At 36.1% G+C, this 144179-nt stretch overlaps 1 protein-coding gene across 11 annotated transcripts; it reads left to right on the top strand.

The window, feature by feature from the left end:
- The first annotated feature begins 2294 nt into the window (after positions 1–2294).
- On the top strand, positions 2295–78681 carry PHF3 (PHD finger protein 3). 11 transcript variants are annotated; one of them, XM_019738630.2, is made up of 16 exons: positions 2295–2659; positions 13804–14072; positions 46941–47102; positions 51115–52906; positions 58547–58856; positions 61130–61316; positions 63717–63864; positions 63947–64103; positions 65054–65170; positions 66847–66978; positions 67551–67686; positions 70154–70349; positions 70877–71024; positions 73174–73263; positions 75407–75602; positions 75822–78681. In XM_019738630.2, exons 2-16 carry the CDS (start codon positions 13829–13831, stop codon positions 77939–77941), a joined length of 6135 nt encoding a protein of 2044 aa, XP_019594189.2. In that variant the 5' UTR covers positions 2295–2659; positions 13804–13828; the 3' UTR covers positions 77942–78681. The 11 variants fall into 11 exon arrangements, with proteins under 11 accessions (XP_019594189.2, XP_019594191.2, XP_019594192.2 ...); XM_019738631.2 differs by lacking the exon at positions 2295–2659 and adding an exon at positions 2769–2961; XM_019738635.2 differs by lacking the exon at positions 2295–2659 and adding an exon at positions 19059–19178 and having other exon boundaries at positions 13936–14072.
- Positions 78682–144179: the final 65498 nt, after the last annotated feature.

A 144179-nucleotide genomic window follows, 5' to 3' on the forward strand; every position in this document is an offset into this window, starting at 1 on the left:
TTGATTTTTCTGTTCACTTGAAATTAACGCTTTCATTTCCCCCCCATCTTTAGTGAACTGATACTGTAGGGACCAATATGTCAGTGATAGACACATTTTTTTTCATATCAAAATTAATTTTCTTACCTTCATTGTGAGCTTTCTTCCATGGCCTCACTCTCTTCCAGGCTCATTTATCCTTGGGAAAATTTGTGAGATCCAATTTTTGTCAGATTTCATTCTTTCATATTGTTTTAGTCAATTATAAATATATTGTCAGTGTTAGCATTGTCAGTTGTCTTGTTTTCTACCAAATTTAATTTTCCTGAGTTAATTTGGAGTTTTCAATGTTACCAATACAATCTGATTTTCCGATAGGTCTTTTAACTAAAACAGTATCCTGCATGTAGTTAGAGCCATTCCCAGTATTATTATGCTGGTTCTTTCTTTCAGTAACCTTTCTATGGATTCGGTAAAAGATAGTTTGTGTTTATATCTGGAAGCAAAAAATAAAGATCATTAATGGACACATGTGAATATGGGTGCTTGACTGGTTCAAAATAACAGAATCAAAACATGATTTGTAGTAAGCTTTTTGCCTGTTTTAGGATTAGAAATCTGTTTTGTAAATATGACAGGCTTATGGTTCCTACATTTTCTTTTCACCTATATTTTGTTTTTTCATAAATTTACTAAAATTTCTCTAACAAGATTTTCCCCCAGTTCGTTTAAGAGGGTTATCCATCTAATGATTTTCCATTAGAGCTCTACTATATTGAATTCCTTTAGGGTTGGATTTTGTTTATAACAATAATCTTATTCTTCCAGAATGCCATTTTCAAATTTCATATTGAGGTCCAGAAAAGTAAAGATAAAATTAGATTTCTTTTTTGCAATTCATCCTAGACATTCTAAATGAAAAACATTTTTTTGGTTACTCATTTCTATTTTCCTTTCTCAAAAAACATTTAAAAAAGAGATTGTAAAACAAAGTTTTCAGGGATTGATGAATGAAGGCAGGGGATGGAATTCTAGGAGTCCAGTAGAATTAGCCCATCTAAAACTCCTTTGTGGAAGAGCGCTGGGTTTGGGAGTGCTGGAAATACCAAAAGACTCAAGAGAGTACAGAAGAGATCTTCACCACATGCCTGTGAGCTATTATTCTACTCTGCACAAATCTTGAAATGTGGCCTGTGGTTGGCCTGTGGCTTAAATCAGCAAATAAAGGTTTTAGAAGAGCTCAGCAGGTGCTGGCTATCATGGTCCCTGAAAATAGCAGACACAATTCCTGTCCTTAAGGAGCTCCCTTTGGTCAGGATGATGACTAGCAACAATTACCTCACAGTGCTTATTCAGGGCCGAGATAGAGGTCAGTCCAAGCTGGTGTTGGAAGCACATAACCTAGACCAGTGGTTTTTCAACTTTTTGGTCTCAAGACCCTTATACTGAGGGACTTCCAAGAGCTTTGTTTATATGGGTTAGTTATATTTATTGATATTTACCCTCTTAGAAATTAAACCTAAGTATAACATAATTTAAAAATAACAAAATTCATTGTTATAATACATATTTGTTAAGAAAAATACCTTTATCCAATAAAATTTAATGAAGAATGGCATTGTTTTAAATTTTTGCAAATTTCTTCAATTTCTGGCTTAATAGAAGATGGCTGAATTCTCCAATCTTCTTCTGCATTTAATGGTTGCTACATATTGTTTTGGTTGAAGAAAATGAAGAAAATTTGGCCTTATACATTAGCAATCGCAAAAGAATTGAAGATCCTCTGAGAGGGCTTGGGGACCTCTCAGGGGATCCTCTGGCCACACTCTGAGAATTGGCTTAGATTAGGAATGTCTCTTGGAGGCTGCAATTTGAGTCCTGAAGTAGACCAGCTATTTAGGGGCAAGGTGAGGGTGGAGGTTGTTAATGATGGCAGTGTTGTGCAGAGCCAGCAGGGATTCTTGGGCAAAGGGTTTAACTACTCCACCCTCTACCATTCTTGAACTTACGCCCAATTGATAAAAATTACCTGGAAGAGCAGATGTGCCAATTAACATTACATTAACTATGAAGCCTTAGTGCTTATTACAACCGAGGAAAGGCAACCATCTATCTGCCTCTTCCCTTCGAGCTGCCCGGGAGGTGAAAGCTAGAAGCCCGCGAGCGGGGCCCCACTCCCGGTAGACTGGGAACAGCGCGGAAGAGCGAGGAGCGCTGCCGCCCTGGGCCCCGCGGAGGCGCGGCGCAGCACTGGGGTGTCGCAGCGCGCAGGCGCGGTGGCAGAGCAGGCCGCGGCCCCGGAACGGTAAACAGTGGGGTCACGTGACGCAGGCCTCGCTCCCTACCCCCGCGCGGCCGCGGCACGCCGATGGCTGTGGGGTCTCGCGCCGCTGCACGGTCCCCAGTAGGCGAGCGACCCTCGGGCCTTGGGCGACGGCGGCTGCAACGAGGACAAGGAGGGCGATGCAGAAGCCAGCATAGTGTAGTTACCAGCAGCCCCTCGGACCCCTGAGGAAAAAGAGGCTGTGGCAGCGACGCCGACGTCCTGCGCGTACCCCCTCTCCGCGGCACCCACCGGGCCCCCTCCTCCTCCTCCTCCTCCTCCTCCTCCTCTTCGGCGGCGGCAGCGGCCACCATCTTCCTCTTGCTGCCAGTGGTAGCGCTCGTCTGGCGGAGCTGGGTGAGTTGCGGCTCTGGCCGCGGCCAGGGAGACGGGCAATCCTCCCCTCCCCCATCCCCTTCCACACGCGCGGCTTCTCAGCGGGCCTCCCCGCCCCTCCCGCGGCGGACACTCCGCTCCTTTCTCCCGCGCGGCGGGGAAATCGCCTCTCCGGCCTTTTGCGCAACGTCCTCGGCCTGCCGGGGCCGCGCCTCCGCAGCCCGGGACCGTTTGGACTCAGGGCTGGGGAGGGAGCCGCAGCGGCGAGGTTGCCAGGCGAGGGTCGGGACCGCGGCCTCTCCCCGGCTCCTGGGCCCTCAGGGGTGAGTGTGCCCCATTGCCGCCGCGCGGGCTCGCAGGCCGGGAGTCACGGCGGCGCTGCCAGGAAGGCCCGGCCCTCAGGCCCCCGACCCGGCCCTTCGGGCCTCTTTCCTCCAAGGGCGCCCGGCATCGAGCGTTGGGCCCCGGGTCTGGGAAGCCGGGACTGGCCTTCGCTGCGAGGCTGAGTCCGGTTCCCGCTTTTGGAGAAGGGGGTTGGCGCTCTATCCATCCATCTCCTACCGCGCGCTTTTGTGCTCGGAATCCAAACTGTCGACGTCTTTTTGCTTAGTTTGAAAGGAGGCTAGAATCTGGCCTTCCGATTGATGATTATACGTGTAATTTACTGAACCACTTGTCGATACGTGCGTGTTAATGGTGCTAAATAACTGATCACCTGACACGGAGGGGGGCGGGTAGGAGGGAGAAAGGGAGAGAGTGTTGGTACCGCGCGCAGTCCAGTGTCCCTGCTTTCCCTCAGCAGTGCATTGCTGGGTCCGATGACCTTTGTCCATCTTCGGGTTTTTAAATGCCATTTCTCAGAGACTTATGATTCGAGGTAATTTAAGTGTGTGATTTTGGGTGCTATTCAGGAATCATTCGTAGAACACGATCATAGATGGTCACTAATGTAAGTGGCTGCAATGCTTTAATTATCTACCTAGTCCTAATCTTTATTACGTGTAGAGAGGCTTAATTTAAAATGAAACATAGATAATTGAGCTATGTCCAGAGAACTTTACCACCTTATTTTAAGCTAATATAAGAATAAATGATAAACTACTTAGGGAGTACTTTAAGTAGTACATTGTTCTATTTAGTTACTATTTTGGGGTCGAAATTGTCTTTCGTTTCCCAAAGTTGTTTGACATGTTCCAAAGCTACGCCTCAGTTATTCATTTACCATTTTTTTGATTCTTGAATGAAGTGTTTGGGATTGTCGAAATGTTTGTAGGTGTATTTGTGGTAGGAAAGAGAAGATGAGTCAAATAATCAGGAAATTTTTGCAGCATTCTTTTATTTTTGAATTTCTGTCTTCATTCCAGAACACGAAAGGTGTTATGTAAAGATAATTATTTAAAATAGTAATTTGTTATTTAAAGTAGTAATTCTTAATATTAACTACCACTGGACCTTTTCCTAATATATTATTTTTTCCCCAATTCTTCTGTTTACAGTAACATTTATGTTACAATAATGAATTTTCCCTCCACCACCACCACCATCATCATAATTATCACTATTACTGTTTTTAAATGCATACCACATTTCCCCATGATAGTAACAGAATTTAAAGGGGGGTTTTTAGGAGCTATTATCGCTCTGATTAAACCACACATAGTTCAGTAGATTCCTTAGCAGCAGAAAGACTTTTCCTCAACTGAAGTGGTCCACTTTCTAAGTATGCAGAATTACAGCCTTAGTGTTTAAGCTTTATTTGATAGCTGTCTGTACTGGTGATTTGTCAAAAGGATAACAAATGAACTGGTGATGGGAACATTTTCCCATTCCTTGCATGCTTTATAGGTCTATTTATTGAAGAGCATGAAAATATAATATGTTATGCTGCTTTTGCATCCTTTGGGAAGATAGTGAATTTCCTTATCTATCACATTGAATGAGTTATGCATTCCATGCTGTTGTGATAGACCAAAGATAACTTTATCTAGCTAATCCTGTGAAATACTCATCTGTTGCATATTCAGAGAAGTAAAATCTAAGAGATGTGGTCTTTGTAAATGTAGATGAAAAATAGCTTTGGTCAAATGCAAGTTTCAGGATAGAAAAATGGAAAGGAAATTGTCTTTATATTAATCATTTTATACCGTCTTATTAAAATTTACATTGTATTTAGTATTGGAATCAATTAGGAAAGATTGCTAATCTTTGTCTTATGTAATAGCTTATTGATAAAACTATTAATATCAGAAGGCTGCGAGTGACAATTTGGATTAATGCAAGATTATTTTAAGAGTTTAGATTTTTACACAGTATGGATTAGATTTGGAAAAACTGGAGAATGTAAATTATGCATAGTTCTGTTGGGGGGGGTGGGCTACTAAAATACAGATAATGGTTATCTTCCTTCACATGGTAATATGGCGTTTGCCTTTTTGGTACATTTTGCTTTCTTAAATGTGCATTGTTTTGTTTGTTTTTGCTTTAGAACGATTTCTCATGAAATTCTATTTACTTAATTTTCGTCTGAAGATTAGATCTTTTCTATTTTTAAAAAATGAGATGATGAGTTTTATTGATTGGCATCTCAGGTTTGTGGATTACCCATAACTACTTCACTGCACAGTGTCAGGGACAGCAGGGTTCTTGGAGTGCTGATTTCTAAATATTTTCATTCATCCACATTTCAAGAATTCTTTCTGACAAGTGGCTGTTGGATTTCTTTCTTTTCTTGAACTCTAATTCTCTCTTATTTCTTGGAGCACCCTCTGAGAATCCTGGAGTTTCTTTTCAAAAGCATAGACATCTTACTTTTCAACTACAAAAATGGCGACAAATTATTACACATTTTATATATTGTTGCATTTTTGAGAACAGTAAAAAATATTCGTCTTTAATTGTTGCCTTTTGATTACACCGGGAAAGATACTGAGAGTATTGATTTGATTCAAAATATTTGAGACCCAGGAACACAGTCTAGGTTGAGAAACAAGATTCAAAGACAGGAGATGTTAAGTCATTGTGTTAGAGTTAAAAGAGAAAGATATTTTAAGAGTCACAAAAGGCATTGTATGAGGAATTGCCAAATGTACAGACTGGGCAATTATTGCCATGCATTATGTATTTAATTTACATCATCTTTTAATGGTCAGGGGATTTACATTTTTACGATCATTTATACAGTGAAGAGGGGATGAAGAGAAAGTTAAGTAAAAACTTCAAAATATTGAAGTTTTAATCTCTTGGCATAGTCTAACTTTAATAGACAATTTTGAGTGGCATACCAGATTGTACAGAAAAGCTACACTTAATAGTTTTAATGCATTCATAATTTGTGTTCGCTGGCCATGTGAAAACAGTCTAAAATTGTAGACTGAAAATAAATTGCAAAGTTTGTAGTCAATAATTTCTAAAATGGTGTTTATACACACATTGAGGATAGCCATTTTATTTTTTATGTGTAGGGAGTAGCTAAGTGCATATTTCCTAATTTATTTGGGAGAAAGGGTACTTCACTTTGTTTCCAGTATTTTTTAAAGATTTAATTAATGGTATATTAAGAACATAAAAGTTAATATGTGTTATGCAAGTAGAGTGCATGAAGTGTAGTGGTTTAAAAATGCAGACTCAGGAATCATACTGCCTGTGTTCCAATTTGGGTATACTGGGTAGTATATTACCTAAGGCAAGTTATGTAATGTCTTGGGTCTCGGTTTGCTCATTGGTAAAATAGAAATAGTAATTGTACCTACCTCACAGGGTTGTTGTGAGGAACTAATGAGATAATCTATACAATACACTTAGCATAGGGCCTGGCACATACTATGTGCTAAGTACATGTTAGTTTGGACTGTTATTACCTAGTCCATCGTTTTAGTGACGAGCTACTTCCATGTTTCTGTGGTTACTCCAAACTGCTGATGCTTCCCATATGTCAATAGGATATAGTTGTAAACTTTGAAGTTAACTCTTAACTACTGTTGGCTAATGTAATTTTGCTTTGCCAGTTTCAACTTGAACTTGATAATTGTTTTTCTAGGTTCTTAGGTCTGCTTTGGTCTAGTAAGGTAGACACCATGGATTCTTATGTTCTTTTTACCTGATAAATTCGGGAAAGAAGTTATGATTCTTGCTTTTTCTTACAAAGTCTTGTCAATAGATTTTAACCAATGGAACTGGACCAGAATTTGAAATGAGTGTGTAGAGCAGGTGATTAGGTTGCGTTGCTTTGTAATCTTGTACTTTGTAGAATTGTGTCACACTCCATGGCTTAACCATTTAGTGATTTTCCTTGACTCTGTTCTGGAAGGATAACCTGTTATTCATTTTTAATGTCATATAATGGTGGTTAAGAATTGACATTTGTATCAGAGTGGATCTGAGCCCCAGCTCTGTCACTTATTTATTCTGTAATATTAGATATAACTTTGCTATGGTTTAGCCACTCTGTCATAAAGTAAGAATAATAGTGTGGTTGTGAGGATTAAATGACATTATGCATTTTAAGTTTAGTACAGTGCGTGGCACAGAATAAACATTCAATGAATTTAACTTTATAAAGAGAAAGGGTATGGTAAGTGCACTGACTCTTGAATGAACTTTTCTGGGTTCAAATTTCATCTCCACCACTTAATAATACTATATCAAATAATTTAATCTCTCTGATCCCAATTTCATTTTTTTCATATAATTGGGATTATAATACAGGATTGTTGTGAGGATTACATTAATACATGTAAAGCAGTTTCTTAATCTCAGAGCTATTTTTTTGGCTGGATAATTCTTTGTTGTGGGGCTTTCTTAGTGCATTGCAGTATATTTAATAGATGTCAGTAGCATGCCCTCCAGTTGTGATGAGCAAAAATGTCTCCATACATGGCCAGATGTCCTCTGGAGGGCTATAATCACCTCTGATTGAAAACCACTGATATCAAACTTATAGAAGAACAGTGCAAGGCATGAAGTTAGAGCATATTACGTTTGTTTTATCATTCGTAGTGGTGGTACTTTAATTTTTCTACTACTGCTACTACTGCAACAGGTTAGAAATTTATTCATTGCAAGCATGCCTGATGAATTAACGGCTTAATTTAAATTGTGATGTAGGAGCTGGGGGGCACCAAGCAGTTGTTCCATTCCCAGGACCTTTGCCTTTAGGTCGGTCTGAATTGCTATTCCCCATTTATGCATGGATCATTTCCTCATTTCAGGTTTTGGCTCACATGTTGCCCTGTTAGTAAGGCCTTCATTTACCATCATACACAGAATGCCCTCCTCATCCCCCCATCACTATTGACCCTGTTTAGTTTTTCGTCATAGATTTTATAATCTCTTAATGTATATTTGCCTCCCTGTGTGTGTGTGTGTGTTCGCACACACACACACACATGCACACACACAAAAGAATATAGACTGCATGAGACACCTTCATCATAAGACAACCTGTTAGAGCCTTTGATAGCTTTAGTGATTTATTTTTAGGCTTAAATGTACTGATTTTTTTTTTTTTTTTTAAAGAACATAATATAATAAAATAACAGTTTTACTTTGAAGATGTTTCTGAAAAGTTAAACTACTCAATTTAAATCTAGAAGAGTAATTTTTTGTTGGTGGTGCTTTTTCAAGCTTATCTTTTTGCTGAATTTGGCTGCAGTATAATTGTCTGAGAGTTCAGATGAAACAAGGATTTTAAAGTGAGAAATATGTTTGGACTCAGATTAAATTTTATTCAGAATGTTAGTACTAATGCTTACTTTTAATTGTATTCTGAGTGTTTCTAAATGGTCCATTAGGATCAAACTCGGCCATTTCATAATTAGCACATGCTGTTCCTTCTGGACTTCTAGGATCCAGCTCGCACACCAACTGCTTAGCCTTTCTTGGCCTCATATTTTTCACCTTTCTTTGTGATACTATCTGCAGCCCTTCAGTGTGACACTTTCATATTTTGTTGTGATTACTTGTTGTTGTATTTGTTTATATGTCTGTGTGCTGTTTTCAATTGTGAGTTCCTTCAGTTTGAGACGGGTTTGTTTCACTGGTCCCTATGATAATTTAAGTAGATGCTTAATAAATACATGAATAAATGGGTAATTTTGAATTAAGCAGATTATCCAATTTTCTGACTTAGCTGTATACATTTTATTGTCTGTAAACATGAGGTGTGACTTGTGTACACAGAAATAATTTCTGATATTAGCATGTATGTACTCCCAAATTATTAGTATTGATTTGATTAATTGGATATGTACATACGAGGTGTGATCAAACAATATGGTGAATGTTTAAATAAAAAAGACTTATAAAAGACACCTTGCCATTCAGCCACCTCAGAATACTCCCCCTTGCTTCGAACATACTTATCCCATTGTTCTTGCCACTTTATGAAGCAGTTCTGGAAGTCCTCTTTTGTGAATGTCTTTAGTTGAGCTGTTGTGGCTGCCTCAATGTCTTGAATCATTTTGACTTTGGGGAAGAGCCAGAAGTCACATGGTGCCAGATCCAGTGAATAGGGTAGATGAGGACACACTGTAATGTTCTTATTTGACAGAAGTTGCCCTACCAGAAGTGATGTGTGACATGGAGCATTATGATGGAGGATGATTTACAGCACACTTTAAAACACACCTTCTCTCAACGGTAGCTCACAGCTGACTGACTGCACTGAACAAGTTGTCACACACTGTTACTAAGTTATAACGCGCTGACTCCCGTATTGAAGATCCCTGCCTTTCCGTTCAGTGGAATCAGTAGCAGCATTCACTATTTTGTGATCACAACGGAAAAGTTCCATGTCACACACTGCTTCTGGTATGGCAATTTCTGCCAAATAAAAACATTACAGTGTGTCCTCATTCACCTTATTCACTGGATCTGGCACCATGCAACTTCTGGCTCTTCCCCCAAAGTCAAAATGACCATGAAAGGTAAACATTTTGAATTGATTCAGGACATCGAGGCAGCCACGACAGCGCAACTAAAGACGTGAAAGAGGACTTCCAGAACTGCTTCAGAAAGTGGCAAGAACGATGCGATAAGTGTGTTCGAAGCGAGGGGGAGTATCACGAGAGAGATTAATGGCAACATGTCTTTTACTGTAATAAATTTTTAAAAATTTAAACATTCACCATATTGTTTGATCACACCTCCTATCATTAGCCAGTAAAAATACACCGTAGAGAGGCTTGTTATATTTTAATTATTAAATTTATAATTCTAAATATAAGGAAGCATTTAAGTAAAATTTCAATGTAAGAAATAGGAATTTATTTAAACCAAACGGTCTTGTTTAATAAACAGATACTGAATCAACTCAGTTTTTCTCAATTAAATCTGATTATCTTTGTTTACATTGTTAGGAATCTTAGGTCTGTATTTTAGATTAGTGTTCACTTTTTAAAAGGACTTAATTTTTGAAATAAATTTAGATTTGTAGAAAAATTGCAAACATAGTATAAGATTCCTATTTACCATTTATGTAGTGTCCCTGATTGTTATATGTAATATAATGCTAGTGCCTTTATCAGAACTAGGGATTAACACTGGTACATTACTAATTTCCAGACTTTATTCTGATTTCACCAGTTTTCCAACTATTGTCCTTTTTCTGTTCCATGATCCAATCCATACCACATTGATTAGTGTGTTCATGTTAAGTGAGTTAATATTTCTACAATTGGCTAACATTTGTTTTCCAATTTAGTATGGAGAGTTTTTATTTTATTTTTCTTCCCCTTCTTCTGCCTCCCCCCACCCCACTTTGGTTCAAGCCACTGTTTCTCAGTCTAGTTGTGTAGGACACAGCTCCCTGGCCCATACTAGTACCCCCCCCCCCCACCCAAGGCAGTCGGTCACCGGTTGTCAGTCGGCTGGCTGCTCATGGCAAGGGTCTCATCGGCTGCCGGCCACTCATGCTGGCAGCACACAGCAGCCCACGGCAGCCCACTGCAGCTCGCGCTGACCTCCGGCTGCTTATAGCAACCGAGCTCCAGGGCGAGCCATTGTTCACAATCTTAGCTTTAGAAGGCGCAGCTTACTGACCCATGTGGGAATCGAACCGATGACATCGGTGGTAGGAGCTCGGGCTCCAACCACCTGAGCCACTGGGCCGTCTTCCTGTTTTATTTTTGATACTGAGCACTTGATATCAGAAACTGATTTTTTAAGATAAATTACTTTATACCTCCATTTAATATTACTTTTAGTATGGTCTTGTAGGATGGCTGTATACTATCATTTTTGGCATTGCCCCCACAGCCAGTTGGAACTGCTTATGAAAAACCGGTCTTTACTAATTTGCACCAATTTCACAGAAACTAGTCTTGCAATGTTTCCTGTAGAAATTGTCTTCTTTGGACCCATAGGTTTGAGTTTATTTATTTGGTCTTGGAAGAGTCTCAGTTTCATTGGCCTATTAAAGGTGTTTCACTCAATGGTAGCTGCTTACCATTTATTTGTTGAGTAAATTAAAAGTATTGTTAAAGAAATGTAACTTTCTTATATCAGTCTTTCTCTGACCATCAAAGACTTTTTTTCTGATAATGCTTATTTAAATCCAGGGAAACACACTTTATAAGTCATACTAGGTGTGGCAAAAAACAAACAGAAAAAACAGGGAAAAAAAGTACTGGAAAGTTTCATTCACCCATCTTATTTACAATATGCTTTACTATTTTTTTGATTGATCTTTAAAGACTAAATATTGTTACTGTTGAGATTTAAAAATATTCCATAGGCTCTGAAGGCACTTTCAGTACAGGAGTTTTGGGATTGTTCACTAATAACAGTATTACTGAAAAAAAAAATATTGCTCATTTATATCACTATTTGGAATGGGTTGGTCTGCCTTATAGCTTGGTGATTTTGAGTCGTGTGACCTTACTTAATTTCTGAATGTTCGGAATATCCCCACAACTTGAAGGCATACACAGACAGTAGTAGTCAGTACAACAGAGAGGCTAACCTCAGTTTTAAAAAGTTTGTAGAATTTACCAGACATGGGACCGAGTGCATTTTCAGTAGACTGAGCATACCATTTTTAGAAGGTAAGTTAGCCATTTGTTTCTAGAGCTGGAATTGTCTCCCCTCCTTCCCCCTTTTTGATTTATCTGAGGGAAAAAGATTGCTAATTGAATGCCACTCAGAAGAGGAGGTAGTTTTGACCTGTGGTAAACTTTGGATTCCAGCACATTCAGATAAACAAATTTGTTGGTAGTTCTTTCTACTTAATTTTGTAAACATTTATTAATAGTAAACTTTTTGTAAGTTATTTCTAATTACCAGAAATTTATTATACTAAAATTTCTTTGGAACATAAAAAAATTAGTGGGAGTGTTGGTGATGTATGGATATTAAGCGTTTCGTAGCTACTGAGATTAGATAGCTTTAGGGAATTAAAAATTTTGTGACTTTTCATTAACGTTGTGAGCTATAGTTTTTCTCTTAATGTTATAATTAGAAAATGCATGTAAAGTTACCAGCAAGTCAGTCAAATTTAGTTAACATTTTGTTATTTCAGTGCCTTATTATTTCAATATAATACATTGCAGAGTTTGAAAAGACATCCTTTATTTAGAAGAGGATTAACTTTAGTCAGAGTGAGGAAATTGTCTTTCCTTTTTAAAAAATTTAAAATGAAGTTACAATAAACTGCATCCATTTAAAATGAACAGATTGATTAATTTTGGTGGATATGATAACTCATGAAACTACTACCATAATGAAGATTTAGGACATTTTCATCATCCCCCGAAGTATCTTCTTGTTCCTTTGCAGTCTGTGCCTCTCTTATCCAAAGCCCTAGGTAACCACTAATTTTGTTGGAAAATTGTTTTTAAAGAAGAGCCTTTAATGAGTCAAATCTAGTCAACTTCTAGCTCCGTAGCTCAGTATGTAAGGGTAAGAGTTATAGCCATGCATGGACTGTGGACTCTTGAAACCTGTGTTTGAATCTTAGCTCTGTTTTGTGACATTGGGGAAGGCATTTAAATTATATAAATGCATTTTGTTTTTAAAACAAGGAAAATAATGGCGTCTATTTATTATTGGGAATAAATGAATCAAATGTAGGTAAAATGTTTAGCAGCATATGACATATGCCCATAAATTGTGGAGTATCTTTGAACTTCCTCTTCTCTTATTTTTATAGGGGAAGAATTCAAAGACAGAGGAAATTTTGGTAGATTTTGGGCTAATTTAATAAATTTTGGACTTTTGGTTAATTGGTGGAATTTTCTAGCTAACTGAATATTATTAGATATTTTTTGTTGACACCCTCTTCCCCCCAAAATACATTGCTTCAGTTTTCTCTGAAACCAATACTGAAAATAATTCAACTTTTTATAATTAAGACTCTTCTAAAGAACAAGATGACTTTTGGTGAGTGATACCCAGTTACAGTGTAGGTACAGTTCAAATAGACTAGCTTGATATCTGTATAGGCCCGACATAGCTTAATAAAATAAATGTATCTTTTACATTGTTTTCTTGTTTATCTCGTTTTATCTTAAAAGGGGTCCTTCCCAAAATGTGTGTGTGCACATCTGTGCCTCCTGTGTGTGTATGTGTATGTCTGTGCGTATGTAGTTTTTTCAGTTGATTTGTTGGGTTTACTTAAGTTTCTTTGCATTTTTCCCCTACCCCCCCACAAAAAACTTTGTCTCTATATTACTTTTCTTTAAATGCTTTGTAAATAAAACAAGGCTGTTTTACAGTTTTAATAAGTATGGTGCAATAAATGATTTGATTTTAGCTTTTTTATATGGATTTATTGTAAAACCAGTGTCGGATTCTTAATTTATGAAAAGATTATGGTTAAAAACATATCGTTTTTATGGTATAAGCCTTGTAATTCAAATGTGTCAAATTAATGGACTATATACATAGTTGTTTTTTCTTTTTTTTTTTTTTTTACTAAAAATAATGAATTGAGTAAGCATAGGATTTCTGGTAAAATGATATTCTACATGCATGATGAAGAAACAGTATTTAGTAAAGATTTGTTCTACATGTCCAAATGTATATTCGGAAACAGTGAGGATTTTTTTTTTTTAACAGTTCAAAAATACCTAAGTGTGTTTTTAGACTCAAAACTATTAAAATAATTTGGTTTTAGGTGATTATCAATTGGTAGCTTTATTTCTTATGGTATTTTTTTTGTCTTTCTATAGGGCTGAAAGACACACAGAAGTCTTCATGGATATAGTTGATACATTTAATCATTTAATTCCTACTGAACACTTAGATGATGCCCTATTTCTAGGATCCAACCTGGAGAATGAAGTCTGTGAGGATTTTAGTACAAGTCAAAATGTCTTAGAGGACTCGCTGAAGAACATGCTCAGCGATAAGGATCCTATGCTAGGATCTGCAAGTAACCAGTTCTGTTTGCCTGTTTTGGATAGCAATGACCCCAATTTCCAGATGCCTTGTTCAACAGGTAATTCTTACTTTTTTTTTTTTTTTTTTTTTAGTCTGCTATTTAACATAAAAAGAATTTTTAGCAGCATCTTTTTTTCTTTTTTTTTAAATGAGGGTAGTGAATTAGGGTTATTTCCTTTGAATTTATTCTAGGCATCAGAATTGGAATTTAAACTAAATTTTCTTCCAAGGAGTGTGGAATTGTCTTCAAGGGTATTATGGATATAGATAGGGCAACCATATAATTTATCATTTTAAGTGGAATGCTTTTTGAGAATTACAGGAGGTGCTGTTAATTACATCATGACAACAGGTATAAATTGGGACTCTCCATAGCAAATTGGGACATGATGTCACTCCAGGCCTCCTGGAGTCAAGGGGAATAGCTGAATTGATCTTTCTTGGTGCCACTTCCAGCCCTTCAAATTTAATACATGGTGTATTCCCATTTCAGATCTTTTGGTATTTTTACATGTATCTGAAAACCAGAGAAAGAACGCTAGACCTGTGCTGTCCAACTACTAGCCACATGTAACTCTTAATCACTTGACATGAGTCTGGTTCTAATTGAGTTGTGATGTAAAATGCACATTAGATTTTAAAGGCTCTATGAAAAAAATAATGTAAAATATTCCATCAGATTTTTTTAAAATGTTGATTACATGTTGAGATGATATTTTTGATTAAATAAAATATATTATTAAAATTAATTTCACCTCTAACTTTTTTAAAGGTAAAATTTAAAATGACATATGGCTTGTATTATATTTCTGTTGGGCAGCATTACTCTAGGATCTATAGTTGAAGTCAATGAAAGACTGAGGAAAGTAACTTTCTGTAGGGCTAAACTAATTCTTAGTAAATTATTTCAGAGATATATTAATATGTGGAAAATATGTAGATTTTCTTTTATAATGCAAAGAAAATGTTACAACAAATTTTGCGGCAATTGACCTATTCTGTAAGCTAACTAGATACAAGAAAATCAGCTGCACATGAAGTTAGGCTTTTCCTCACAGTTCCCTAGAGTAGTTCACAGGTTTAGGTGGTGATGGTCTGTTTTTCAGTGACTGTAGACTTTTTCTGCATTACAGTTTTTCAGTATGTTTTTAATTTTCTTGTAATTTTTTTACTTAATATTTTAATATTTAAAGTAAAGTTTGGATTAGGTGGCCTGCTATTCATCTCTAAATTTGTCAGTTTACTCTGCCTGAAGACCTCAACACTTTGGCTACTAGGAATCTTTTCATTTTAACAACGCCTTAATACTGAGTCTTTTGAATTGCTCGCTAATGGTGTATCTCTCAATTATATACATTGTGTTGTGTTATCGCATAGGTTTACATTGTTTTTGTTGTATTCTAAATGTTCTAAGTTTTTGAAAATTTTGTTTTATGTATGCATTGTTCAAATTTTTTACTTTGGTTCCTGTGTCAGTACAGTACAGTATATCTAATTATCTTTATTGTCAAGCACTTCTGACAATGTTTGGTTGTATATGCAAAATTTCAGTTTAGTCCAAATTCAGGAAAAACATTTACTGAATGCTTAAGTACTTGTTACTGGGAATATAGTTACCCTCAAAGATGTTTATACTGGGCCTGGAATTGGCAAATGTATCATCCTGTTGAGATGCCTTTACTTACAAAATTCCAGCCCTTAGGTAATACTGGTATTCCTATTTGCAGTCTTTTTTTTTAAATTGAGTTCCATTGATATGAAAAGTTTTATTGATGTGAAAAGTCTCTTTGGTTTTGGTGAACATTTCCTTTGCTAATAGAAGACTTTGAATATCTTTATTGAAGTACTTAAACTTTTTTTGAGGTATGGTTAATTAATACTTGTTTATAATTCTATTATTTTGTAAATTTTAACTTTAAGAATTTAAGTAGAATTTTCTAAATTTTTTTATTTTCAATTTATTTGCTACAATTATTTATCTTGCTTCTGAAGCAGAAGTGTTTGTATTAATATATAGGTAGTATATGTTTTAAAGATTTGTAAGGAAATATATGAGGGAAACTTAAAATAATAAAGCTCTTCTGTCTAGGATTGTTTAGATTTCATTGTGCCATCAGGCAGGGAATTTATCTTTGTTTCTTCAAAGTTTCTTTTGCCCTTTGGGATATTCGGCTTGTATGTTTTCTAATGATAGCAAAATGGGAAATATTAAAAATTTTTTCTTTTAAATTGTTTTGTTTTGAAATAATTTTAGATTTAAGAGAGTTGCAAAGAAGAAATTTTATTGTAAACGGAAAACCCTGTGTGGACAACTTTTATAACTTTCATATAGAAACTACTTCAGCTTTTTGCTATAAAATAAAAACGACATATTTCTTACTAAGATGTTTATACCTGGCTCTGTAGGTTTTTACTAATTGTCTTCAGTGAAGGTTAGCAGGGAAATACATGACCTTTACAATATTTCTCAGGCCAGTGAAGGTTACAGATTATGGTTATTTTGTAACATTAGTTTGACAGTGCTGAATTAGCTAGCAAAACTGCTAGGTATATCTTGTTCTCTGCTATGCTATACCAGGTTGGTTTGCTGTAGTTGTTAAAGACCAGTTTTTGTTGACATAGTTGAGTGGCTTGCATTATATTTCACCTGTCTCCAAAAATCATGGAAGTAGCCTTAAAATTTATAAAAATAGGGGGGAAAATGGAAGATTACTTTAAGTGCTCTGTCAAATGCACACAAGTTAGGATGCTGATTGTTTCATTTTGAGAGATAAACAGATCCTGATTCTCTTTTTGAATGCTTTTGACTCTAAAGTATTTTTTGTGTAACTGCAGTGTTTGCATATGGTTTTTAGATTTACCCAGTAATACATTTTTTTTAAAACTCCAATAAGCGAGGAAAATCATTGAGTATGGGGGAAACGTTTGATCTTGATGATGAAAACCAATTATTGATGTTCTAAAAAATTCTATTATCTTATCTTTAACCTAAAAATATTTCCCCAAATAATAGGTTCAAGATACCAAATATGTTGTTTATATGTACCACTTAAGGAGTGTATTCAAAATCATTGAAATGGTGTTTGAAAAACTGCTGTTATAGTGTCACGAAGAAATGTTTATCTCTCATTTTACAAACAGATATGTTCTTTATATAGACAGCTATGATTCATAAATGTGAAACATCTTGAATTTATGATTCATTTCTTTATATGGTGTATTGAAAAGAAATGTTCAGTGGCTGTAATGGGATTTATTTCCTTAAGACCGGGAAGACAGACACACTGTAGATACAAGGGTATTCAGAGCAGCAGTTCATTCAGAAACACATGTAGGTAGGTACTGCATCCTTCAGTGAAACCACGATGTCCTTTCTAGGCTACATCATGGCTTACAAAATCATCATTCACTAAATTAAAAAAGAAAAAAAAGCCCTCCTGTAGCATGGTTTTTGGAGATTTAAACACATCAAAAAAATCATTGAACTCTTACTGGTATCTTGCATATTTGCTAAATGTTGACTCGTTGTGTGTACTTAAGTATTTTTTCAACTGTAAAGGAAAGTTTCTGCTAGCATGCATCCGTGATACCCTGTTTCCCCGAAAATAAAACCTAGCCGGAAAATCAGCTCTAATGCGTCTTTTGGAGCAAAAATTAACATAAGACCCCGTCTTATTTTACTATAAGATCGGGTATAACATAATACGATATATAATATAATGTAATGTAATATAATATAATATAATACAATACAATATAATAGTGGGTCTTATATTAATTTTTGCTCCAAAAGACGCATTAGAGCTGATTGTCCAGCTAAGTCTTATTTTCGGGGAAACAGGGTAGTTGCTTTCTTGTCATTGATGATATATGACCTCAGTCAGTATTTAGCTTGTACCGCTTTCCTTCTGAGCAAAGTACTGTAATATATGTTACAAGCTTCTCAGCAGTAGTGTGATTTGGTCTCTTTATTAGCACACAAATTTTTAATTGTAGCTCTGCAGTGTGGGGCTTCATTATTAGAAGCAGATTTCATCTGTGTAATATTGGAAAAAATTATATTGTACTTGTTCTGGAAAAATGATTAGTGCCCTATTGAATCACTGAGATTTGTTTAAAAGGCATTTACAAGTTTTTATGGCTTTGTACTTCTCTTGGACAGCATTTCCAATCAGACAGTACATTGAACTAAGCACAGTGGACCACTGGTCCAATAAAATTCAGTTTTCAGGTATTAATTATTGTTCCCCTTATTTGTACTTTTTTTGTGGGGGTAGTGAACTCTGTGCAAATTAATTACACACGTGATTCCAACTGCATGTATAAATTCATTCCATACTTGCACTGGGATCTTCTTTCACTATTTTTGTTTATTATTCTAAGTGGAATATTTGTTGATTGTTTTTCTTCGTCTGTGCTTCAGTGAATCTCACCTCTTGTTACATCGTTGTTATTTTTGATAATTGCATTTGAACAAGAAAATACAAATTTAATACATGTAGTAATGCAAATGAGATGCAAATGTTGGTTAAGACAAAGTTTATACTCTTAATTGAACGTTAGAGAAGACTAACTTAGCTTTAAGAATGAAACTTCGTTTCTGTAAGACTGATGGTTAATATTAAATAGTCATTTTGAATTTTACTTAAAGGGATTTTAGTGAAAGCGAGAGTATGTTTAGAAGAGAGCAGACAGAAAAGAGAGGCAAACACCTTGTAGAATCAGAAATATTACTTAGTGGTGAAAAGAAACTGCTGGAAAGTGGAAAGAGTTGGACAAAATAGCAGCCATGATGCTTGAAAGTTTGTCACATTGGCGAGATTTGACTTTTTTATGGAAAACAGAAAAGAGCTAGGTTCAATATGTAGTAGTTAGAAGGAGGCAAAGTTTGATTGGCTAAAAAGGATTTGGGGTTCCCCCAAAATAGAATAGGTTCTCTGGGACTATGAGATTTACTCTTTTGCTGGATATGACCCCTTTGACTGGGATGTTTGTTGGGGATTTAGGTATCAGATACAGGCATACCTTGTTTTGCACTTCACAGGTGTTGCGTTTTTTACAAACTGAAGGCAAGACCCTCCACCAGCAAAAATATTATGACTCGCTTTATTGTGAGACTCGCTTTTTTACAGTGGTCTGGAACTGAACCCGCAATATTTCTGAGGTATGCCTGTAATTGTTTCTACCAACTGACCTTTTATGGTCTCTGCAATTATTTCTTATTTGTTACAAATTAGACTGTGTTTACTATAATCCTACATCCTATTTGCAAGCTTGATGAATTTCATTGCTTCTCTAAATTATTTGAAATATAACTTGAAAGCACAGTGATAACATTTATATAAGCAGCTTTTAGTGCTAATTTACTCTGCTTCTTTCCATCTTCCTTTTTATACTTTGTTATAGACTGTTCACTTTAGACGTTTTTAATTATGTCAGTTTTTTTCAAACAGGTATTTTTCATTAATTACTGCAGCAAGTCATTTTAATACCAAAATAGCAATTGAACTCAGAGATAAAACAAGTAAGCCCTTTAACACAAGCACTAAAATATCATTTTCTAAATTCAGAAAATCCAGAGGTGGGGGGGGGGGAGAGACAGAGAGACAGAGAGAGAGATTGATTGATTGATTTGTTTAAAGAAATTGATCTGTGTGATTTGGAGTCTTTTAAATCTAAAATCTGCAGGGTAGGTTGGTAGAATGGAGACCCAGGGAAGAAATAATATTGCAGCTTGAGTCTGAAGGCAGTCTGGAGACAGAATTCCCTTTTATTTGGGGGAACCACCATTTTTTTTTCTTAAGACCTTCAACTGATTTGATGAGGCCCACCCACGTTATGGAGGGTGATCTCTTTATTCAAAATCCACTGGTTTAAATGATAATCTCATCTAAACATAGTAACATTTAGACTGGAATTTCACCAAACATCTGGATACTGGAGCATAATCAAATTAACATAATATTAATCATCAGAGCAAGGTACCAAACTTTTAAAACATGATAAATTATTTGAACTGTTTTATTTATGTTATCATGAAACTAGTTTTAGTCTCAGGGTTTTTGAAGAAGTGGTTTCATGGGGAGATTTCAGGCAGAGGCAGCTTATGAAGCCCCCGAGCTTTTTTCTCTCACAAGGGATTATCTGTAAAGGAAGTTGATAAAACAGCTAATATGTGTGGGTGTTAATGTACCAAGTACTGTACAAAAGTACTTTGCCAGTATTATCTCATTAACTCTTCACAAAATCCTAAGAGCTGTAGATAACTATTCCATTTTATAGCTGTATAAAGTGATGTTTTGAGAGTGGTTAAGTAAATCCCAAGTTCACTAATAAGTTAAGTCATAGTACTTGGACTGGAATAGATTGTAAGTCTTTCTGCCCAAATTTTATTTGGCTTCATAGTCAGCAAAATTAGGATGAGGAATTTTCTTTTAATTGCTTTTTGTTTTTTTTCAAATTCTGTTTCCCTTTCAAAGAATGTGAGCATTTATAGGAAAGATTTATGAATGCCTGAAACGGCTCTTAGCTGTTAAAGATCAAGAGGTTTTAAGGAAGAGATAAGCATTGACCTAGTGATTTAGTTAATCACGAATGCTAAAAAGATGCTCTCAGGATGTACTTCTACTAAGTGCCAACAGGTACAAGTGTACTACAAGCTACTTAAAGCCTTCTTTATCAGTTAGAGTATTGATTCAGGATGGTATTTGATTAGGTATAAGGAAAAAATTTAACTTTTCTCATTTTACAGTTGAAGAAATTGAGACTTAAAAGTAAGCAACTTGAAGAAATTTTGTTAAAAATGAATTGTTTTTGGCTTTATTCACTTAATGAATATTTGTTTTATATCAGGTAGTGTGCTATACAGTAGATACACAATGTTGAGTAAAATAGAACTTGGTGACTAATGGAGCTTAAAGTTTAGTATAGAAATAATTTTCTTGTTTTTCTGAGGATGCTTAATAAGACTAGTTTGTTATTTAGCATACTTACGGGGAGAGGTAGTCTGCTGTGTCTTGTGTGTCCCTGGACTTTCCTGATGGTATGCCAAGAATGCAAGGTTCTGGCCACTCTTTAACTAGGCCATTATTTACGGCTGTGTTTGCAGCAAGCAACCTTGAAGAATGAGGTAACGTTTGCTCCTACACCTCTACCTTTTACCTCAGAGAAAGAGCAGACTTGCTTACTGCTCACTTATAAAAGCAGTAAATTCCCACTGTTCCCCTCCTGTATCTCAGCCCAGTGTGTGTATAGGTGTCTTTCTAGGCCCAGCTGCATTGTCCCTGTGGAACTTGGAGATGGGGAGGCAAAGGGAACTGACATAACATCATGGTTGTGCTGCTAGCTTTGCCATGATGACAGAATTCTTTGTCTCTGACCCAGTAGTCTCTCATGTCTTCTGTCAACACCAGGAATTGGTAACAGGCTAGTGTGTCAGTTTGCAAGTAGGTAAAATCTGAGACCCTTCACAGTTCTCAACATTACTGTGTCAAAGCTCAGAAATGATTCTTGGACACTTAAGCAAAGTACTTTAATTATTAAAGATTAAAAAAATAATTTAAATGGAATAATTTACTTTAGCGAAGGCAGGGATAGCTCTGTATATGTTGTTCATACAGTCACTAGAATAGTACCTAGCCTAGCACATACTAGATGCTCAGTAAATTTTAACTGGTGGAGGGGGAAGAACAACAAGGAAAGGAAAAAAGTAGGGCCAGGTAGTGGGACCAGAATTTAAGATAGTAAAATACTTGCAGGTGGGGCACAACTTTGGCTGTCAGATTTCTAGCAGTCCTTGTGGAGAGGAAAATGTTCTGCGGTGAAAAATTAGTCCTTGAAGTAACAACAAATGCGGTGCCCAAGAAAAGGAAAACTGTTTCTGACACAAAATAGGAAGAAATTTCATCCAGTTTCATCATGATACACAATATAATAAGAGAAAATCCTTAACAACATGCTTTCAATGAACCTAGGGGTTTTTCTTATCCCTCAGTATGTATCCCAGTATACACTGTAGTACAGGGACTAATAATGGTGTGGTCCAGTTGCAGGTTAGACTTTAGGTTATCTTTCAACAACTTACTTTGGATATCATTTCTCACACCAGATTTTTTTTTTCCTTACGCCAGATTTTTAAATGTATTGATGTGAAGGTGAGTTATATAATACTATAATACTGTCTAAGAACTGTTGGGAATGCAGTTACCTCCTGCCCCCCACCCCCATTTTTTTGGCCTGTTAAGTGCATAGAAATAAGCTTTATAAATAAACAGGGCAATGTATAGGATTATGTAAATTTAAAGGCTATGATGGGGCATTTGTTTGAATAGGAGGCAGGTGTTCTGCCCATCCTAGGCAGAGGAGGACAGAGCCAAGATCTCCCTCAAAAGATGGTTTTGGATCCTCTGTAATATATAAGTGGACAGGAGAAGCCTCATAATTGCAGACATAAATGAAGATCATTTTGGCATAGGTAGTTTTTGTTTTATTGACCATATTTAAAGTGGCAACTTGTTGCATAAAATTCGTATTCTATCCCCAATAGTTTCAATTGATTGTTCTTGCTGTTTTCTCCCAATCACGGCAGGATTGCAGAATCCCTTGTTTCCATTTTTACCATAATCACTGCCTGGATTCCACTGGAACTCTTTAGGCCTGGACTTTCTACTTCTACTTCTTGTACTTTTCTCCCTTCCATAATTATTTGTCTTAGTTGATGAATGTTTTGGAAAGATTTCTGCACTGGAGCTACTGGTGTTTAGTATTTGCAGTCTCTTCTCTAAGATACTGCTTTCCCTTCATTTTGATGATGTTATATCATAGACTTATTATTATGTCTCTAAGTGCATTTTGAATGATAAATTAGTTACCAAATGTATACTTACGTAATAAAAGAGGTAAATTGTCATGGGATGATTAACTAGAAGTTTATTAAAGTAGAGGAATATCCAAAATGATGACATTCTTATAAGCATAATTGATCTAATTCCTTCTTTTCTAGTAAAGCTACTTATTTGTAACCGAGTCTAAGATTAGGATGAGAGCATTTTACTAGTTGGGTTGCACAGTTCTAGTAGGTACCAATTAGAGAATACAGTGTGAATGATGTCCCCTTAAGTTGAGTGGACAGTGGCATGGGATAGTTTAAGAGCATGAACAATAATTTATATTTAGTTATTTTTGTTCAGAATTACATTTGATAATTATTTGATTACATTGTGGTTATTTTAATAGTTTTAAATTTTCTTAAGTAAGAGAAGAGGCACATCTGACAAATCTCATTGTAAGACTATGACTTTGAAGAACTAGTCTAAGGCAAGATTTCTATCTGTGGTTTCTGAACTACCACCACCTAGTGATGGTGTACTCTAATTACAAGAAAATTGAAAATTATCCTGTGTTTTGAGTCAGAAAGACAAGGTATTTTCTCTTCCCAGAATTAAGTATAATCTGATAATTTTGTAGCTGTTACCACAGTCAGGAAAAATTCTTTTTTGTTCTTTAAAAATGTAAACTTCATACAATATGGCTGGCACAGTATTTTGAAGAGAATACATGTCATATTAAAGGTATCTTAAATTATATTAAAGTATAGTTAAAAAGAACATTAACAGACCTGAGTTAGTTCTGAAGATGTACAAATTTGAATTTACTTTTCTGATTAAGAAGGTTAGGAATGGTAATATTTCCAAATTAGCTTTTACATGCTTTTTAAACCCGTAACTATTGATTTAGAATAATAATAGAATGAGCCTGACCTATGAGTGCTGTTTTGTGCAGAAGTATGGAAGAGAAGTAGTTTAAAAACCCTTATCCTGGAACATTTTGAAGTGTGTACTATGCTTGTTGTTGACCATCTCACATTTTCCGAATTCTCTCATCTTTCTACCTCTTCCATTCTTCCCAACTGAATTTCTTTCAGCTTTATTCTTTATCTGAAAACTAAGGTTTTTTTCTCTTCCAGAATTAACTGCTTACTCTATCTATAATCAAAATTTGTTTTTATACCTTATCTGTGATCTTAGCTCAGCATTTAAGCTAATATGCTTATCACATTGGTATATACCTAATTTAAAGGTGATTGATAGCTCTTTAACATTTCCAGAACTATTTGCATTATTGAAAGAGGATGTTTTCTAATACAGATGATTTTGCAATTGTTGGATGTTTGTACATTTTTAACCTACTGGAGTAAAAAAGTTTTATGGTGCTGTGTGTAGATAATGGTTAGAATTCTTTGGTCAGAAAGGGTAAGATTCTGGGGTTTTGCAGTTTGAAAAACTAGAGTTTTTAATTTGATAATTGTTTAACGTGATACCAACTTGATCAAGTTACTTATTTCTTATTTTCATGATCAGAATAGTATTACATACTATATGTGCAAAAGCTGATATTTAACTGTTAATCAGCATGAAGTGGTTTATGAATAGCTTTTTAACTTTAAAGTAGTAAATTACTCTAAAATTTAAAAATAATTTTGGTATAAAGAAAATCAAGGATTCTTGAACAGATACTTCCTTGACCTTGGTTTTGATCTTCTATTCCTTTGTCTCATTAGCCCCATGTCTTTTCTTACCATTTTTTTCCATCAGAAAGAAAAATGAATAATAAATTTCTAAGCCCTTTACATTGCAATCTCTTGAGGATGTTGATTAAAAGAGAGAGAGCTGTATCTGATTCTTATAGGATCTCTAAGATGAGACTATTTGACTGACAAGAGAGAGATTAGTTTGTTTTAGGGCCCTGCTCCTGTGCCTCCCACCGCCCTATACTGATGGGTGTACCTTCCAGCTAGAGTTGAATTTCATAATTCCTTGGTGGTGGCCGATGCCTGTTAGAGAATTAGGAAAGCTGGTTACCTGGATTTCCCCAAATCATAGACCTAGGATCCTCATCCTCCTGGCTGACCCCAGAAATGCTTTCCCTATTCCAGGTGCTCTGTTATTTTTCTAGTTTGTTGCTGTCTTGGTTTTCATGGGTTGTAACTTCCTAAGTCATCTTCAAAAATTTTTAGCATTTTAGCCTAAGATTAGGTTCAGCTAGGAGTGACAGAAAACTCCAAATAACAGTGATGTAAAGAAATTTATTTTGTCATGTATTAGCTCAGAAAAAAGTAACAGAGCTGGAGTTCCAGTGTTAAGGACCTCAGCTCCTCTACTTGCACTAGCATGTATGATCCCTGTTTCCAGATTCACCTCATAGTTTGAGGAGGCTCCTTCAGCTATTAAGGATTATAGTCAGTAAAAGAGAAAGGGGGAATGGGAAGATATGTCCCCTTCCTTTACGATCATATCCTCAAGGTTGCATGTATCATTTCCCCTTACATTCCATTGGCCCTAACTTGTGGCCACATCTAGCAGTAAGGTAGATTGAAAAGTATGGTCTTTATTTTGAGTGACCACATGCCAGATAAAAATCAGGAATTCTAGTGAGTGAGGAAGGATGGCTCAGTGGGTGTTGGGCAACAGCTAGTCATCTCAGGCACTCACTGCGTCTGTAGTTCACTGTGAGGAGGCTGAGATCAGGACCTTTTTACTTGGTAAGCAGATCCCAGTTCACAGATCTACTGCAAGGTTTGAATACTTAACTTGTTTTTAGAGCTGATCCTGCTTCACTTGTCAAAGACTTCTTCACTACATATCTATTTTTTACCCCTAACTAATGGAACTTGCTTGGGTCTCAATTCGTAATTCAGGTTTCTGTTCATAGATGATCATCATCTGCTCATAACAAAATTTTTGGAGGGAGATTGGATTCTTGTATTGTTACCCCTAAAGCGGGGGTAGTGTCAAAATTGCTTCTTGAGTATCTGAGTCTTCATTTCATGAATGTAACGGTATCCAAACTTTGACTACACTTGTTTATCAGTAAGACATTTTTGAGTGCTCATCAATACGTGTGTGTTTTTTTAAATACTTGTCCTATGTTTTTTAAATAATGTGCTAATACATTAATGTCCATAACACATACAATAGATATTTTTAAAAAGATGAGCTATAGCTAACATAAGTGATATTTACACTTCAAAACTTACTAAAATTATCAATTGTACAAGAAGGTTTTTGGACTGCAGTATGATTAAATATAGTTATTTTCGAAAATTTCATCTTGTCATTTTCATACAATCTTTTGTACATGTGGTTCTAAGTTGAGTTTATGTTGAGACTTGATTTTAATGGCTGGTAAGAATGAAAAGGAACTCAAGAAAGATACATCTATTCAAACAGAAGAAATTCACTGTAGGCTCCAATTTTTTTGTTCCTATCTATCAAGTATACAAAGGCTTTTATTTGCAGCTAAATTGGAACATTTCTGCCATCTTCAATATGTCTGCTCTTATAAGCCAATAGGAAGTTGTTACATTCTAAAATATTTACCTTTTGAGCTCAAAACTCACTGTGAACCTTTTTATTTGGAAAAATTTTAAAGTGTCCAGTAAGAATTTTTATACGTGCCACATTTCATTTTAGTCACAAATCACAGAATAATGGAAACATTTCTAAAAAGCAGTTTTCTTAGCCCATTTCTTTTAGAAAAGCAATTATTTTCTTACTCGTTACTAACATGTCGCTTTTATCTAGAAGGGACAGATTAAGGATCCTTATTTTTCAGTGTGACGTATTACAGCTGCTTGTAATAGAAAAGGCCAATGTCTCATTTGTAAAAAAACATTTGTCTCATTTTATTTGAAAATGTATAACTTCACCCTTAAGTATAACAATTCTTAAGGTCTATTCTGTGAATTAATGAAGAACCTCTATGTGGTATGAAGATTTTAATAGCCATTTCCCAGCTCATTAAAATTACTGTAAAGAGTCAGTCTGTCTACAAAGCTTTTTTCTTTTTTTTAAATATAAAAAGAACTATATGATGACATCCTATAACAGTGCAAATTGTTGAAGGCAAACATTCATTAAGGGTGTGGACTCCTCGGCTTCATGGAATTCTCAATCTTCTTTCAGGATCTCTCTCTTTAGATAAATTGTCAGTCACAATTTAATAAATTTAATAAATTGTGATTGACAGTTTATCTAAAGAGAGTATCCAACAAGTATACTAGTGTCAATCTGATTTAATATTGGTAAAGTTTAATTTCGTTTTTGTTTTTAGGTAATAGTTAATATACATAATAATTTCTTCCTTGGGACAGATTGATTATGTGTGTACTACTTCAGGTATATACACCTCTTTAGGAGACCACCTGCTTGGTGTATACTTAAAGTCTAATGAAAGTTGCTATAAGGGTATCTACTGAAATGTTAAAATATTTTATTTAGAGGCAGTATCTTTTTATTTATTTTAAATTAGTTTTGTCAGTCACAGTTGACATTCAGTATAATTTTATGTTAGTTTCAGGTGTACAGCATAGTGGTTAGACATTTATATAATTTATGCAATGATCCCCTGACTAGTCTACTATCCACCTGGCACTTAACATAGTTGTTGCAACCTTACTGACTATATTCTTTATGCTGTACTTTACATCCCCGTGACTATTTTGTAACTACCAATTTGTATTTCTTAATTCCTTCACCTTTTTCACCCAGCTCTCCAACTCCACTCCCTACTGGCAATGAACAATCGGTTTGTTCTCTGTATCTATGAGTCTGTTTCTGTTTTGTTTGTTGGCTTATTTTGTTCTTTAGATTATGTATATGAGTGAGATCATACAGTATTTGTTTTTGTCTGACTTATTTCACTTAGCATAATACCCTCGAGGTCCATCCATGTTGTTGCAAATGTTAAGATTTAGTTCTTTTTTCTGGCTGAGTAATATTCCTTTGTGTATATATACCACCCTTTTTTATCCAGTTGTCTATTGATGGCCACTTGGGTTGCTTCCGTGTCTTGGCTGTCATAAATAGTACTCTAATGAACATAGGGGTGCATATATCTTTTCTAATTAGTGTTTTGGATTTCTTTGGATAAATACTCAAAATTGGAATTATATAAGGTACTTATGGGTCATAAAGTTTTTTCTATTTCTAATTTTTTGAGGCACCTCCAAACCATTTTCCATAGTGAATGCACCAGTTTGCATGAGGGTTCCCTTTTCTCCACATCCTGGATAACACTTGTTTGTTGATTTATTGATGATAGCCATTCTGATAGGTGTGAGGTGATACTTCATTGTGGTTTTAATTTGCATGTCTCTGATGATTAGTGACATTGAACATCTTTTCATACATCTTTTGGCCATCTGTATGTCTTTGGAGAAATATCTGTTCAGGTTCTGTGTCCATTTTTTAATTGGATTGTGTTTTTTTTGTTTTGTTTGTTTGTTTTGGTGTTGAGTTATATGAATTTTTAAAAATAAATTTTGGATATTAACCCCTTATCAGATATATCACTGGCAAATATCTTCTCCCATTCAATAGGCTGTCTTTTCATTTTGTTGATTGTTTGCTTTGCTGTGCAGAAACATTTTAGTTTGAAGTAGTCCCATTTGTTTCTTTTTTCTTTTGTTTCCCTTGCCCGAGGATAAAGATCCGAAAAAAATATTACTAAGAGCAATATCAGAGACTTTACTGCCTATGTTTTCTTCTAGGAGTTTTATGGTTTTGGGTCTTACATTTAAGTCTTTCATCTATTTTGAGTTTATTCTTGTATGTGGTGTAAGAAGATGATCCAGTTTCAATTTTTTGCATGTATCTGTCTAGTTTTCCCCACTAAATAGATTGTCTTTACCACATTGTGTATTCTTGCCTCCTTTGTCATAGAGTAAATGACCATTTAGGTGTGGGTTTATCTGAGTCTCTATTCTGTTCTACTATCTGTGTGTCTGTTTTTATGCCAGTACCACGCCATTTTGATTACTATATCCTTGTAGTATAGTTTGCTATCAGATAGTGTGATACCTCCAATTTTGTTCTTCTTTCTCAAGATTGCTATGGCTATTCAGCGTCTTTTGTGGTTCCATATAAATTTTAAGATTGTTCTAGTTCTGTGAAAAATGCCATTGGTATTTTGATAAGAATTGCATTGAATCTATAGATTGCTTTACATCCCCATGACTTTGGGTAGTATGGACATTTTAACGATGTTAATTCTTCCTATGAGCATGGTATATGCTTCTATTTATTTGTATCTTAAGTTTCTTCAGTATCTTACAGCTTTCCGAGTACAGGTCTTTTACCTCTGGTTAAATTTATTACCATATATATATAAATATACACACATATATATGTTATTATTATTATTATTTAAGGTTTTATTGGGGAAAGGGGAACAGGACTTTATTGGGGAGCAGTGTGTACTTCCAGGCCTTTTTTCCAAGTCAAGTTGTTGTCCTTTCAATCTTAGTTGTGGAGGGTGCCATTCAGGTTCAAGTTGTTGTCCTTTCAGTCTTAGTTGTGGAGGGCGCAGCTCAGCTCCAGGTCCAGTTGCCGTTTTTTCTAGTTGCAGGGGGCACAGCCCACCATCCCTTGCGGGAGTCGAACCGGCAACCTTGTGGTTGAGAGCCCACTGGCCCATGTGGGAATCGAACCGGCAGCCTTTGGAGTTAGGAGCATGGAACTCTAACCGCCTGAGCCACCGGGCCGGCCCCTATATATATTTTTTGATGCAATTGTAAATAGGATTGTTTTCTTAATTTCTCTTTCTAACAGTTTATTATTAGTGTATACAAATGCATCTGATTTCTGAATATTCATTTTGTATCTTGCTACTTTACTGAATTCATTTATCAGTTCTAATAGGTTTTTTTTGGTGGAATCTTTAGGGTTCTCTATATATAGTATCATGTCATCTGCAAATACGACAGTTTTACTTCTTCCTGTTCAATTTGGGTGTCTTTTATTGCTTTTTCTTCTCTGATTGCTGTAGCTAGGACTTCCTAGAGGTAATATTAGGTTGGTGCAAAAGTAATTGTGGTTTAAAAGGTTAAAAATAATTGCAAAAATAGCAATTACTTTTGCACCAACCTAGTATCTTTTTAATGTATACTGACCATATTTTCATACTTTTTCCCTGAAGTTTTGCTAGATAACTGACAGACTTTGACTTTAAAGCTTCATAAAATTGACCGCCTGATAAAATGTAAGTATTTGTAATTCATTCTGGATACTAACATCATCCTTTATTTCATCTTGTTAGTTTCTTACCCATATTTTTCTTTTGCCTACTTTTTGTTCTTTTTTAAAAATACTACCTTATATTGTATATATTGTGTATCTTTTTAAAGATCGCTTTAAATCTGTTTTGGAACAAAGTAGACTAAATCACATATATGCTCTTTAGATACCTGATTAAGGAGATGTTTTATTTTGAGTGTTTCTTTTTTCCTAAAAGAATTTAATTTTGTATTTGAAAATTTAGAACATACTGAAACAAAAAAAACAATACAGTATATACACATTTACCCATTATCAAGATTCATCAATTAGCTTTGCTGTATGCTTCGTCAATATACCAGTTCATCCATCCAATCCTTCCATCTAATTAAACTTCATCATGCATCTCAAAAAATGGTTTTTATGTAAAATACCATTAACACCTAAAAAATAAACAATTTTATAAAATCTAATATCCTGTCCATATTCAAATTTGCCATTTGTCCCCAAAATATCATTTTCATTTGTTGGTTCGAGATGTAATCAAGAAACTAGTATTTAGTTTTATTTCTGAAGTCTCCTGCACCCTTTTGCAATAATATTTTTTGAAAAGATGAGAACAAATGTCTCTTAGGAATGTCCCAAGTTGTGGATTTTTTTTTTAAGATTTTATTGGGGAAGGGGAACAGGACTTTATTGGGGAACAGTGTGCACTTCCAGGACTTTTCTCCAAGTCAAGTTGTTGTCCTTTCAGTCTTAGTTGTGGAGGGCGCAGCTCAGCTCCAGGTCCAGTTGCTGTTGCTAGTGCAGGGGGCACAGCCCATCATCCCTTGCGGGAGTTGAACCGGCAACCTTGTGGTTGAGAGGACATGCTCCAACCAACTGAGCCATTCGGGAGCTCAGCGGCAGCTCAGCTCAAGATGCCATGTTCAATTTTAGTTGCAGGGGGCACTGCCCACCATCCCTTGCGGGACTCGAGGAATTGAACTGGCAACCTTGTGGTTGAGAGCCTGCGCTCCAACCAACAACTGAGCCATCCGGGAGGCGGCTCAGCTCAAGGTGCTGTGTTCAATCTTAGTTGCAGGGGGCAGAGCCCACCATCCCTTGCGGGACTCGAGGAATTGAACTGGCAACCTTGTGGTTGAGAGCCTGCGCTCCAACCAACAACTGAGCCATCCGGGAGGCGGCTCAGCTCAAGGTGCTGTGTTCAATCTTAGTTGCAGGGGGCAGAGCCCACCATCCCTTGCGGGACTCGAGGAATTGAACTGGCAACCTTGTGGTTGAGAGCCCACTGGCCCATGTGGGAATAGAACCAGCAGCCTTCGGAGTTAGGAGCACGGAGCTCTAACCACCTGAGCCACTGGGCCGGCCCCCCAAGTTGTGGATTTTTAATATTGTTTCTTCATGATATCATTTGGTTTATTCTTTTACTTTTTATTTCCTGCTAGTTGGAAGCTAGGTTTAAAAGCTTGATTAAACTCGGGTTAAGCATATTTTGGCAATGATCCTTCATAGGTGAAACTGTAGTTAATATTACATTGCAAGTCTTAAAATGTTTGGTTTTGATGTTAAATTTGATTACTTAATTAAGGTGGTACCAGTCAAAACTGTCCTTCCTATAAATAGTTGATATAGCAAGTAATCTATAGAGGTATCACTTTGGTAACATGAACATAGTTAGTTCCTCATTAGCCTTTCCTGGTGATGGCTTTTATGCATTCATTGATAATACTTGGCTGAATCAGTTGTAGCATAGTGATTATTTTCTAATTTTAGCTTTTACATTTATTTGTTGGCATTCTTCTGGTAAAGAGAAGTTTTTCCTTATTACCTGGTTACTGTGACTACAGTTCCTACTGAAGAGGCAGATGAAAGGGAAAGAATTGACATGTGATTACCAGTTTTCTAGAGTAAGAAGTTGGTGAAATAATTACATCCAGTGCCAGAGGTAGCAAATTATTTTTTGGCTCTTTTCTTTTAGATTGCCAAAATAGGTTCACGAATTTTTAAAATATAGTAAGTCCTCAACGTTATTGATAGGTTCTCTGACTTTAAGCAAAACGAGGTATAATGAAACCAATTTTACCATAGGCCAAGGAAATAAAAACAAGATTATAATGAAACGATGTTGAACTTTATTCGAGGACCTGCTATGCCATGTCTTTGGACTTATTAATGTATCTTTGTCAAACATCCAATATATTTTGTCCATCTGATTGAGAGACCAGGAAACAGAAATTATTAGAAATATGTGAATTAAAAGTAAAGGGGTACATTCTTATGAAGGTGTGTGTAATACATGAACAGAAATAAGCCTTATTAAAGTAGCTTTTCTCTGAGGGCTGCTGTTTATTTTCCTCAGGAAGGGCTCTAGAATTAGAATCTTAACTGAAATGAATCTGGTAAGGGATCACCCAGTTCAAAATGCTTAAGAGAGCCCAAGAGACTTACTGAAGGTAACAAAGTATTTATAGACTTCTAAACCTGTGTTATGGAATGAAATGAGATACATTTTACTATATATACAGTTACTTCAAGGCAAAATAGTATAACATTCACTCCTTACTCATTAAATCAAGACCCTTACCTAGGTATGTTTGTCAGGTCTATTTATGTTTATTAAAATTCTCTTCTTGTGTTCCAAGTTCTAATAATTCTGTCGTGTTCTAAATTTATTGCAGAGTTGACACTTTTTTAATCAAGGTTATATCTTTTTAAAAAATTTTCAGCTTTACTGAGGAATAATAGCAAAAGAATACAATTTTAAAAATGGCAGATGAACAGAATAGACATTTTCCCAAAGAAGACATACAGATAAATGACCAACAGGTACATGAAAAGGTGCTCAACATCACTAATCATCAGGGAAATGCAAACAAAAACCCCAATGAGGTGGTATCACCTCACACCTGTTAGAATAGTTATCACCCAAAAGGCAAAAGATAACAAGTGTTAGGATGTGGAGACATAAAATTGTAAGATATTTAAAGTGTACTTTGTGGTGATTTGATATACATATACCGGGGGTGCCAAAAAAAATGTATGCACATGACTTATATTCATCTTTTGTTATCGGTATATATTGAGTATTACAATTTTAATACAGTTTTTCCTTTCTTAAAATGTGTGTATATTTTTTGGCACCCTCTGTATACATTGTGAAAGGATCCCCCCATTTAGTGAATTAATATATCCATCACCTCACATATTTATCTTTTTTTGTGCGTGTGAGAACACTTAAGTTCTATTCTCCTAGCCATCTCAATTACACAACACGGTGGTATCAACAGTAGTCACCATTTTACGATAGATTTTCAGACCTTATTTATCTTATAGCTGAAGTTTTGTTTGTTCCCTTTTACTAATCTCAACCTACCTATTTCTCCCTTCTCCCTTTTACCAGCCTCAGTCTATTTCTCCCACCCCCAGCCCCTGGCAACCATTTTTTTTATCCTTTGTTTCTATAAGTTAAACTTTTTTTTTTTAGATTCTATATGTAAATGATGCCATGCAGTATTTGTCTTTGGCTGGTTTATCTCACTTAGCATAATGCTCTCCAGGTCCTTCCCAGGTATTCCCAATGGCAGGATTTCCTTCTTTCTCATGGCTGAATAATATTCCATTGTTACATATACACCACATCATCTTTATCCCTTCATCTGTTGATGGACACTTGAGTTTCCATATCTTGCCTATTGTGAATAGTGCTACAGTGAACATTAGAGTGCAGATATCTCTTCAGTAATCCTCTTTTCATTTGTTTTGGGTATGTACCAAGTTGTGGGTTTGCTAGATATGGCAGTTCCATTTTTAGTATTTTGAGGAACTTCCATACTGTTTTCCATAGTGGCTGTATCAATTTACACTCCCACCAGTGGTTCACAAGGGTTCTCTTTTCTCCGTACTAGCAGTAATCTCTTGTCTTTTTGGTGGTAGCTATTCTAACAGGTGTGAGGTGGTACCACCTCATTGGGGTTTTGATTTGCATTTCCCTGATGATTAGTGATGTTGAAAACCTTTTTCATGTAACTGTTGGTCTTCTTTGCAAAAATGTCTGTTACGTTCACCTGCCCATTTAAGAAGAATTTTTTTTTTTTTTGCTATTGAGTTGTAGGAGTTCTTTATACATGGGTACCAAAAAAATGTATACACATTTTAGAGATGTTATTTTAAAATATGTATAAATTTTTCATTATTTTGGCACCCTCTGTATATTTACCCCCTTATCAGATATATGACTTACCCATTCTCTAAGTTTTTCCTTTGTTGATGGTTTCCTTTGCTGTGCAGAAGCTTTTTAGTTTGATGTAGTCCCACTTGTTTACTTTTACTTTTGGTGTCTAATCCAAAAAATTACTGCCAGAGAGTGATGTCGAGTAGCTTATCCTCTGTGTTTTCTTCTAGGAGTTTTGCAATTTCATGTTTTACATTCATGTCTTTAATTCATTTTGAGTTGATTTTTGTGTGTGGTGTAAGATAAGGGGTCCAGTTTCATTCTTTTGCATTTGGCTATGTAGTTTTCCTGGCAACACTATTGAAGAGACTGTCCTTTACCCATTGTATATTCTTGGCTTCTTTGTCGTAATTAATATATGCATGGGTTTATTTCTGGGCTCTCTGTTCTGTTCCATTGATCTGTGTCTGTTTTTATGCCAATACCAAACTGTTTTGATTACTATAGCTTTGCGGTGTAGTTTGAAGTCAGGAAGTGTGATGCCCTTTGTAGTTCCATATAAATTTTAGGATTGTTTTTTCTATTTGTGTGAAAAATTCCATTGGAATTTGATAGGGATTGCATTGAATATGTAGATTGCTTTGGGTAGTATGGACCTTTTAACAATGTTGTTCCAATCCATGAGCATGGAATATCTTTCCATTTCTGTGTGTGTGTGTGTGTGTGTGTGTGTGTGTGTGTCTTGAACTTCTTTCATCAATGTCTTAGATTTTTCACTGTATAGATTTTTCACCTCCTTGGTAAATTTATTCCTAGGTATTTTATTCTTTCTGATGCAATTGTAAATGGCAGGTTATATCTTTAATCTCTAATATTCTTGGTCACAGTTTCTTTTAGATAGAGACTTTATCAGTTGTATTTATAAAGAGTCTTTGGTTGCTATACACATACCCTGAAAAATGCTGTCTTTCTGAATGAGTAGCTTTTTGTTGTTTGGTTGCTTCATGTTGGAATGCTTTTAATTTGTGCATTTTAATTTGTGCTTTCTAAACTATTAGCATTCTTATTCTGAGTTTTGCAAGGGGTGAATCAACACTACTATGATAGCGTGGAGGTGTTTTAATTATTTTGCTTGCTAAGGGTAACTTCCTGCTTAAGAGTTTAGTTTAATGTGTAGGTTCTAATCTCTTGAGATAGAAACTTGGGAGCTATGAAATTTTTCATTGAAGTTGTGCTTAAGACTGGACACTATATATTCAGCTGCTGTTTTAGGAATTAGGGATATATCAGAAAGCAAAATGACAAATTCTTCATGGAATTTACATTCCATTTAATGTTGTATATACCATTAAAAGTTTTTTCTTGGGCTGCTACAGATTAGGGATGTTAAGTGTTAAAGTCTTACCTACTGAAAAATAAGTACTCCTCTAAGAACTTTTTGTTGAGCCTCGTTTATCTCAGGTTTTCTGTTATATTTGAGTAAAAGTAAACAAAATGTTATAAAACAAAATGCCTAGTTGAGATCTGATTCTTTAAAATGTGAAACTCAATAAATCACGGTAAGATGCATGTTATAAGAGGGTTGAGTCATAATTTTTTCAACTGATTCCTCTTTGTAGTAGCATTCTCATTAAATAGCATTCTAGGTATCAGCAACTTACAGCATGGTTCTACAATTGTGAGGTGTAATTATTTGCTTTGGCATAAAAGTGGTTGGTACTCTTTGTTCATTTAACAAATATTTATTGCATAGAGTCATATGCCAGACTCTTTCCAGTGCTGGAGGATACAGTGGTATTTGAGACAAAGTACCTGTCCTCATGGAGCTTGTAAGTAAAGTGTAAGGTGGTAGAGAATGTCTGGTTGTTCGAGTAGCCACAGAGGACATGTTTATTTGAGTTGTGAGGCTCAGGGCAGGCCTCTCTGTGTAGGTGACATTAAGAATAGCAGCATCCTTAGAGATATGTAATGGCTAGGCTTTTGAAGATTGTGGGTAAGTGAAGTACATTCCAAATAGAGAAATAGCAAATGAAAAGCGTTAATTTATTTGGTGGTTAGTCAATCCTTTTTGTCATATTAAAGTAATCCACTGTTAATAAATAGTTTTAGTGTCCCCTTGGGTTGTGTTTACACGATTACATTCATACTTAGTTTTTCAATTGGTGGACTGTGTAAATGAACTGTGAGATAGTGATTTTTCCATGTGCTGCTCCACAAAAAAAAAAAGCCTAAGAAATAAAAATAAAAATTAAACAAGCAAATCTTTAAGCAGCTACCTACCCCCTGATACTCCCCAAACACACAAATTTGCATTAACAGTGTTGACTAGTTACTGTAGGTTTTCTAGAATTGGCCAGTTTTTGGACAAGTGTTTTTTCTCTGTGCTTGTTTTTAAAAACATGGGGTGGAGCTAATCCAACTGAAAATTTGGTGTGTACATTTCAATATTTTTTCCAAATTTCATAATCTCAATGGCCTGGTAGTTAATAAAAAACAAAACAAAAACTTTTGGTACATTTTTAGCTCTGATATCCTATATTTAAATACATATTTAGATATTTATGAAATTAGATGTTTATGTATTTGTGAAATAAGATTTTCATGTTTTGAATTTAAGTTTCTATTCTGTTTTCCATAGATGTGGTTTGTAGTTAACATGATGGAGTATCCAAGTTTTTGGTTTATCTGTGCTTGATGGAATTAAACGAAGAAAGTGTATACACTGTCATCCTTATAATTGAATTTCATTCAGTGTTACCACACATCATCTTTTATATTTATTCATTAGTATATTTGTATTGCCCTGTTCTTCTGCTCTGTTTATAACAAAACTCCTGGAAAGAATTTTCTTGCTCTCTATTACAGAAATCTCTCTTCAAATTCAGATTTCACCCTCACCAGTCACTATCAAGTTAGCAGATCCAAAGATCACTTCTCTTTCATTCTACCTACCAGGGACGTTTAACTCAGTTGGTTTCTGCCTTTTGAAATGATCGATTCACTTGACCTTTGGTTTATAGGTCTCCTGGTTACTCTCTCACCTTGCTGTCTTCTGCCTCTCAGTTTCTTTTGATGCTCCTCTTCATCTTCCTGCCTGCTGCACACTCGAGTATCTCAGGGTTCAGGTTTTAGGCATCATTTTAGAAATCTCTATTTCTACTCACTTTTGTGGCAATATGATCCAGTTTTATGACTTAATAAACTATAATTCAACACCCAAATATATCCCCATATATATATATATATATATGTAATCTCCTTAGCCTTAACTTCTTGCCTAAACTCTAGACTCCTGTGTTTACTTCTTTGGATGTCTATTTGGCATTTTAAGCTTAATGCCTAAAACTGAACTCTTGATACCTACTTCCCCATCCCGCAAGTCCTCCAGTACCATTTCTTTCTACAGTCTTCCCCATCTCTATTAATGGCAAGTTCTTCTTTTGAGTTGCTCAGCAAAAAATTTTGTGTCATCCTTTACTTACCCTTTTCTTTCACATTTCATATTCAGTTGGTCAGAAAATCCTGTTGGCTTTATTTTCAGAATATATCCAGAATCTGGCTACTTGCACTTCTCACTTTCTTCACTGCCACTGTGGCCTTAGCCATAACCACCTCTCACCTGGATCATTGGATTAGCCTGTGGTTTCCCTGTTTCTGCCCTTGGGGATTTCTTACAGAGTATTCTCAAAAGAACGCCAAGAGTGATCTTTAAAATGTTAGGTCATATCACTCTTGTGTCACAGTGCTCTGGGAACTTTACATTTTGCACAAAGGAAAAAAGCTAAAGTCTTTCCAGCCTACAAGATCCTCCTCAATTTGCCCTGGTATCTCTAATTGTATGTGCTGTTCTCCCCTTCTCTTTCCCTAGTCTAGCCACACAGACCTGCCCCCATTCTATTCTTCTTAACATCCTAGGCACGCTCCTGCCTCAGGATGTAGATACTTCATGTGTTTTCTAACTTGAAAGCTGTTTCCTTAACTTGTTCAGTCTTTTGCTGAAAAGTCATCTCAGCAGTGTCATCCCCAGGCTCCTAGCCTATACAGTGCCTCTTTGGGAATCAGGAAAAGGCACTCTTTCGCCTGTGCACAGCTTAAAGAGCAGACAGGGACCTGGATTTCAGTCTCTACTTTTTTACTGGGCTAGAAGTTCTTGTGTAATAAACAACCAGTACAGTTATGCCTGGCTTTCCGTAACCATTCTAGTTCAAATTACAAACTATCCTTTGTTCCCCTATCTGTACTCGACATTATTCTTTCCTTTTATTCATATGACTTATCTAACATGCTATAAACTGAAGCTTCACAAGAAGTTTTTTAAAATGTATTTTATGAAAAACATAAAACAGAATAGTAAAGGAACCCCCATGCTACCTGTTACTCAGCTTAAACAGTGAATACTTGGTCTTTTTTCATTTATACCCCACTTTCTTCTTCCCCTCTCCTACCTCCTGAGATTATTTTGAAACACAGCCCAGAAATCATATGTAGCATGCCCTTGAATAATGTCCTTTTGTTCAATGTCACTTTGTGATAACGGTGATGAGATGCCATAGGAACCTAACTCTTGTTTATATCAAGTAGCCTATGGTAAAACTGGTTTTTTTTTGCACGTCATTTCACTTAAAATTGTAGAACCTACCATTCACGTTAAGTGAGGACTTTACTGTAATTTTATCTGTAAATATGTCGGCATGTATCTCTAAATTATAAGAATTCTTTTAAAAAATACAGTAATATTATCCTGCCTAAAAATATTTTCAAATATAGTCAGCTTTTAGTTTTACCCAGTTTCAACTTTTTTTTATAGTTTGAATCAGAATTTAAATAAGGTGAATCAGAATTTAAATAATCAGAACTTAAAGAATTTAATTGGTTGATATGTAAGCTTATTTCAGTCTATGTTAGTTTTCCCTACCTTCATCCCTCATCTTTTCTTGATATATATTTTTTGAAGAAACTAGGTTATTTGTTGTAATAATTGCATTTGCATCTAGAATAATCTAGGCCAGCATGTGACACATAGCAGGTACTCAGTAAAGGTAAAATGATTTATAACATTTTAGGATAGAATTAACATGTTAAATTTTTAGGTAATGATTAACATCTCACTTTTATACTAGCTTGATAGAATAATGTTGGCAATAAGAACAATTATTTAGACAGTTGGGAAGGGTCAGATGAAGGGCAATTAGGGCTATAGAAAGTTACTTGAAAAGATCTGCCAGGATATACTAATAATGGGTACCATTTATTTAAGATATTATTGTTTGCATATCAGGTACTGTGTTAGAAGCTACATTAGTTTATTCAATTCTTACAGCAACCTTTCAGAGAAGGCTGGTAATACCTGCATTTTCCCAATTAAGTAATTGAGGTTCAGTGGGGGAAGTGGGGGGGAAGTGGGTGTTAGGCATTAATGTCTTTCTTAACAAACTTTATGGAACTAGAGGTGGATAAAACCATGTGCAAGTGTAACTTTGATTAAGAAAAAAAAGCTTTAAAAAAGTGGCACCAATAATACGACTACTTCCCTCTACATAGAAAACCTTTGTTTAGTGTATTCCTTTCTAGCTTCTTTTTCTAGGCATTCACATGCATTGCACATTTTGGGAAGAAATTTTTTTAACAAAATATTTTTAAGGTGAGATGGATTAAAAATGCAAATAAGAAAGGGAAAAGTCTCTGAAATAATAGCAGTTTGATGTATGTGTTTTTGGTGTGTGTGTGGGGGGGGTGGGGAGAGAGAGAGAGAGAGACAGAGCTTGGGAAACAGTTAACACTCTATACCACGTGCAGTTCTTTCCTGCATATAATGTCCTTTAGCATATTGAAGACACTGAAGATCTGCAGTGAAGAAGCTTTTAACTTTATTTAATCCATTATCTTTTAGACTTGTTTGGTAGAAAAGCCCCTTTCCATGAAATACCCCCCCAAAGTATGAAGTAGAGTTTGACAAAAGTTGAAATATTTGTGCACATTTAAATATGAGACCTTAGAATGTGTTAAAGTAATTATGAATTACAGCAGAAATGCTGGATAATTTAATAGTGTTGGAATAACTGAAAACAGTATTCTGAAGAAAATTAACCTTGGTTGATATAAAATAATACTAAAATGAGATAAACAGGGAAAATACTTGGCATTAAATAGGTAACAGATATTACATGAAGAATTCATATAAATTATTAAGAGAAAATTGCACTAAGATCTGAGTAGGAGAGTAGTAGGCAAAACTAAAGAAATACAAAAAGAAAGTATAGTATGAAGTGTTAAGCTTTTTTAGTAACCTTGTTTCTTTTAAAAATCTGAAACTCAGTGCTTGTGAGTTCTTACTGAGGATTAATACGAAGCTCTTTGCTTTCTAAATTGTATGTAATCTTTATGAAAAGTCATATGAAATACATAACACAGTTAAACATATTTTAAATATATATAAAATGTATATACAGAGGGTGCCAAAAAATGTATACACATTTTAAGAAAGGAAAAAACTGTGTGAATTGTAATATTCAATATATATACTGAAAACAAAAGATGAATACAAGTCATGTTTGACTTCTTCAATTAAAAGAGGTGCTCAGAGTAGTTACCATCAGCGTCCAGACACTGTGATTATGGCGAACTACTGCTTGAGCAGAGATAACATCTCTTAAAAGTGTGTATACATTCTTTTGGCACCCCCAGTACGTATGCCACCTTTGACTCAGTAAACCTATGTTTTAAAGTTTATTGTAAAGAAAGAATTGAAGAGGAAAAATATGTGTGTATAGTAGCATCATTTGTATTTTTCAAATTAGGAAGCATGCTAACATCTAAAATGATAAGTTCACCACAAAATAGTACTTGTGGTTTAAAAGGTTAAAAATAATTGCAAAAACCACAATAACTTTTGCACCAACCTAATAACGTATCTTGATGGTGTATATCATGCTACAGCCTTTTTTTGGGATTAAATGTACGAATCATCCATGAAGGAAAAGAACTCTAACTGAAGGGAGGCCAAGTAGAGGCTGGGTGGTCTTCTGCAGTTACGGGAGAAAGCTGTGGAGCTCTTTTATGAGGATGTTTCCATGTATTTTCTTACTCTGTTTCAAAATACAAGCCCTATAGATTAGATATCTTTTTTGTGACTCTGCAAAAATACCATATTCTTTAGTTTTTTTCTCAAACCTGTCACTTTATGCCAACTTTTATAGTAGAAAAAAATAACTGTCCTAGAAGTAGAGTTGAGTTGAGTTTGGCCTTTGTACTGACAGCATGAATTAAGGGATGTCAAGTGTGAAGAATTCCTTACTGTATTCGTGGTTTTCCCTTTTGTATGTATTAAAGGGATTTCCCAGTTATTGAGGAAGTTAATAAATTTAACTCCAAATGGTTTGTTTTTATTTACTTTTTATCTCATTTACCTCTCTTCCCAAAAAGATAGATTGGAATGAAATAAAGTAGTACTAGTGTTGGGAGGATTTCACATAGACCTGACTGGCATCAGAGCTCAGCACATTTATTTAAATAGGGCTGTATGGGGATTGGAAGAATTTTAATGTGATTTAAATGCAGACCCAAGGAGATTTCTGAGTATGACTATAGATTTTACGCCAAAACTTACTAATGAGAATGACGCCTAATTCTGGAATGTAGGAGGGAGTAAAAAGTATCTTGTTTTTTCTACATGACATGGCTGGCTGTACACTTGTCTCCTAAACAATTCAGGATATTGCTTTTTTCTTTCTTTTTTTTTTTTTGGTAACCTGAAGTTCCCATTTTAGTGGATATAGTGAATAGGTCCAGCCATTTTTTAAAAAGTTGGATATCAAATACTGAATCTTAGTTTGCCTTATTTATGGGAGGCGAAGATGTGAGAGGTACTTGAGAATAGGTAGTGTTCTGAAAAGAACCCAAATTCTCCTTTACTTCTGTTCATTTTCTTAGCAAAAGCAGTTGGATTAAACTTTAAAACACAGATACCTAATTGGAAGGGTTTTGCCTTATTCATTCTTTACTGTGAATTAGTTTAATCAGATGAATGGATTAGAAGAAGAAATCTCAGATTTTTTTTTTAATAGTTGATTTGTTCTGGGAGGAGTTGAGGAAAATAAGTGAGAAAGAATACATAGTTTTTGATGGTGAGGTACATGAGCAGGGAGACTGAAACAAAAGTTAACTGTTAGTGTGATGCTTTCTAAATGCCAGATACTGTTCAAAGCCCTTTACATATATTAATTTGATGATCATAGCAACCCTTTGACCACTAGTATCTCCATTTTGTAGAAGAATTTGAGGCATTGAGAGGTTAAGTAGGTGATTTATTTTTTGGGAAAGCCTGGGTCAGCATGATTGCCCTGAAAATGTTGGAGACAGTATAGAGCTTCATTTAATGTAAAGGTGGACTTTTTTGAGATGAAGGAACTATGTTGCCAGAAGTAGAAGTACGCAAAAGACTGTATTCTTGGAAACTTACCTCTGAGAAATATCTCAAATGCAGCCTTAAGTATTCTAATTGTAGGTTGTTGGTTTATGAAGTTTTTGCCTGATGAGGGGGCCTCAGGGCATCACTTACTTTCCAAGTTACGTTCCAGTCACACAAACATGCTTAAATCTCTGTTGATTTTTCTCTCTCCTCCTCTCCTTCCTTTCCCTCTCTCCACTTTCTTCTTTTGCCCCATTGTCCCTTATTCCCTCATCTCCCTGTTTGAGGTGACTGCCTACTTTACCTCCTTCCCCTCTCCCCATTTCTGTCACTTATATAGAAAAACCATCTTTTATCCCTTTAACTTCTTCAGCTGATTGTCCCCCTTTTCTGACTTTTACCATTAAACTTCTTTTTTAAAAAAAAAAATTATTGGGGAACACTGTGATTCCCCAGGGCTCATCAGCTCCAAGTTGTTGTCCTTCAGTTTAGTGGAGGGCGCAGCTCAGCTTCAAGTCCAGTCGCCGTTTTCAATCTTTAGTTGCAGGGGCCGCAGCCCACCATCCCATGCGGGAATTGCACCAGCAACCTTGTTGTTGAGAGCTCGTGCTCTAACCAACTGAGCCATCCGGCTACCCCTAAACTTCTTAAAAACAAAAGAGAGACAGCAGTTGCCATTCTTCACTTACTTACTTTTTAACTTCTTGTCATCTGACCCTCTGCTTCTGAGTCAAATTAATGGATTTTTCTCCTTCCTTTTTTCTCTCTGTAACAGTTAACCTTCCTGATCTCTATTTCCTTGAAATTCTCATTACCCTTCTTTTGTGATGTTGTATTACTTTGATGCTTCTTTTGCCAGTTCTTTTTCATCATGCTATCAATGTATCCAAAACGGGAAGTAATTACCTTACTTCCAAATTTGTTCTTTCCAGTTTCTCTCTTTTGATTAATAGAAACATTAACTCATTAACATTAAATTTTCCTGGCCCATTTTCCCCCCTAATTCTTTCATTCAGCAAATATTTCTGGAGTGTCTACTATGTACCAGGTGGTTATTCTAAGTTTTGGAATTTCAACAATGAATAAGAGATAAAGTTCCTGACTTGTAGAGATTACATTCTAGTGGAGAATACAATTAATAAACAGATATTTAATTGGGTGGAGGATAAAGTACTCTAAACCAAGGGTTTAGAAGGCAGTGATGAGAGTATGTACTGTTTTGGACAAGATCATTAGGGAAGGATTCTCCGAGAAGGTGATGTTTGTGTGAAACTTGAGTGAAGCAAGAGTGAGCTGTATGTATATCTGGGAGAAAAGAGCTCCAGGCAGAGGAATTACCAAGTACAAAGACCCTGAGATGGCCTTATGCTTTCCTGTGTTCAGGAAAGGCCAGTGTCACTGGTGCTGAATGAGTCATAGAGTGGTGGGAGATACATCAGAGCAGTTCATTGGGGGAAGATCTTAGAACCTGTGGGCCCTGACTAGGATTTTGGACATTAATCTAAATGTGTTGGTAAGGATTTGGAGGTTCTTAAACAGAAGAATGGTAACGTGATAAGGCTTAACATGTTGTTTAGAAGCATCACAGTGATGACTGTGTGGGAGAATAAATTGTGTGTATGTGTGGGAGGTAGAGAGAGTGGCACTAGAGGAACCTGGGACACTGGGAGTCTATTGATGAGAGATGATGGTGATTTGGAGTAGACTGTCAGCTGTGGAGGTGGCAGATGGTCAGGTGAGTGATAGGTTTTGCAGGTAGAGCTAGCAGGATATGCTGATTGCTTGGATGTGGGATATAAGAAGAGATGAGCTAAGGATAGTTCTAGAGTTTTAGGCTTGAACAGCTACTTGAATAAATGGAAGTTCCGTTCTGGGAATACCCCAGGAGGGGCAGTTTTATTGAGGAGAGTGAGAATGGGTAGAATCAGTGTTTATTTTCAATATACTAAGTTTGAGGTACTTATTAGACAACCTAGTGGAGATGTCAAATTACACTCCTCCAGAAGGCAACCGAGTTGGGGCTGGAAAAATAACTTTGAGAGTTATCCAGTATAGATGGGACGATAGATGGGATGAGATCACTTAGGGAGGAGTGAGTGCAGATGAAGAGGAGAAATGGGAGGACTGAACCCTTAATTCCTTGTGCAAGGAGAGGATCTAACAAAGAGTACTGAGAAGTGGCTAGTGAGATAGGAGGATGTGATATCCAGGAGCTAAGTGAGGAGAAAGGGATTCAAGAAGGGGAGAAGGTCCAGCTGTGTCCGATGATGTTAGGAAATGGAATAAGATAAAACCTAATAATTGATCTTTGAATTTGACTTGCTAAATCTTGTTGGTTCTGCTTTGCAATATGGCTCTAAAATCATAACATATCTTTTCACTGTCTACCAAGAAACACTATTAATCAGGCTTTAATCACTTTTCTCCTGGATTGTTTTCCTGTTTTGAATTGTTCCTTTTTCTCCTAATTATAATAGGAAATGCATTCTCATTGTAGAAAATGTGAAAAGGCAGTGCAACAATGATTAAAAAATCCACAACTCCTTGTCTAACTTACCATTAGAGATAGTGACTGATAATACTATTATAGTGCTTTTTTCTCTATCCATTTCTATCCATTCATGTTTGTAACACATACATTGTATGTATATGCCTTTCTATAAAATTGAGATGAAAAGTAGCCTTAAATTTTGCTTTTTTAAATGAAATTGGTGGAACTATTAATATAATGTTAACCAATTCTTAGAGAGTATATATAAATGTGTGGCAACATAAGTATTCAATCATGGTGGAATAGCCTCTTAACTCAACAACTCCCCATTTTTCTCCCCTCATTATATCTTAAATGAATCCTGATGAATTTTCCTAAAGTATTCTTCTGTAAACCTTTGGTGCATAGTATAGTGATGCTCTGTTTTTGAGAGTAATACGTGCATATGGCAGGAAACGTGGAAAATAGGAAAAAAAGTATATTCTTTTGTAGAATAACTTTAAATTTCATCTATTTCCTGCTAATCTTTTTTTCTGTTTGTCTAAATGTAAGGATAATAGTATGTTTCCTAGGCAGCATTTTTTTCGTAATCCATTATTTTTTCTATATAATTTTTTAGTCAAAGTGTATTAGTTTTGTGATTCTGTTTTGTTGTCAAATTGCTCTTCAAAAACTTTGTACCATTTGAAAGTATATTTATAAGGAATTTTGTTCTCTTTAAATTTTAGGATAGACCACTATCTTGTTGAGCTCTTTTAAATGAAGTTCTACTTGGATACAAAGATGAGGACTAGATTACTTCTTGAGGTTCCTTCTAACCCCTAGGATGAAGATAATAACTAACATTTGTATAGTGCTCTAAGTTTACAAAGTGAGTTCTCATACATCATCTCACTTGATCCTCACAACAGCCCTGTGAGGTAGGTAGGACAGGTATTGTTATTCTCATTTTAGAGATAAAGAAACTGATAGGTTAAGTGACTTGGTCAAGTTTTATTTAAATATTTTAGCAGGGATTTGAATTCAGGTCTTCTGATCTAAATAAACACATTCTTTTTACAAGATTTCATACAACTGCACATTTAGATTTGCTATATGTCTGAGTTAAGGTGCATTTGTTATATAGAGAAATAAACCCAATGACAATGTAAAGATTATTTCAGTGTTTATATTTTCTTCAGTAGTTCCCAATTCTTTTGCATATCTCCCCACCCCATTAAATGAATGACTGTTTCTCTTTTGACTAGGAGAAGGTAATTTAATTATAGCTATATTAGACACCTACCATTTTCTCTAACATTTGGGGTAGGGGAAAGTTGCATGGTGTTTTTCGTGTGTGTGCGCTACCACTCTAAAGTACATCTACAAAGCATAAAGTCTAAGGAATAGAATTCCAGTTACAACTAGAAGCTTTCATTTTAGCATGAACCTATATCACAAGCTTTTCAAGGATATTAAACTCTTTGGTACTACTTTAACCAAAATTGGGATAATTGAGTACTCAGGTATAGTTGCTTATTATGTTCTCAAAGGTACATTGAGAGTGATTCCATGTGAAGGTTAAACCAAGAAAGATTATAGCTAATCTTCACTTTACTAGTTACTTCATAAGGTAGAAGTTTGTAAAACTAAATTGGGAGCTTATTAGTTGCAATATCACATATTAGGAGTAGATTTAGATTTTCACGATTACACACTATTGTATTAAACTGTCTCACAGTGTTTTTTGTACTGCCATCAAGTACTTAACATCCCCAATAGTTTTTAGAAGTAATTTTTTTGTTGTTTTTGTTTTTTTCTAGTTGTTGGTCTTGACGATATTATGGACGAAGGAGTTGTTAAAGAAAGTGGCAATGATACCATTGATGAAGAAGAACTGATTTTACCTAACAGGAATTTGAGGGACAAAGTAGAAGACAATTCAGTGAGATCACCAAGAAAATCACCACGTTTAATGGCACAAGGTAATCCTTCCAAAGATTACCTAGAAAATCAAAGGTGTAGGGACAGATGTGATAAATTGTCAACTTGCTTAGCATTTTGATAATAATTTTGAAATTATACAAATTTTTTGGTATAATTTAAAATTTTTTTTATTGAAATTATATTCACATAATTTAAAGAGTTGACTAGTTTTGTAAGTTTCCAATACTTGCCACCCCACTATTTCCATTTCCCTAGAAGAAACCACTATTAACTTGCAGCTGGTTTTATTACATTTTTTTGATATTTGCTTTCATGTCTTAGTAACATATGTATATTGCTACTTTTTGATTTTCTGATGTAGGTATTTATTGACTTCCCACCTTGGATGGCGAAAATTTAGCATTCTATTCTCTTGTTCCAAACACACAAAAGGGCGTTTTTTTCATCTTTCTACATAATTTTGTTACAGCAGTAGTAATTATTTATGTTAGTGTTAACATGATTTTTGTATGCTCTCAGAGATGATCTATTTAATAAACTATGGTTACTTTTTGTATACAATTTTTTGTTTTTCTGACTTAATAATTGCTTTTGTTGTTCATTTGCTTAGTTTTATACATTTGTAGTTTTCTGCATACGTGTCAGTACACCCCGCCTACTCTGCCAGTTGTCTTAATCTTTCCTAAAGATATTTGTGCGTATCAGATATTCTTTTATTTTCATTTTATTGAAGAAGTATCTCTTGGAGCCTTATGATACGCTCTTGTGTGGACTGGTGTGTTAGCCCTCTAAGCCTGATGCACAGCTGTTTTCCAGGGCTCTCCCTTTACAGTTTGATGATTTTGTTCTGTGTTGCAGTTCTTATTTCCTCTGTTTTGGTTTAACTCCTTTGTTTTGGTGACACACCTCTTCTAGTAATTTTGTGAGAAAAAAGAACATGGAGATAGATATTTTTAAACTTTGTATGTTTGCAAATTATTCTGTTCTCATATTGGAATCATGGTCTGTTTGAACATAGAATTCAGGATTGGAAATTATTTTCCGTCAGAAATTTGAATGTGTTGTTCCATTTTTCTCTAACTTCAGTGTCGTTGAAAAGTTTATTTTGGTGTTCCGTTCCCACCCCCACCCCCCCTTTTATGTTAGTTGCTTTCTGTTGGAAGTTTGTGGAATCTCTTCTTCGACTCTAGTACTTCCATATTTCTGATAATGTATCTTGGTGTGGGTGTGCTTTACGTATCGAACTGGGTATTTAGTAGGTCATTTTAGTCTGAAAACGATTGTTACTCAATTCTGGGAAAATTTCTTGAATTGTTTTGTTGGTAATTACCTTCATTTTCTCAGCTCTTGATTTTTGGAACTCCTGTTATTCAAGTGTTTGATAGAAGGGACTGTCTTCTGTTGTCTTCATCTTGCCTACTTTCCAACTCTTTGTCTTTTTCCTGTACTTGCTGAAATTTCCTCATGTTTATCCTCAAACTTTTCTATGAAGTTTTGCATTTCTAATTTCAGAATTTTGTTTTGTTTTGGGAACAGTCCTTTTTGTAACGTTCTAGTCTTGTTTCATGTGTGCAATATCTTCTGTTGTCTTTTGTAAGGTAACTCTGGTGTTTAAAAATTTTTTTTGTCTTTAATAGTTTCTTTTTCTTCCACGTTGTAATTTTGTTTAACTTCAATCTTTTATGTTAGAGATTTCCTTAAAATGTCTGATCCTTGATTGTTTGCTCATGTTTAGGAGTAGAGAACTAAAACTGTGTGGAACATTTTAATGTGTGGGTTGACTTTTGTTAACTGTAAGTGTCACTATGTGGTGATCTGGCTGTGCTGGTTTTTGAAAGAATCCCTGATGTCAGAAATTTGGTTATTCTCCTTAGGTTCATTGGATTGCTAGCATATAAGAGCCCTTGAGGGAAGTTGACTAGGATGTCGTGGTTTTCAGTATACACACATTTGCTTAATCTCACAAATTTCGGTGTACTTTACCCACTCTATCTGTGACTGATGTTCCTTAGTCTAGAAGGAATTAGCCCTGTTTTACACAGCAGAGAATTAGCCCTCCAGTCTGGGATTAGGACCTGGGGGGGGGGGGGAGATATCTAACTGCTTCTTAAATAGCTTTCAGCTTTTCTCATGTTAACCACCTGCCTTCATCCCCACTTTGGAATCATCTGCAGTCACCAATTCCTAAGCCTTTTCCATCTACATCAGTTACTTGATATTTGTTGTTTGGCTTCCAAAATACTATTTTCTCCTGTTCTTTCTTTCCTTTTAGATTCATGCATTTTCTAGAGCTTTAGTGGGGTTTTGAGAGGTGGATTAACGTACATGCATATATTTATTTTATCATCTTTATCTCAATTTATGTTTTTAATCAGTTACTTGGTATATACTTGCGACTTTGAGAAATGAAAAGAATAAAATTTGAACATTATAGACAAATAATTTTTGGCCTAAATAACCAGTCTTCTAGCTAAGGCAGTTAATTTTTAGAGGAGCAAAAGTGACTTTATTCTTTGCTCAGTAAATCAGTTACAGTTACAAAATAATTTATCTGAATACCTTCGCAGTTGATATGCTATTCATTTGTCATTTGTAGCAACTACTTAGTTCATGGGTGTTGAAACTTCTTCGTTTAGTTTATATCAAGGCAGATGGATAAAATAGAGCTGTAAATTATTACAAGCTGTCGTCAGATCTTTAAAAATCATCTAAAGATTGACAGCAAACCATTAAAATTTTAGTTCAAAAATGTGATACAGCTGAGCATGTGATAAACAGTTCATAATCCACTAAGTAATTTTTAAAAGTTGTTGAGTATTTACCTAATAACCAAATATTGTGCCAAGTCCTGGGAGAAATTAGGAACGGTCTTTAAGCTTAGAATGGCCATATAATTTCTTGTCCAAACTGGGACACTTGAGAGTGAAATAGTGTGCTATCACTTAGAATTTATAGACAAATAGGGACATACGATATCTTCAAGAGTCTCATAGTTGAGTGATGTATGACAAATTAAGGAAATGTTCTAAATATTAGTGCATAGCAAAGTTTTGCATTGAAAAGGAGACTTCAAAAAAAATTGGTAATATTCAATTTTTATACAGTTGATTCAGAGGCATTGGATATGCATAAGTTTGGCAATAGCTTTTTTACTTTTTATTTCAGTTTGTGGGTTGTTTTTCTACTTAGTGAATTATTTAGCTCTCTTTCTTTCCAGTTTTCTTTTCACTTTGTGTTTCTCTTTTCCCTGGAGTGTGTGTTAGGATAGGGAAAGGAAGAAAAACTCAAATTCATAGATTCTTTGTTTGCTAGAAGCATTATTAAAGGTGGGAAGCTTTATTATTTTCACACATTCTTCATTTTCTCTTAAGATAGATTTTCTTGGCTTAAATCTTTTTAATTGTAATTTTTCTTTTTGTTGATCTGTATCTAATACTCTAGTATATACTTCATTTCTTAGGAATAGCTTGAGCGCTAAAATGGTGATATGACTGAAGCACACTTGGAAAGGAATTAGAGTTCTTTTGAACCTGTGCTTTAAAATTCGCTAATTTTGTAATATGTTTGTAATATGTGGTTTAGTTCGGATTTTATTAGCACCTTAATTTGTTGTTTTATATATTTAAAAATATTTAATGTTTAAGACTGTATTTCAGTCTTGCTTTAAATTTAAGATGGGTATTAATGTAAACTCATTTAACTTACTTTACTCTCAGCTTACTTCTTATAGAAAAGAGACTTAATGAAAACATTTTTATCTTGTAGTAAGGTATAATAGTCTAAATTTTATAGAGGTTTTTTTTTACCCCTGCCAGAATTTATAGAACTTTGATAAACATACAATGTGTGTGTGTGTGTGTGTGTGTGTGTGTGTGTGTGTGTATAAAATCACCATCATGAATAACTAACTGTTCAGTACATTTTCTTTGAAACGATCAAATAAGTTTTGTAGTTGAGAATAAATAATTGATATTTTCTAAGTTGTATTGAAATAAAAACACATGGCAAAATAGCTAAGTTATTTTTATTTATTTTTTTCCCTTGTGATAGAACAAGTAAGAAGTTTGCGACAAAGCACTATTGCCAAGCGTTCAAATGCAGCACCTTTAAATAGCACAAAAAAAGCATCTGTGAAGACTGTGTCTGCACCTAAAGCAGGGGTGAAACAACCAGAAAGGTGTCAAATTAAAGAAGAAGCTTGTACATCACCGAAACCTGAGTACCATAAAGAGAGCAGAAGGAGTAGCCGACATACTGGACAAATTGAAGTGGTCCCACAAATTGAAGAATCTGTGTCTTCAAGTCATTCTTCAGTGCCATCTTGTCTTGAAATGAGGGATGAAGCTGGATTAGATTCTAAGCAGAAATGTGATAATCAGGGAAAAGCAGATGTGCCATCTCATGAATTAAATTGTCCACTCCTTTCAGAGACTTGTGATAGTATTGAAGAAAAAAAAAATGAAGCTCTGGAATGTAAAATCAAGACTGTTAGTAGCCCATTGTTTACATTTTCCGATAAAGAAGAACATGAACAGAATGATTCTACTTCAGATAAAATGGATGAGACTGTTGTTGAAGAAATGAGGGCAAAGGGGAAAGTTGAACAAGAGTCAAAGGAACCAGTAAAATTATCCCATGATGGTGACCAAATTGTTGAAGATCCTGCATCTTCTGCTGCTCTCTCTCGTGATGCTGCTTGTTCAAATTCAAATAAGACCGAAAAGAGCCTTGTAGGTGTGTCCAGTTCTGTGGATGAAGTAAATGAATGTAATTTGGAATTCAAGAATGCCATGGAAGTTTCTGATAAAGCTAAGAACTCCTTTCATAGAAATGAAATAGAATCATTGGGTTATTGTAAAGACATAGAGTCTGATCATAAACAGTTGGAGAGCACCGAATTTAGTAATTCAAACTTAGAGGTGGTTGATGCTCGTGCTTTTGAACCAGAAAGTACTATTTTAGAAAATGCTATTTGCGATACGCCTGACCAAAATTCTAAACAGTTGAATATTACCGAAAGTATTAAAATGGATTCTCATGAAACAGCAAACCTTGAGGATGATAGAAATAGCCCGTCAAGTAGTGTTTCTTGCTTAGAGTCAAAAAACATAAAATCCAAACACACAAAACTTGTAATTCATTCTAAGCAAAACATGACCACAAATACTATGAAAAAAATTGTTGCAGCAAAGCATGAATTAATACATAGCAAAACTAAAGTTAGTATCAAAAGTGTGAAACGAAACGCTGATGAGTCAGAATCTCAGCAAAATTTTCATAGGCCAGTCAAAGTGAGGAAAAAACAAGTTGATAAGGATTCAAAGATTCAGAGTTGTAATTCTGGGGTTAAATCAGTGAAAAATCAAGTTCATTCTATATCGAAAAAAACACAAGATCAAACTTTAGTACAGATTTCCAAACCCGTAGCTCATTCTTTGAGTGATAAGCCTCATGGTCACCCTGGTTGCTCTAAAGAACCCCATCATCCTGCACAAACTGGACACTTATTACATTCCTGCCAGAAACAGTGCCATAAGCCCCAGCAGCTGGCTCCAGCGGTGAAAACCAATAGTCATGTGAAGGAAGAGCTTGAACATGCAGGTGGTGTAGAGCATTTTAAGGAGGAGGATAAACTGAAACTAAAAAAACCTGAGAAGAACCTACAACCCCGCCAAAGAAGAAGCAGCAAAAGTTTTTCTTTGGATGAGCCACCATTGTTCATTCCAGATAACATAGCTACCATAAAAAGAGAAGGCTCAGATCATAGCTCTTCATTTGAAAGCAAATATATGTGGACTCCCAGCAAGCAGTGTGGGTTTTGCAAAAAACCACATGGCAACAGGTGTGTGTGTGTGCGCGCGCGCACGTGTATGTGTGTGTGTGTGTGTGTGTGTGTGTGTGTGTGGTGTACATTGAAGAGAAATTGCTTTTTTAGGGTGGGATTAGTATGAGAACTTCTTTATAGAAAGAAATTATTTTAACATGCAAAGACTTTTACAGAAAAAAATCTTTTATCAGTCCTGGATAAATGATAGAAAGGTGGAACCACTGAATTTACAAATATATCATCCTAGAACATTTTAAAAAGCATAGCCTAATTAACAGCTGGTATATATAGAAATGTTTTGTCATTGTAACCAGTTAGAGAGTGTAATTTAGTCATTACATCTGGGGAAAAAAAAACTTTGTGCTAATCAGAAAATTGTTATGCTGCTGTAGGTCTGTAAGTTACATATTTTATTTGGCTCTAAAAGAACCTAGTAATAAAGTGTGACGGCCATAATGCAAATACTATTTCTCTTTTGAACATTTTTTTTTTTTGTAAAAGGAAGCACACTATAACTTAATAGCACTACTTCATAACTATCAAACTGGACCTCGGAATGAATTTGATAACTAGAAAAACTTAAATTACACAGGTGAATTTTGTATGTACATGGAATGGAGGAACAACATGTATTTCTTTCTGAATTTTTTAGTGATTTGAAGGATTTTTTGTAAATTTAAATTTTTTAAGAATCGATTTTAGCACTGTCCTTCAGCATTCTTTCCTCAGGATTCGATGTTTCCTAGTTTTATGACACTGCCCCCACCCATGTATTTTATTTGCTAGCTTTTTAAGAAAGGAAAACGAAATGAAGTGGAGTTTGCAGCTGCAAGATTATCCTGTTCACATGTTCAGATTGCTGCTGGAACTTCTATCAACGTTGATATGATAAAAGAACATTATAACTTGGATGTTGTAATATTGTCTTTACTTGTGAAAGTAAATGTTAGAATGACTTCTCAGTACTATCAGATAATATAAAAATGAAATTTTTTAGGTAGGGACAGTTTAGTAAAGTGTGTTGTAATACATGATTTTGGTGTGACGACGGTGGTGGGAGAGTTGGTGGGAGGTCTTGGGGCTATTCTGTAAAAAATAACTTTATGTCAAAGGGTTTCTTCATTTGTGATTCCACTTGTGGCCTATTTTTAGTGTCAGTGGTTACTTTATAACAACATGTTCCAGTTTTTAAAAGTTGTGACTTATTTGAATATAGTGCTGTATTTGCTCTCACTTATGTGTTCTTTATAGTTTTTATTTAAAACACTTTATTCACATATTCTGAAGTGGACCTGCTAGATTTTCAGACCTAATAGAATTGGACTGGATAGTGCATTGAAGTGCTTTGTAAAGCCAGCTAGCTGTTTTCTTTCTGCTAGAATCTTCTAAAAGTCATCATGATTACATGTGGTTAGAGTAATAGAATAGTGAATGAGCTTTTAGAATGAAACTTTGGTGTAGAATTGGAAGGCATGTTAAGTATGTTATAATGTAGCTTTTTTGTAGATAAACTTATGTTCTGATGGCCTGGTCCTCAGGAGTTTACCTAGACTTTTTAATGGTGACTCACTTAAACATGAACAGTTAGTTATTTTCCTAAAATGAAGATGGGTTTTTACTTAATGCCGCCTTTTGGATCTACTCTAAAGCCTAGAATTTCTTTGCTTCAGTCTGGAAAATTACTGAGAGTATTAGTGGGATTTTGTGAAGGGATTTTGAATTCATTCTATGTAATTGATATGAATAATATATAACATTGGAAACAATCAATATTGGAAGCACCATTACACATTACTTCAATTTTGTGAATAAAGAACCCTAAATAATTGATTGTTTTTTTCTTTACATATTAAGTAGCCTTCACTACTTTGATACATTGTGCTTGTACACATTGAGATTACTCAAAAAATGCACCTGTCATGCTACATGTAGTTATTTTAAGTAATGCATAAGAATATGAATTTATTAGGAAGGGCCTATCTGAAAATAATTTTCATCCCTTTTTTTATCTCATGCACTAGCCACATTGAAAGCTGTTTGTTAATATGACATTTTCTAGCACTTGTGACAGCTTTGCTTGTGTAAAGACTATTTTAACTTCAGCATTTTACACATATTGAAACTGAGGTTAGCTTCTTATATGTGCTTCCAGTTGGAAATTATATTTTTTAATGTAGATTTGTTCATGGCATTCCAAATACAGTATTTGACCATAAACAACTTATATACATATTCTAAAGACAGTGGGTACTGACTCTTTAACAATTTACACTTCATGCCGAGTTCTTTTTCTTCTGTTTATTTTCCTGATTCAGCCTAAAAGTATACATAGTATTTTAAAAACCGGACTAATACTCATTTATAAAAATAAAAAAAATCAGTGTTACCTTTGAACTTTTAAGCATAAGCTAGTTGGTATTTTGGAAGGAAGAAGTCGTAGTCTTTATATTACCTTGTAGTTTCTAGCTCTCCAGAGGATATTTGTATCTTTAGTTTATATTACACTTCTTGCCCAGTTATAGAAGATTAGTATATTGGATGAAATTAAAAACAAATTAAGAAAATCTCCTTAGAATGGGTTCATAGCTTTTATACTCAAGAAATCTTTTTCTGAGAAGGAAATTTCCTCCTAGAATAAATATTCTGGTTTTCCTTCAGACTTCAAAAGTTTGATAGGTTGTTTTTTATCCCTGCAGATTAGGTTGTTAGTGACAGAAACATTGATTTAATGTTTATATGGAATTGAATCCTTTTATAAAAAAGAATGAGTACATATACATACACAGTAATGTGGTCTACATTTGTCACTTAAACACTTATCAGAACTGAAGGCCCATATTGTAACAGTTGCATTGCTCGTGAATGAAGGACATGAACTTGCTAAGAAGAGGAGTTCGCAGTGTTGCCTCTGATTTACTTGAAGAAACTTGAAAATTTTCTAAGACTGTATTTTGGTTTATGCCAAACAGATTAGAATTAAGATTGCATTTTAAATTAGTTTTTAATTATAGTAGACCTAGTTTAGTTCTTTGTTTTTAAATTTTGTGTATGAACATATAACAGTAGGAGAACAAACAAATATTTCCAAACTCATCCATTTAACTGATTTATGCTGACTTGGTCCACTTAATTGATCCAAAGCTAAACACAAAATTGATTATTTTTTTTTAATGAAATATTTAGCATCCAGATTGTAGTTTCCTTAAGCGATTTTGCCTGTTGGTAATCAGAAATTCAAGGACAGCAGAAAATGGGAGAGTAATTCTAGCTGTGTGATCCATACTGCCCTTCCTCGCACATTTTTAAACCATGAGGAGTAATATGAAAAGGGAAGAAAATATATTATCCCTTTTTGTGATGAATCATTTAAAAAATATGGTTCATGAAGTTCATAGTACTTCCAAGTTTTAACTCTAAAATTGATACATATTTACATTTTTGGGTATTCAGTTTCACTTTCAAGTTAATTACGTTTTCCCCAGGATGTGGAAATTTTTATAAATGTAACTTTTTTCTTGATTAGTCAGAATTTTATTTAGCTGCATTTTATACATAAAATCTAAACCATTAAGATCCATCTATAGATGGCACTAGAGATTTGCTTTTCAGAGCCTCTCAAGTTTGAGGAGACATTTCCAAAATAAACTTGAAATGAGGCATGGTGAAATAATTGCTTAATAAATTTCATGATTATAAAACTATTCCATGGTTAAATAAAATTTGAAATTCCTTAATGTGCTTTATAAATTGATATTTAGATTTGGGTTTGAGGCAAAAACAGTCAAGGTCATAGTGTAGGTATTTAAGTAATATCATTGAAAGTATTCCAGACTTGCTTTGAAGAAATCATAATATAGCTCTGACAGTGGAAATCAAGGGAAGTCACTATTTTTCCTTCAGTATTTCAAAGACATTCATATTAGTTGCTGTCAAGAAATAGCAGTTTTTATGACTGCAACCTGAAGTAGAAGAACTTTTAAGCACCTGTATTTTTCAAACAATTTTCTGTTGGCTGGAAGATTTATATCCTTGAAACATGGACTTGTCTCCCCAAACCCAGAGAAACCATTTCTGTTTTGCAAAGAAATACCACATTTTCTTTTTTTTTTTTAAAGTTTTCTTACTCGGTTTATGAATCCGGAACATTCTGGTTGTTTTGTTGGTTTTTACATAAGGCATGAGTGTTTTTTGCCTTTTGCTCTAGTCAAATTAATTGTTGAGGAAATGATGCCTTATCGGGTAAAGCTGGCACAGGCATTACCAGTTAAGGTAAAGAATGAATTATAGGCTTGAAGAAGTCAGATTTCCTTGATGCACAACAGCAGCATAGAATGGCACACAAGGAAGAAGAGGGCAGGTGTTGAGGATTGGGGTAATTGACATGACTTTTCAAGATACGCTCTAATGATTGAAACCGTTCTGACCGTTAACAGTTCCACCATTAGCAAGACAGGTGTATTTATTCATAGTTGGCCATACCGCTCTGTATGAAACCTTTAAGATCTTCCTGTTGGACCACAGGTTTATAACAGGAATTTTGGCAGTATGAGGTGCCACTGTTCATCAAAATCAGCAGTTTTTAAATCATTAAAGAATGATTTAGATCATTAAATCCTTTTGTCTTAATATTCGAAACATACCAAGAAATACTAACCTATAGAAGATAGGAAAGTATTAAACATGATTACGTAAGTGAGCTTTGTAGTTTTCCTAACAGTGGGTTGAAAGTATGTAAAAGTAATTTTGCCTTCAAATTGCTTTTTGTACATCTAATTTGCCATTTTATTCCAAAGTAATTCTAGATATTCTTTCTAGATTACAAAAACTTTTTGGAGTTATAAATCTCATATCCTTGGAGTTTTTCATTGGTTAGTGAAGTTATTAAAGTACAGTAAAGAGAAAACTTTTATAAGGAGATCGGAAATTAAAAAAAAAAATCAGCCTGAATATTAACATTTTCATGTTAATATATAATATTGATCTTTATGGGGAAAAAAAGTTGAAAGCACATGGTCAGTAGTATGGAAGTCCACACTCAAAAGTTCATAAAAAGATTTTTTAGTGAAATCAATGTGACACCATGAATCAATATTTTGAGCTCAAAGAATAGTTAACATAGTTAAGGTGGTTAATACACAATTTGAGAGACTCCATTATGTTAGTTTTTAAGTTGCATTTTTATTGCTATCTGGTTTTCTGTGTCATCTTAAAATGATTTGTTGGATAAATGATTTTTCTCTAGTTTTACGTATTTTATGTCTGTGGTGAATGTAATTTTAACTTCAGTGGGTTGTCTAATGAGATTATCACAAATCTTACCACCCTCAGTGGAGAAATGTTATTCTTTATTTTGTTGTTTTATAGAATATACTGACAAAGGTCAGTTGCTCTTTATTTTCATCTTTATGTGTCCCCCCCCCGCCCCCCAGTATTTTCTCATTCATACCAGGGGGAAATAGTTGACTTATTAAAAGTTCCATTTTCATAGAATATTATTTTCTTTGAAAACTTGCTCCATGTTGAATTGATAGAATGGGTAAAGATGGAAAATATGCAGAATATCAGAGTCAGATACTAAAAATTTCATTTGGGCTTATGACATTAGTTTAAAAAAAATGTATCAAATTAAAATATTTGTTTTTTTCCCCCCCCCAGGTTTATGGTTGGCTGTGGGAGATGTGATGACTGGTTTCACGGTGATTGTGTTGGGTTAAGTCTTTCTCAAGCACAACAAATGGGAGAGGAAGACAAAGAATATGTATGTGTGAAATGTTGTGCTGAAGAAGATAAAAAGACTGAAATAATAGATCCAGATATTTCGGAAAACCAAACTAAAGTTGAAGTCCAGAGTGAAGATAAAACAATGGAATATGAAAAGCTTGGGTTATCGAAGCACACACCAACAAATGACAAAACCAAATATATGGATGACACAGTGAAGCACAAGGTCAAAATTTTAAAACGGGTGAGCTTCTCACTAATGCATTTTTTTTTTTTTTTTTTTTTAATTTAAGAAATTTGTATAGACAATGAAACTTCGAAATTTCTCCTTAGGGCTTGTTCTGTACATTTTCAAACTTATTTTTCCATAAAAATAATGGATTTTTATTTAAAATATTGATAGTTTTGGTGAAACCTGGTAGTGACATCTTCAGAACATGCAGATCTTATTTCTTACAGTCTTTTGTGCTATTTCTAGTCCCTAGTTTGGTACATGGATTTTCTGTGGTAGGACACATGTGATCTTACGGTGTAGATTAAGTGTAAATTGTGGTTTCTTATAATTTTTTTAAAAAAGCTCTTTAGTCCATAAATACTGACTAATCCTTAAACCACATTTGGCATTTTTATTTTCAAGTGGAAGAGTTATTTTTCTCTCTGAAGAAAAGTAATCTTAATTCTTTTGACCTTTGTCCTAGTAGTTGCTTGGAACCCTCACCTCGTAATTTTTCTCTTAAAATGTGGTGTCTACAAAAGTTACCAGTTTTCTTCCATCTTACATGTTCTAACTGTCTTCTAAAAGTATTTTCTAAATAAAACTTCAAGATATGTAGTCAATTACAGAAGTGTATAAAGGACACAACACTTTACCTGATTAAATTTTCTTTATTTTCATTGTCTACCTTTTTATTACATTTGGTTTTTCTAATCATTGATTTGTTGTTCTTATAGATAGAGCTAGGGAGCACGGTGGTAACAAATGTATATGGACAGTCAAGTATCATCAAAAGACAATGAGCATATGTTGTAGAGTTGGATGGAACCTTGGAAGTCTTTTAGTTCAACCATTGAGATTTAAGAGCATAATAACATTTTCACCAAAGTCTCTGTTACTTACAAACTCAGTTCTTTCAGACACCCCTTATATGACAAATCTTGATTAAGTTCCAATTCACCAAATCCTCGTGGCATCCACAGTTTTCTGTCTGGTATGACGTTTTGAGAATCAGATTATGTTCTTCTGACATATGCTGTTGCTTTATTAGCAACAAAGTAATTGATAATGTAGAACTGAAAGCTCCATTGAGAACAATTTATAGCACACCTTTGCAAAGCTTCTATTTATCATTAAATATTAATCATGTCTTCTTGGATACAGTTTCTTGGCCATGTAGAAATACAGTTCATTTTGTTGTTTAGCTGAGTTTTCCCCATCTGGTCTAAAAAGACATAAAAAAACATTAACGTTATAACTGTTTTGAGAACCCCTATACCCAGTCTCTATCAGGAAAAGAACTGAGGTTAGTCTGACTTTGTAAATGCATGTGTTAATCCAAGTGATTATTGTGTCCTTTTCCTTTTGTTGATGAATTGTTGAATATTTGTTTAGACTTGTCTGATTTAAGTTTATGGAATCTGCTTTTTAAATATCTCTTATTATCCCTAGATTTTGTGTTGAACTATTTACTGAGTTCTATTGTGTGCCAAGCATGGTACCAGACTTGGGTAGATAATACTGATTGAAATATGTTCCTGCTCGCAAGTGAATCTAGTTGGAGAGGTAGAAAATAAGTAAATATAAAAATTAGAAGATTCCTAGCCTAGAGAAAATCAGTTTGTGTATGTACTGCCTTAAAACCTATGATCATATGTATAGACAGTGTTCTTCTCCCTGTCTTTCAGACACTAGTGTGATGTGAGTAATTACTCCAAGGGTCTCAGAATTCTGGCTTCACTAGTAGTTCTTTGTGGATTGTATTAGGACAAGAGTAGCAGGTATCCTGATGGTTTTTCTACCTTATCGGAGTTAAAATTGCCAATAGGTACACTGAGAAGTTAACTGATACACTTATAGGTGATTATGACTTCATTTGTTTTAGAATATAGTAGAAAATACACATATTTCTCCATAGTTTCTGTTTTCCATAGCCACAGCTAACTAAGAGAACGCATAATAACTTATACCAGATTTTCTTTTTTTATTGTTGTTGGGAACATGATCTCTATTTTTCAGTTCTCCTTTATATAGGAAAACTAAATAAGCTATTATGTATTCTGCAGAAAACAGATGCTTAAATGGAGTTTGAATGAAAAGGTGTATTTTTGTTGTTGAATTATTGTACTTCTTTAAAAAAACCCTTTAAACACTTACGGGGCTAAAGAATGGAATATACTTGATATCATAATAAGTTGTAATACTAGTTAATTCTTTTCATCTACATACTCTTGAGGCCTGTTTTATATTTAGAAATAGTTTAATAGTTTTCATTCTAATGCATTAAATATTATTTTTTCCAGGAATCTGGTGAAGGCAAAAACTCACCAGACTGTAGAGATAGTGAAATAAAAAAATGGCAGCTAGCTCCTCTTCGAAGGGTGGGACAACCACCTTTACCTCGGAGATCCTCAGAAGAAAAAAGTGAAAAAATACCAAAAGAGTCTACAACTGTTACATGCACAGGAGAAAAAGCTTCAAAACTAGGAAGTAAGACTAATTGAAAATACTAATGGTGGTGGTAGAAAATGAGTTTAGAGAAAATTATGATGGAACTTTGAAGCCATGAGAGAGTTAATATTTTTTTTGAATATAATGGGAAGCCTTTAAAGGATTTTTGTAAAAGGAATGATGGATCACTCTGGTTTTTCTGTGGAAATTGGATTGTAGGATGGAGGATAGGAGAGAAGGAGGGTAGACCGATTAGTAGTATCCAAGGAAAGAACGGATGGTAGCTTGGAGCAGAGGTACAATGCAGGTAGTGAGAGGTGGTCAGATTTAGATACATTTTATAGTAGAGTTGGCAGAACTTACCGATGGGTTAGATACAGGTAGGTGAAGGAAAGAGAGTCTTGGTAGATGATTAGGCAAGTGTTGGTGCTACTTACTGAGATTAGAAAGACTGAGAGAAGATTTGGGGAGGAGTATTGAAAAATTATGTTTTGAGCATTTTAACTTCAAGATGCTTATTAGACATCCAGGTGTTGATGTTTGAATAAACCTTGGCTGATGAGTCTGGAGCTTAGAGAAGAGTTTGGGGGATGGTTTATAAATTTGGGATATATCAATGCATACTTATTTAAAATCATGGACTTAGCAGCTACACAGAGAGTTCAATAATGAAGAGGCAGAAGCAGAGCCTTTGGGGCGCATCAGCATTTAGAAGTTGAGAAGAAGAGAGATGGTCTGTGAGGTAAGAGACCATAGTGGTCTGGAAGCCAGATGAAGTTTTAAGGAGGAGGGAGTGATCAAATCTGTCAAATGCTGTCTGGTCTGGACATCTAATAAGATGAACACAGATTATTAAATATGTGATTTAGTGAAATAGAGATCATTGGTAACTTTGATTAGAATGATTTTGGTGGAACAGTGAGGAAAAAAGCCAATTGTATTGGCTTATGGAAGAATGGAAAGTGAGGAACTATAGATATTGATTGCAGATAATTCTTTCAAGGAATGTTGCTGTTAAAGGGAACAGAAGTGGGGTAGTAGCTAGAGGTGGATGTGGGATCAAGGACGTTTTTAAGGAGATATTATAGCGTGTTTGTAAGACTAATGGGAATGATTCAGTAGAGAGACAGAATTTGGTGATCTAGAAGAGGTTACATGAGAGTTGAGGTTCAGAGTCCATAAAGAAGACGAGAGTGAGTGGGATCCATGTAGAGGGGTCAGGTCATAAGTAGAGGAAGATTGTGTGTGGTAGGAAGAGGACAGATGCAGTAGGTTAGTAGATTTGGTGATGGGAATATGTGAAGCTGACATTTTCCTGTTTTCTCAGTAACAGTCTGCAGTGAGAAAATCAAATGAGGTTGAAATTGGGGAAGGAGGTATTGTTCGTTTGAGAAGAGAGGAGAAAATGTATAAAATAGATGTTTTGGAAAGTGGGAGAGCACATTTATTAGGAAAATTTAATAGGATTATGTCAGCAGATTGAGTTATTTACTTGAGATTTGTGGTTACAAATTTAAAATGTCAGCACCAGTGCTTACTTTTCTCCAGTTACCTTCAGCTGTTTGTGGGCTATTTGCGTGAAGGGATAAAAAAAAAAAATTAGCTTTCACCAGGGTTATGGTTTTGCCAGTGCAGATGTTTCAAGGAGAGAGAATATGCAAAGTAATAGTGTTGGGTTATCTAATCAAAATTGGTTATGTGGGAAAGTGAGGGCATGAATGGCAAAAATCATAGAGTTAAGAATTTTTGGAATGAGATGATTCTAGAATAAATAAGCTGGTATGACAGGAGGTCAGAGTGGTGGAGTGTTTCACATTGATATTTTGGAGATGTGCATGAAATGATGGAATGAATGCAAAATTGTTTGAAAAGCTTAACATTCAGGTTACCAGTATCAAGCACAATTGTTTTAAAACCAGGAGAGTCATCATCAATTTTATGGTATTAGTAAGATTGTTAAATTATCTGCTCACTTAGTAAGTTCAGATCAGATTTTCTAAATAGTTTTTTAAAAGTTAATTAATGTAACTATGTGAAAAGTAACTAGCTCTGAAAACCATTATCTAAAAATGGAAAAAGGGTGTATACATTTTATAGCTTTAAGGCCACTTTTTAGTCATTTAATTTCTAATTAAAATTCATTTAAATTAGAATTTCTTTTAATGAGATATAATTGATATTTAACATTGTAGTAGTTTCAGGTGTACAACATAATGATTTGATAATTGTACATATTGTGTAGTGATCACCACAGTAAGTCTAGTTAACATCCATTACCATGTATAGATTTAGAATGTCAGGAGTATTTCAGTCAGTGTGGAATATTTAGAAATAAGTAGTGATTTTTAATCAGTCAGTTTTGTTTATAAACTTACACATTAAAAAGAAAACAATATTTTTAGAAACAGTTTAAGGTGTTTTGATATTTATTTAAATCAGGTGCTCATGAGAAGCAAGAGATAAAAAAGAAGAAAATTGAAAAAGGAGTATCTAATGTGCATCCTCCTACTGCTTCTACTTCCAAGCCTTCTGCTGACCAGATCAGACAAAGTGTCAGACATTCTCTCAAAGACATTCTTATGAAAAGGTAATACACATTATTATTGTAGAAAATTGAATAATATGTGCGTCATGTATTTGAAAAATAATTGAATTATTCTAATTTTAAGACTTACAGACTCAAATTTGAAGGTACCAGAGGAAAAGGCAGCAAAAGTTGCCACAAAAATTGAGAAAGAGCTCTTCTCTTTTTTTCGGGACACAGATGCTAAATACAAGAATAAATATAGAAGTTTGATGTTCAATCTGAAAGATCCTAAAAACAATGTAAGTATGTTTTCTTTATGTTCATAGATATACTTCCAACTTTCCTATATATAGAGAGATAATCTGAAAATAAAGCTGTATTCTTTAAGAAAGTAAATTGCATTTAGATAAAAAAGAAAACCATTTAAAAACATTTTTATTACGTTAAGTATGACGTTAGTTGTAAATGTGTTTTAGCAGTGGAGTAAACATTAGTTGAACTCTTAATATTTTCCTGGGAGTTATTGTTTGGGACTTAGAAGGAATCTAAAAGCTGTGTGTGTAGATGCAAACTCCTTGCATTATTACTTAACTTTTACAAGATTTTCACGTAAGTGATAGCAGTTTTTAAATTTGTGTGATATTTGCCATAGTATGCAATTTTATGTATTTTCTTGAAGTATACTAACAGCTGCTTAAGAGAATTCTACATGGTATAATCTACCATTGTGTTCCAGGGGATCAGTTACTTCTTGAATTCTATAATCTGGAAGTTTTTATTTAATAAGTAAATATTTCCTTTATGTTTCTTTCTTGCAGTTGGTTCTTTGCTCTGGAGTTCCCTCCAAGCCTGTTAGGACTTAAACATATGAAATCTTACAAATGTGAAAGACATCACATTTAGTCAAGTTCTTTTATGCATTACCTTACTATACTATAGGTTGCTATTATGACGGAGTGTGTCCTTGGGAAGACTACATTCAACTTTTGGATAGGTGTTATATAATGGTTCCACTGTCCATGCCGCTCCATTATGTATTGATTTTTATATGAAGTGTGTGTTTTGCGGCCTTAGATGATAGGTTCCTAGGATACAAGGTTGTCATTTATACTCTTTGTAGTAGGCAATATGTAAATCATAAAACATTTGTGAATTGCATCTTTATTTATTACAAATTTCTGTACAGCAGCTTCTCTTTCTTTTTAAAATGTTTTTCTCCCGTTTTCTTCCCCTTTTTAAATGCTTCCAGATATTATTTAAAAAAGTGCTGAAAGGAGAAGTAACCCCTGATCATCTTATAAGAATGAGTCCAGAAGAATTAGCTTCTAAAGAGTTAGCTGCTTGGAGACAAAGAGAAAACAGACATGTAAGGTTATCTATGAATATGTGTTTGACTATATCAAAGCCTATATTTTTTCAGCCTTCTAGTTATTTATCCTCCATTAACCAGTCTTAAATTCTATCTTTTGTTTTTCCTTATCTCTTCTGGTTTTTTTTTTTCATTTTCTCAAGTTATCAGGTTACATAAATACTTTGTGTTTTTTTATATAACTTTCAAATCAGAAGGATATGTAAATAAGCGCATCTTTTCTTAATCACATCTACACTTTTCAGAAGCCCAGTTTGAAGGTATTATGAATATCGGTAATGTGTAGAGGCAGATTAAGTCAAAATGGCAATTTTGCAGGTTTATAATTCCTTAATAGTTTCAAATGCCAATAGCTCTAAAAAATAACTTTTTCTGTAACAAGTGTATCAATAAAATCTAACCTGAACTGTCATGTCTGAATGTTTATATTCACAAAAATATTGTGTATTTAAGTACCACTGTTACAGACCTAACGTGTATGTACCACATTACATTTTTAAAACTAAACAATTCTGAAAGTTAGCAATGCCAAGAGTTTTCAGTTGGGGATTGTGAACTTGAAATACTTTTAAATATTAAGTGAATATGTGACTTAGAATTATTGTGACAGTGAGATAGGCACATCACTATTTTTATTACAATCGCCTCAGAATATTAGCTCTTTATTCTAGAAAATACTGGTTTCTTACTATAATACATATTAACTCTACACGGCTTACTGAATTCTTTCCTCCGTAATATTTACTTGGATCTTAGGCATTAAGCCTCCCAAGTAGATTTTCTGCCAAAATTTAGTTTAAAGCACCAGAGGCCTTGATGTGATTTATTATACTTACTCATGTACTTCTTCACTTTCACCCCGTGTAATTTCTCGTGTTATTTGATTTTGAAAATAGTAGTACCTCCTTTTTTCCTCCATATCCCAAATATGCACATGCACTCGTCTGCTTTGAAACAGTGACTGCAGGTATCATCTTCCTTGAAGACCAGCTTGCTTTTTCTTGGGCCATTTCTTTCTTTAAAAGATGATTTGCACTTAAAAGGCGAGATAAATGACCAGACCTATCTTTACTTTCCTTAACCCATTCCTCTCTCAGCTACCTTTTACTGGTTCTTGTTACACTTGCTTAATTATTATGTTTTGTGTTGCTGAGCTTGTTCGACTGAATTATCACTGCCACAAAGTGTGCTTAGTCAGGAGACAACCGATAGGGGGACTACCTGTAATTTTTGGTGTTTGAGTAAAGTTCACACTGTTGTGTGGGATGTTAGCACATCAAGTTAGGAATCTAAGTGGAAGTTAGTTTTCATTTTCCTGTGGCGGCTGCTAAAATAGTAAACGAGAAAGTGTATTTTAAATATAAATAGCATGTTTCATCACTTAGCAAATTATGTCGCACTTCAATTGCCTCTGGTTAATGCACATGTGAAGTGAACTTCTCAAGGCTGAGGTATGGGTCTGATTCTTATAACCCCAGCACTTAAAACCATCTCTGGCATATGTAAGTACTCAGTGTATGTTTGCTGTTTGAGAGACCAATTAAAGATTAAAAATCATCTATGAGGATGCTTTTATTTTTAGATACGCTCTTATTATTTAAAACTGTACATTTGGAAATATGTTTTTAATTGTGAAAATTAACATTTTGATTCTTTAAAATGTTTTCTATTAGACTATAGAGATGATCGAGAAAGAGCAGAGAGAAGTGGAAAGACGACCAATCACAAAAATAACTCATAAAGGTGAAATAGAAATTGAGAGTGATGCTCCAATGAAAGAACAGGAAGCACCCATGGAGATTCAGGTAAAGACAATTAAAATGTCATGTTTTATAGTGTGCAAAGCATGAAGATTCAGAAAAGATTAATTTGCCAAATGTTCTTAAAATAGAAAAGAAGAATTTTTAAAAGTATATATTTTACACTAGCCTATTTTATTGTTTCAATGGTTTTTTGAGAATGTTTCTCTCTATCTAGTTTGCAAACTGCATCACGGGCATCTTGTTAAAAACTTGGTAAAATGTAGATTCCTGGGGTCTCTATGACTTAGCTAATTCCTTAGTAGGCCTTGAAATCTATAGGTGCTATTTAGGCAGACTGTAGTTTGAGAGCTGGTGCAGCTCCTTATTTTCAAATATCAGTGAGGAAGTAATATGAAGTCTTATTAGATGCCTTGAAGAATGAGGAATGTTTTAAGTTTTGCTCTACTTAAGGTCAATTATAATCTAACATTTATTTTTTAAAGAAATAGTGGAAAACAACCTATGAATGGAACAGTTTCATTTTGGGAAAATATCAATATGAAATATAAGTTAATTTTAATAATTGAGTCCAAATTTTATCTGCGAAAACCAATTTTTACTCTCCCTTTTGTTAGGAACCAACAGCTAATAAGTCATTGGAGAAGACAGAAGCATCTGAAAAACAAAAAGAAGAGATTGACTCCATGTCTAAGGATACCACTACTCAACACAGGCAACATCTTTTTGATCTGAACTGTAAAATTTGCATAGGTAAATAAACATTTTTCTTCCTGAAATGTTGCTTTGAATTTGTAATTTAAGTGGGTTTTTGTTTTCCCACTATTGGTGGTGAGGCACCCACCCACTCCCTTTGAGGAATAGTACATTTTTGAGCGTGACTGTTCTTCAGGGTTGTACATATTAGATATTATAGGGTACTTTATTATCTAAGATAAATTGTGTTATATAAAATCTGAACTCACCAACCCACGATCAAATGACTAAAATTTAACCATTAGAATAGACAGCAGGTACTGTCATTTACTAAGTGAAGGAATGAAATAATGTTAGTATTATATTATTATATATAACACATGAGACAAGTCAAATTACCTTTTCGCTAGTATTCTTATCTTCGGTCATCTATTTCATTAAGAGTTTATTGAATCCTTACTCCTTGCCAGATACTTCGCTGGTGCAGGGTTATAGTGGTCAAATGTTACCCAGGCTTTAAGAGAAACTATAGTTAGTGGGAAAGACAGGTAGGTGAGGATTTGAGTTACAGAAGTATGGTTGTTGTAACTATATTTCGGTAGCAGGAAGCTAGCCTAAACTGGGGGTTTAGGGGAGATTTGGCTGAGGAATTGACATTTAAGCAGAGGCGTGTGGAGGTTGAGAAGTGTGCCTGCAAAGAGAGAGGAGAAAACCCTTCGAGATGCTGGGAATGGCATGAGTTTGAATTGAATGCAAGAAGGAGAGAGGCACATACTTTCTTTGTTTGAAAAGATACTTAGAAATCAGATTTCATGGTGTCTTACAGCCATTGCCTTTCAAACTTCAGATTGTGACTTAATGCTAGTAGTGAAATCTACTTAGTGACTAGCATTTCAAGAACAAACAAAAACAAAATATAGTAAATATCATGGTGAATTGGACTTATAAAGATAAGTACAATTTTGTGAAACATTAGTTCCAGTTATTTATATATAACAAAAAATGGACACATACATGCATATATACTCAAACACATACGAGTATACATAAATGTATGTGCACATGTGCACACACCCCCCCCCCCAAGTAATGTAAGTAAAGGATCAGATATAAAATACTACTTTAGAGATCATAATAAAAAATGCTGAAAATGTACTTTTATAGGCCACATTAAAGATTTTGGTTTTTTATCTAAAAGCAGTGAATAGTAACTGAAGGGTTTTTAGCAGGGGAATGACATGATAAGATTGGAATTTTATGAAGATATCTCTAACTTTTGAGTAGAGATTACAGTGGAAGAAGCCAATGGAATAAGGAGGGAAACTAGATAGGAGTCCTTTACATTAGTCCAAATGGGAGATGATGATATTTTAATTAGAGTAGTAGCACTGGAAATGGAAATAAGTAGAGCTTTGAGGTACTCAAGTTAGGTAATATTGACAGATATTGGAGATTGACTGGATTTAGGGCCTAAAAAATGGGACTGTATTAAGGAAGAATTCAAATTTATATTCAGTTTACTGGTAAAGATGGAAGATCAAGAGTTTTCTAAAACTCTAGAGATGTGGCTCTGAATTTTAATTTTTTCACGTAGTATGCTAAAGGAGTGATCCATATCTTGTTCAGTAACATGAAAAATTCTTTAGGTTAGTTGATACGCTTCTCTCCATCATTGTACTAGAGATAGACGAAATTTATTATAAGTTAAATAAGTTAACTAATTTTCCTATAATAAAAATAATCATATCTTTTCAAAATTAAGTATATTCACATATTTTCCAATCTATACAATGGTAAAAACTTAAAGGGCAGAGTGTTTTTAGACAGTTAATCCTAAAGAAAGTTATCCATGGTGTAATAGTATTTTTAAGTGCACCCACCCATTTAGTTGTTTTATCTGGGAAAAATATTAATAAAAAATACTCTTAGTTAATTCCTGTTAATTTTAATCATTTCCATGGTAATGTTTCAGTAAATTTAATGGTAGCATACAAAAGCATTGGTTAAATATTTCTACACTTGACACTATTTTCAGAATGTTTTTTTTCCTTCTTGGTGGTATAGCCTAAAACCAATGTCATTTTCTAAACTTTACTAATATTTTTTATGTTTAGTAACTGAGTTGCACTGCACTATACATTTGTCATGAACTGCTGCTGTATGTAACACAAAGTAGGATACAGATATGTTTTATTCAGTTTTCAAGAATGTTGGAATTTGGTGTAGTTTAATTTTTAAAAATTTGCTAGGGAATCAAGAAACCTATATTAGGTTCTAGTTACAATGTTTCTATTATCAGTTTATCTGAGTTGCTTAATGTCCTCTTTTCCTAATTTTTCACATCTGTAAGAAAGGTGTAATGTAACTCAGTATGAGAAATGACGATGGTTAAAAATTGCCCCAGGAAATGTATGGTTATACAGCAATTTAGTGAGGGAAACTGTAACCTTAGAAGTCAAAGTGAATGAAGTTACAGACATTTCAGCTTACAAATATAGTATATTTTGGTGTCTTCTGGCTTTAGGTCGAATGGCACCACCTGTAGATGATCTTTCTCCAAAAAAAGTGAAAGTTGTTGTTGGAGTATCTCGGAAACATTCAGACAATGAAGCAGAAAGTATAGCAGATGCACTGTCTTCGACCTCAAATATTTTGGCTTCTGAATTCTTTGAGGAGGAGAAACAAGAGTCTCCAAAGTCAACATTCTCTCCTGCTCCACGGTAATTTTCTCATAATAATCATTATAGATATATGTCAACTTATAGTTGGAGGTCTTCAAACAACAGAAAAGTGACATATTTTTTAGGAACCTTTCTTTTGAGAAAGTAATTGTACATACTCTAATTGATATAAATGAGCAAGACTGTAAAAGTTAATTTAGAAATTTGAATTATGTGGGGACTTGACTTTAAAACTCCCTATAATTATGTCGGTCCCAAAAGGCAGGAGAAATGTCATTAAAGGAAAATTGTTTGCACTTCTCTGGACATTAATTCACCTAAGCCAACCAAGAAGGATGACATTGTAAAACATGACTATATATATATATATATATATATATATATATATATATATATATATATGAGTATAATTTCATAAATTGAAAATATAAATTCTTTGATCAATAGCCTTTATATATTTTGGCCTTCTTGATGTGCTAAAATAGAAATAATTGATGACTAATTAGAAAATGCATTTATTTATGTGCATATCTTCAAGCTGAAAACTTTTTAATGTTATTTTTCAGTCCAGAGATGCCTGGAACTGTTGAGGTTGAGTCTACATTCCTGGCTCGATTGAACTTCATCTGGAAAGGTTTTATCAACATGCCTTCTGTGGCAAAATTTGTTACCAAAGCCTACCCAGTGTCTGGTTCCCCGGAATACTTGACAGAGGTACTGTAAACCTTCCTGTCCTTCTCTGCCTGGATTGACATAGGTTTCTCTGAAGGCAGTAGGCAAGGAAACAACATAGTAAAATAATAAAAATTTCATTTTGATTCATAATAAAAACATTGACAGTGATTCTTAAACCATTCAATTAATGGAGTTATGAGTTCCCAAATGGAGTTTTAGAATGTAGAAAACTGCTCTCTGAAAGTGTTAAATCCACATCTTATTACTCTTTCCAAGATAACTTCACTATGTCAGAGAATTAAAATTAATGATTGTCTATATGGATATGTAAGTTTTTCTTTTTTTTTTTTTAAAGTTTTTCTTTAAATACATTTTTATTATGACCTTCAGAAGATTTTTCGTTATTAACAAGCCTTCTAATTTACCTACTGTTTAGTTTTCCCCAACTTCATGACATTTCTTACCTATTCTGTAAATGAAGTAGTAGATTGCAGTTGAAATTTTATGGCCAGTTGACAGTCCCATGAGACCAATAACCATAGTTGCTGCAGCAGTACCCTTAGTTGGTTTTACATCTGAGGAAGGAAATATTGTGCAATATTTATGGAAAATAAGCAGCTGTAGTATTATAGTATTATGATATATGAGAAGGTATGACATTATTTGAATTATTTTGAAGAAAGTTTGTATTCTTTATGCAGAAGGAAAGTAAATCAGTACTCATATACTATGTTTTTGTTGAGATTATATTTTGCTATTAATCATATTCATATCTAACATTAACCTTTTCCATTTATTGTCAGTCCACTGACTGAGGCAAAGGTTTAAAAAATTTTTTTTCAGTATTTCAGAAAGTGTAAATCACATATGCTTGTTCCTTTTGAAGACTACCTTAAATTTTACTTTTCTTTGTATTAGGCTGAAATTAGTTTAACTCAATTTGGTGTTGCTTATCTAATGTTGATCAGTTTATTTATTTAGCAGTTGTGTTTTTGACTAATAACCTAATTATTACTTTTACATAGAATTTTCTTGGCAAATAATATTTTAGAAATGTCAGTTTTAGAAGAGAAAAATTAAATGGATGATGCTCTTCTTTTTGACCAAATCTGTTTAGAAATTTAGTCTTTTACCATTCCATGGTGAAGATAACTCTTCTTTTAAATGGAAAATTAAGTCCTGAACTTTAGAACCCTTTTGATTTTAAACAAAACTATTATTCTCATTTCTGAGCCAGTTTCTATGTGATTACTTTCCAGAACTCCACTTCTGCTTTCTACATATTTTGGTTTGGTTGGGACTACAACCTCAAATAAAATATTTAAAGCAATTTATAATTTAAATAAACTTAATTGAATATCAACTAATTATACTTTTTATGATTTTTCCCAGTCTTCATGGAAAAAATAGAAGTATACTAATTAAATATTCTTAAGGGCATAGTTTTTAACTGATTTCATCTGTTTTCAGGAAAATTGTGCCTTAAAAAAAATTCTTTTCTGTCCAAAAGTATACCCTATAATCAAACTTAATAACTTCTGAAATCAGCTGTTAATGATTAAGGCATACCCCTGCCCACTACCACCAAAACAAGTGGGGGGTGGGTAAGAGGGGAAAAACAATCTTCCCTAATATTCTGAAATCTGTTTTATTCTGCTTGGATTGTTAGTGTGGTGTGGGAGGTAAAGCCTCATTGCTGTCTCTCTGTATTCTTACCCTGTTTCCCCGAAAATAAGACCTAGCCAGACAATCAGTTCTAATGCGTTTTTTGGAGCAAAAATTAAAATAAGACCCGTTCTTATATAAGCAAAGCAACTATATAAGACCCAATCTTATATAAGACCTGGTCTTATATTTTATATTATATTATATTATATTATATTATATTATATTATATTATATTATTACTTTATATTACTTTATATTACTTTATATTACTTTATATTATATAAGGACCGGTCTTATGTCATAAGACCGGGTATTATTAATTTTTGTTCCAAAAGACACATTAGAGCTGATTGTCCGTCTAGGTCTTAGTTTCAGGGAAACATGGTATGTTCTCTGATGCATTTCATAATTATTTTTTTTTACTTTTTTATTACCATTTCAAATTAGTTGTAGAGCCAAATTTGTATGAATTCTGAATATTATATTCTGTGTACATTGGTCACTTTTGTGTTTTACACAGGATCTACCAGACAGTATTCAAGTAGGCGGCAGGATATCACCTCAGACAGTTTGGGATTATGTGGAAAAAATCAAAGCATCAGGAACCAAGGTAAGGAAAACTTTTTTCATTATACCAGCTGGAGAGAATATGAGAAAAGTAAACCACTAATAGTTCTTATACAAGAGTCCTTGGGGAGGGAGCCAATATAAATTCTAAATCTAAATAATATGCCCAACAAAACTGAACTAAAGCCATTTGCTAAGGCTCAAAACAGCCCAATATTCCTTGTTTGTTTTTTTTTAAACCCCTTCTGGTATGCTTTCTCAGTGACTTCTGTCAGTGTTTTGGAAGAAATGTTTTAGAGTAAATGTTGAACTTCATCCTGGAATTTTGCCTTACTTCAATTATAGACATTTGTTTTAGTTAGGGCATAGGCTAAGCTTCTGCGACAAAGAAGTCCTGAAATACAGTGGCTCCAAAAAGAAGCCTGTTTTTTGTTATGTTAGATAGGTCATTCATTCATTGTGGTTTGACAGCTCTGGTTGTACAGGGTCATTCAGGGACCAGCCTTCTTCTGTCTTGTAATTTTGCTGGTTCTAATAGTGTTGTCCTTATCGGTCAAAGATGGTCAAAGCTGACTTATCAGCACCAAGTGGGAAAAAATGAAGAGTACCTGTCCAGTTGTTTTAAAAGCAAGACCTAGAGGTGCAGTTATCATTTCACTTCCTCTAACCTCCATTGGTAAGAATTTAGTCACATAGCCTTATATAGCTGCTAAAAAGGCTGGGGAATGGAATTTCTGGAAATGTAATCTATTGGATGGCCATGTGTCTAGCTAAAAGTTAAGGGCTTCTCTTTGTAATAAGGAAGAAAAGAGGAGAATAGGGACTGGCAGGTAATTAGTAGCCTCTATCACAATAATATTTGCTCTCTCTCTCTCTCTCTCTCTCTCTCTCTCTCTCTCCCTCCCTCCCTCCCTCCCTCCCTCTCCTTCCTACCATTTCTTGAATTCATAGAACATTACTATACAGGAAAAATTAACCATTAGAAGAAATCATTTTTCCCTCCAAGGATGATAATACCTAGCATATTATAGACATTTAAAAAATAAATCTTGAATAAGTGAATATTAACTTTTTATCTCTTTCTTAAGATAAGAAGTCTCTAGTAAGAGTAGAAGTAATCCAAAATGGATAATCTTAAACTGAAAAGAATATATTTTTCCAGTACAGATTTTAGAATGTAAACCGATAGTGTTAGAATGCATATAAACTATCAAGCACTATAAAAATTTTACTACATTTATTTGCTCTCACTTTCTCATGACAGCAAAGGTCATGGGGAAGCATTGGGAAGTATTCTGTGATATTTTGGGAATCACTCTTGATCTACCCATGCGAGTACATTACTGCCCAACACTTTATATTATGCCTCCATCTTGAACTGACTGAAATGTTACAATAGTTGTTATTTTTAAAAGAGGACGGTTTAGATGACAGACCTTTATAAGAGGTAGAGCCATAGTTCAGCTCCTTCTCATGTTTTCCATAGGGTCTTGCATCAATTTAAACTTTGCAACAGATCTGGCTCTCCCCATTTTGACTGTATACTTTCATGAAAAAGCACCCATTTTTTTTTTTTACACTACATCATTAATACTAAATTGGTAATCTCTCTTTTATCTGAAACAAAGCCAAGAACACAGAAGCAAGCAAATTAGTTCCTCAATAAGCCAGATGATCTTACAAAGTATATGGCCTATGTGTATTTGAGGTCTTTTCACTCAGCCCTTTTATTTTTAAATTCAGTCCCTATAGATTGGATTATCAGTGGATTTGTGTGTTTGTGTGTATGTGTACATAGTAGGGAGGTGGTGGTAGGTGCTATTAATTTGCAATATGCTGAGAACACAAGCAACCTTCTGTGGAGGTTATAACATTGGAATTAAGGATACAGGATTGATTATCAAAAGACTTGGGTTTAAATATCTTCTCTGCCACTGAGAAATTTGTCACCTTGAACACAGTAATTATGGGACACCTTCAGATAAATCCATTAATGGGTCAGCAAAGATCTTTTCCTAAGAGTTACTTTCTTTTAGCATTCTTACCTGAATTTAATTTGGTAAATCATATCATTTGGTAACCATCATTATAAAATTCAATAGCTTATTTATTACTAGTTGACAAATGGTGTTTAAAACCAAACTATTGTTTAAGTTATTATTTTAAACAACTATTTTCTTGAATAGGAAATTTGTGTGGTTCGCTTCACACCTGTAACTGAAGAAGATCAGATTTCTTACACTTTGCTATTTGCATACTTCAGTAGCAGAAAGCGCTATGGAGTAGCTGCTAACAACATGAAGCAAGTTAAAGACATGTACCTTATTCCTTTGGGTGCCACAGATAAAATTCCACACCCTCTCGTGCCTTTTGATGGACCTGGTAGGTATACGTTTTAATAATAGAGTGTGAATAAGCTAAAGGGGGAGATGGAACCAGAGTGAAAAAACTGACTCTGCTTTCTTTGTTGGGATCCAGCCTCTAGAGCTGACTGGACAGGGAAAGGCATCCACTTAATAGGCTGTAATAAGCTAGATGCAAAAATTTAACCTTTATGATAATGATTATAAATGACTTAATGGTGTTTTTGATTTTATACAGGTCTTGAACTGCATAGACCTAATCTGTTATTGGGCTTAATTATTCGTCAAAAACTGAAGCGACAACACAGTACTAGTGCTAGTGCTAGTCATACTGCTGAGACTCCTGAAGGTGGACCCATAGCATTGCCACCCGAGAAAAAAAGTAAAATAGAAGTTTCCACAGAGGAAGCGCCAGAGGAAGAAAATGACTTTTTTAATTCTTTTACAACCGTATTACACAAGCAGAGAAACAAGCCTCAGCAAACTCTTCAAGAAGACCTTCCAACAGTGATGGAACCTTTAGTGGAAGTCACCAAACAGGAGCCACCAAAACCATTACGATTCCTTCCTGGAGTATTGATTGGTTGGGAAAGTCAGCCTTCTACTCTGGAATTAGCAAACAAACCTCTTCCTGTGGACGACATACTTCAGAGCCTTTTGGGCACTACTGGTCAAGTCTATGAGCAGGCTCAGGCAGTGACAGAACACAACACTCCTAGAGAAATCCCGTTTATAAGTGAGCAGGCCAACCCCAAAGCAGAGAAAATAGATACAGCAGAAGTAGCTGATGGTGAAGCCAAGGAGGTAAAGGTTAAAGTAGATACTCTTTCAGAATTGATAGGTAATTCAGTAGTAGGAGAAGAAACATCAGTAATGGCGTCCTCTTCCGTTTCTCCTGGACCTTTGACCAATCTTAGTCTCAGAGGTAAACCGCCAGATGTTTCTACAGAAGCATTCTTATCCAATTTATCAATTCAGTCAAAACAAGAGGAAACTGTGGAGAATAAAGAGAGAACATTAAAAAGACAGCTATTGCAAGATCAAGAGAATAATTTGCAAGATAATCAGACTTCAAATACTAGTCCTCCATGCAGGTCTAACGTAGGAAAAGGAAATGTAGATGGTAATGTGAGTTGCAATGAAAACGGTGGTAATACGGCAAGGTCCCCACAGTTTATCAACCTGAAAAGGGATCCTAGGCAAGCAGCAGGGCGAAGTCAGCAGCTAACTGCGTCAGAAAGCAAGGACGGAGATAGTTGCCGGAATGGAGAAAAACACACCCTGCCTGGTGTGTCAGACAAGGAACACTTAACAGAACAAATCAGTGTAGAGGAAAAGCTGTCTTCGGTAGAGAAAAACACCTGTGTTCAGCAGGGTGATAATTCAGGGGTTGCACAAAACTCAGCAACAGTAGAAAACACACACACTTCTCAAACAGAACAAGCAAAACCCAAACAGGAGGATATTTTAATGCAAAATATTGAAACTGTGCACCCATTTCGAAGAGGATCACCAGCAGCAGCATCTCATTTTGAAGCTGGAAACACAAGTCAATCTGAATTTCCTTCTAAAAGCATCAGCTTTACTTCCAGAAGCACCAGCCCCAGAGCAAGTGCAAACTTTTCACCCATGAGGCCCCAGCAACCCAACCTTCAGCATCTCAAGTCTAACTGCCCTGGATTCCCATTTTCAGGGTCCCCTAACTTCCCCCCACAAAACATGTTTGGATTTCCACCACATTTGCCACCTCCATTACTTCCCCCTCCAGGCTTTGGCTTTGCTCAAAATCCCATGGTTCCCTGGCCACCTGTTGTGCATCTGACAGGCCAGCCTCAACGTATGATGGGTCCCCTTTCACAAACATCAAGGTTTATAGGCCCACAGAATTTTTACCAGATTAAAGACATTCGAAGACCTGAAAGGCGCCATAGTGACCCTTGGGGTAGGCAAGAACAACAGCAACTGGATAGGCCATTTAATCGGGGCAAAGGGGATCGCCAGAGGTTTTATAGTGATTCACACCACTTGAAAAGAGAGCGACATGAAAAGGAATGGGAGCAAGAATCTGAAAGGCATAGACGCAGAGACAGAATCCAAGACAAGGACAGAGACAGAAAAAACAGGGAGGAAGGGCACAAAGATAAAGAGAGGGCACGGCTATCACACGGTGATCGCGGAGCAGATGGAAAAGCAAGCAGAGATAGTAGGAATGTAGATAAGAAATCAGATAAACCTAAAAGTGAAGACCATGAAAAGGACAAAGAACGAGAGAAAAGTAAACATAGAGAAGGAGAAAAAGACAGAGATAGGTACCACAAAGATAGGGACCATGCTGACAGAGCTAAAAGTAAAAGGTAAAATTTGCAGGCTGCCTCAAGATTACATTTAAATAACTGTTAAATGTTGTATCTTAAAAACTTCATGATTGCCTGCTAGGATTGTGCCATCTTTTAAATTTTTAATATTGGTGGTTTGCAGAAGAATAAATTCTGTGTGTTGGTGCAGAGTGCTCTGTACCAGTGGTCATCGTCCCTTCTTCATACCAACTGTCTCTAGCTATAGGAATTTAATATTTTTAAAAGTTTTACATTGCTGTATATTCAAAGATTTCTTTTATTAATATGCAATAAAGGCTTAGAAATTTTAGTTTTCTTTAATTGGTAAATATGGTTAACTATGGAATATATTTACTGCCTTCTAGTGAATGTTCTTTATATGACTAATTTGGGAGTGATGTGTGCTCTGTGAGTTTGTTTTAAATTGCACTGTTTTTAAAGGAACTCTAGAGAAGCAACAAAAAGGCAAGCAACTTCATTAATCAGATTATATTAATCAGTCAGTGGAGCAGTTTTTGACCCAGAATCAGAAGCCCAAGGAGGACATTTACTGCTTTAATCTGCACTCATTGAAGGCTTTTGTTACCGTATGTACTACAGCTTTGTGGTAGGCCATTATTTTCCTTTTCCTTTTTGGCTCTTCAGAAACTTGAATACTTAAGCTTGTACATGATCTTGTGTTTTGCTATCCTTTTTACTGTAAAATGTAAATATTTTAAGGGATATTTTGATTCTAAATATGATAAAAGAATTTCTCACCTATTTTGTGTGTGTGATTTGAAATTCAGTAGTAAAAGAATTTCTTTAAAGCTTTAATTACCTTCAGACATTATTCTTTTACTCAGCCAAGAATGTGCAGCATAGCTATCTGTGTCAGGCATAGATGAGGGGAAAAACGATTTCTTTATCTTACATTATAGGCTGTTAAGATAAATCATGTAGTTCTGAAGAGGCTAGAATTTAGAACCACCAATTAAAACCTGCAGTTATAACCCACTTTATAGGTATGTTTCTAAAAACTTGATACCATCAAAATTTGGTACACTAATTGTAAGACCATAGAACTTTGATTTGTGAGAAACATGTTGTGAGTTTCTTTGTAAAATATGTAATTAATTTGTTTTGGGGGTAACTAGTTTTATATGGTAGTTTTGCTTGTAATAGAAAGCACATGGAAGTGATTGTTAATCCAAATCGAAATTTATTTACACCCTAAACTCATATTGTACTAATTGCTATAATTTAAAGCAATAGCTACCAAAATACTAATACTTGAGACAAAAAAAAGAAAAATCGGTATTTTTATTTATATTAATGAAGAAAAATTTAAATGGCCTCACAAAATTAAGAAGGTAAAGTTTGATTGCCTAAAAAGCCTAAAGGTTAGAGTTAAAAATAGGTTTTGAAATGGAGTCAGCTTTGCTGTTCTCACTGGAGAAAGGGGCGGAAATTGAAAACCAAACATTTTATCTATTTCAACAACTTGTGCCTTTTTCAGTCATCCTTATCCTTTGAAGTTATCATTATAAAAGTTCTGAAACAGGACTCATATTTAAGTAAAATTTGTTTAATTTGGCCTACTTTTCTTTTGGAAACTAACTTGTTAAAAAACAGGTCAGTCTGCAAACAAAACTTAAGGTCAGCTGGTCATCTTTTGTACTATTTTGAAGAAATTGTCAGAATTTTAACCTCCTCCCTCCAAAAAAGAAAACCCACCAAAATTCTCGGAATTAGCTTTTTTATTTCAAATATGTATGTTGTCAGTAAATCTGCTTTTACTGATTTATCTGGTACCAGATTTCTTTCCACGGTACAAGTAAAGGGTGGGTTAATCAGTGGAAGAAACCTTTTAAGTCAGTTTTTGATTGCCTCTTAGCCAGTTGTTTCTTATATATATTGTGATGTTTACTTTAAAACTCTTCATATCTCATTGAATCTTGATACGTCCCAGATAGGACCCTCTTAGTGATGACCATCTCCTGGGATTACCGGACAACTAAGTATTAGAACCAGGTCTCCTAACCCCTGGTTGACTGAAATATTGTGGCGAGTAGGGAAAGTATGGGCAATTGACTGAGGTTTTAACTTGTGAGTAAAGGGAAAAGGAGAAAGGTTTTCAATGAGTAGTAGATTGAAAGCCATTCTCAGTCTTTACTAAATCTCACCTACAGCCAGCCTTATACAAACTAGTGAGTTATATGAAGTTCATCTTTGGTTCTGTTTAAAGGAAAACTAGCTCTATAAAAAGTTTGATGCTTTTTTAAAATTTAGAACCATCTTAAGACAGTTTATACATACCTCTAGTAAGTAAAACATACCACCCTGTCTCTGTACCTATAAAGTCCACCCCTTGTAATTCCTGTGGCAATAAGAAGGCCTCCACCAACCCTCTGTATGGCAAACCTGTGTTGTGTCAAGTGCTTTTTATAAGCTTGGTCAACCTGAAAGGTGAAGACTTATCTTAGAGCTGAGGACACAGAAAAGTTGGAAAACTTGCCCCAGGATAGACTGCTATTGTCAGAGCTGGAATTCTCATTCAGTTCTCTCTTTCTCCAAAGTCCATACACGCAGCAGTTGTGCTCTGAGAATTGAGAACAGGAAGGAGAATGAAAGCCTGATGATGATACGTAGGTTTCATAGCCCTTTTTCTCCCCATTCCACCAACCCGTCTAAAATGCTTCACAAAGCAATCCAGCTTCTCAAAGTGAGCAGGATGACACAACCAAAGACCTGTGTGTTCTCTCGTACAGATTTGCAAAGCTTAACATTCATTTCAAATCCTAATTCTCCAGTCCTTTTATTTTCTAATGCTGCTGTGACAAATTATCACAAACATAGTGGCTTAAAACTATGCCAATTAACTATCTTACACTTCGGTGGATCAGAAATCTGATCTGGATCTCTGTGTTGAGATTAAGGTGTCAGAAGGGCATTGCTTTTCTGGAGGCTTTAGGGGACAATCTATGTTCTTGCCTTTTCCAGCTTCTAGAGGCCACCCACTTTCCCTGCCTCGTGGCCCCTTTTTCCATCTTGAAAACCAACAACTTGGGGCTTTTGGGGCTAAAAAGCACCTTTTCTCCCACCTTCTAAATTCCTTGTAGTTGGGCTAATAATCAAACTAACAGAGACAGGTTAACAGGGGAAAATAAAAATTTGAATCCATCCACATGGGGAATTCCGAAAAGCATGAGAATTCCAAAAGGCAGGCAACATTGGGTATATATGACCTGGACAGAGGAGAAAAGGAGGTGAATGGGGTCTTAGATTTCAGAGATGAGAATGGGTGACTTACAGGTAGTGGAGGAAGAGTGGAACACATGACATGGCTGGTAGATTCTTGCTCCACAACTATGGGAAGAGGAGCATTTAGCTTATAAGGCCCCTGCCTGAAACCTTCCTATTTACCACACTTAATTTAAATTAGGCTATTCAGGCTAAGGCAAACATCCTCAGATTTTCTTCCTGAAGCAAGTTTTTCTGTCTTGGGCAGGAAAGGGGGGAGGGTCAAAGGTTTTTTTTTCTGAGTCTTGTTTCTTAATAAACAGCTTGAAATCAGCATTCCAAAAGGCAGCTTCAGGGTGGCAAAACTTTGGTTCCTTTCAGGGTTGAGTTGCCATCTCTGACCCCCCCTCTTCCACTTTTAAGGACGTTTGGGATTACTTGGGCCCACCCAGATAATCCAAGATAGTCTTTCTATTTTAAGGTGAACAGATTAGCACCTAAATTCCTTTTGTGACCTTAATTCCCCTTTGACATATAACCTAACATATTTACAGGTTCCAGGGATTGGAACTTTGGCAACTTTGGGGACCATTCTACTCACCACTGCTCTTGACTGTAGGTTAATTGTAGCTTAGTTGTGGCTGAACTAATCTTAAAATTTTGGAATTGTAAAACATCAAAAGCCACAGTAAGTATATTCAAAAGTTAAGAAAAATACAGCAGAAAATGGAGTGGGAAGTTAAACCACTTGGATATTAACGTGTTTACGCGCATTAGCATGAGCATAAAAGTAGTTGTTAATTGATAAAATTTATACTCAACTGTTCTTTTTAATATAGTAGCTGTGTTTCTAAAGAAGGATGTGAATCAAGTTTAAATGCATTGTAAGAGTTTGCTAATGAACCAGATCTTATGAAAGCAAGTCCTTAATTTTAATGTTTGGGTATAGCCGTTGCTATTCCCATCTCAGATCCATCTAAAACAGTGGTCAGGTTAGCACTGACTAAAGACTACAAAGGGCACTATACATAATCAACTCTTGTTTCTCAAAGCAAATCACAAATGAAATTGGTTACTCCTTTTAGAAGGGTGTCAAACACCCTGATTCTTTGATTCCTGTTTTATAAAGAATTTCAGTAATTCACGTGTAGAGCAAGAGGGTACATGAATGGATGAGTTGAAAAACAGTTATTAGGTCAATAGGCAGAGTGTTTTGAAAACATGTATCTACTGCTCCTCTAGATAAGGAACGAAGTCATTGTAGGAAATCCCAGCATATGTACCTAAAGAAAAGGCAGTGAATCCAACATGACTCCCAATATCCCCAAATACCTTTATGATTTTTTTCCAGGAACTTAATCTTTAAAAGATAAATATTGCCATCCCCCAGCTTAGATATTTTGACTTAATTAAAAAAAAATGTTCTCATGTTCACATTCAACACTTTCAGAAGCATCGTAATTATAGTAAAATTGTTTTAAAGGTCTTTCTGTGTAGATTATTGTTATTTTTGTCTGGAAAAGGAAATCACATAGGAAATCACCATCATCACAAGGATAACAGAAATGAATGATGATAATTTACCCCATGAAATTTTGGATTTTTAAGATGAAAAAATTTTCAGGTCATTTTGACTTAACAGGAGCATCTCTTGGCAGTTTTCAGTTCTTATTTATTTTGTGCCTGTTCTGCAGGCATTTGCTAGGTTCTTGGAATTCAATAGTGAGCAATAACATTAGCCTCCAATTCTGGGCGATTGCAGTGTAGTTGAGAAAATATAAGTGATCACATCTCAATGTAAATTTGCAGCTGTGAGGAGCAGCTTTAAAACAACAGTTAAACTTTTTGGTTTTAGGGCCCCTTTACACTTAATAAGAGAACCCTAAAGAGCTTTTGTTTTTATGGACTATCATTTAGCATATTAGAAATTAAAATGTTACAAGTTTTAGAAATATTTGTTAATTTGACAATACCATCATGTTAATACATTTTTTAAAAAATGAAAACTTCCGAACTAAATGGGTTTAGTAAGAAGAGTGCCATTGTTTTCATTTTTGCACATTTCCCATGTCTGACTTAAGACAGCTGGATTCTTACCTGCCTCTGCAGTCAGTGTTTTGCAAGATGTCATTTTGTTTAAAATATATGAAGAAAATCTGGCTTCACACGGATTTGTTGTTGGGAAAGGAAGTACTCTGGATCTCTTGGAAAGACCATTGGACTATACACATTGGGAAGCACTGCTGTAAAGAAAGGCACACACTATTGTGAGAGAACACGTGAACCTAACGTGATGGCGGTGTGGTTCAGGCAAAGTTTCCTTGAAGCGTTTGTAACCTTCCATAGAACAGGTTTCTTACCTTTAAAAGGTTAGATTTGATTAGTAGTAATCAAAACAATTTTTTTAGAGCAGGTACCCTTATGATCGCAATGTCTCCAAAGCTAAATGAAATGGTGTGGACCAAAACAAATGTAGGTCAAAGGTTTTCAGGAAATACTGGACAGAGTTGTCTTGCACAGTTGTAGTTTCTGTTAAAAAACAAACAAACCCACAAACCCTTGAGTCAATGTAGAGACATTCTGCAGTTCTGCCTTACATTATATTTTGTTCACCCACATTTGAATGTTAATAGGAATAGTATGTCTGGGAGCAATGTGTGTCCTGTTGAATGGTGGCAAAATTCTTTGACTCTACAGCCTTGCAAGGATGTCTGTAGTTTTTTTATTGCGATGGAGTAGCAAAAATAACCCCCCCACACCCAAAGAAAGCCTGTAAAGTTCTTCAGATGGTAAAGACAAGTTGCTTACCTAGTTTCTTTGTATAGACTGAAACTGCACAGGCAGATTCTGCTTAATAGCGTTGAGAAGTTAACTGCACCAGTCCTCTTTTTTTATAAGGTTTTTTTCCTCCATTTAATAGATAATTACACGTTTTTCCTTTTAAACGTACGCTGCTTATTACCAAGATTTTTCTCTCCGTAGTCCTGCCTATTAGTGCTTTGTATCAGTCATTTGTTGTCATTTGCTTTCTTCGCAAAATTGTCATAAATACCAAACTTAAAATGCTAAGTAACAGCAGTAACTGCCTCCTGAAGTGCAATGGTGAAACTGGGTTGGGAGTGGAAATGCTATTCACAATCATGTCTGTAACTGGTGTTTGGGCAAAATGGACTTTCTCAAGTAATGCTTTTAGTGGTACAGATATCAGGACAATAGTTTCCAATGGCATTATTTAGAACCTGTTTTATGCTGAATTTTGAGACCTTATAGACTTGAAAAGTTAAATACAGATTATGTTTAACAAATGAAGTCTAATTTTTAAATTTTACCAATTTGATAGGTACATGCTTTGGAAAGTCTAATTCTATAAAGTTTACAAACAAAAAACAGTAGCTGCACTATTCTCTCCAGAGGTAACTATAATAGTTTCAATTCTTTCAGACATTTCTTAGGCTATTTACCTTCACATTTGTAAGTGATATGTATATGCTATTAAACAAAAGTTAACAAAAAGTGTAATATCTTGATGACTTGCTGTGAAGATTAGGATTTAACTCTTACCAGGCAACTCTTCGTTCCCCCACCTTCCACCATCTCACATTCACACAGTTTTTGGTTTAAGTTCATATTCAAATTTCACATTGCAGTCATGTAAATAGTCATAGCTGATCCCTGTAATAGAATATGGTTATATTTCCTTATACAGTTTTAGTTTTTCCTTTGGTTAATGACCTTTGCTTTCCCCCTCCCTTTGTGTCACTAATTCATTCCCACCTAAATTTTATTTAAAAACAATTCACAGATGAATAAGCACTAAATGAACCAATGGAGTGAAAACTTAGTAATCAGCATATTTACAGATAAACTGAGGAAAAACAACCAAAATCTTTTCTTTAGCTATATTTATTAGCTTATAATGTTAACATTTAGATTATTTCAAGTAATAGTAAACAGTTGATTTTCAGTAAACAACATGCCAAAGAAATTACTACCAAAAATAACTATACTTACATATATATTTTGTATATTAAAATCGCCATTATTAGTTTGTGTAACCTAATTTTGTTCATCTCCATTATAAACATTGTATCCTTCTGATTTAATTAACTCAACTTTGTTTGAATCCTGAAAATATACATCCTTTCCCAACAAAATTTCTTTTAAAAATCTCTTTAGTAAACAATATTTGCCTTTCGACCATATTCAAAGCCCCCTGTATAACTAATACCGTCATAGTTCAGAGCAACAAATTTTTTGTGTGGATCAATATCCTCAGAGAGAATTAGATTATCATCTAGGTAAGCCTTAATAAGAGTCTGATTTTGAATTATAAGTATATGGTACCGTTTATTACAACAGAATATGTCATTGCTATAAATCATATGTACAGAGATGCTTTCTCCTAAGTTACCTATTTTCAAGGTCTGATTATGAAGACCAATTGCCAGAAAATAATTTTCTTCATTTTGAGCTTTTCCTACCCACACAAGTAAGCTTTTTCTTTGAGTAGTACTGAAATTTAAGGATACAGTAGTGAACCGAAGGTTTCTTATTCTGTAATTTGGATCAATGTATTTAATGTAAGAATTACTGATACATTTTGCAGTTGAAAATGAAGTTTTATTTTCACAATACCTTCCCGCCCAACCCAAAGTACACAAACGGTAAGAGAATGGTCAGATATACATAGAGATTGGTGGAGACAACGATTATTCAGACAGTACACAGACTGGTCACGTGTATTCCAGTCCAGTGTGGCGAACATCTGCAAGCGAAAGTTCCATTTACTACACATTCACCCCTATTTCTGCATACGTTGTACCCACAGGGTGTCCCATCACAGTCATCTACATTGAAGCCACCTTTTGCTCCTAATTCAGTTAATTGTAATTCTTGATGATTTGTAATAACTTCTTGGATACAACCTTGAAAACCTACAGGCTCCTTTGCTATTGCAATGTGATTTACACGATTTAAGGATGACACTCCTCCAAGATAGAAGTCAGTATTTGTGTCCAGGGAACTCATTTTAACGTTGGCTTTTTCTGTCACATTTATTCCATCCACATCCAGGTAGCCTTCTGCACCAACTCTTCCTGCTTTAATCACATGCCAAGTGCTTCCATTAATAGTTACTTTTTGACGAGTTTCTAGAATAATAGTTCTGTCACCAAGGTTGTATCAAAGTTAACAGAACCATTTACTAAAGAGATACATAAAAAATCACCTGTTGGGAGAAAACCAGATTAATTAGTAACAGTTAAATGTTACTTCATTTAAAAAACTTGCTCTTTGTTGGTCACTTGAATAAATTTTGGTTTTGGAAAAGAAGGTAACAAGTCTTGGTCACAATTATGTTAGAGAGTTTTCTTCCATTTACAGATCAAAATATATGTCTATGCATTCACTCACACGTTCTGTATTCTTTTGTTCTTGAATTGGCCACATAAGTTTTCCCTGGTTTTAAATATTTCCCACTGAATGAATGTACTGTGGTACAAAGTTAAAGTGAAATTTTCCTTTAATGATTTTAGTTAAGGGTGAATGTGTAAAAATAACATGTTTTAACTCCAAACCACAGATTCTGTTTTTGACAGATTGGGGAGGTAGGCAAGAGAAATAAGAGCAGTGAGTGGTGCGATGAAAACAGTATTTTTACGTCTTCCAAAATTTCAGTCCTGCCTTTTGCATCAAATTCTGTCTACAAGCTCACAGACACCTAATTGAGATCTGCTTGGGTGTTTTAAAGGCACCTCAAGCTCCCAAGTTCCTATCTCAGTTTATGAACTTCCTCCTCTACACCTGGCCTCTCCAGTCTTCCCAAACTCGGTGAGTCACTCCTTCATCCGTCTAGTTCTTCAAATAAAAAAATTTAGGTGTAACTCTTAATTCCATCCTTCCTTTGATCCACACATTATCAAAGATAGGTCTCTAATCTGATTTATTAGCATCTTGTTCATTGTTAAACATCCTGATTCTGTCCACTTCTCTCTTGCCACCCTAAATTCACGATCATCTCTAGCTTGATCTATTGTTAGAACCTCTCCCTTCTTCCTTTCCAGTTGCTTTTCTAATCTACACTGAAGCTAAAGTGATCTTTTCAAATGAAAGTGTCACCATTGTACTACCCTTAATGGTATTTACTGTTGTTGGGATAAGAACTTAAAATCTCTATAAAGGCACTGCGGCTTCCCCGCCCCTCTCTCCGGCTTTACCCCTGAGTGTATTCTCTCCACCCTACTCCAGCAACACTGACTTTGTTAGAGTTTCATCCTCTTGTTTCAGAACCTTTGCGCATGTTTTCTTTTTTTGGAGCACTCCTCTATCCATTCCACCTCATGTAGGTAACTCCTGCCCATCTTTGAGGTCTCAGATCAAATGCCACTTCCTCAGAGAAGTCTTGATTCCTCAGAGTTTTTCTGTTAGTGTTTTACTGGCACTATGTTTCTCTCCACAATAGTTACCGCTTAATTATATAGTCACGTGTGAACAAATCTGCACAAATACGACACAGCATGTGTATGAGGTTGCAATGAGGCATTCAGAGGAAAAATAAATGCAACTACATGCTTGGGAAAAGAATGTAGTCCTTCAATGTAAGATTGCTTCAAGAGGGTAGCAAAGTGGTTTACATAACAAATCCTGCAGGAATCTTCCTCAGAACAGGATTTTCCCTCCCCCTAATGTTTCACAGCTAATAAAAATTTCTTTCCTTTTCTTATCCGGGAGATTTCTTTTGAAACGTGCTACTGTTCTTTCCTTTTCATCCTTCTGCAGTGCCAAGCTGCCTCCCCTCTCTTCTGCAAATAATGTCCTTCCTTCTACTCCCCCTTGTCACCCAGACCGTTCTAGGATGACTAACAGCTGCCTCATTCACTGTTGGAAGCCTCATGAGAACAGGGTCTGTATCTGATTTGGCCCAGTGGTTTACCTCAGCACCTAGCACATTGCCCGACACATAACTCAATGCCCAATAAATCATTGTTGAATTAAGAAATACCTTTGCATAGTTGTGCGGTGAGATGACTCAGTATTTCTCAAATACTAGTTTTAGGCTAAAAGCAAAAAATAAAACACCTTTTTCCTATGTAAATTTTTTAAGTTTCTGCAAAAGGAAAAAATTCTGTTTATTCCCACATTTTCTACAAGGAGCAGCATTTTTAGTCTAAGTAAAGAGAAGCAGCATTACAAACTCTTGTTATATAAGAAAATTAAATACAGATTGAATCATTTAAATTTTTTACACCACAAAAAATGGAACAATGAAACATAATTGATGTTAAGTTTTAAAAATTTGTAGCACTCTGAATATACTTTGTGGCCTGCAAGTGGACACCAATCAATTCTTTTTCACCGGATTAGGGAAGAAGTTTCTTTTACTTGTGTTGTTGTGTCCTATTACAAACAATCTTGCAGTGAAGAGCAACATTGAATCAAAAGTATCTAAAAAATGATTAGGAAAGCTGAAGCTGTGATCTGTACTATCACTGGTCGAGTGGCCAATCAGAAGGAGCAAGGAGAATAGCTTCTGCCAAGGAAGTTTATCTTAACACGGCTTTTTGCTGGTACATTTTTCTTTTAAGAATTGACAAGGGTTTTCTCTGTGTGTGGCCCTGGACGCTAAAATTACTCTTGGAGCTGTATTAGCAGCTTTTTGTCACACAGGCCTGTTAGCTGATTAGGATATTGTGCTGTAGTCATGGGTCATGAGTATTGATTGTCGTTAGGGAAATGTAAGTAAATGTCAAAAATCCATCACTAGTGGACCATTCTTACAAGAAACAGAGCTCATTAATAGAATGAAGATCATAAATGAATTCACGTGGGCTGTTGACCATGCCTCGGGCCCTCCCTCCCTCCTCTGCTGCCCTTGCCTCCACCCCATCACCTGATGCCCCACCATGCATCACAGATGAAAGAAAACTTGTGGGACCTAACATCTGTGAAGAGACTATGGGCACAGCTTATTAGGGACATTTTATATACTTTTTTCTCTAGGAAAGCAAAGCAAAGGTAATACTAACTTTATCTTTTATTGTTTAGTCATTTCAATATGCTTTTAACTTTGCATTGTAGATGACTAGGCTTTTTTTAAAAAAAATATGCATTTGCCTGGGAGGATTATAACTCTATCAAGATGAATTCAGCTATCTGCATTACCAAAATCTCATTTTCTGAGAAACAAGATGAAACAAAAGCCTAAATGTAAAATTTTTAAAAATATTTTGCAGTGGAAATGTAACTATACATGCAAATGTCTTTGTTAAAGTTTTGGAGAAAGATATTATGAAAATGGAACTCAAGAGTAAAGTAATAAAAACTCAACTATCAATTTTTAAAATGAGCATAGTACTTGGATCTTTTTATTCCATAATGTTTTATGATAATTATGCAATTTTTATACTTAAAAAATCATTTTTGTAAACTTATTTTGGGACATGGATCCTAGGTTTTTACCACTTAGAAGACAGAACAACTTAAAGCAAAATTTTTGGAGCTGTAAATATGCACAGAATTACTGGAAATATATTAGCCATGCCTTCCTTAATCTTTTGTATGCATATTTTGTCCCTTTTGACATAGGACTATCATGCATGTCTTCAACCTCTCTGTTTCTCTGTTTTTTTTGTGCGGTTTTTTTTTTTTTTTTTTTTTTTGCTTCAACCTCTTTTTTGATGGGATTATTATAAAGTTGAACATATATTTGGATTTTGCCAACTTCAATTCTAACAAAGTTCTTGATACTTTATCAACATTTATATTTAGGGAGTCAATTCATAAATATAAACTTGCAGTGACAATGGAACCTAAAAGTATCAAGTGCTTATATATTTATAGACTAGGTCACTTAAAACATAAAAATATCATGTATTAATAGAGTATCAGGAATTCATTAGGATTCTTTTCCCCCTGCAAATAAAGATTTTGCCAACTTACCTGACTGTGCTTTTAAGTGTTGTGCAACATAAAATAAGATGCCATCTGCAGAAAGAGGCCGAAACTGCAATTGAATATGTGTCTTTTTTCGAATACGAAAGGATGCAAATGACATCCAGGATGATTCATGGCTTCTGAAAGATGGATCTAGATAAAGCTAAACACAAAACAAAAACCCGAGTTTCAAAAAACAGCATTGCTCATAAATGCAGTAAACTCACAATTTTGTCATTTAAGAACTTACGTAATATTCCAAGAGTTGCTCTTAGATGAATATACATGGAACCATGGCAACTCGGTTCTAATCCCACTAACCGTAGACTTTTTGTAATGGGCCAATTACTGAAACACCTTCTATTCTCGAAACTATGTTCCTTTTCGCTGGTGCTGGGTGACACATATCCCCTGCTCTGGACTGCATTCTAGGGAGGCGTTAGATGTATTGATTCTGAGAATGTCTTATTCTTATCTCAAGACTGTGAGTGTCTTCGGAATGTTTTACATCAATAATGCTTTCAAAAAGATGATTCAAATAGTGGAAGATAGAAGGCTTCACTATTTGAATTGTTCTTCAGTTTCTATATTTCTGATGAACATATAGAGTATAATCAATTTAAGGTAGATTTTAAGTAATTTTTAAATGGAAATAAATGTCAGCTTGACAATAATTTAGGTCCATATCTCTTCAGAAATTGCAAGCTCTTGGGTTTTACTTCATGTTAAGCATAAGAAGATTCATTTTAATATGAATTGAAGTAGAATCATTACACCAACTTACAGTCCATCAGATAATACTGCTTCTGTGTATAACTGACCAGATGGAAATTATGAGAAGGACAGTTCTGAACATATGGCAGCTTTTGTCTCTATGGACTCTAGATTCCTTTCTTCCTCATTTTATGTGACAGTACTTCTCAGTGTGTATGCTGCTTCACCATATGCTTTCAGTCATTAATCTAGTTATTTCATTTTTTCTTTCCCCTTGGACCAGGCCTAGAGTAACTTGTCTTTCACTTTTAGATTTATAGGCCAATTGGTGGACATTTATCCAAGAGGTCCTGGCATTTGCTGATTTTTAAGCAACTACACCGTTCATTTGGACTTACCACAATTTATAATGGTAGAGGTTAGAAGCACGTAGTGTAGTTACCAAGATTGCAAAGTCCTGTACCTCCTAGAGGATATCACTTATGAAAGCTGAGATGGGATCTAGGAAGTATATTTTTAATAAATAGCCAGGTGTTTCTGACATGAGTGTTATTTGGACCATATTTTCATTCAAAAAAGTGAATTAAAGTTTATTTTAAGAGTACAGATATGGTTTTAAAAAGTGGGTGTTCTTTTGACATTACTTTTGTAAGAATTACTAAAGTAATACATATTTATTATAAGACATTTAAACAATACGGAAGAGTGTAAAGTAAAAAGATGAACTTTCCTTGTTCTTTCACCTCTCTTAATCCCTAGGAACCACTGTTAACAATTTATTGACTATGTAGCAGGACTTTCGTTTTAGGTGCACATGCAATTAATGTGTGTATGTATCGAGTAGTACCTGATTTACTTCACATAAATGAAACCATATTATATTTACACTATGCATAATATACTTTTTTCACTCAATAATTGATCTTCATGAAATTTTGATGTTAGCATATTTTGCCTGTGTCAATGCATATCTATCTAGTTAATACCCTTTATTGCTCAATTATGATGAGTTTGCACATTAAATTTTTACAATTTAACTAGAGCACCGAAAGTTCTGATGCCTGGGGGGACAGGTGGAAGCTACACAGCAGACTTCAAAGAACTCTGGTTTAGTAAGTCAGAGCTGTCCTCACTAAATTAGCTGCAGAACACGTCCACTGTTCACTGTTAGGTAGAATTTGGGAAAAGTCCAGGTTTTCCAGTGACTCATACAAAGTCCTCTGACTGTAAATCATGTTTAGGAGACTTTACTAATCAATGTAGGTTAATTAAGAAGAAAACACCAACACTTCTCTTCGTGGACAACTAATCTGGGTTCTGGCCAACAGCCTCGGGGCTGGTCAGAGTGAGGAACAGTTTCAGAGGGACGGTTTCCTCAGAGGAATAATAGCTAATAATTCAGGTGACTTCGAAATTACACAAGCTTCAGCCATGACCATCACTTTTATGACCTGACTTACTTATAAATAGAACCCCCAGAGAAATTACTAATATTTGTGTTTACTACTGTCTAACAACAGCGGCATTGACTGGAACCAGGCCCATACATTCTGATGAAAAAGAAAGCAGACTGGGCCGATTCGTGAGGTGGAAACATTTGGAGTGCAATGATCCACCATCTGATTTAGGGAATCCATAAACTTCTAAAACAAGCAATATTTTGAATAAAGGTATTATGTCTCTCCAAAATACTTAAGGATGGCTGGTATGAGACATCACAGGAAGACGTTTTTAGCACGAGCAAAGATCATTTCAAGAAGAGCACAAGTGGGCATATTATCAAAGTTCAAAGGAAAGACGTAAAGATTTATAATGCTTTATTGAAAGGGCCCAACGTGGCAGGAGGCCCTCAGGAAGTAGCTATACTCTCTGGGCTCTTTCATTCTCTTTCCTGATGATATATTGGACAAATTCCTTAGCACTTTCATCATTTTCAGGTCTCAGTGAAATACTATCCTTTTCAGACATTAAGAGATCCCATTCAATCAGAATCAAAACGCCAATCTCTTGCCTAATTCCAAGTTTCTCTTCTTCCTCCATAGCTCAGAGGTGACCCAAGCTTGGAAAGTGGAGTAGGAGAGGTGTGTGTGTGTGTGTGTGTGTGTTGTTATGTACCAGTCCTTGATGTCCTCCTTCACCTTGTGGCTTCATTTCGCTGTTTTTAGCTATTCCAAGATGACACCGGGGGTCAGTGAACAGAAGACCATGGAAGGGTCTTTCTTGTCTGCAGCTATTTGTAGTTTCTCTCATCGGTTGAAATGTCCTCTGTCGTGGCAATCTTTTGGATCTTCCAGTGTCTTTCAGCTCTCCACTGGTACCTCTGTCCTGTAATTCTTGACAAGGCTGATGCACCTTGTCAGACTTTCATAGATTCCACTCAGCTTCTGCCCTGGTGCAGCCTCTTTCTGTTTGAGAACTTGTAACTGAGTCTTGATTGCTGGCTGCGTGTCAGTGGGGAGGGATTGACCTTCAGGCTGGTGCATTGTGAGGACTGGCTGTGACTACAGTGGAGGAGCTGTGTGCAAGGATTGACCCTACAGAGCAGGATTTGCTTTAGCAGGGCTCTGGTGCCTGCCCAGTCTGCCCTTTGGGTGTTTCATCCTTGGAAGCAGCTGGGTGATGCTCTGGCCCAGTGTGAAGCTGGCCACTGGGACTGCCAGCCCTGGGGCCTCCTGGGAGGGGACCCATTGCAGGTAAAGTTCAGCTGCAGTCTGTGCCCTACCTGGGGCCACCTGGCATGAGCCACAACGCAATCCAGAGATGACCACTATGCGCGCTGTGCTTGGAGGTGCCTTGAGAGGCCCAACTATTAACCAAAGTCAGTTGTCGCTAGTGCACAGCTTAGGGTTGCTTGGCCAGAGGTACAGGACCTGCTGAGGTCAGCTGCTGCTTGTTTGGGTTTTGTGAACCATTGAGAGATTTTAGAAAAGTCCACAACATGAGCCAAGGCAGGCTCTTTATACATAAAAGCTATTAGAACCATCTTGGGTATGCCTGTGAATTGGTGGGGCATGGTCTGAGGGAATCACCAGGGCAGGACAGATGAAAGGTGATAGCTCATTTGATGGAGATGCAGATGCATCTGCCTGCGTCTGCACACAGGGAGAAGGTGGGCTGAACAAAGAAACAATGGCTTCCACCAACTCCTAGGCCCAGGAGAAAGCTGCCCTCCAGCCCTCACCCTGAAGCTAGAGAACACAGTTCCTCCCCATATGTCCCTGCTGCCACTCCAGCTGCTGCCCCAGTGCTCAGAGCCAGTGAGTCCATCAGCAAGTAAGTCCAAGCACCAGCCCTTTAAGAGAAGCACCTGGGACTCCAGCTACCCTCTGTCTCACTCAGCCACAATCTCTGTTGGTTTTCACAGCCAGAAGTTATGGGGACTTCTTTCCCTGGCACTGAAACTCTAGGCTGGGGAGGGGCTAGGACTCCTTGCTCCTCAGGGGGTACCTCTGCAGCTGAGATATCCCTCCTGATTTTTAATGGTCACATGTGGGTGTGGGATCAGTCATTCTGTGTCTCTGCTCCTCCTACCAGTCTTGAAGTGGCGTCTTCTGGACGTCCGTAGTTGTAGGGCTTTGGTTCAGCTAGACTTTAGGTGATTCTCAATAATGGTTGTTCTGTAGTGTAGTTGTAATTGATGTGGTCCTGAGAGGAGTTAAGCACAGCTTTTACTTACTCTGCCATCTTGACTGGCAATCTCAAGTTTTCATTTCTTTGATATGAATATCCAGGAATGTGCTTCCTGGATTATATGGTTAGTATATATTTAGTTTTATAAGAAACTAACAAACTGTGTATTTTCTAGAGTGGTTGACCATTTCCATTCTCACCAGCAATGTGTGAGAGGTTTAGTCTCACTGCATTTGGAAATGTCACTATTATTTCAGTTTTTTTCAGTAGCTGTATAGTTATATCTCATCATCCATAAACTCTTTTTACACTTGTGAGTATACATGATGCCTATTGTTCTCAGCTTTGAGGTCTCAGCTGAAACTCTTAGACAACAGGAAAAGTCAAATGCAATATCTTATTGCACAGTGATTCCAATGACCTCTGACTGACTTAATATAGGCTAAGATTTTTCCAGGAAGGAATTAAGATGTTAGAAGTCAAATATCATTTGGCAGGAGTATTAGTTTGAACCTAAGCTATGTTTTCTGATGGGTTTTATATCTGTTGGTTGAAATGGTGCAGTGTCTGCCAGAAATATATCTGTATAAGAGATCGAGATGTTTCCTAGATTACTTATCTCAATGAAAAACTCAGGCAGACAAGTTTGCCTAGTAACAAAGCCTCCAAGTTGTCAGATGGAAGAGCAGGGCAGATTTTATGGGCTATCTGACATTTGCCAATTGGATTGGTCTGCTAGTTTTATGCCTGTACATACCCAAATTCATACCTATGGGAACACAGAGGAAGCTGCAATTAAAAATGCTAAAGGAGTCATTTTTACTAAAGATTTTGGAAGACACTGAGGTTTAATGAAGTATACTGATTGAATACCCTTGACACCAAACACAATATAAAAAGGAAGAGACGATGTCTCCATACTTCTACAAAAAATCCACTGTTGAACTTTAATACCTTCATGTCTCCAGCAGTGATGGGCAAAGTCCCCAGAAGGATGGTTGTCTGGAGGTGGTAGAAACCACTAGGCTAGAGTTTGAGGCAGCAGTAGTGTATGTGTGTGTGGGGTGGGGTGGAGGGGGTGGAGGGGGTGTGGGGGTGTGGGGGTGGTATGGATGGATTTTTAGGTGTTAGGAGGCGACATCCTTTGTGAGCACATCATCATTTTCTCATTTTAAGTTTTGAAAGTGGTAAAGTGATTTCAAGTAGCACACACCAGAAAGTGAAATACGAAAATACCTGGATTACAAGTATGTTTCAGCAGCTTCTCTTTTCTTTTTCATTACAATATTTTTTTCTTATATGCATTCTCTATAGCTTGCATAGGTTCAAACACTTTAATTTTTAATTTGTCAGTTGAGCTGTCATTGAGTTCCCATGGTACTGGGCATACATCATCATTTTTTTTATATCAAGTGCAGTTTTAAAGGGAGGAAGGAACATTGTTTCTCCCATTGTCTTGCTGTTCTAGTGGGAGTGAGGGATGAGTGGGTCACAGGCTACTGCACTATAGTTACTGCTACGGAAGGACTTTCTCCTTTATAGTGTTCCTACTCCACCCTCAAAAGCACTGCTGAGGCTCCAGCAGTATTGGCTTCTCAAATCTGTGAACCCGAGTGATTATGTTCCCATTGCAGTGTCTCAGCACAACACTGAACATTCTTCTACAGTTTTTAATGCTTTATGCTCATACCTGTCAGAAGGGTTTCTTTAAAATAATTCTAATAGCTGACTTTAATTTCCAGTAGTATGGTAGTCTAGAAAACAGGTTAACCTCATTCATCCCCATCATGAACTCAATTAGAAATGTTAGATACATTATTTCAAAGCATCCTTTTAAGTAAATGGATGCTCTGACAAGAAAGAAAAATATTCAGAGGCAAAATAAAGAAGGTGAAACAGAAAGGAAATGGAAGCCAAATAAATATAATGATAAAGACAGGTTTTGCATTAAGGGTATGTGCCAAACCTGCTAAACGCAAGCTTCAGTGTTCAACTCTTCAAGGAACAAATAAATTATAAGTTAAACAGGGACTTAACTACAGATGCTGCAGATATTAAAAAGATAATCAGAGATACTAATGAACAACCTTATAGCAATACATTTGAAGATTTAAGAGGAATTGTTAAATTCCTAAAGAAATATAGCTTATCAAAACTTCATTAAGAAGAAATAAAAAAAAAACCATGAATATACCTATAAGAATGAAAGCAATTGAATCAGTTATCAAAATTCCCACACAATAACACGCAAGGCCGAGATGATTATATCAGCAAGTTCTACCAATTAGTTAAAGAATAATTCTCATCTTACACAAACTCTTCCACATGTATACAAAAGGTCACACTGGGAATTATGAATTAGTAAAGATATCAGCATTTCTTTCAACAGCACCGAGAAGATTAGAAAAGCACCTCACTACTAGAAATACTTGATTTGATGAGTATCTGATGGGGCCAAAAGAAGAAACCAACCAACAAGTAAAAATTGCCCAGATTTACAAACTTGTCACAGTATGATTTAATAATCTTCTTCCAGGTATATGTATGGAAATATTACAATAAGCCGTACTAATTCCTACCAAAATTAAACCCACAATCCAGTCCCTAGCTGGGCATTCAATTATTTCCAAACTCTGATCCTAATTGACTTTTCTAGTTTTAGATTCTTAATTCTTTATCTACATGTACACACGCTTGCCAAACTGGACAACTGACTGATAAACATTCCTCCCCACCCGCTGTACCTTCGTTGAGTTTGTTCTTTTTCATAAAGACTTTTTTTTTTCCTCACCCTGTGTCATGCAGGGTGTCACGGGGGTCTCAGGTCCCGCTCCTCACATAAGAACGCAGGACATGATGAGACCAAAAAGGAACACCCACGGAGCCATAGATACGGGAGTCATGCCACTATAGTCTCGCTAGTGGCTGGGTTGGAGACACAAGAAGCAGGAGCCACACTGTCCGCAACCCGTTGTCCTAACTGCAATCCATGCTTGCCAGCCACCATCTTCTTGCTAGGCCCCCATTTTCTGCTAGCCTCGCCATGGCAGTTATATTAGTGGCCAATGGCTCACTGGTTACAGCTGATGGCCAACTAGCCACAGCTGATGGCCATCCAATCATAGTTGATGGCCATTTACTACCTGAGCCAGCAGCACCTTTCTACGTGAGGCTGAGAGCCTGGAAACTGCACTCCTGGCTCTGTCCCCACACCCTGTCAAAATCCTACTTTCCTTCAAGGTACAGCTCAAGTCCTAGTCTTTAGTGAGGATGCCTTAGCACTTAGCATGTTCCTCCCTTATGTCACTTGTTTTGTTCTGCTTTGTATTACTGTCCTTTGGGAATCTGCCCTTGCTCTGCTACCTACTGAAAGTGTTTCAGCACAAGTCACTTAATATGTCTGACCCTCCATTTCCCCACACATGAAATAGAGGCAATAATAGATTCTATTCCAGTGTTCTTAGGATTTAGCGAGATTATAGAAGGCTGTGTAAACTGCAGTTTGCTATAGAATGTTAAATACTATCACTCCCCAGAACTGTTTCTTCCCTTGCCGCTCAGCCACCCAAAACTAAGTCATGCTGTCTGGGTCCTCTGGCCCACCACAGCCCTCCCTGCACGTCAAGGCCGAGTTCCACACCTGTGCCCATGAGCTGACATAATTTCCTGCGGACCAGAAGGGAAGTATCTTCTCTGACTTTGTTGCTAAAAACATGCTCAGTAGGGCACAGCAGGAGGTTATATGGCAAGATTTGTTTCCTGTTTGGAAGTAAAGGTGTACTAAGAGTAACACGGAGTAATTGCAACTTCAGAGTCGAGAGCCAGCGACATGTGGCAGCTGTTCTGACTGACTGTCCTATAAGTTTGACAGTTAGTCCCCTGGAACGATGGCTATGAGTAAAGTTGTTGAGATTTCTCTGTTGAGAAGACATTTTTATCTGTATTTAGAGTTGTGATAGTGATATCCTGATTCTATAATTTTTATAGAAATCCAAGAGGAAGCTACATCAAAATGTCTCTTTAGTCAACTTCAAGTTTGCAGAATATAGTCACTTTGATTTAAAAAAAAAAAATTATGCTGCCGAAATCTCAAAATTTGGGACTGCACTTGAATGGAAATCTAACATAGGACATAACATAATCCACTAGTTGACTGTAATTTAGTGTATGGTCCTAAGGGGCTCTATCTCCTTGTTGCGATTTTCTTTGTTTCCAGTGTCTCTTTAGGTGCTTCTGTGTGGATGAGCGTCAGGTCATCTCTGAGTGACTCTACGTCATGGTCATGATCCACCAAGCCTGATGTTAAGGACCCCAGAGTTGAAACTCAGGAACTTCAAAAGATACATGCAGTCTCCATGAAGAGATCATTAAACATTTCAGGGCATGTAGTCTTGGTTTTATTTTTTATTTTTAACCAGGTTACAAAAAAGAAAAAAGGTACTTAAAGGGTTAGTTAAAAAGACCTCTTAATTATTTCTATTGTAAGATATTCTTGTCTGATATTCTCCTGACCTTTGTTATTGAGATAGAGGAGCATGGAAATCATTAAGGCTGCTCATCTAAAATTTCAATTTTCCTCTCCTTTTCAGCACATGATAGGATTGCACTTTCCTGGCCCTTTTGAGGTTAGAAGTGCCCTGTGATTTACTCTGGCCAAGGAAATGTGAGCAGAAGTGGCATGTATCACTTCTGGGCCAGAACAAGGGTATGATTTGCTACATTATGTTTTCTTAGACTCAGTGATTATAGAAGCATCAGTCAAAAAAGAGCCTCTATCCACCTGAGTCTCGGAGTAAGGAATCTGAGAGAAGCCTCCTTACTGACACATAGCATGAGCAAGAAATACATTTTGGTTTGTTAAGCCACTGAGATTTTAGGATTGTTTCTTACTGTATCATAACCTGGCCTACCATGATTAATATAAGGAGTTTATAATGATCAGCAGAAAAAAAGAATAGTCTTAAGGTTCATGTAATACATGTAGACTTTTTGGTTTTAATCACAATTGTAATGCTCAGGTAAAGTTATGTTTACAAACTATAGATCTAGGAGTATCTTTCTCAGAGTAGTAGTTCCAATCTCTTAATTTATCAGAGGGAGAGTTCTTTATAGTGACACCAATGATTTCCCTAATTGTACAGTGATACATAGAAGATTCATACATCAAATGTTTCTTGAAATAAGCAATCTATTTGTTGGGTTTGGAATTCTTTCAATTTGAGAGTGCTCATAGAATTATACATGTAATATTATATATAATATGTACATATACAATATGTATATATAACATATTACATATTATAATCATATGTATTAGGCATATATTAGATATATAGCTAATATATATGTATATATACATACATATATATGTATGTATTATGATGATGATGATTCTAGCTGAAACCAGTCTTTACTTAGATGCAAAATGATAATTCTCCAGCTCTATCAGTCCCTCCACAATTATGGCCTGGGTAATGTAGCTTCTCAACTTGTCTCTAGAGTTCTCACAAAGAAATGGTCCATATGCTATTAACTTGGTGCCTCCGTGGGAGAAGGAGAGGCTGTAGCTTCCTGTCAGCCATCTTGCTGACCTACATCTTTACTTTTAAAGCACTAATTTTTCTTAAAACCTAGAGCCTGTCAAGATTCCCTTCATGCATAAAAAATTTCATCACCTCCTTACTTTGGAGGCAGTAACTCTGCTTATTTCAGCACATCTCTTTAATCACTTTAAATTGAACAAGCCCCATTAAAGGTCATTTGCTACCAAATGATCCTGTTCTGAGTGGTGGATCTCAAAATTTCTAAAATAGATTACTTTATTCCCAGAGCATTGTTTCTCATGATGGACTCAAACCATAGTCTATTTCATAAGTAAATAAATAGCTCTTCACATACTATAAGCCTATTGTAAATTGATAATCCTTACCGATGCTTATCTGCTCTGTTCTCAGCCAATTACAGATTTAGGGCTCTCCATTTTATGCTCTCCATTTCATTATGTTTAATGCAAAAGATTTTGACTTTAGCCACAGCTCTTCTACTGCACCATCACTATATTCTATTCGGTTAGTAAACAAAAAGAGACAAGAATAATTTAAGACTTTCTGCATCATTTATAAATTTGCCTTTACGACTATGGATAAATGCAAAGGATTTCACTGTGGCTTCCTGGCTTGCACATGCTTCTTTTAAGGCTTTATTACAACAAGAATCTGATGGATAGAAAATAACTTCTTTTCCATCCTTAACTATGTGAAGTCTTAAGACTTTACCTCTCTATTGTAACTTAAGCAGTTTGACAAATTTTAGATTAACCAAGTACACACCTTCTTATTGTAGCAAAAATGGAAGCTAAACGTTCTTTCTCTTTGCTAGATTATTTTCAGAGTCTACTGGGAGTGGTGTGAACCAGCAATTGAACCTGTCGGCTAATTGCTAACAGAAGGAATGGTTAAGTATCAATTACTGAAAAAATAAAAATTATCCTTTTAGGCAGACTACTTTTTAGCACCCAGATGGATAATGCTGAACAACTCTCTTTAATTGTTTAACTCATTTAGTTATTTGGGTGGCTATTTTGTTCTAAATGATCTTTGGAGACTCATCAAGATGGCATGTTGCTTAAAAATTAGTATTCTATAAAATCACGATTTTTTTATGATAGTTAGAGACATCTGGTGATTCCGGCTTTCAAAATCTTCTGGGATGCGATGTTCTACTCCATGTTTTTTGGAGTAGAATTTAGGGATTTGAACAAATGCCAAATTAAACTATTTAATTTGTATAATAAAACATCAACTTTGTCACCTGTAAATCTGAAAAATAAAGCATGTAATGATCTTTTCAATCTATAATCAGGATACGTGAACTTCTACAGTGATCTTAATTTTTTAAGTTTTGCTATGCTATGACTCAAAAACTTGGTTGACATCAACTGATATCCTAGAGTAACGATCTAATGAAAATGTTAAATAATTATTTCTCAAGACAACTATTACCCTATGTCGTGCGGGGAGGCCTGCAGGGTCTCTGGTCCCACTCCCCATACAAGAACGCAGGATATGGTGAGGCCAAAAAGGAACACCCACGGAGCCATAGGTAGGGGAGTCATACCACTATGGTCTCACTGGAGGCTGGGTTCACTGGACGTGCGACCTGCTGTCCGTTTTGTCTGCAACCCACCGACGACTCTCTTTCACTCTCCTCCACTCTCCTCCGTAGCCGCAGCAGTTATATTAGTGGCTAATTGGCTAACTGGCTACAGCTGACGGCCATCTACTACCCGAGCCAGCACTCCTCCACGTGAGGCCGAGAGCCTGTAACTACTTTCTGGGGCTCTGTCCCCACACCCTAGTAACATGCGAGATCATTAGAAACTGTGTTATTCTACCTTTGACATAATCATCTTTACAGAACTATGACTTAATCTTCTGTCCTTAGTCTTTATTGTATGTCAATATGAGAAATGGCCATATACATAATGTCTCTTCATTTCTAGAAAATTGTCATCAAACATAGCATATATTATACTGTTTAATTTCACTAAAAATTTTTGGAGCTTGCTCAATACTTTTTTATTAGAGTTCAGTGTCAGGACACAGTTATCTGTCCTTAATGTGATCCCTGGTATGTTTTTTTTTTTACAATTAGGCAATAACTGAGTAGGAACTTATTGTATTTTATGTTTTACTTCAACTTCCAGGAGACCCAAAGCTAATTTTATACTCAGTTGCATGCCGTGTTTTAGACTAGGCTTGTTTTATCTTGTTTGTCCTTCCCTTCTGGTCCTTTCCTGTTCCTTTCCGCTCTTCTCCTTTCTATTCTCTTTCTTTTCTTTCCTTGGGGGAAAGCCATATTTTATCTTTCTACCACTATCTTGGGTACTTTTCAAATATATGTATATTTTACTGAGAGCTCTCTCTGATGCTATTGGGAAGTGTCATAAATAATAAAGTCAAGTAACTTGTGTAGGGAGATTTATGGCTGTTTCAGGAGTCTCAAGGCAGACTTACAGAAGGTCTGGGAGACTACATTGATTATGCATCTGTGTCATCCAGGTTTTAAGCCTTAAATAATCATCATCCACTTCTCAAGTGTTAATTGAGCACCATCTGTGTGAAAGGCACATCCTCCAGCTCAGTAAGCAAGTTCTGATAATGTTTTACTCCAGAGTGCCTTACGTTGGCCCCTTATTCTATTCTCAGAGGTATTTTAATAATTTAGACCGTACCTGGCATACATTTCCTTTTTAGATAAAAAGTTTACTCACATTTGCTAGAGCACCCTTCCAATTTTCCTCAGGTTTTGCTGAAGTGCTTCTTACTCTCAGGAAAGCTACCTCACCATCCCATATGAATCTATCCAAATTTTTCCCATTCTTTGATGCCTAATTTAATTTCATTGCTTTCTAATAACTATTCAGGTCCCACTATCCAGAAGTAATTTGTCTAACAATTAAGTCCTTTCTATTTTCAAAAAAGTCCTTTTTATTTTGTGTTATTTATCTAAAAACTAAAACATTTAATACCCTGGAATATTTCTTCCTCTTTTCCCTGAGCTGTTATTTAAATTATATACTTTTACCTAATTTTCACAGATTTTGCCTGGTTTCCACCAGACAAAATTGCTAGCTCTTTGAAAGGAAGGATCCTATCTTCTAGTACTTTGGATCTCCCCTTATTGCCTAAGTGGTTTCTCAATAAATACTTCTAAAAAAATTAATAATCTTCTATACTGCTACAGAGCACAAGTAGTGTTTTTAAAGAACATTTTATTTGGTCATTTTAAAAGTTTATGTCTGCTACATTGATCATAAGTTTGAAAATGTTTTACATCTTTTATATAATAAAAATTATCTTTTTTAAAATAAGAGGCTTAAAGTTATTTTAACTTGAAACCTATGTAATTTTACTAACCATTGTCACCCCAATAAATTTCCGTTAAAAAAAAGAAAAAAATATTTTAACTTAAGAATCTGTTTAAAACTAACCCATATTTTAAAAATGAAAATGATTGAAATATCTGTGTGGACATGGCCTACATTTAACATGAGTGTAAACTAACCCTTTTTTCTTTCCTCTGTAGGAAGGGGCTAATATTTATAGAGTGCTTGTTTTGGGCTAGGTAATGGGCTCCACACTTTATTTCACTGGCTGGCTCTTCATTATAACCTTTATGAAGCTGTTCTTGGAGACTTAGAGAATTCTGTATCTCAGACCATAGGTCCTTCATGACCAATGCCTTGTGATATTCCTTGGTCACTAAAGAGCATGGTACAGGGAGGTTTGCCTTTCTATTTTTCTTAAGATAAATTATACAGATTTCAACAAAAGAAGGAAATGAAATAATGAGATATTTTGCAATCTTTGTATCTTCCACTATGGTCATCAAATTTTTGATTTGCTTGTCACTCTTTAATATTTCTATTAGCAACTAGAGACAGTCTGATTTTCAGTTCGCTAAATTAGAATGTAAATTTGTGGTTGGATCTCATCACTGTCAATCATCTCAGATTAAAAGAAGGTGGGAAGACCTTCCTCAAGGGAAGAGGCAACCAAGTCTTATCATAGAAATTGATTGTAAGACATTTTATTTTTTGGTCTGCCTTCCGAAGATGGGGAACAGGGTATTTATAGTTCAACATGTAAAACATTTCAAGGGGGGAAACTTTAACAGAAGAGGGCTGAACATCCAATATGAGTGCTTTTTGTTTATTAATATGATCTTGAATAGAAAATAAAAAGGACTTTGTTGAAGAAAAACATCTCCTAGATGTTTGTTTCTTAGAGTTTTTAGCCTTTCACTCACAACCTTATAAAAAATAGTAATTATTAATTTAGGACTTGGCAAAAAGAATGGATTGTCCCTGGACTTTGGCCAAAAATTCCCCTAAAGTAGAGATTTTTACATATCCCCCTTTTCACATATGAGAAGCCTGATATTCAGGAAAGTTTACTTGCCTAAAGTCCAAGCTTAAGAAATAGCAGTTGTGTCTATTTCTTTCTACTAAGATTCATCTGCAACATCTATTCCTCTAGACATTCAAAAAGCTTAATGTTCATAGGAACCTTAGCATTGTTATATTTAATTCACTTTCTCGCTTAGTTTCACTTGACTTAATAGGTTGTATTGAGAAACACAGAAAGAAGACTAAAGAATGAAAATGTGTGTTCCTAGGAATCATGGCTAGTGTCTTTTTATTTTTCACTTTTTGTGAGTGCTACAAAATTGTAGAGACAGAGGATCTAGTACACATGTAACCACATCCTTATCAATTATCAGGATGGGATTGAAAATGGGGAAATAAATAATACCTAAAGTTCATTTTTTCTCCTATGAAGAAAGCTTGTGTATTATCTTCTGTATTGACACCTGGCTGAATGCACCTGAAAATGAGCATCTGAGAACAGGCACACAATAATGATTCAGAAATTGCCATCTATATTGCTTTGGACCCATTTCTCTACTATTAGGGAAACCAAAGACTTAGGAGAAGAGCATCCTATGTGTTAGGAAGTCTTGAAGAATTGAACTGCTCCATTAGCTTGAATTAATTTCAATGAATGCAAGAGCTAAATGAACCATAAAGTGCCATCGACATCTAGAGACTAAGTGACTTGGGCATTTGTGTGTTTCATTCAAAATGCCAGCATATGCATAAGTTTATATTACGGAAGGAGAAATGAGTGGAAGAAAAATTGCACTATAGATGGAAAGAATGTAAGAAAAATGGAAACATTTTTAATATTTGCTAGGCTAAAAGTTAAAAACACTGATATTATGGAATCTCATTTGGCTAAATGTCAACGATATGCAATAGCTAGAATTTAGTAGTATAAAACTGTTCCAAGAAAAAAGAGCAATTTACCAATAATGTAGGAAAAAATAAATTAAGAGAGATTTTATGACTCAGGAAACACTGTATGTGTAGCTGTAAATCAAAATCCTAACAGGAAAGAGAGCTGCAGCATAGAAGAAAAGAGCAAATGAGCAAGAATTGAGTATATGAGAAAACAAACTGGACATATTGTCTATCTCGCAAAATAATTGTTATCCAGAATTCTGCATGAATAGAATATTTTAATGACTAAGGTGGATTGCAAAATATTCTACCCTAGTTTAACTTGTTATGATTTCTTTTTAAATTAAGATCAATAGTTCTTGTGAAATATCCAGCCCAGATGCTGTTGTTTGCTGACAACCCTTCTTCATTGTCAGTTGAATTTTTAAAGTTGGCTTAGGGCGCTTGCATGTTTAAAATGCACACATGTAAGCTCATTCCTTGGTTAGACAATGTGCATATTGTGGATTCTGTATTTCTGGAACTAGGCTCAGATATTTTTTGAACCACTTTTGGTGGCTGTGACCCTTAAAGCCATTGGATTCAAGTGGTCTATTGATATTTTACTTACCATTCATAGCACCATACCTCAGTGGAATTCCAAAGGAGTTTGGGGTGGGGCCATAATAAAAAGAAAATATGCCAATCAGGAATTCTTTTTCTCTTGTCTTGAGATGGAATTTTCTTTCTGTTAGCTATAGGTGAATGTTTTAAGGGACTTGAAAGATCGCTTTTTCCCATTAGTCAGACATTTTAAGCGTAAGGGATAGGTGAAGTAAGATTTCATTACTTAAATTAGAATGCTGGGATAAAAAATTTCCCCCATCCACCCTCTTAGATATATACACACATTTTAAAATACTTAACACAATTTAAATACTGGGGCAAGGACATTTTATTAACCAATTTTACACACCATAGGCTGCACAAGTTTCTACTTATTTCATGTGACTGCTAGTTTTTATATTTTGATTCTGAAATATAACAAATAGAGTGTAATGGGAAATTCACTGGATTGGCAGTGTAAAGACTTAAATCCTCAGTCCTGCTCCATCATAGTGTTGATTTTTACCTCTTTCAGGATGGAAGAATTGGGATTCAGTGATTTTTAAGGCTTTTTAAACCCTAACTAACCTTTCATGACTTATTTAAATACAAATTGTAGTTTTAAAGTTATTTGTTTTTTAATGATTATGTTGACCCTTTATTAAGCTTTCTTAGATAATTGGAGTATGATAGTTTTTGATAAACTATTACCTCTGCATCGTTAGTACCTATGCTATGTTTAGTTAAGGAATGGCTATTATGAGGGACTGCTAAGCTATAGAAACAGAGTGTTTTTGAACTTGTTAATAATCTACTGTGCCTTTAAGCTTCAAAAACATGGCTTGCCCTAGTGTTACTATCACTAGCCCTTATGTTAAGTTGTCCTATAATTTCTTTCACTTTCTAATAGCTAACCCTTGGGAAGTAAAAAAGGTGCGTCATCTTGGTAAAGTTTTGAGTACTTTGCTGTGCATTAAAATCAAGAAATATTTCTTGAGAGTTATCCCAATCCATTTTCATTATTTTAGAACTATTAAATGGAAATGTATAACAGATGTTCTTTGCTCTGCATTATATGATGGGTATCAGAGATTCAACAACAATGAACAAAAACAGGCATGCCCTCAGTTCTATGCAAGAGAATCAGGGAATGCTTCCCTAAAGATGTAAAGTCTGAGTTAAAATCTGAAGGATAAGTAAGTGTTAGCTGGGTGTGGAGGGGAATATGAGAGCATTTTAGGCACAGGAGAGAGTATGTTTAAAATTCCTGTTCCAGGAAAAAAGTGTGGCATATTCCAGGAACTAAGAACTGCTATTTCTTAAAGATCAAGATCTCTTTAGATCAAGATGTCATTATGAAAGAGATTGATTTTTGTAAGCCAGACACAATACTCCATCTCATTATGTATTTCATAGTCACACCTTATGACATGATTAAAAATTTCTTTCACTAAATCGTTAGTATTCTAACCCTCAAATGTCTTCCATTTATCAACACATTTGACTCTTGGAGGAGAGCTAAACACACATAGAATCTCAAAGAATATAGAATTAAAAATGTTTGCATTGATATATTTGATAAAGTGATATGAGAAAGATTAAATTTGTTCTTACCACACATCTAAATATGATATTATAATAAATGCCCCAAATTATGCAAAGGTGTATATAACACAATTGGTGATTGGCTCCTGTGCTCCTTCTATCCTAGCTTCTGTTCCTACACAGAGAAAGTAGAGGCTAAAGCTTTATTCTGGATAAGGAGTGAGAGGGCATAGAGAAATAGTAGATTATCCAATCTCAGAAAGCGAGGAGATGTCAAGTGGATCCCCACATCTCCCTATTTTTCTAGCTTAATTTCTCCAGATTTCTTAACTGCAAGTTTTCTAGATTTCCTAACACACTGTTCTGGGAATCCCAGCCAGCCCCAAGACCCATAAGCCTGATGGGTTTTAGAGCTTTAGCAGAGGATTCTGGTGTGATTTTGGAAAGTTGAAGGTGGCTGCATTCTACTAGCCCTTCCAGTGATCTTGCCTGGGTGCTGGGGTAGGGATCAGGGAATTATAGGAGATGAAATACAGTGTAGAGTTCTCGCTTGCAGTTTGGGATGATGGGCAGGAGAGAACCACAGTCCTTCTGCAACTGTTAGCTGAGTGGTTGTCCATGAAGAGGAGTTTGTGCTATTTGGTTGTGAGTAGGACAGAGAGAAAGGACTTTGGTCCATCTCTATTTATGAGGCAACAAGATTGCCCTTACGTCCCACCACCTATAGTGCATTTGTGATGTGGAGGAAATCCAGAAGCTCTCATGCAAGCTAGGGGCCAAAGGGGAGATCGCTCAGATCTAGAAGTACCCTTAGCACTAGCGATGGGGATCACTCAGTAGCAATGCCACAAATTTGCCTGGTGGTCAGGATATGGTCAATCACAAAGTACAGGGAAGAGAAGAGTAAAGAAGATAAGTCCTAGCAAATTGAAAGCTCCTTATTGTTCCCACTGGACTTGCAGCTCTTTGAACCCTCCAATTTCTCTTCTTTTGCACTGGAGATGATGTGTCAGTCTTGTGACACTCCTGAGAGTTTTGAGTCAAGTGGAAGGTACAGAAGGGAGAAGCTCAAAGAAGAAGCCTTGTTCTGGCATTGAGTTATGAACCCAAACTCGCTTGATTGGGCTGCATTAACACAACACATCTAAAACATCCAGACTAAATAGACAGGGGGTTTAAAGTTAATAAATCCAAACAACTCGAAAAATAAAGCTGTATTTTGAAACTACTGAACTTTGAATACTAACTTATTTGTGAAATATAATGTCACATATACTGGGGAGAAAAGAGAGTAGAGTCTTTAGTTATCACATATATTTTATTTTACGTTCCCCAAAGGAAACTGAGTTAGTTAAATCTGTGGGCAGCATGAGTTGAAATTCTGCCTCACCTTGTCCACAATAGATTCCAGTGGTTCCTAGAGGACAGAAGCAGGTGTATCCATGAGGCAGTGCGACACAAGTGGCTCCTTTGCTACACTGGGGTGGAAGGTCATGTTCAGGGTCACAGGGGGAAATTGTCTCTGTGCAGAAGTTTCCTTTCCATCCAGCCGAACAGTCACAGCTATAGGTTGAGAAAGAGAACAGCATGATTTGACTACTTGAGCAGAGATAGATATACATTTCTGTATCATCCTGGTGTTAACGTGGCAATTTTGACTGAGGTTCCAAGATAGAAAAGATTTTGTATATCAAAGCAAATTGGGAGTCAAACTACCAAGATCCAAATTGTCAAAGAAAAGAGCTAATAACTGGTTGTGGGATAACTGGATTCCACATCAAAGATTTAGAAAGGTATAGCACCTGGTGACTGAAAGAGAATGTTACGAGAATCATTTCTTTGGACAAAACAGCATGGTGAGTCCCTCTCCCTGCCTCCACACCACCACCAAGAGGGGAGGCTGTAAACAGACTTGTGACCTCCTAACCTCAAGCCTTGAAAAAAGAAATTCACCTTGATATATGTTCTGTGACATTGGTGAACACCCAGACCCAGCTTCTGGGGCTGCAGAGAAACTGCAAACTCCTTCAGAGATAAGGCAAATGGTAGAATCCCAGGTACAGGTTGTGGGCCTCTGAGTTAGGATCAGGTTGGGCACATATGAAAAGGATCTTACAGGAAGGTATCCTGGTAGCTGAAGGGACCGCAAGGTAAGAGGCAGTCAGTTGATGTCTGGGGCAGAATCAGAGGGGGAAAGGGGAGTACCCTGTTTGAAGAGAGACCTTATCTGGGTTGAGAGAGTGATATGGGGAGGAGCTCAGCAGAAGGCCCAGCAGATGGACCCACGAAAGGTAGAGTTGCCAGATAAAATGCAGCGCATCTAATGAGACTTAAATGTTAGATAGACAATGAATAAGTTTTTAGTATAAGTATGTCTCATGCAATGTTTGAATTTCAGATAAGCAATATTTGAGATATAGCTTATACTAAAAAATTATTTGTTATCTGGAATTCAAATTTGTCTGAGTATCCTGGATTCCTCCCCGCCTCTTAAATTTGGCAACCTTCCACTAAGGGCACTAATGCAAGAAAGAGTTAACTTTAAATCCTCACAAGGCCCAGAGAGCACTAAACTGTCAGACAACAGTGTGAGTCAAGGAAGCCCATTCCAGGACGTGGTGTGGGGCGCAGTCGGAAAGACAGCCTTTGTGGATCACACCTCCTTCCGAGGCCTTCCATTCATGTCATAAACCCTGGCTAGATTTAGGCAACAGTCTTGAAGAGTGGAGTGTTAGTATTTTGCGGTGGACCTTTGAACTAATGAATTGAGAGTGTATTTATGAATTAAAGTGTTTATTAGTCGAGTCTAAGTAGAAAATTCAACGGACCTCCCCATGTTTTAATCCAGGACCAAGAAAAGGAGGATTCTTCCTAAGCGGATTTAAAAAGAGTAAGAACCCAAAGTAAATTTTATGTTAAGAGTACATCCATGAGTCCTGGGTCACAATGACTTGCTCTCAGTTCATTGCAATGGTCTTTACATACTAGCGACCTGTAGACATAGATGACATTAACAGCACTGCTGGGGGAGTTAACAAGCCTCACCAATAGTACAGTTCTAATGTAAGCAAGTCAAGATAAGGCAGGTAGAAAACAGACATATCTTTAATTCTGTTGTTTTCTTTAGGCTGGAAGAATCCATATTATCCCCTCTCAGTGGATCAACCTGTAAGATACATTACATGCCATGTAGAGGGGGAAGTAAGGACAATGGTTACTCTTTCTGCAAACATCATTAATGGACTTTATCATTTTATCTAAACAATAAGTAAGAGCTTTATAAAATTGAGATTAAAAGAGAAAAAAGAAAATCAAAATCACTTGTAACCTCTGATCATGGCAAGGCCGACCTTTTTTAGCACATATTTTTCCACTATGTCCTCTAAGCAAATTTTAAAGTTACAAATGCTGGGCAAATTGCATATTCACACATAAAAGAATGTAAATAGACCTCTATCTTATACCACTCACAAAAATTACCTGGGAATGGATTAAAGTCATATTTAAGACCTGAAACCACAAAAGCCCTAGAAGAAAACAGGGTGTTCAGTTTTGCCTGTTTTTAAACTTCACATAAATGTAATCATTTTGTATGTATTCTTCAATTACTGCCTTTCTCTCAGGATTGAGCTGTTGCATTAATTATCAGTGTGTGGGGACAGAGTCAGTAGAGCAGTTTCCAGGCTCTCGGCCTCATGTGGAAAGGTGCTGGCTCGGGCAGTAGATGGACACCAGCTGTAATCAGATGGCCATCCGCTGTGGCTGGCTGGCCATCAATTATTACTGGTTAGTCATTAGCCACTAATATAACTGCCGTGGCTATGCTGACAAGGGGGTTGGTTGGTTGGCTGGCAGAGAAGCAGATGTCGGATTGCAGCTAGCAAGTGGGGTTGTTGGTTGGCAGAGAAGCGGATGGCGGATTTTGGATCCTGTGGCTCCTGCTTCCTGTGTCTCCATCCCAGGCGCCAGCGAAACTATAGTGGTATGACTCCCCCATCTATGGCTCCGTGGGTGTTCCTTTTTGGCCTCACCATATCCTATGTTCTTGTGTGGGGAGGGGGACCAGAGTCTCTGCATGACACAATGCTGTATAGCTTGATGAGCAGAGCTCATATATTTTTGTGTAGTTAGAATTTTAATATTTTCTTCTATGGTTTGCATTTTTGTGATTTATTTAAGAAATCTTTCCCTATTTCAAAGTTGGAAACATATTTTATGTTGTCTCATAAAACTACTATAGTTTTTTTCCTTTTACATTTAAGTCTTAACACATCTGAAATTATTTTTTGTGTTTGATATGGGATAGGGATCAAATTACAATTTTCCATATAGAAAACAATAGTCCTAGCGCTCATTATTAAATAGTTCATCCTTTTCCACTGATGAGCCATATCCATTTATGCATGGATGTGCTTCTCAATCGTGTTCATTAGACTGTGCCAACATCACACTATCTTAATTTCTCTGGCTTTATAAGAGGTCTTGATTCTAGGATTGTAAGTTCTGTGCTCTGGTTTTCTGTCTAAGCGTTTCCTGGCTATTCTTAGCCCTTTGCTCTTTCACATCTTTTCCTGTCAACTAGTCCCAACGTCAAGATAGGCAAATTTCCTTCCTTTTTCCTTATATACATTGGGGTTTACTCTGTTTATTCTTACACCGAGGGTGTAGTTCTTAGGGGTCCCAGACCTATGAGGAATCTCCTGTTGGATCCCTCACCTCTGGCCTTTGAGTCCAGTCCATTGTAACCCATGCAGCCCTCAGAGGGTAAGTTCGCAGTCTCCAGGTTTTAGCAGTAACTGGGGGCTAAAGCCAGCTTTGGTGCTTACTTTATAGAGTCCTGCTTTCGTTTTGTTTGGGCACTATAAATGTATTGTTTTCACTTCAGGAAATAGTGTTAGGAAAATATACATTTGATATATCGTTCAGATTTGAATGTTCTCATTTGGGAAGATTGTTCAGGATATGTAATTCACCATAGTTCTACAAACAGAAGTCCCTATAAATAACCTTTAAAAAATAAAACATAATATTTAGAAACATCTTTCCATATTCATTAACTTCTCTTCCATCATTAAAAACTTCGTATTTAATGGTTGAATATTGCTTTACTAAATGGATGAAATATGCTTTATACTTGTCACTAGTGAGATATTTTATGTTTTTTATTTTCACTTTTTATAAATAACACAGTGATAAAACTCTTGTAGCTAAATCTTTGTGCATATCTATGATCATTGCCTTGGGATAAATTCACATATCATCATGACCTTTAGGCTTTGGATACATATTCCAACTTGCCCACCATAATAATTGTACCAATTTACATTCCCATCATCAGTGAATGAGGGATTGCTCCTGTGTATATAATTGCAAATATGGGACATTTTCCTAGGCTTCTTGTTCTTTATTGACCCAATAATTATTTACTAAAATAAAAATGATTTAGTACCTGCCTACACATATTTATCAGGGACATACTGACTTCAAATTCCTATATTTTCCTTTATTATTTGGCAGTCGAATCAAATTTATGCCTCACCAATTTTTTTTTTTTTTAAGTGTTTACTATGTGTGGAACACTGTTTTAGGTCGTATAGGAGGAGCAGAAGATATGTAAAGCGTGAGCCCTGGCCTGGACTGAGATAAGGTGTGCTAGGATAAAGCATCGCTAGGCTGCATATGCTGAGTGGCCTAGTAAGTGGCATTGAGAAGTGCTGCCAGAATCCAGAAGCCAGCACATAGGGAATAACATCACACCACATGTTCACTAATGCACTGTTAGACTTCGGTTCTAAGAGGCATTTAAAACAAAATGTTTCATCTATCTGGACTTACAGGTAGAGGCACAGGCACATATACAAAATAAGGAAAAACAAAATTCTCTGAGGATGCTGCCATTTCATTAAATAGGGTGTTTATATGGGTCATGATCAAAGAAAATTCATATGCCTATTGTATCTAAGTTCATAGTTGTGCAAAAAAGTTTAAAAGTTGTATAAGGTTCTCCAAAATAGTGAAAAACAAAATATAGAATTAACCTGCTACAAAATTACATAACGATTTTGATTAGTGTTTGAAGATCAAAAAGAACATAAAATATGTAAAGAATTTTTATGCAAAGAATAGGCCACCTTACCAATTTTGTAAGAGAAATAAAACTATAGTAATTCTTACTAAAGAATTTTTATATAAAAATAAAACTCTCTGATGTCATTACTTTTTTATGATGATTGCACCATCTAGTGGTTCATTTTTATCTACTTGAAAAAAACAAAAAGGAAAAAATTAATTTCATTATCTTATAGACAGACATGGCAATGGTAGAATATTTATTTTTATATTAAATATAGGTTAAACCACATTACGCTTAATATGTTACAGATGCTATAAACTTATTTGAAAAATAACATCTTAAATAAAATAAATTCTCATATGATTCTTTTCAGAATTTTTAGGTCTGAAGCAATTAACTGTGTGCAAAGATTTTAAAAAATTATTTTCAAATACCATATACTACTTTCTTATATTTTAAGAGAAATTTTCATCAGAATAATTTTGTGCAAAGTCAGATTTTTCGTTTTTTTTCCTGTCTGGCTTCTTTAACACCCTGTAAAATGTAGATAATAAAAAGTCCTAAATTATTCTCCATTTTGGGTAATGATATTTTTCTAACCCTTGAAATTAATTCATTAACATTTCTTCCTTTAACCACATATATACTATCCTGCCCTGAGGAAAAGTAGGTTTTGGAGAGGGATGTGTGTGAGGTTGGGTGTCCACATAGTGGAAAAAGTAGAAAACAAAATAGAACATTATTATTAGTTTTTTACATGCTAAGTGTCTGCTACTGGGCTTAGCACTGAGTATTCCACAGCGCACATAAGGTCCCATTCCTGGCTTCACGAACTTGCTGTTTTGGTGGGGGTCAGATTAGTAAGCAATGTGAATACAATGTCACAGGTGCTAAAATGAGTCTATGGAAGCCCATGGGAAGGACGCCTGAGCAATTTCAGTGAGTTCAGGGAAGGCTCCTGAAGTGAGATTTGCCTACGTGAGTTGAGTGCATTGAGGGGTAGGGACAGTGGAAGATTGATCTGAAAAAGGGCTTTGTATAACAGGCCGAGACAGTGCAACTTTTAAGTGACATACGTATGTCGAGTGACATGAATGAGGCATATTTTAAGAACAGTAATCTGGTGTGTATGAGATGACTCCATGATGTAACAATACACTCTCTAGTGATGTAAATTTAATTTTAGTGGGATCTTACTATATCTTTGCCACTAGAACAGGGGTTGGCAAACTTTGGCAGTATACAGTTTGCTTTATGGGCCATAAAAACATTTTTGCAGTAACTCAACTTGGCCATTACTGAAAGCAGCCACAGAATCCACCAGTGAATGTGTGTGGCTGTATCCCAATAAAACTATATTTACAAAAATAGGTGGTGGGCCAGGCTTGGCGCACAGGACATAGTCTGCTGACCTCTGTACTAAATCATTAATTCCATTCAACCAGCTAATTCATTCCATGGTAGCAGAGATTAGGCCTATTTTTATTCTCTATTATAGTCCCAGGGCTAAAACAGTTTCTGGTATATTGTAATTTTTCACTGAATATCCAGGGAACAAATAAATTAGTGAATGAATGAGTCATGACTAGGATAGGGAAGTGGATGAATGCAAAGGGGCCTGGACAGGAAATTGGCTTTGAGGATGGAAAGGGTGACATAGATGTGAGAGGCATCTGGTAAGTGTGCTGGTATGGAAGATGAAAGATTACAGTAATGGTGAACATTTACTGAGGCTTAAAATGTACCAGGCACTCTTCTAAGAACTTTAAATGTGTTAACTCATTTAATCCTCCTTACAGCCCTATTAGGATCCATTAGAATCTTCATTTTGTAGGGAGGAGCTTGAAGGACAGAGAAGCTAAACAAATTACATGACTAACAATAGCCGAGGGAGGGCACACATTTAACTGCCACTCTGTCTCTCAGTCTCATGGAAATCTTTGGGGGTTTCAGGATTAAATGACTGAAAAAATATGGTGCTGTTAGTGGAAATAAGGTATTCGGAGAGGAATATAGTTTGAAGGGAAAATATAAAAATCTACTTTTAGCTACACTGAGTTGGAGGTGAGAGCAAATGATAAAAAGGGCTGTTTTTTGATGAATTAAGTAGAACAGTAGGCAAAGGGCTGAAGCATTTACTGTATAATAGCTAAGAACATTCAAAAGATACTTAGGCATCATTGACTTTATACAGAGAATTATTTTCTTATCTCATTTCCATTAAAAAATGTTAGCTACCCTCAGTTGTTAATATAATATATAAAGAACGATTTGTGTGTTCTTACTCCCCTAAACATGGAGAGATAACCCAGAAGAAAATGTCAGACACTTTAGAAATACGAGTAACAGCTGGTCATGATGGCAACTGAGAGTTGAATATTGGAGTATGTTTTTACTACTATAGTTAATTATTTTACGTCTTTGCACTTGAAATGGATTTACATTCCTAAATTGTAGATAAATTGTTTGGTTGTTATTGTCAATTTTATAGTGTAGAAACCTCTATGGATTAATTTTTTTTCATTACAATAGATAGTCAAGATGAAGAATTTAATTTTCTTGTAATTAACCAATTCTAAGGCTTCTAGAGCTCAGGATGAATATGGATATACAAAAAATAACTGAAAATAAGATGTGGAAAACTTAATATTCTTTGTTTGACTATTGCTTGAACATCATTCACTTGCTTACTGTATATTCACTAAAAAAGAAGGAGGGCGCACCACTCTACTTTGTTCCCAGGGTGAATACAAAACAGAAAACATAGTTTTGTCCCCCTACCCTGCCATGGACTTTATGGTAACTTATTTATAACAATGTATTTGCTTGAAATATGTATGACGTATGTAAAAATATAATATTCAAAGTTTGTTAGAACTTCACCTTCGTACCAGCGCTGTTTTATGTACTTTATATGTAGTAACTCACTTAATCCCCACAATAGCACTACGATTAACAGTTTTCAGTGTGCAGATGAAAAACTGTGCCTTAGAAAAATATAACCTCTGCTAATCTACTTTTTTCAGTTTACCTATCAAATATAGATTCTTATTGCTTTGGATAAGAGAGATTCTTTTAAAAGTATTGAGGCCAACGAGGGCAAAGTATTAGTATCACCATCATGAAATGAGAGCAGAAAGGGAAAGTTCTTGGTGAAAATTTATCTTGAACTGGATCTGTAAGAAAGTTATCTGTAAGAAAGGTTACAACTTTGTTGATTTTCTATATGTAAGCAAAAGCACAGATATAGTACTCAAAATCTATGTGATATGAAAATAAAATCATGAATAATGAAATAAATGTGTGTCACTTAGCACTAGATGATCATGTCATAAAGGACTCCAGTTTTGCATATTTATTTCTCTGCTATTTAAAGGAAAAGGGAAACATATTTGAATCTCCTTCTCTTTAGCACATCTGTTGTGTTGGATGACTTCATTCATGTCAAATTGCTTTTCTTCATGATTTATTTCCGTTTGAGTAACAAGTTGGGAGAATGAAGTAAGTGTGATCTGATGGATATCATTTTACCTGCCAAAATTTACTGGATGTCAAATGACATCCTCAAAAATTGAGCCTCAGAAGAATACACAAACAAGCGCTAAAACAAATGAACCTCACGGTGCACTGGAAAGTGATGGCATGTCAAGACTCAGCATACAAAGCAGGATTGCTGTAACCACCCCCTTGCTGATGTTTCCCCATGGCCTTCTTCTTTTTGCTGGTGAGATCACTCACCAAACTCTTTGCTGATGCCTCAGAGAGTATAAAAAGGATGAGATGGAATTACTCCTTCCATACTAATAAAAGTACTGGCACTTGTTGGTGGGCCTCAGTCCTCATGGTTCTTTCTGTTCTCCAGGCTAAGGGCCTAAACATTGTATTATGGTTAACAGTTGGAATCAGTTCCTCTTAGAGAAGGAGCTGTTTTGGGGAAATCATTTAGGTGAGCTGCTTGGAGTAGACGATGGACCCTAGTTGCATTGATGTGAGCGTGAGCCTGGTTTATAAAAAGATACAGTGGCTAAATTGCTTTGCCTGAGAATAGGAGAGAAATTAGTTTGTTCCATCTAAAAGAGTCAGTTGGAGCAAAATGAAGCTATGGCAAGAAGGCAGAGAGGGGGTGAAGTGGCCATGTATTTACTGTGGTGGTGGGATGACCAAAACAGGTTGAAAGCGGTTTAGGTGGCTGTGAGTAAACTTTCCATTCCATATCTGCTCCCATCCCTTCCCCCGGCACCAATGTAAATAGTCAGATCTATCTCAAAGTGTGAAAGACTCGGCTCATTCAGTAAAAATAAAAAAAAATTGATTGTCACTTTTAGGCATACAGGGTGTAGTGTCTGTAGGGAAGCAAAAGGAGGCTTTGAGAACACACACTCTCCTGGAATCTGCATTGATCTTGAAAAGATCTTTGGACTTTCACCTGATCTCAAAGGCATCTGTGAGCCAAAAAATAATTAGAAAACTCTGGCTCAGCGAGATTGTGTGTTCACTGATAGATTTATGTTACAAATAAGCCTCATTTATGAACTTAGTATAACTCTCTGGTGCATTTCACATTTTATAGCCACTTTCTCTGAACTCCTATTGCACTTATTGTCTGTGCTGCTCATTTGTACATCTCACCTGTTTCTGTAACGTTTAGTTTTCCTACACTGAGCTTTTCTTAAAGGAAGATATCTGCATGTCACTTTCAGTCACAGTCAGGATATCACTTCAAAGTCAAGCAAAATGCAACATAAATGAAGTCGAATTTGCTTAAAAACACTTTGTACCAAACAAATGTACAGACAGGGCTAAGTGAGAACTAAACAAACCTTTTTTTTTCCCCCAACCTAGGCGACCGACTAACAACAGAAATCGCTTACTGTTTCTTGCATCAGAGCTCATCCCAGGAGCATAAAGGCCTTACATGAACTCTACCTTATTAGACTCTCATTTGAGAAATTGGATGAGAGCACAGCTGGATCTGTGTTTGCTGACGTACTTGGAGCAGGAAAGCAAGGCTGTTAAGTTTATTAGAGCCCAGCTCAGGGTCCAAGCCTTATCAAGCCCCGCCTCCCTCCTTACTTGGCACAGAACTTCCCCTTATGGGCCAAAGCAATGTCTTCCACCCTCAGCTGTGAGGAGTGGAACTAACTTGAGCATTTTAGGTTCTTGTTTTTTCTTTTTTTTTAAATTTATACCATTAAGCTGTTAAGACACTTTGACCAGCTTTGAGATTTTTGTTTTTAAAATTGATTCTTTTCTATTAAATTTATGCTTCTGGGTTGGGACTGGCTCCTTGAGCATTTACAAAAAAACATTGTTTATCAAGTGTTAGTTATTTTTCAAGAAAAGATTGAATATTAGCTTTGAGCTGTCTATAATATTACCTGGAAATTCAGTTTAATATTACTCTGCTTCAGGTAATATTAGGCAAAATAACTATTCAGGCAAAATCAAAGTGTAGAGCCATATAAAATTGGGAGCCTGGGACTAGGACAAGAATACAGGAAAACTTCTTAAACACTATTGAAAAGTATGTTACAAAGAACACATCTTTTTCCTTTAAACAAGGGATTTTTATTGAGATTAGAGCAGAAATACAAAAACTGTCAAAATAAATAAAATTCTCTTTAAACTTCTGCTGCTACTGAAGTGGAATGTCCATGAGGGGGAATCTTCATGTTTTTAAACAGCTATTTTGAGGTATAATTTACATACCACAAAATTTACCTCTTTTAAGTTCAGGGAGCCATAATTTTAATGTCATTATATAATAGTCACAAGAGCTGCTTCTGATTCTGTCATTATATAATAGTCACAAGAGCTGCTTCTGTTGATATAGTAAATATTTTGTTGTTATGTCAATAAGACAATCCCAAACACTGGTCACAGTTTTGATAAGAAAGATTTTTGAATTCTGTAGGGAAACTTGTGAGACGCATGCTTCCCATTGTACATTATTGCTCAAGTCTATTTGTTATTCAAATCAAGGTTCTCATGCTAGCCTGTGAGAGACAGCTTTCCACCCACATGGGAATTTATGAAATCTCCAGAGGATGTATTATGTAGCAGGGTACTCCCAATTAGGAGAAAATATGAAATGCCAGTTGAAGATAACATCAACATTATTTTTTAAAATTAAGAATAAATGAATATATTACATCCAGCAGTTAACAAACTACTTAATCCTTTTGTCATCTTATCTAAATTGTTAGCTGCTTTTAAATTCCTTCCTTATTATTTAGGTTCTGTAGATAATCTTTACCCAGGAATTGGAAGATTTCATTTGGGATCTTGCTGTACTACTTACAAGGTGCTTGTACATCCTCTTGATTCACTCACAACCTCTGGGGTTTAGTTTCCCATCCATTAAATTGGGACTAGGATATCTGCCCTGATTAATTTAGGAAGTTTTAATTAGGGGCAATGGAATTAATGTATGCAAAAATGGTTTGTTAGCCACAAAGTGCTGTATAATTACAAGGTATTACCTTTATTATCACAAGTCAAGAAAATTTTCTATATTAATCAAAATAATCTGCAAATAGTTGTATCTAGGTATCTATATGTGGCACTATATATGCCAAGATAAATATGTGGCTCTTAAACTGGAACAGTTAGGCTCTTTGTTCCATATAGAATAATGAAGAGTTGGGATGAATTTCCTACCTGCACCTTCAACTTCATATACTTTCTTATTGCCACTTCCCACTATTTATTATCACATTTATTATTTATTATCAGTTTCTTTATTATCACATTAAAACAATAACAAAAATATCTAGTAAGCCCTCTGAAGAATGACCACATTTCTTTAAATTTTCTTTAAATTTGTGTTTCTAAACAATTCAGCCTAGTTGTAGAGCAAATTAGAATGCAAAAATTGTAAAGCAAACTAAAGGTTTCATTAAAAACTGTAAGAGAGGAAAGATAAAATCATAATGGTAAAGCTAATGCCCAAAACATTGCTGTATGATAGTAGCATCCCAAGCCACCGGGTTTGTTCTTAGCACTTCCATGGACTTGGTCAAATTATTCATTTTTTTCCTTCAAAAATTCCCATAAAATTCAGCTAACACTTTTAACTTATTACCAAACACATTGTCTGAGACATCCCAGAACACATCAAGCCTTTTCATATTTGGTTTGTATTAATTTAAACTTGACTCCCCACTAACCCTCTTCCCAGAATCTCTATTCAATAGGTCACACAAATACTCGAATATTTTTCCACAATATCACCTAGATTAATTTTTTCCTTTCCTTTTTTTATGGCTTTTCATAAAATTAGGCCCCTTTTAATATGCATGCATTTCCAAAACTGTCTCCTAGTAACCCCCCAACCCCCAACATATCCATGCTGCAAAGGGGTGTCAGGCTGACTTGCAAACATCCATCTTTCTCATGGCTTTTTCCTGCCCAAGAACTGTGTGTGTCTCATTCCTGAGGCAAATAAAATCTGTTATCTATCATATAAATTTCTCATCCTTCCCTATATCCTCTGTCCCATTTCTTATAACTAATCAATATAATATCCCATGTAGTCAATTTGGCTTCATCATCATGACCATGGACCTCTTGCTTGTCCTCATTTTTGTTAGGAACCTTGGGAATGAAGATGCCTTCCACAGGCAGATTTTTATTGAATTTTTATTCATTGATTCATTTATTCAACAAGTACTTAATGAATTCTATGCTAGGTACTCTTCTAGGTATGGGGAATACAATGGCAACGTGAGAGATCAGGTTCCTTGTCAGGGAAAAATAATAACCAATATATAAACAAATAAACAAAATCAGCGAGTGATATATTATGGACAAAGTAAAATACGATGACATGTTAGAGAATGATTACATGGAGGCATAGTTTTGGGTTGAGCTAAGAGTCCCTTTCTGAGGAGGTGAGCCAATGATAAGAAGGAGGCAGGCAAATGGAGACTGATGGCAGCTGGGAGAAGCAGTGCATAGGTCTAAAAGCAGAAACGAGCTTGGTGTTGTCAAAGGAAAGAAGTAAGCTAACTGCTCTTGAGCACAGTGAGTGAGGAGTGAGAGAAGATCCAAAGGTTTCAGGGGCCAGATCATATAAAGCCATATAGGTTATAATGAAGGATTTAGATATTATTCTACATGTCCTGAGAAGTCATTGGAAAGTTTTGGGTAAGAAATAGGAAGATCTAATAGCCATCTCCTCGCGTGCCCCACAAAGTGCTTTCTCATCCGCCCAATGCCCTGTGATTAGCAGTTGTTTGAACTGTGCACTTAGCTTTTGATCATTTTCTAGTGATTGGGTGGAGGAAAATTGTTCAGGGAGGGTAGGGGACTCAGGGCTTTTAAAACTACATGCTCTTTCACCCTTATCTTCCAAGGGAGACTCTGATATCCCGTTTCCCTAATTGCTTTGTGGTGTTAGTGGTGAGGTGCGTCATACATCTGATGTGTCCTGTGGGAAAAATTTTGACAAATCACTTTTCTAGCTGCCTCATGCATGTATGAGATGTAAGACATTTATGACTAGCTAGAATGTAAGAAATTGAAGGAAAGAATGCTTACTTCCTCTCTCTTTGGTATACACTGAGCCCTTCATGTACTACTTATGCATCAAGGAGATGCGCAACAAAGTAAGTTATTTATAAGACAACCTTCCTTTGTTCTTTTCTTCCCACTCACTGTGTTCATATTATTGTTTCATACTAAAGTAGTTAAATCGTGCAGCTTTGCTAGCTTCCACCCAGAGAGGACCCTTTTTAAAGGAGCTAAAACCTAAATATAAAAGCAAATCCCAATATATAAACCCTTACATGATCAACATTTCTAGTAACACTCTCAACACTAAATTTAAGCCGTATTTTCCACAGTGCCTGAAATGCCATAGTGATTTATTTTCATTGTTTAAAAGAATTGAGAAGATGGCACAAATGCTGTGCTGATCCTTCTCTAGTTGCCTTTTTCTCTCCACCAGTCGTCCAGCAAGTCTACATAAGAACACTTTAAATATGAGCATCAGTTGTGTTCCTAGTTTGTGCGAGTGGAGTACCAGTTAGAATCCAAATAACCTGCTACATTCTTTCCTATGTCACACTTATTAAACAGTGGATCCACTGTCTATACATGTCCCACCATTGCCACATGTCATTAAACTACACGGAGAAGCATCACAGTGGCCAATGCTGCTCCCGGAATCTGGGTAGCCCTCAGGATTTCCCAGCCTTCTGAAATGGTCATACTTCTTAGTGCGAACTTGAATAGTGAAAATACAACCTTGAAAAACGGGGAAACACTTCATATAAAAATTGGAAGAAATAGATAAAACAGGAAGAGAGTTGTTTTCTCATTTTTAAAGTAACTTTTAAAACACAAAGTAACCAATTCAATTTTAAGATAAAAAAAAAAAAAGAAAAGCACAGAGAGAAAAATAAAAAACGATCTACAATCTCACCACTCCAGAGTAGACAACCATATATATACACATATATATGTATATATATGTGTATATATATATATATATATATATATAGTTTTTCCATGTTTTGTTGTATTTTCTTTTAAACACAAATAGAATCCTGCATTAAAATATGTAATATATAGGCGTGCACCAAAAATTTGTATAGCATAAATACCATTAACTCTCTTCTCATAGCATTAACTATTTTTAAATGATGGCATAGCATTCTCTTATAATATATTTAATCAACCTTCAATTATTGGACAATTGACTCATTTCTTTCTTTTACTATTAAAAATAATGCTTTAATAAATATCATTGTAGGTATATCTGTGCATTTGCTAATTATTAGTATAAATTTCTAGAAGTAAAACTACTAGGGCAAAAGATATAGAGGCTTTGGAGTGTGCCCAGTGTCATAGATATTTTGCACAATTATGTCTCCTCCCAACCTGATACTAGGACACCCAGGCATCCCAATGCAAGAGGATATCACTGTTTCATTTTTAAATGAAATACATAATAAAATACTCTTTTGCTATGTTTTGTTGGGGCTTAAAATCTTTTAAAAAAATTATTAGTCATTTGTAACTTTTCTTTTCAGTTGCTTATTATGTACTGTTTTTCTCTACTCACGCTTTTAAACATTTATTTGAAAGACATCTTTATATGAGCCTATTAGGTGTTTGTTGTATATCGTAAATACTTTCTCCAGTTTAATATTTGCCATTTAATTTTGCTTATGGTGGGGTTTTTATTTTTATGTGGAGAAGTTTATAATATTTATGTTGTCTCATTTATCGCTTTTTTACCTCAGGGATTTTGCATTTGTATGTATCCTTAGAAAGGTCTTTTCTGGACAAGACATATACTGTATGATCCCATTTATACGTGGAATCTAAAAATGTTGAACTCACAGAAGTAGAGTAGAATGGTAGTTGCTAGGGACTTTGGAGGGTGGGAGAAGTGGGGCGATGTTGGTCAAAGGGTACAAACTTTCCATTAAAAAATGAATAAGTTCTGGGGATCTAACGTACAGCATGTGAGTACAGTTAACAGTATTGTATCGTACACTTGAAATTTGCTGAGTAAGTAGATCTTAAGTGTACTCACCACACAAAAGATATCTATGTTGGGTGATGATATGTTAATTAACTTGATTATGGTATACTTTTCAGTGTATATGTATATCAAATCATCACATTGTACACATTAAATACATATATATATTTTGTCAATTATACCTCAAAAAAAGCTGGGAGAACAAAAGATCTTTTCTACCCCAGTGTTAAATAAATGTAAACAAAGAAGTTCAATGAATAATTTATGGAACTATTTGCGATACTGAAATGTATTGTAATTTTACTCATATCCTTCAGCTCTTACTCAGAGTTTATTTACAAAGTACTTTCAAATCAATTTGGACATCAACCATAAATAGAGTCTTGAAAATGATAAAAGATAGGCTAGATTGGGTTTTATTTCCAAAACATTTCCTGAAGCTAAAAGCATGGAATAATTCCTCATGTGAGAAAAATGGGCTCAGTTTTGAAAGGTCAAAAATTTACTTTTCAACTTGGTTCTCACTGACAAGCACCATTCTCAGCATGCACCAGTATTTTCTTGTTGTAAGAAAATTGTAATTTTCTTCCTTAGATTTAATTTTTGTGCTATTATTTTTGTACTATTACACAAAAAGGAACTAAAATGGTGTAGTGAATGAAGAATTGAATGAATGAATGCTAGATGCTTTATACTGAATAACCATGTAGCTCAACTAACATGGCAGGGTTTTCCATGCTTTTTGCAAAGTGAAATGTACTCAACAGAGAGCAAAAGTGTAAGTAGATGATGAAGTTAGGTGGGTCTGAGTTCAATTACAATGTCTCCCACATAATGCCTAGATAACCCAAATCAAACTGAGTGCCAATCTTTTCACCTTTAAGAAGGGAACAAAAATAACTACTCCATTCGTTAAGAGGAATAAGATAATATACATAAACTGGCCAGTATAATGCCTGGCAATTAGGTCTATATTCCACCCCTTACCCTCACCCTCTACCACACTGTCTCAGAAATCCCTTATTTCCTTTATCAAAAAATATTCTTTTTAACAAAAATTTTGGGATGCTGACATTAGGTTTTTGTAGTTTTTATAATCAGGTACTAAAAACAACTTTGTTAAATGGTCATAATACATTTTAATGTCTAAAGCTGTTCATTTTAAAGCACTTCTCTTTTGTATGAATAAGAAATCCTTTTGTTATGAGGAACTGCTGAAATATGTTTTTGGCTGAAAACATGGCAATGCTGTATTTAGAGAAACATTTAGCAAATACAAATAGTTAAATGTGTTTATTTTGCAGAGAGATACTTCCTGTCAGTCAACATATCATCAGTTTAAAGGCAATTACAGTGGAACTCATAGAATATATAGTGTATAATTTGTAGAATATGTATTGTATAATTTCACTCCTATTAATATAGCAGATAAAATATAATCTGCTTACAATAGCACCATGCAACAGCTATTCAGTACATATATCCTGCATGTAATAAAGTAGTTATGATAAAGACTTTTGGAGCTATGAGCCATGTGTATATTGGAAAGTAAGGCTGGCTAGATCCCAAACAAGTGATGGCTTTTTTTCTGACAGTAAAAGAATATTTAGATTATTGCAGTAAACTCATTTTTCCCCCATATGGTCTCCAGTTTGAAAAATCTCATGCAATTAAAAACACAAGACAGAAAAGTTGAATTAGCAAGAAAATAACAAATGGGCTATAAGAACAGTAAGGATTTGCATTTTAGACTGAGAACTTCTGGATTAGAGTTATTTATCAGGAGTGTTTATAGAAATGTGGAAGCCTAAATCAGCTGATCTTTTGCTGTGTGTAATTTAATCCCCATTCTAAAGAAAAATAATTATGCTTTACCTATTTGTGTTAGTGAGGTTAGAATTTAATAATTAAGCCTTATTAAACCGTTCCATAAAGCTCTATTTGCTTTGTTATGATTAATATAGTGGTTTCCAAATCTGGGGAGGCTTATTGAAATGCAAAGTTTTAGACCCTATCATAGAGATTTTGATTAAGTAGTTCAGGAGTAGGGTCCAGAAATCTATATTTTAAGGAAGTCATTCTCTAGAGCCAATAGATATCAGTTTTTTTTGGAATCAGGTTTATGGTATAGTTGCGATCTCGTCTTTATGGTAGGTTGGTAATAATTGTCTATACTTTGCAGTACATAATAAATGCTAGTTTATAATGGATGAGAGGCAGACATGAAGGGAGAATTCAGAGACAAATGATAAAATCAGGGGCTTATAAGGTCCTGGAGCTTCCAAAAGATTGTTGATTAACCAGCAATTTCCAAGGAGACCCACTTAAGATTTCCAGCCTCACGAGGAAACATGGCGCTGACGTGCTTCCAGACATGTGCAGTCCTAGTGTTTCTGTCAGAGGAAGGGCCAGCTGTTTGTGTGCTGAACTCAGACTCATTAACAAACTGAAGGAGAAAATGACAGGTTTGGATGAAAGCCTTTCTTTGTTCTCATTATCACGATGTGAAGAAAAGTTCCTAATGGGAGAAAAATAACACAAAAGGAAACCAGGAAGTACTGGACTTCAATAAATTTAAAAATATCAAGTCCAATGAGAACAGGGTGGAGTGTTAATCATAGTTAACATTTGTTGAGTATTTATCACGTACTTGTGTCGTGCGGGGCGTCCGGCGGGGTGTCTGCTCCCGCTCCCCATACTAAAATGCAGGATATGGTGAAGCCAAAAAGGAACACCTACGGAGCCGTAGGTAGGGGCGTCATACTAGTATATTCTCACTGGCAGCACTATAGTCTCACTGGAGGCTGGATCCACACTGTCCACAACCCGCCATCCTAACTGCAATCCACGCTTGCCAGCCCAGCCACCATCTTCTTGCTAGCCCCCATTTGCTGCTAGCGTAGCCACAGCAGTTATATTAGTGGCCAATGGCTCGCTGGTTACAGCTGACGGCCAACTAGCCACAGCTGATGGCCATCCAATCACAGTTGATGGCCATTTACTACCTGAGCCAGCACCTTTCTATGTGAGGCCGAGAGCCTGGAAACTGCACTTTGGGGCTCTGTCCCCACAACTGGTTTCTGCGTTAAGCATTTAACATAATTATTTTACTTAATTGATTAACTCACAAGAACCCTATGGGACAGGGACTTTCATTTTACAGAGGAGAAAATGGAGGCTCAGAGAATTTAAGTAAAGGCTGAAAGTGACATAGTTGTCACTGTCCGTGTAGCAGAGAAAGAGAAGCAAGTGTGTGACTGGAGCTGTGTCATCTCCTACCACCAGCACCATCATCATCACTAACACAGGGAGCACTCTAAGCCAGGTGCTAATCTGTGTTCTCTTTCCATTAACTCACTCTCAGAACTACATAAGAAATGCTGCTATTATCCCATTTTACAGACGAGGCATAGAGAGGCACAGGGTGGTTAAATTACTAGCCAGGGTCATGAAGCTTGTTGCGGGCCAAGCTGTGGTGCATATCCAGGCGGTTGTGTTCCAGAGTCCACACTCTTCTGCTTGATGCTATCTTCAGAGTATTTATGTAAACATCATGTCTGTGAATAAATGACAGCAAGTTCTGGTGACTCCCCACAGAGTCTGTTTTATTGAGTGGAAGGTGTACTTCTTTCAAATTCATAAGTTTACCCACACCTTTCCTTGAATTTAATGTTTTTAAAAACTGATTGATTTGTTATGCTCTTAAAATCCTTTTCAGATTATCTCCTGCTGTGAAAGAATTGTTGATCTCTCTATTATATTTAGCATACTGCCTTCATATGCTTTAAACTATTCTTTAACACATGCTTCTGAGAATCAGCACTGATTACATATTCAAAGAAAAAGTTTCTTTGAGAGCCTTGGCAGAATGAACTAATTTTATTGAAACCTGCTGCTTTCATATATTTCAAGTACAAGGCCTTCTGCATCAGTGTTTAGGCAGAAGTCAGTGAAGGTGGAGAGAAAGATGAGGCCAGGCAGGCAGAGAACTCAAGTGCCCGAAATGGCATTTGCTGTCTGACAGTCATGTGCATTATATTCTGGCCCCTGTTTCTTGACTTCTGATAGAGAGTAGGCTGGCTGTGGGGGCGTGGCCTAGGGCACTAATGAGCAGCTCCTTGACCAAATATTCTGGGACTAGGACCCAGCAAAAAGCTTATTTTCATTACATGTGTTATTATAACAATCCAAAGCATGTCTTTATTTTATAATGCTACTATGAATCACCTTTATACGGAAGGTCTGAGTGTACGTTCCCTTTTGAATGCAGGAAGATCGACTCTGGCAATACAATTGCTTGCCCAAGCATGGTGTTCCCCTTCATCCTTCTGGCTTCTGGTGGCTTCTGTGGGCCGTACGTTGGTGGTATGGGTTAGTTGGCTGCAGTCTATCTCTCTTGCATTATATCAAATACATTCCAAAGTTATATGGAGTTTTGATTTTTTACTGTGACTCCATGAGTTTTACCCTACTTACCCTAGATTAAAAAGCATACTATAAAAAAAAATACCCACAGTTTACTTTTTTTTTTTGCCCCACAGAATTTATATTTATACTACTACATAATTTCCTTATTTATTATATTTAGTGTTTATTGTCTGTTCCCTCCTTTGCCCAACTGGAATGTAAACTCGAGTATGAGGACCTTTGTTTTGTTCATTGAAGCAAACTAAACACTTAGCATGTAGGTAGTAAGTGATTAATAAGCAGAGAATGAATGCTTTCCATTAAAATCAAACTTTGATCAAGTCTGATTAGAAAGCAATCCACATTGCTGGTTTGGAGCTAGATGTGTACTCTTTTAGTTTTTGTTTGATTTTTTCCTCAAATTTTGAAATGTGTAGGTATAGTGTAAAAATCATCCATGCCTTACCTTGAAAGACATTTTTAAAACCGGCTCCATTCGGTAAGAGAACTGGAGTGTATTCACTGTAGCCACCTACATAAAACTGACTGAAGACATTGAGACCAACCAGTTTTCCTGGGGAGATGATGGATTTATTTTTATGATCATCTATCTTCAAGAAAAAGAAATTCAAAACTTATTAAAAAAGGAATTAATTCCCCAGGGTGAACTGTTAAGGTACTCTTTTTATTTCCCATTAACTTGGCATGAAAAATTTATAAAGACCTGAATTTTGAAGAAATAAAAAACACTTCACAAGTCAACTCTCTGCTTCTCTGCTGGTGTCTGTTACCACGGATATATTAATATAGCAGCCATGGTTTTACATTTCTATCAAAATCACAGGTTTTCAAGGATTAGAAGCTGGCATCCTGCTGGTCCCCCTCCATCTAGCCTTGCCTCCCCCTCCCATCCATTCTCAATAGTTGTATTGAGCTGTTCATAAAAAAATGGAAATCAACCATGGTACCCAACCCCCACTTCTTAAATTTTTCAGTAGTTCTCCATAGCTCTCTGGACAAAAATCTAAACTTCTTAGCATGACATCTAAGTCCTTTGATGGCACAGAACTTGTCTACCTCCAAACACATCGCCTGAGAGCCAGACTGAACTATTTGCATACCTTAAGACCAGAGTGTTCTTCTGAACTCCTATTGATTGGAAGTTATGCTCAAGCATCACCTTTTTGGGGAAGCATTTCCTGAACCCTCTTTCTCACCTTATTTATGTTAGTCCCCCCGCCATGGGTTCCCATACCACTTAACTGCAATCATCCCTCTAGCCCTCCATTTTGTGCACTAATCTGTGAACTTCATGGGGGCAGGAGGCATGGCCTATCGCCTCTGTACCTCAGCATGGATCGGACAATAGGGTTAGCACTCAGAAGAAGTCTGCGGGACAGATGAAGGGATGACTCCTTACCTTCAGCTAGCCCATCTGGAAGAGCCTCCCCAGATGGACCGTGTGGATCCCAAGGCTCAGATCCAGGGGGTCACTGGTGGTACTTGTTGTGCCAGAATCCAGGTTGTATAACTGTATACCACGCTGCCATTACGCAAGCCCACTGCCAGGAAGTCATCACCATTCACCCCTGGAATGAGAAGGTGCATGTTCACTGAGAGGAAACTCAGGAGTCTAGTCAGCTTCTTTTTACTGTCTGCTTCTGAGCTACAGACGGTACAATAAGTTCCAACAGATTTCTAGCCTCTCATCAGCACTCAGGTGTGGACTATTATTCACACCCACAGAAGCTGTCTGAGCACTAAGAGTTTTTCTTTGAAACCATGAGGGTTCTGGTCAACCCCCGGAAATGGTTAATACCTAAAAAGTTGGAATTAAAAGCTCCTTTTTTCTTGTCTGAATGAAATTCAGTGTGTTCTTTCAACAGTAAGTAGGACTTTACAATGGGGTAGAACTGCTCTGGTAGTTAATGAGATTCAAACGATTGGGAGAACCCTGCATCAGCTTTGAAGTTCTCTCAATGGTTTGAGAAGAATATAAGGGAGATTTATTTCTATAGTTGCTCAGGGTATATTTTCATTGTTCTATTGCAAAATCTCTTGGCCATTCCCCCATGACTAGTTAAAGGTGGGTTGTTTCTGTATTTCCTCTTTATCTCCTTCCATTGGTCCAAGGCCACCCATGCAGCACAGTGAATTGCAGGACCCAGAACACTCAGGATACAGCATGTTTCCCCGAAAATAAGACCTAGCTGGACAATCAGCTCTAATGCGTCTTTTGGAGCAAAAATTAATATAAGACCTGGTCTTATTTTACTATAATATAAGACCGGGTATAACATAATATAATACCGAATCCTATATTAATTTTTGCTCCAAAAGACGCATTAGAGCTGATTGTCCGGCTAGGTCTTATTTTCGGGGAAACGCAGTACTCTAGAGCCATGAGACCAGGGCAGGTGGTTGGGGAAGACCTAGCATCAGGCATTAAGGGAATATCCTGGCTGTGTGTCTGGTGGCACTAGGAATGTCTGGGACGGTTGGTGGTGCATGACCTGGCAGGTGGTGTAAGATTTGTATGAGGGGCAGAACACGCCTAGGTCAAGGCAGAGCTAGAGCTAGGGGGAGGCAAGAGGTCTATCAACAGGGAGGAGGGACCCCCAAATGTCACCCGGTTTCTGAAACCTGTGTTTGTGGGCCTTAATACTGAGGCTTGCCAGTAAGGAATTGAGGAAAGGACTTCTGCTTGGAAGAAGAATGTAAGGAGTCCACAGAAGTAAGAGGTTTAATCACAGGGCAAACAGCAGAAGTGAGTCCTTGGACACATAAAATTTGTTATCGGTACGTACAGCCTCCCCTCCTGTACTTCTTAGGGTGATACCTTTTCTGCTCCCTTGGATTCTGTTGTTAGGCTGATCAAGGCAAAGGAGAGAAAGATCTGCAGGGATGGGATTTCCAGATTGTGTGGGGAGGTGGGCTTCCTAAGGCACTGGAAAGCAGAAAACAGAAATATTATTTAGAATCGCTTGAATTTTGTCTTTCTAATGGCTCTGTCATGGGCCCTACCGTATTTTTGGAGTCTAACATGCAGCCATGGTTGAGAGCCACTGTGTTAAATGCCATAGCAATGATTAAGCATGCGGGAACGGATAGTAAATCTCTCTCTCTGGTGATTTCTTCCCACCAGCAATGCTGCAGCAGGTTAGCTGGATTGTATATTTAAAATATAAAGAACTCCCAGGAGAAAACACAGATTCAGGAAGGCAGTTAGGCAGAAAGAGAAAAACTATCACTGGAGATTGGAGACAGTCTCTCAGGCAGGTTTTGAGATACAGAAATCATAGGGAAAAAGCTGGAGAAAGAGAATTATGAGATTTTTTTTCTGTGGATTGTGAATGGGGATCTTTTTGAGAAATTCTAGCGGGCATCTGAATTGTCTTTCAAATTATCTAGGATGGTTGGAATGGAAACAGTATCTGCCGACTCAACTGTAAGGTGGTGGGAGAGCAGATTTATTTGAGCCGTACCCCTTTCCTACCTCCTTTGTTGCCATTCCTTCTCCCTCCAGTTATTGAGAGACAGTTTAATGCCAGGAACAACATTATCTTCAAGGTTCTTGCAGCCTGGCTGGGAGGAGACAGGAAGTTTGTCTCAATGCTGTGGGGAGCAGAGGACAAGCTGTAGGGAGGGGTGGAGTGAGGAGAGGGTTAGGAAATTCAAAATGAGGTGACTTTTGAGTTGATTTTTTAGCTAACCTATAAAACCACAAACCAAAATAATAATAATAATAATAATAATAATAATAATGATTTGATAGGTAGATGAGGAAAGGGGAAATGCTGAAGAAGCAGAGGGAAATACACTGCAAAAACTCAGTAGGAGGAGAGAACACGATGTGCTTACAGAACTACTGAGAGCTGGCATTCAGCATCCATGGTAGAAAGAGCTCTGCCTTTAAGGGCCTAACATGCTACAGTAAAGGATTTAAATAATTTGCTGGAGACTAGGGTTTCCAGGCTGGAATTCCTGCCCATCCTCAGGATTTTTTTTGCTTTCCCATTCCTGAATCCTGAGAAAAGGTGGTTGGGAAACTGGGAAAATCAGCTTCTTCAGCCCAGTAATACCCACAATGGGAAATAAACGTACTACTTCACAATGTATCTCTTTGACTTTTTTCCTATTTTTCACTAGCGTTTCTGGGCAGGAATTCCCGCCCATTCTCGGGAATTTTTTCGCTTTTCCGTTCCCGAATCCCAAGAAAAGTTGGTTTGGAAATCAGGGAAAATAGGCTTCTTGAACCCAGGTGGTTGGTATTATCGACCGTCACTTTGTGGAAAGGATTCATCGTGGAGAAAACAGTTTGTATTTTGGGATTCGGGAACGGGAAAGCGAAAAAAATTCCTGAGAGCGGGCGGGAATTCCTGTCTGGAAACCCTACTGGAGACTCTCAAGAGCCATGAAAGGATTTTGAGTAAGATAATTATATTAGGTCTGGATTTTAGAAGAATCTCATAGCAATGTTGAGGGCAGAACATAGAGGCAGATGAGAAGTCTCACTGGAAGTTCATTCAGGTGACTCAGGAAAGAGTGAGGTCTAAATAGATCAAGGCAGTGACAGAGGGGACAGAGGAAAGAGGAGGCATTTGTGTGTGATTTGGCAGGAAAATTTGGAAGAACAGATCAATTTGAAGTAAAGAGTTGAGGAAGAGGGAAGAGTTGAAAGTGGTTCCGAAGAAGCTGGTTTAAAGAGACGTGGAATGGCAGCATCAGTCTCAGGCGAGGTGCCTAGGAAAGGAGCGGTCTGCGGAAAGAGGCTGACTCCAGTGTACAGATACTCCTGCCTACAGATACGTCCCAGAGCGCAGCACTAGGGGTGCACCAAGAGGTGGGGTTAAGGAGAGCCAGGGAGCCAATCACACTATCAAACGAGTGAGAACATCTTATTCACAAACCACGGGCCTATCAGGGTTTTCCTTCCCTCTGCCCCTCCTTCCACTCTGGGTCTTCCCTCAGTGTCAATCCTGGTGTTGGGTGATGAAGGAGATAGGAGAAGGAAAAGCTGGTGCCTGGAAGGTGAACATATTTCAAAGACTTGAAATTGCTCTAGGGTGGTGTTTTGCAAACCTACAAGTCCATTACAATCACTCAAAGAGTTTATTGGAAATATAGATTCTAGAACCTACATGAGAATCTTTGAAGCAAGGTCCTGGAAATATATACATTTTAACAGGCTCCCTGTCTTTTTTTTTTTTTTTTTCTGAAGCCTGATATTAATAACTCAAGAAGGGCCAGGGCATGTGACCTGTGTTGTCACACAGGGCTTGGTGTTCAGAAGGACCCCATGCTTGATTTAATGCTCTAATCTCTCTTCTTGAAATTCTTTGAACTGTGTTTTGAAAGTGAAGTCCATGGGACAACGGATCATGAGCAGGGACAGACAATGTTTGTTGTTTCTTGCCATCCCATTCACATGTAGTGTGTATGACATCCCATGAGAACAGAATTCCCGCAATACTTGCAATTCACTGAGACTCAAAATGAGTTTAAGAGAATCATGTTACCTCTAAACTGAGTAGGTTGGGTACCAACAACTCCAAGAGGCTAGGCTTTCCATTTGAACTGGAACTTGCTTCAAGTGCAGAAAGGCAATGGTTGTCTAAGAAACATGAATGGCCAAGGAACCTTATCGTTACTTTCTTACTCCCTTTACTTCCCAATATTAGCTAATTATTTACAGCAAAAATGATGACAAAAGAAAAGAGAAAGAGAAGGACGTCTGTAGTTCCTTTTCCTTTCAGTCCTTCCTTATCCATCAGTAAGCTGAAGGTAGAGTGTTGACAGAATGTGCATGTATCAAGAGTGGTATAGAGACAGTTTACAATTTTGTGCAGCATCTCTAGTATTCTGATAAGAAAGAAGTACATATGCATGTACGAGCTATGGAATACCAACTGTGTAATTTTGGTGATTGTGCATATCAGTTAATAGCTCTTATATTTGCATTTTAAACTGGCATTTCATGATACAAAAATGAATGGTAAAATTCCTGCTAATAGTTTAATATTTTAATTTTTCTTAACTTAGACTAGTATAAATAGCAAATAAAAACACCATAAAAAGTTGAGAGAACTTATGACCCAGCAACTCCACTTCTGGGTATTTATCTGAAGAAATCTAAAACACTAATTTGAAAAGATATATGCACCCCTATGTTGACTGCAGTGCTATTCACAATCTCCAAGATATGGAAACAACCCAAGTGCCCATCAATAGACAATTGGATAAAGAAGATGTGGTACATATATACAATGGAATATTACTCAGACACAAAAAAGAATGAAACATTATCATTTGCGATTTGGATGGAATCCAAACATGGATGGACCTCGAGGATATTATGCTAAGTGAAATAAATCAGACTGAGAAAGACAAATACCATATGAGCTCACTTATAGGTGGAATCTAAAGAGCAAATTAAATAAAACAAAAATAGACTCATGGATACAAAGAATAAACTGATCGTTGCCAGAGGGGAGGGGATTGGGGAACTGGATGAAAAAGGTGAAGGTATTAAGAAATACAAATTGATGGTTACTAAATAGTCACAGGATGTGAAGTACAGCATAGATAATATAGTCAATGATATGGTAATAACTATGTATAGTGCCAGGGAGGTACTGGACTAATCAGGGGAATCACTGCATAAATTATATAAATGTCTCATCACCATGCTGTATACCTGAAACAAATATAAAATAATATTAAATATCAACTGTAACTGAAAAAAAATTATTTTAAGAAAGGAGAGATCCCTGAAGAAAGGAAAATGCTTTTAGTACCTTAAATGGCATTTTTCCCCTCTGCTTTTTGAACTAGAGACCTTGCATTTTCATTTTGCAATGGGGCCCACATATTATGTGGTCCTCCCTGAGGGGAGCCCTTTATTGTCTTTCATAAAACAAACCAGGAGAGAAGAGCAAAATGAAAACTAGGTTGACCTACGCATCTGAGGCTGTTGGGAGGCTTCGTAGGGGGATGAGACACAGACACTTGTGGGGCAGGAGATCTGCCTGAAGGTTCGTGGGTAATGCTGATGCTCACGTGGGCACAGCTGCTAGGTGGCTGAGACTGCATCTGAGACAGACAGCCTAACGGCAGAGTCTGTGCTCTTAGCCACTGTTTGTGTAGCAGAGAAAGAGAAGCAGGTCTGTGACTGGAGCTGCGTCATCTCCCACTACCAGCCCTCCTGAATGCTCCCCTCTGAGGAATAAGGAGGATAATACTATCTCTTAAGATTGTTTTAAGGATTAAGTGACACTTAATGTGAAAGGATCAGCACAGTGCTGACCTAGCACATAGTAGGTACTCAATGAATGCATGTTTTATTCCTTTTCCTCTCAACTATGGTCTGACCTTAGCTTTGCGTGTCCCATTTTCTTCCTCTCCTTCATTAGTACAAAGCGTGGCAAACAGGTATTCTTGACCCCTGAGTTGGAGCACACATTTGCTCCCAGTTAACTTTTGGAGTAGAATTTTTCTGTTTTTTTTCTTTTTTCTTTTTCTTTTCTTCTTCTTAATGCTATAGCCCTGCTTGATTTGATGCATTACTCTGATCCAACTAAAAAAATTGGAAGGGTCAACCATGGAGGTAAAGTCAAGTGACTCGAAGTCAAGATTTGTTACTGTCCATTTTTATATATGTCTTATGTTACTATCCTGTAGTTTATTGTAATGGGAATTTCTTGGCTTAACAGATAATAATATAAGCAATGACGTACTTCAAACAATGATCAATGCTATAGACTAATTTCATTCTTAAATTTAACGTTCCATTAAAACATTATTCTATGAGTAGCTTTGAGAAATATATGGGCAATATATATTTGTATTTTTATCTTTGTCAATTTCACAAAGCAACAGATGATATTTGGCATTTATATTTTACATAGAGATTTTTGGTGATTGACACAGTGAGAGTTTTTTCATGAAAATAATTGGAACTAAGCTTATTTGGCATGCAGAACACAAATCCACAGTGACTCTTAGTGAAACCAGGCTTAGGAAGAAGATTTTTTAGACAAAGCAAGATATACTTCTCGGACATTACTTAGGTGCTACTGCTAAGAAGGAAGGATTTAGAGAGATTATGTTGTGCAAGTGGTAAAGGGCAGGGAGGAAACAATAGGAGATGACATTAGATAAATATCAGTTAACAGTAAGGAGATCTAGGAAGTGAATAAAAATCCTTTCAGAATGTACAGAAAACAAACTCAGTCTCTCTTTGGCTAGAAAGACAAGTGGTAACTCAATTCCACAAAGCAGAGTGCAATTCCATAAATACTGTTAAGCAGAGAGCTTTGAAGTGGGTATATTTTGGTGACTCATGTTTAGCATTATAACAGCTCATAATGTTGGTTAGAGGAAATCTTGTGGTGGAAGATCAGATGCTGTGGTCAAGATAGCATCTGGCCTCATAAAAAAAAATGAGAGCAATGACTTAGCAACGGAAGCAGGAACTTAGTCTAGGTGAAGAGGCGGATGGTGGCGATGGTAAAATTATAAAAAATGGTGATGATAAACACGGTGAAGGATGCTGCTATGGGTATCCTGGAAAGGAAGATGAAAAAGGCTGAGACAAAGAGTTGCCAGACCATTCTAAGCTGTTTCAGATGGTTCTCAGAAGTGTGTGACGTAGTAGGGGTGAGTGGGATGATGGTAATAGATCCTAAATATATAAAACTTTGGAGGAAAAAGAAAACAAAATGTTTGCATCACAAGCATGTGAGCATCATAAGTTTATGGCATTTTGTTCCCTAAATTACTACGAAGTGTTTGCTGGATTTTTTTTCTTTGTGGTTCGTTTTTAAACCTAAATGTTTTACTATTTCTATCGGTGGTTCGCCAACCTGGCTGGACCTTGTCAGTATAGCCTCTGATTTAATTGGCAAATATGGACAAGAAAGACACATCTATTATATAGGAGGGAGGAAGGGTATCAAAGGTTTCAGATAGTAAGCCCAGGAAAAATTGTGCAGGTCAGTTTGACCTGGAGGAAAAAGAGAACCAAAACAAAGAGAGAGAATGAGCAGAATGATGTAGCAACCTTACTGCCTTATGGTAATGTCTTATGAGAAACAACCAAACAAACATACAAATCCAGTAAAAGTAATTAGAGGTGGTCTAATTAGCTTCACCGTGAAGGCAGACCTCCAGAAGAGTGACTAGAACTTTGAGCCATGGAGTCACAACTGAAGATCACGAAAGGAAGAGTAAGACTCATGGTTCAAAGAACTAACCCACACCTGTGCATTGGAGAGAATTTCTGGGCGCACCTGTCCAGCTGTTTCTCCCACTGGCTCTGGTCAATGAATGTTGTAAATCATGAAGCTACCTGCACATGTGTGTGCTGTCACGTGGTCTGCTTGGAAGGACAGCTCAGAAGTCAGAACTACCTGGCCGGGAAGAGGTAGAAGCTCACTCTCAGGACCCCTGCATAATACTCAGAATCATTTTGGAGGATGTTCCTTGGATTGTTCTGAGGGAGCATTTTGGGAGTGTAAAACCTTTATATAGACAGTGTGGTGAAATCCTTGTGTATTTCAGCACTCTGCAGTTAAAGGTTAATATTGTGACTTTTTAACACCAGAGAAACATGATAATTCTTATTCAGCTGATCCAACAATCCTTTAATTCCAACAGAAAAAAAAAGTATTTCAACTTTCTGAAGTATTTCATGTAGAATGAAATTTCAATTTATTAGCAGAAAAAGAGTGGATGTGACTTGTTCTTATTTCTTCAATGTATTCTTCCAATATGGAAAAGGATCATCATGGGTTATATCTAATTTACCCCACTAAAAATGATAATGGATGGGAAATTCACAGAGGTAAGCAAAGTCCCAAGTACTTGAAGGACATGAGTGCATAATCTTGGCTTCCTTGCTAATATAATTTCTGGCCTCTCACTTCCTCTTATCTCTCTCTTTTAAAAATATGGTAATGAAAATACTAACTAAATAAATCATAGGATTGTCTCTAGCACTAAGTTAAAGTATTTTAAAAGATCTTTCCAAATGGATTCAGAAATTCTAAGTGACAAGTGGGTTTTCCCTCTCCCCTCTTCCTTTCCTGTCTTGATTGAAAAAGATGTGAGAGGGGCCGTGAAGATGATGCTGTGACTTTCCAGTCCAATGAACCTTACTTGCTGAATGTCTCCTGATAGCTGGTGGCAGTTCCCTTCTGAAGGAACTGGTCCTTTTGTGCAGACACACTTCGTGGGTATGTTTGACAGTTCTAGGGCCTATAAACCTTTTTGATTTCAGAAACTACCTTTTTATCAAATATTCTTGACATTGTAGTACAATGATGCCGACACAGAGACACCAAGATAAACTTACCTGAGCTTTAGTTGTATATTCAGTTGAATATTCAATTGGGTATATTCAGTTTTTAGAAAGAAAGCTAAATTATAAATGAATGAAGAGTTAGACAAGTGTGAATGATTTTAGGAAAATAGTGAAAGAAGTTTATGGATTAAAATCAAAGCTCAAGTGATGTAAAGGAAAAATATATCTAGGTTGATATATAAGAAACAAGACCCCAAAAATCAAATCTCACCTACCAGAACAATCCACACTGAGTGGCATGGGATTCTAGACACTTGAGCCATTTTTATGCCATATTCAGTGACAGTCTCTGCTTTAATGGACGCTGAACTAAAATTAAGATGACTGGAGATTTTGAATGAACTCTTAAAAAGCATACAGTCTCTATTTATCCTAAGATCTGTGCAGCTTCTAATCATAGTGGCAAACATTCAGCTTCCTGTTCTGTTGATGTGACCATTAAAATATGGATATTCTAGAGCTTTGAAGGCATCGGAACCACACACAGCCATGTCCATGGTGGTCCCTCATTAGCCATTGTGTACAATGGCAACTACATAGTGTCTCCTTCACGGGATTAAATTCTTAAAACGTGGACAATGTAAACTGGCTACTGTTTGTGGCCAAATCAATGTGGTGCCCTGACTTCCAGTTGTGAGAGTAAACAGACAGTGGGATGAGGGTGACTGTAACAACAAATGTGACCGTTCTGTGTTCAGAGCATCTGAAAATGTGATAAAATGCATTTCTTGGGGCTACTGATGGCCCATATTTTTCTCTGTCCTGAGCAAAAGGATCGGAGACTAGAAAGTGCGAAGTCTGGCTCTCTCTTGCTGTCTGCTGTCAGAGACGAGACCATTGAAAACACAGACTGTAAGCACCAGTTTGTGGGTAAACTTGAATTTCCACACGACGGAACCACCGCGTGCTTAACTGGAAGGCTAGAACAAATAGTGAAAATGTGGGCTTGTAGTTGATTGATTTGTACTTGGCCCCTCCTCTTTCTTGTCCTCTGGATGTTCTTTTATGACACCGAGGTTACCCTCATTGAACTCTGGTTAAATGAATATTGCCCCTTCACATACATTTTTAAAGGGGAGAACTGGATGTGTGGGGATCTACATATTTTTGTCATTTTTAACCCTGTTTGAGCACTGGTCAAATATGACAATTTTCATATTTATTTCATAATTCGTCAGTCAGTACAGTGAATTACTTTAACTTTTTGAACAATCTTAAGAACTCAAATTATTTAATAACTTAGACAACTTTGACATTAAAGTCCAGGATATTTAATTTCATGAAAAATAAGATTTGGTAATTTGAGGTTGTCAGAAAGAAATTTTCATGCTTTCTAGTCACTCTGATGTGATTACAGGAGAAAATAATGAATGTTTTTCTGTTGTAAAAAGTTGAGTATGAGCATACACTGTCAGTTATGTTTATAAATTGCCTCAGTGGTGTGTAATTGGGAGATGTGTTATATTAAGCAACTGGCTACAGCCTACTCTCTCATTCATCCGGCATCTTCCTTCTGTCTGATCTGCACTGAGGCTCTATAAAAAACAGGCTGAGCTGACCGGTTTTTGTGACACATCTCCTTTCATTTTTCTTTTTCTGTACTCTAGATGACATTCATTTCATTTTCTCCCACAGAAAAACATCAAGCTATATTTATGTGCTCTTATTTCTGTTACAGTTAATAACCAAGGGCTTGAAGTAAACAATAAATTATTTGGCATGAAATACGAGGTAACCTTTTGTAATTACCACCACATAGAAGACCTCCATATTGGTGACTGACAGAAAGCTATGCACGTAAAATGCTTAGGCGCATAGATCAAATAGCCAGGAAGTTATATATTCTTTTCTGAGAAATTCTATCACGGCATTACACATTTTTAATACCAGCTAATGTTGAGATTTTAACTTACATTTGAAAGATGTGAACCATGATACAGGCTCTCCTCCCCCTTTATTTAGGTCCTAACTTCTTGATTACAATCCGGATCAATCTATGCCTACACAGTATTATTAGCTAACCAGGATAACCTCTGTCTACAGAGAGTCTTTCAGTTAGTGAAAACATGAATAAGTATGTAATTATTGATTTCTCATACAGTACCCATCATGTAAACAACGCAGTTGGGGATACAAAGGAAACTGAAGGCATGGTTTGTCCAAAAGGAATGTAAGACTAATCGTGCGGAGGGACAAGACTGAGCTTATGAAATTGCTGCTATTCCAATGTTTTATGTATACAATTCTACGACTTTTGATAGATGCATACAGTAATGTGGCCACCACCACAATCAAGATGCAGAACACTTTCATCCCCCCCCCCCCAAATAACCCCATATTCCCTTGCAGTGAATTCCCTACCATAATCAGCCCCAGGCAACCATTGATCTGATTTCAGCTGCGATAGTTTTGCCTTTTCCAGAAGTTCATATAATTAGAATTACTTTGTATCTGGTTTCTTTCACTTAGCATAATGTTTTCAGGATTCATCAATGGTGTTACATGTATCTTATATGCAGTTCCTTCCTTTTTATGGCATTAAAATGGTTATTCAGTTGTCCCGCCACTATTTATTTAAAATATCATTCTTTCCCCATTGTGTGGATTTTAATCATTCATCAGATGATGGGCATTCGGATTGTTTCCACTTTTTGGCTACCGTGAATAAAGTTGCAATGAACATTTATGTACAGATTTTTTTATTTTCATATGCTTTCATTTTTTCTTGAGAAAGTACTCAACATCACTAATCATTAGTGAAATGCAAATTGAAACCTCAGTGAGATACCACTGCACCCTAGCATGGTTAAAAATAAAAGGACTGATAATACCAAGTGGTGACAGAGATGTGGAGCGACTGAAATGCTCATTCATTGCTAGTGTTAATGGCGAACAGTCTGGCCCTTTGGAAAACTATTTGGCAGTTTCTTACAAAGCTAAACATGCACTCCCATATTATGTAATAATCCTAGCTGTGAGTATTCTAATGTTTTTGATTTGTGAAAATGGTAACTTCATGTGATTCAAAGTAGTGATTGTGAATGACCAAACAGTATATAATTAGATACCAAATTACGGGATGTAAGCTACAAGTTCTATACAGGCTTTGTGTAGATAGGATATAAAGACACACGAATTTGTCAGAGAAGATTGCATGAATGGGTCATGTGGAAGAGGTGAAGAGAACTGGAGCAGGCATTCCAGGCACAAGGAAGCTGTGAAATAGGGTGAATCGGGGTGATGGGTCTCAGATGGAATACACTGGCTGCTTATAAAACTGTTGAGCTGGTCCCAGCCTGGGAGAGAATGGAACTTGGAATGCCAGCAGGGCTGCTGTAGCACTAAATGTAAAGGGGTGGTTGGATGGAAGGAAAAGGATGAGAAACACACTAAAGGGAACATATTCCCTAACTGTTCCAGCTGGATGAGATTTCTATTTCCTGAATTCCATCTTTTCCACCACTTACATACTTTTCTTCATCCAATGATATCTGTGTTCCAGATATGTATTAGACACTGTGATAAATGTTGTGTACCATAGTTTCTGACCTCTGGTTTCGTATTGTTAATTAACAAAAATTTAAGTACAGACGTTGTACCTCCCTAAATCAATTGTAAGTTTTAGTATAATGGGGACAATAGATTTTTGTATTAAATCTTTCAAACACTGTAATAATTGTTTATATGTCACAGCCACTGTTGATAAAAAAAAGAAAAGCCATGGTGTGGTTCTCAAAGACAGCCAGACATTTATAATAAAATATAACTGTTTCTAGCAAACTGCAATGAGGTTAATTCTTAAATTTTCTTAGATGTGTTAAAGATTTCAAAAAAGAATGATCTTTTCAGCTGTGGCTTAGAGGCTAGAAATGTTTTGACGGTGCACAGTGAAGTGTGGCTGGCTCAGGAAGATGGGACAGTCTGTGCAAAAGCAGAGGACACAGTGACACGACACAGGATGTACACATGCACTCATCCTGCTGAGTGCAGAGTGGGTTGAAGGAAAAGAGAGATTGTGCAAGGGCTGGGTAAGCATCTGTGTAATTATGCAAAAGTAGTATGTTATGATGAAAAATGCTGATTAAGCAAGATATGTTTGGACTTACGTGTTAGGTCCCCTGTAGCAAAATGGAGAATAGAGGGGAAAAGAGACATGACTGGACAGGGAGACTGGAACGGATGCTATTGCCATTGCAACAGCCTGTGACAGACAAGCAAGGAGCAATGAGGAGAAGCAAGAAGGAGAACATACAGATCATAATGCGGAGGTAAAATGGACAGACCTTGGTGTTTGGTAGAACGTGGGGGATAAAATGGAGAGAAGACAAGAACCTTGTCTGTCTTCTTCATAACTGTCTCTCCACCACCTTGGAGAATGTCTCATCTAGGTTCTCAGTGGATATTTGTCAAAATGAATAAAAGGGAGATATGCAGATAACTCCTGGGTTTGTGGCTGAAGCAGACTTGATGTCAGTTGCCAACAAAATATATACAGGTGGGGACGATAACATATTCATCTGTGAAATGCTGAACTAACAGGTGATTTCTAGAAGAGTCAACTATAAGACATACGTTATAAGGATGTGGAGGGTAGGAGACGAAGAAGAGATAATGAGGGTAATGCCAAATACGACTGCAGAAACATAGGAAGGGGATTAGGTTAGGTTAAAATCACAAGTGAAGCTGAAATGTTTGACAGGGCAATTTGTCCAGAGAGTTCAATGAAAATAAAATGTGGAAAAATCTGTTCAGCTTAGGGGAAACTCAGGGAAGAGTATAATCAGTGCTGGAGGAATGAAGATCCCTTGTCTTTTTATGTGGACATGTCAGAAATTAGAGGATGGCTTATATTTCAAATTATTGTATAAACACGGTGGCTTTGTGCATCTTTCAACCTAAGAAAGATAAAGGCAGCATATGGAATGGTAATTTTAGTAGTAACAGCCAGTATGCAGGTCAGAGATTGATGTTACAAAACAGTAAGAATAATACCTAAGTGTGGAGCTACCACTGTTAAAAATAACACTTGGATCATAGTTTCTTATGTAGACTAGATAATTTTAAACTGTGTCGTTAAGATTAATCAGAAAAATGTGTTTTAAAGGAATATGCATTTCTTTAATTAATGACTTTATGCTGCATGAATGGATAAACATCCCTACATATGATATTATGCCCTACATATGCCCTACATATGATATTATGGGCAGGAATTACATATCTTAGTCCATCCCCATATATGGTCTGATTTAACTGGCCCCTAGAGGTTCTGAGTGGTTGCTCTCAATTATTAGTTACATAAAAAGCACCTAAGGTGCTTGATACAATTATATATTTTGATTCAAGAGAGCCTGGGAATTAGTGCTTTAACAAACACCCTCGTATGATTCTGATGCAGGTGTGAAGAGGTCCCACCTGGAGAAGCATTGCCTTAAAAAGCTCTTTTGTGCCGCTTGCATTTTTTAGCTGGTGTTCTTGCCCCCTCCGGTGG

This window comes from Rhinolophus sinicus, linkage group LG05, assembly GCF_036562045.2.
Source record: "Rhinolophus sinicus isolate RSC01 linkage group LG05, ASM3656204v1, whole genome shotgun sequence".
In the NCBI taxonomy this organism is placed as follows: Eukaryota; Metazoa; Chordata; class Mammalia; order Chiroptera; family Rhinolophidae; genus Rhinolophus; species Rhinolophus sinicus.

Bases quoted from the DNA above. Each gene is read 5' to 3' on its own strand.
- PHF3 (XM_019738630.2), top strand. From the start codon at position 13,829: ATGGATATAGTTGATACATTTAATCATTTAATTCCTACTGAACACTTA. The intron at 61,317-63,716 runs GTAAGACTAATT...TATTTAAATCAG, and splicing joins AAAAGCTTCAAAACTAGGAA to GTGCTCATGAGAAGCAAGAG. The intron at 73,264-75,406 runs GTAAGGAAAACT...TTTCTTGAATAG, and splicing joins TCAAAGCATCAGGAACCAAG to GAAATTTGTGTGGTTCGCTT.